General features: G+C 37.9%; 1 protein-coding gene and 7 long non-coding RNA genes across 12 annotated transcripts; 3 read left to right on the forward strand and 5 right to left on the reverse strand.

Moving 5' to 3' along the window:
• Positions 1–22,158: 22,158 nt before the first annotated feature.
• Positions 22,159–23,863, reverse strand: LOC135732043 (uncharacterized). Of its 2 annotated transcripts, XR_010526667.2 has the most exons (5): positions 23,817–23,863; positions 22,976–23,053; positions 22,812–22,865; positions 22,406–22,577; positions 22,159–22,295 (listed from the first exon to the last, which is right to left on the reverse strand). It is a non-coding gene; the product is annotated as an uncharacterized lncRNA (long non-coding RNA). The 2 variants fall into 2 exon arrangements; XR_012336413.1 differs by lacking the exon at positions 23,817–23,863 and having other exon boundaries at positions 22,976–23,616.
• Positions 23,864–25,125: 1,262 nt separating this feature from the next.
• On the reverse strand, positions 25,126–34,730 carry LOC135732042 (uncharacterized). The gene is made up of 3 exons (XR_012336412.1): positions 34,229–34,730; positions 27,064–27,409; positions 25,126–25,248 (listed from the first exon to the last, which is right to left on the reverse strand). It is a non-coding gene; the product is annotated as an uncharacterized lncRNA (long non-coding RNA).
• Positions 31,620–32,677, reverse strand: LOC135761059 (uncharacterized). The gene has a single exon (XM_065275156.2). It carries the CDS (start codon positions 32,359–32,361, stop codon positions 31,681–31,683), a length of 681 nt encoding a protein of 226 aa, XP_065131228.1. The 5' UTR covers positions 32,362–32,677; the 3' UTR covers positions 31,620–31,680.
• Positions 34,731–49,040: 14,310 nt separating the features above from the next.
• LOC135761046 (uncharacterized) lies at positions 49,041–50,508 on the forward strand. The gene is made up of 4 exons (XR_010537678.2): positions 49,041–49,185; positions 49,598–49,709; positions 49,799–49,879; positions 50,334–50,508. It is a non-coding gene; the product is annotated as an uncharacterized lncRNA (long non-coding RNA).
• A 160-nt stretch (positions 50,509–50,668) lies between these two features.
• LOC135761073 (uncharacterized) lies at positions 50,669–51,218 on the forward strand. Of its 2 annotated transcripts, none has more exons than XR_010537698.2 (3): positions 50,669–50,771; positions 50,883–50,943; positions 51,097–51,218. It is a non-coding gene; the product is annotated as an uncharacterized lncRNA (long non-coding RNA). The 2 variants fall into 2 exon arrangements; XR_012336485.1 differs by having other exon boundaries at positions 50,680–50,747.
• A 12,751-nt stretch (positions 51,219–63,969) lies between these two features.
• On the reverse strand, positions 63,970–77,098 carry LOC135761074 (uncharacterized). The gene is made up of 6 exons (XR_010537699.2): positions 76,784–77,098; positions 76,553–76,615; positions 75,949–76,109; positions 74,299–74,361; positions 65,113–65,175; positions 63,970–64,282 (listed from the first exon to the last, which is right to left on the reverse strand). It is a non-coding gene; the product is annotated as an uncharacterized lncRNA (long non-coding RNA).
• Positions 77,099–82,847: 5,749 nt separating this feature from the next.
• On the reverse strand, positions 82,848–120,512 carry LOC135761070 (uncharacterized). 3 transcript variants are annotated; one of them, XR_012336411.1, is made up of 7 exons: positions 88,338–88,455; positions 85,865–86,021; positions 84,144–85,784; positions 83,516–83,609; positions 83,284–83,417; positions 83,098–83,201; positions 82,848–82,987 (listed from the first exon to the last, which is right to left on the reverse strand). It is a non-coding gene; the product is annotated as an uncharacterized lncRNA (long non-coding RNA). The 3 variants fall into 3 exon arrangements; XR_012336410.1 differs by lacking the exon at positions 88,338–88,455 and adding an exon at positions 119,503–120,512 and having other exon boundaries at positions 83,516–85,784; XR_012336409.1 differs by lacking the exon at positions 88,338–88,455 and adding an exon at positions 89,921–90,092 and having other exon boundaries at positions 83,516–85,784.
• Positions 101,571–102,947, forward strand: LOC135761048 (uncharacterized). Its single transcript, XR_010537679.2, has 2 exons — positions 101,571–101,888; positions 102,155–102,947. It is a non-coding gene; the product is annotated as an uncharacterized lncRNA (long non-coding RNA).
• Positions 120,513–127,937: the final 7,425 nt, after the last annotated feature.

Raw genomic sequence — 127,937 nt, forward strand, 5'->3', positions numbered from 1 at the left:
GCCCTGACCTTTTGTTGCTTAAGCACTCTTTCTTTTGCTATCTCTCTATCCTGCCTTTCTTGCTCCAAAATCATCCTTTCTTCCTCTTGTAATCTTTTACCAAGCTCTCTGTCCTGCGATAGCCCTGCTAAACCCAAAGACTTCACCTCTTTAGTTAATTCTGTTATTTCCTTTGCTCTCTGTTCAATTAGTTGGTCCAGATGTTCTAACTGAGTCCTGGTATACTGACTAGCTCCTCCTGCTGCCTGACTTTGTTCACGGAATGATCCTTCTTTGCCTCTATGCATCTCATCATACAGTTTCACATTTCCCTCAACTTCTACTTCCCCTTTAAGCTGCATAGTTCCTTTAATAACTCGATACAGTGTGCTAGCATTTGGTGAAGCAACAGGGGTGGTTGGGGCTGGTGTGTGAGCAGTGAAGGGAGGGCGACTTTCAGAAAGAGTGGGAAAGGGAGGGTGACTCTCAGAGGGAGTGGGAAAGGGAGGGCAGTTTAGGGGAGGGCAGTTTGTGTGTGTGGTGAATGGGGGACATGGATTGAGGGAGGCAGAGGGCAGTGCATAGGGCGGTGGCTTAACTGTTTTAGTTACCACAGGTAATTGGTTTGCAGTGTCTACTGGCTGTTCTAGCAATCTTGTCTTTTCTGTTCTTTCGTTGTGCTTTGCCAACTCGTGAGCTCTGATGTCTTCTCTATCAGCCATCACTCTTTCAGCTTCCTTACTCCAGCAACCTCTAGCTTTTTCCCACAATTTCATTCCATCTAACAAAGCTTTTCTCTTTTTCTTCTTTCCATCTTTCTTGGTTTTCAAATCCTGATTAGCTATATAATTAGTCATCCAAATTTTCATACTCTTAATTTTTTCTTTATTCCACATTCCCTGTTCTGGCCAGTGAAAGGGAGGCTGCTCTCCTTTCTTATATTTGTTACTTCTGGTATACCATTTTAGATCATTACACCACTTAGCCAATGCTTTACCATCAAAGCCTTTGTCTTGTAAGTTACACCATTCTACCGGGGCCACAGTGATAGCACGCTCTAATTCTTTGGTTGCTGCTTCCATGTTACACTGAATGGTTGTTTGCTTTATTTATTTAACAATAAATCAATGCACTTCTCTGCACTATAAAATGTTCCAGTCAGGCAACTGGAATAAATCACAAAGGGTCCCACAAGTATGTAAATGATCTCCTTTTCGCCAGTCACTTTATCTGTCACACAACCACTTTTAAGATTTGATTCAAACTTAAACTTAGCTCTTACAATCCTCAGTTCTCTATATCCCACAATTGTCTTTGACACATTAATCTTACAACTGGAAAAACTTCTTATCTCAGGCCAACTAAAACTAACACAAAAGATCTCTCTGATTAATTGGGCTATTTTAAATGCAGACGTAACTGTATTGATCTCAGAGTCTTCTGTTTTAATTGTTAAACTTCCTTCTGTTAACCTTTCTTTTGTCAAATCAAATACACTCAATAAAGACTTTTCAATATCAGATAGAGATTTCAGGTTCCACCAAAATTCAATGTTTTCGGTAACAACTGACATTCTATCATGGACAATATTTTTCACACAGGATAACTCTTACCCCTAACTTTCAAAATCAAAATTCTCATATGGGTTTAATAAAATGCAGAAATCCTCTTGGGTTGTTCTAAAACAATTCACTTATGGTAAATCCTTACCATGCAACAATTAATAAACACTTTTTTAACTTTAAGTTGGACCGAAGCTTTTTCCCTTGTCTCTCCCGTGTTTATTTGATAGAGTAATTTATAGTATCATAGTTCATCGATCATTTACCCTTAAACACTGTGTTCGTCTCAAAGAATACTTTATAGTATCATAGTTCATCGATAAAGCACCCTTGAACACTGTGTCCATATCAGTGAGCTTCTCTATAGTATCACAGTTCATCGATAGAGGCACTCATAAACACTCACTCAAGCAACCCACTGGTTTTTCCCTCACTCCAGTCTCTCTCGCTCACCCTCGTTTGCACGTTCTAAGCTCCTTGGAACATAAACTATGCAAACTCTTCGTATTTGTTTCACAGAGCAATTTATAGTATCATAGTTCATCGATAAATTACTCTCAAATACTAATTTAAGCAACCCACTGGATCTCCCTCAACAAAAATCTTCTCTCTTATCTCACTTTGTTTCGTAACTTAACCAGTTACACCAAGAAACTGCTCACAATCAACCCACTGGTTTTCTTTCCTTTAAAAAAGATATATCCGTACTCATCTCAGATACTCTATTTAAATCAGCCCACTGGCTTAACAAAATTTAGTTTCAAAATTACTGTTTTAGTTTGAGTCCATAAAATCAACAAAATTTAGTATAATTAAATGCCCTCTTGGCTATTAACAGTCAACGCCCTCTTGGCTATGTTAATATTATTTTCCATCAACTGTTTCACAGCTGGGTCCTCTTGACCCCCAGATAAGAGTACACTTTACTCGGAAGACCAGGTTTCCCTATTAGGGATAATTTATCTTGTAATATCATCCACAAGTCCCTTCTCATTAATCGCAATACTAGTTCGTTTATGAGTTACAGAGAGAATTAAGGAATTCAAATGAAAACGCCGGGCTGTCTGTGTTTTCCAAACAGAGTCAAAAATCCCATCAATGCAGGTGAAAAAATGCCATAACGCTTTGCTTACCTTAATTTAAGAAGCAAGCGGCTGGCCAGCCTTAGCAGTTTAACACCCACAAAGAAGAAACCATCGACTCAGGATGGAGAACATCTCCCCCCGACCGTGACCGGCCTCTGAACGATCCCACTCGGTTGTCCAATGTTCTCTCTTGTAACCCTGCTCGCAGCGCCAAAATGTCGTGGATTTTTTCAGGAGAATCAGAGACGGTTGAGATGTAAAATTCTCTTCAAAGTATTTTATTAAAGAATTGTGTCAGACAGCTTGAAACACAATACTGGTCATAGGGTGTATACACCTGCATTGGTAAAATGATGATCACAATGACTATGACAATGACCCCGTTCTGAGTATTTCAGTGATTTAAATAGTGCCCCCGTTTTAGTAGCCCTCCCATTCAAACAATCTGTTTGTACTGTGCCTGTATCTTTGCAACCTTTAAGTTGCTACACAAAAAGACAGCCATTGCTGGTAAAACACAATGCCTTTGTTTTCTAATGCGTCATAAAGCTATCTTGCTATTCTTACCAAGGTCACACGTCCCCCATCCCGGCCTAGCTGTGGAAAAACACTGTCATGTGCAAGCATCAGAGAGACAACTTAATTAATTTAGACCTCAACCATAAAACACATTAAAAGTATACTTTATATAAAACATTTATACTAAGCTTAAGATAAAACACTCAAAATTTCTCCACCATATGTGTTTAAATAATGTTTAATTAACTAGTGTTTACGTGTTTTATACATAAAATCTGTTTGGTTGATATCTTCTCTTTATTAAGAGACTGGTAATCCAAGTTATGAACGTAGTAAAAGTATGTTAAATCGAAGTGTGGATTCACGTAATGGCCGCCATTGCACACGTGTAGTATGTTGCTGAATTTCATTGCACACGTGTAGTATGTTGCTGAATTTCATTGCACACGTGTAGTATGTTGCTGAATTTCATTGCATACGTAATATGTTGCTGAATTTCATTGCATACGTAATATGTTGCTGAATTTCATTACATTAATGATGCATATTTCGGTAAAACAGTGTTAAAAGTTTTATGTGTTATGAGATATACATTTGAGTGTGTAAATTTCTATCTATTTGTCTTTCTTTAATGATCCATTGTGAGATTTGAGTGTGTTTGGTGTACATAAATATACATTGTAACAGTATGTGATGATTGACAGGCACTGCTAAATCAGATATCATCCTGTTACCTGATGGTCTTTGTTATACTTTCACACAGGTATGTAAATGGATCATTTTAGTATTGATATCTCTTTCTGTATTTTCTTCTTTCTCATATTATAAGTTGATATTGATTTCTTTTCTTGTATTTTCTTCTGATACTACAATTGTAATTGTTTTTATATTTGCTATTGTATGTTAAAATTTCCGGTTCTCTCTCGTTCGCTAAATGTTACTGCAATGAGAGGCACTGCTAAGTCAGATATCATCCTGTTACCTGATGGTCTTTGTTATACTTTCACACAGACAACCAAAGAGTAAACCACATGACGACTGCATTTTGGTGTGAGGTCTCTTTTATTATGCAAATACACAACGCAGAAGAAAACCCACTACACATGCATCGCCCCATTCAAGGCACTCACATGCAGCTCGGTTCTCGCGCTGCAGTCCATCCCTTCCGAGTCGCACAAACCCGCAACAACAGAGCGATGACAAGTACAACGATCTCAAAACAAAGGTAGCAGACGCAAGCACAAAGAATAAAAAGCACAAACGTTACTTTTCCATCGTTGCGCTGAAAGGCAAGAATGTTTATGAATGTGCAACTTATGCCCATGAAGAAAGAGTCTCTTCACGTCTGTAGCGAGTAATTCTGATCTAATAAAGCACCTCACATCATCACATGCTGCCAAAACATTAGTGGTTTCTCTTTAGTGTCTTAAAGCGATTAAGTTGAGCATCACATCAGCAAATCAGAGTACTGAATACGGTCATATTTTCAAGATAAATGTTGCTTCAGGATAAAATACAAAAATTAAACTGATCGTTTAATATTGCCTGAGGGTACCCTTACAAAAAAGTCCAGTGGTAATCCTGTGGTACTACTTCGGTACAACAGGAAACTACCACACAACAAATGAGTGGAGCTAAATATGACAGGAATACCACAGCACTTTTTGTTGTACTGTATCACACGAACTTACCATTAGATGCTATAAGTGTTTTTTCTGTTGTTTTTGTGTGGTAATTGTGGTGGATTTTGGTTCGACACACTTGATGTTTGATTAAGTTGATGCACATGTGTGTGTGTGTCGATTGTATTGGATCGATTGCTTATGTCTGACAGATTGAAAGTTAGTAAAGATGCTCACGCCACGGAAGCTCCGTCTCCTGGTGTTTTATTAAATACATAAAGTATACAATTAAATGTTGCTGCTCGTCATGCCTACAACAATACAATAACACTACATGGTGTCAGAAGTACAAGGATTCGGAGTGAGTACAGCGAACTGAAACGACTTGTTTTGCACGCCGGCTAATACTTTGCATGTTAAACGTGTATGAATATGGAGCAATTCAAGCCGCCCTCACCATTAATGTTAACGAGCAATTTAGCGGAAAACTGGCGAAGATGGGAGCAGCGTTTTTGTCTGTATATGACTGCGACGGGTGCGAGTGGAAAAGACAACAAAGTGAAAATAGCCATTTTGCTACACACCATTGGTGAAGATGCGTTAGAAGTGTATAACACACTCAACATCACACTCGCCGATGAAGAGAACGAGACAATGGAAGACGTGCTCAAAGCATTCCGTGACTACTGCAGCCCACAAAAAAACGTTGTGTTTGAGAGGCATCAATTCTGGTCTCATCCCATGGCAGAAGGCATTTCAGTGGACAGATTCATCACAGAGCTGAGACAGAAAAGCAAAGATTGTGAGTTTGGTCCAAGTGAGAATGACATGCTTAGAGATAAGCTCGTGTTTAGCATAACAAACCCTTCTCTTAAAGAAAGAGTGCTCCGGGAAAATGACTTGTCATTACACAGAGCTATTGAAATATGCAGGGCAACAGAGTTAGCTAAAACGCAGATACAGGCAATGCAAAATGCCCCTGCCGGTCAAGATTCTCAAATAAATGCCATAGGAAGAGCAACAGATCAGAGAAAGCCAAGTATAAAAAGTAAGAGCAGTAAGAAATCAGCAACACGGAACTGTCGCAGATGTGGAAAGAGCCATGAGCCACGCCAATGCCCAGCCTTTGGAGCAGTATGTCATAAGTGTGGGAAAAGCAACCATTTCTCAAAGGTATGCCACTCTGTCAGTCATAATGATAGCAGAGCAAAGACAGTACATAGCGTAGTGAATGAATTGGACTCAATGTACATAGACATTTTTACAAGATGTGCTACAAATAAAGGACAGTTCGTGGTACACAACAGCCATCATCCGAGGTGTGGAGATAAAATTCAAACTAGACACTGGTGCAGAGGCTAATGTGTTACCTTTATCAGTTATACAGGAACTTCCTGGTCCAGCCTCAGCCTACATCTACAGTGTTAGTAGCATTTGGGGGTATACGCTCCAGCCCGAAAGGTGTTGTGTCACTGAAATGCAAGACAGACAAAGCTGAAGCCACACTACAGTTCTATGTCTCTGACCAATCAGAAATGCCGATCTTAGGCAGAGCAGCGTGTGAGGAGCTGCAGCTTATGAAAAGGATTGAGCTGCTTAACAAAAAGTCTGCAACCACCAAAGAGGAGCTGGTCAAGATGCATCCATCTGTCTTCACTGGGTTAGGTGAGTTTCCAGGAGTTCATCATATACACATTGACCCGACAGTCACGCCGGTGATTCATGGATGCAGAAATATTCCGCTGTCTGTTCGAGACAAGCTGAAAGAAACACTTGAAGATCTTGTGCAAAGAGGTGTTATAACCCCTGTAACAGAGCCCACAGAATGGGTAAGCAGCCTCGTAATAACAGAAAAGAAGAATGGTACACTGAGGGTATGTTTGGATCCTCGTGACCTGAACAAGGCAATAAAGCGCCAACACTATTCCATTCCAACTCCTGAGGATGTGTGCAGTAACCTGGCTGGAAAGTCCATCTTTACCATCCTCGATGAAAAAGACGGTTACGGGCAGATTAAGTTGGACGACCCATCATCAAAACTATGCACTTTTAACTCACCATGGGGCAGATATTGTTTTCGGAGGCTACCATTTGGTATAAAATCTGCAAGTGAGGTGTTTCAGCAGAAGAATTGCGAAACATTTGGTGACATACATGGAGTACACATTATTGCCGATGACATGATCATCGCTGCCTCAACAGAGCAGGAGCATGATGACATCCTTGACAAGGTCATGGAAAGAGCAAAAGCAGCCAATGTGAGATTTAATGCCGATAAGATCCAGTTTAAGGTCAACACTGTGGCGTACATGGGACACATTATCACACCAGACGGCCTCCGTCCTCATGATGCAAAAGTGAAGGCGATCGTGGACATGCCACCCCCAGAGGAAAAACAAGGCCTGCAACGCCTACTGGGCATGACTAAGTACTTAGCGCAGTACATTCCAAATGAAGCTTCACTTACAGCGCCACTAAGACAATTACTGAGGAAGGATGCTGCCTGGCAGTGGGATTCCCATCATAGTGCTGCTTTAAAGAGTTTAAAATCTGCCCTGACAAAATCACCTGTGCTGAGGTTCTATGATCACAAGAAGTCTCTAACAATACAGGCAGACTCATCAAAAGACGGTTTGGGAGCCTGTCTCATGCAAGAGGGACACCCTGTGTGTTATGCATCGCGAGCACTTACTGACACTGAGCAAAGATATGCTCAGATTGAGAAAGAGTTACTCGCAATACTCTTCGCAGCGAGAAAGTTTCATCAGTACATATACGGGAAGCCTGTTACAGTACAATCAGATCACAAGCCCCTCGAGAACATCATGCAAAAACAACTGTGCAAAGCACCAGCACGTTTGCAGCGAATGCTCTTGCAACTACAAAAGTATGATCTGAACATTGTATATACTCCTGGCAAGCACATGTATATTGCTGACACGCTGTCCCGTGCAACTGTAAATAAGGCAGATGATGATGGTGAAGACCTCTATGATGAGAAAGTTGTGCATGGGCTAGAGGCCACTGATGCATTGAGTACACAGACATTTCAACAATTGAAAGAAGCCACCGCTGCAGACCAAGTGTTGCAAGAGTTGTGTAAGAGGGTTGAAACTGGCTGGCCACGGAAAAGACGCAGCATGAACAGCAACCTACACAGTTACTGGCCTATGAGACACAAAATCAGCATACAGAATGGCATCGTGATGGTAGGAGACAAGATAATCATTCCTCAGAGCTTCAAAAAAGTCATCTTAGAAAAGCTGCACATAGCTCACCAAGGTATCCAGAGAACAAAAGCCAAAGCAAGAAAATCCCTCTACTGGCCAGGAATGTCGCATGACATTGAGATGATGGTGGAGAAATGTGCACCTTGTCAACAACTCCAGCCACGACATCAGAAAGAACCACTCATCACACATGATATCCCTGAATTACCGTGGATTAAGATTGGAGTGGATATCTTCGAGCTGAGGTCAGTCTTATCTGTTGCTAGTGGACTATTTGACAAAATATCCAGAGGTACTGAGCTTACCTGACAAGACCGCCCATTCTGTAATACAAAAAATGAAATCAGTCTTTGCCAGACATGGTATCCCGAAAGAACTGGTGAGTGACAATGTTGCTTTTGCCAGCTATGAAATGAAGTCATTCGCAGCGTCATGGGACATTAAACTCACTTTCTCCAGTCCTGGATATCCCCAGTTCAATGGACTTGCGGAAAGAGCTATAAAGACTGTTAAACATGCACTGAAGAAAGCGATGCAAACAGGCACAGACCCACATCTGGTGCTACTGTCCTTAAGAAACACTCCAGTGACAGGCCTGAATGCATCTCCTGCACAAATGTTAATGGGAAGGGTCCTGCGGAGCACACTCCCATGCTATAGTGCTGTGCTTCAATAGTCTATCCCACAACATGTACACAAGAACCTGGAGGATATGCAGTCGAGTAGGCGGTGTTGGTACAACCGAAATGCAAAGTCACTACCTGTGCTGGCTCCAGGATCCACAGTACATATGCAGACTCGGCGTGGATGGAAGCCTGCTGTAGTGGTGCAACAGAGAGATGAACCACGGTCTTACACAGTGCAAACGCCAGCTGGAAAGACATTCAGAAGGAACCGATGCCACTTGAGAAAGATACATAAGAGTCTGTACAACAGTGTGGATCCTGATGAACATTCAGAAGAGATATATACTAAGACACCCATTCTACCTGCCTGCTCTCCTGAGCACTCTCCAGTGAGCGTGGATGAACGTCCAACATACCATACTAGAAGTGGTAGGGCAGTAATCCGGCCTGCTAGATTTGATGATTATGTGATGGACAAGTAAAAAAACAGAAGTACTAATAAAGAAATGTAAAGGTATTACTGATGTTTACAGAGTACACTTGTAAGTAAATAATTGATATGGTGTTTTGATTGTTTAAATTAGTCAATTGTTCAATTTGTTTCTGTTTGATAAGCTTGAATATGTGAATGGGTTTATTTGGTTAACTCAGATTGAATGTAAATTACATTTCTTGTGTTTTGCTAAAAAAAGGAGGATGTGGTGGATTTTGGTTCGATACACTCGATGTTTGATTAAGTTGATGCACATGTGTGTGTGTCGATTGTATTGGATCGATTGCTTATGTCTGACAGATTGAAAGTTAGTAAAGATGCTCACGGCACGGAAGCTCCGTCTCCTGGTGTTTTATTAAATACATAAAGTATACAATTAAATGTTGCTGCTCGTCATGCCTACAACAATACAATAACACTACAGTAATACCATAGCGTTTGGACAGAGCTAAATATGACAGGAATACCACAGCACTTTTTGTTGTACTGTATCACACGAATTTACCATTAGATGCCATGTGTGGTTTGTTGTGTTGTTTTTGTGTGATAAAACCATAGCGTTTGGACAGAACTAAATATGACAGGAATACCACAGCACTTTTTGTTGTACTGTATCACACGAATTTACCATTTGATGCCATATGTGTTTTTTTCTGTTGTTTTTGTGTGATAAAACCATAGCGTTTGGACAGAACTAAATATGACAGGAATACCACAGCACTTTTTGTTGTACTGTATCACACGAATTTACCATTAGATGCCATATGTAGTTTTTCCTGTTGTTTTTGTGTGGTAAAACCATAGCGTTTGGACAGAGCTAAATATGACAGGATTACTACAGCACTATTTGTTTTACCCTACTGTATCACACAAATTTACACATTAAATTCCATATGTGGTTTTTCTATTGTTTTCGTGTGGTAGTATTATTTAATTACCTGTCAGAAACATTTATAACTCAAATCATGGTTATACAAATATTGAATTTTTTTTGGAAAAAATACATATAATTTTTCATTAGGGTCCGTCTGTTCAGTTATACAGTGATCAATTCAATTAAAAGTAATACAACTATAATAAATTATCCGAAGGTTTTGTCCATTCAGTTAAATACGAACACCTGATAGCAATAAACGTCTGCCCCGTGGAGCAGCGCTTTCTCGCGAACGCGCACGTCCGTTTCGCGACTGTTGCGTCATCACGTGATTCATTTCAAACGCTGAGACGCGCATTCTGGATAACGGAATTTCTCTTCAGGCGAGAGGTTACTGTGGTAGATTCTGAGGTAAGATTCCCTAAATTCTTGGTTAATTTATTGAAATTAATTTACAGTGATGTTAATTCAGTTGTTAGTATAATTTGATATGACTAATATATGGTAAACTTTAATGTTATCCGTTGATTTGGTGTAGCTCGAGGCTCGAGCGCTGGCAGTTTGACGGTTTCACGAGCTCGTGGCGGAGCCTGTATTTCACTATGAGTAGTGATCTTAATTTACTTGTCTTCACCTTGAACATTTAAAAAGATATATAATTATTATATGATAAGAAAAATACAGCTACAGTGTAGTAACATTACATTTAAAGAGGACATAGCTCTTCTCATATTGTCTTTATAGCAGGGGTTCTCAAAGTCCGGACCTGACGGCAACATGATCCGGACCCGCGTCCACTTCAAATTACAAGTGCATTAATTTCTATGTGATTAATTAAATGTGTGCATTTGCTATTTTACAAATGCATATTAAACTTGTAAACCAGTCGTTTAGTTTTATTTCTTTATAGATTTAAGAGTATTCCTGGTCCGAAAATAAAACGAGTTATTTAAAAATTTCCTGTGTGACGCTGCCATCACACCCAGATATTATGCACAGCTACTTCATGTACTACGGCTTTTGATCAGTCCTTACCAATCACTGTTGGTTTGGGTCGTTTAAAACATGCATTTAAAAAAGCAACACTCTTCGAACATAATCATTATACATATTCTTTATTATCATGAAAATACCTGAAAAGGTTTGAAGAACAGCAATATATAAATATATCCTTAAGCCATTTCCTGGAGCTCCGTGTGTCTGATTCTTCGTCTGCAGCACATATTAAGTTTCTGCCCAAGAGCGCCCCCTGGCTTTTGGATGTAGCGGCATTTCACCGTAATTCATTGAGAAGCATAGCAAGCATCATCAGCCAATTTATAAGTGCACCACTAATTTTGGTCAATGTCTCTGCCTACCAACCACACTTTTTTTGCCATGGTTTATGCATATGATGGAGAACAAACTGTGTCATTTCTCTAATTAGGTTGCTCTGTATTTTGCACCTGGTTACTTTTGGCACATTTCTTGTGTTTATTTTTTATTTTTTTTACTTTAAATGCAAAATACACTTATGTTTTTCCCAAACTATTTGTGTTGATTTGTTATATAAACAAATTATTTAAATAAAGTTTTTCCGGACCTATGAAAATTATGGGAATTCAGATTTGGACCTTTGAATGTAAACTTTGAGAACCCCTGCTTTAGAGGATGAAATGCTTCATGGTTTTTCTCACTTCATTAAGTCCCTTTGGATAAAAGTGTATGCAACTAAGTACCAAAGTTTTACTTAAATACTTTAAAAATTGTTATCCGGCAATGAAAGATATCACTACATTTAAGACTTTATTTTAGTTGGGCATCAAGTAATTGGAACTAAAGATAAATCAAAGTTAAAATAAAAACATTCCTTTTAATATTAGTTTAGATACTTTGATTAATTGTGATTTTAAGTTTTGTTAAGACAACCATCATTTTTTACTGTTAGCATTTTGATTATGTACTTTTTCACAGATGCTGTGACAAAAGCAACCAGGACACCCCAGATAGCACACGTACGTCACAGATACGTATCTGCAAGGTAATCACTCAGATTTCCATTCCGTCTGGAAAACGTATTATAAAGGTCGTTTGCCCATATGAATTACGTATCTGAGACGTACGAGCCAAGCCGTTTTGAAGACGCTTTTAAGATCTTTTCAAGATGCTTGATATTTAGAATGATGGTTAGGAGATGTTTCTAAGATATTTCCGAGATGTTTCTTAGATCTTTAAAAGATCTTTATAAGAGCTTTAATCGAGCTCTTTCTAAGATGTTTCTGAGAGCTTTAAAAGACGATTAAAAGATCATTAAAAATAAATTGCTCTAAACTACATCTTCTACACAGTTATACACACATATTATTACAATATATCATTGACAACAATTAAAACAGTTTTTTCAATAAAACAGGCAGTTGATTGCGTAAAATTTATTAAAATTAGACAAAGGAAAACATTCATAAGATGCATATTTACACGAGTGTATGCAAAAAAGCAACGTTTTTTTATAACATACAAAGAAACACAATATCTTTAAATTAATCAAATGCTTCCTCGGGCAAAGAACATCTTTTCCCGATTTTCCGCGTCTCCTTCAGTGGTAGACGGACAGATTCTTCATCTGCAGCAGCTGCATTCTAAAAGAAACCATTACAAAAATAAGGAAAAATTATTTTACAAACTATGTCATATGTTTTCTTTGTTTCCTCAATATAACTCTGATTAGAATGTCAAACAAAGATCATCCGTATTAATTGTCAATATCGTGTATATTATTAATATGAGCGTCTTTGCGTTAAATTCGTGCTACACCACACCATGTGTAATGGGGTGACCCTTTTTATTATTGGGGTTGTCTTTTTCGTTCTTGGTGGATGGAGTTGGGCGGAAGTTAAGCTCACGGCCCCTTTAAAACCGCTGAGTTTTCCTTTCATTTCCGTTTATCCTCTGGCATGGTATGCGGGTTGTGTTCGTTTGTGTCGCAAGAATTATTTATTATGCGTTAAGCATTGAGCGCTGATTCAGTGGCGTAGACCTGCATAAGGGGGAAAATCCCTTTATCTCTCGGCTTGGGCCTGTGGAAGTGCAACTGCATAAATTAAGGTACATTATTATACCGATATGCTGCTGTATGGTTTTTTTTAGTAGTGCCGTTTAATGATGATTCATTTATATAGTGTGATCAAGGCAGTATTGGTGGTTTGTTCACCGTGCTTACCGAGGGTCTGTTAATTGTGCTGCAGGTAAGTTTGTGAATCTTCTAAATTGTTTGCTAACTAAAGATGTAATTTTCCTCTGTGGTTAATGATTAAATTGGGTGAATATTTTATAGAATCTGCCCGCTGTTGCTTTGCTGCTGCGGGGCGGCGTGTTACTGTGATCCGTGGGCTGCGCGCTGGAGATTGGAGAGTGCGCGCTCCAGTCCCATTGACTACTTTAAAGACGCATGTTTATATGCGCTGAGCTTCATGTGAATGAGTTTTATGCGAGCGTGAGCCAGGGCGAGTGCGTGTTTGAATGACTATATTGTGTCTGCTGGAGTGACGATATTGTGCGTGGTTGGGTGATTATATTGTGTGTGCGGTTGAGTGACTATATAATGTGTGTATGGTGAGAGTGGTTTTTGAGTAATCTATTATTGTTACTTTTTCAACATTTAATGTTATTTTCTTTCGTTTTGTTTCTTTCTGTTTTGTCAATTGTATGGAATATTGTGAGTATTTGTTATTGAATAGGTTGTTTTTGGTATATTGCCAAACTGTATTTGTAATTGTCTTTTTATTTCATTTTTGTTTGATTGTGGGTTGCTTGTCAATCGTGTTGAGTACTGTGAGCGGCTATTAGCACTGCTCTTATCTCTTATCAATCCATTTATAAAGGGTATTTGGTTGCTGGGTTCAGGAGGATTTATTTCTATTTTTTATTTTATTTTATAATTTGGTTTGGTTACTGTGTGGATTGTGATTTTGGTTATACAATTGCATGAGGGTGTGAACTGAGGTTGGATTTAATTTATTTGAATTCTTATTTTTTTCTTTCATTTCTCCTCCCCAAATGCTAATTTATCCAATGGGATATTGAGATTGATATTGGTCCGAGATCCGATTTTACAAGTTACCATTGTATGACATTAAGAGTCTGTTTGTGTGTGTGTGAATGTTGTTGTTTTTATAAATTGTGTATTTCTCCCCAAAAATTGTTTTTGGGTTGAATTATTATATTTTTATATTTTCTGATACCAAATAAAGATTGTACACATCTCTGCTTGTCCTTTCCATTTGTTTGGAAACCTGTATTTAGGGCATTTATAGAAAAAATATTCTATTAGGAGGATTTAGCCTCCGCCCACATTTGGCGTAGTCGGCAGGGCGGTTGCTGTTCAGGCAGGGATGTGTACTTTCAATCTGGTGATAAAACGTTTGCGTTAAAATTTTGAGGTGTATTTGTGTCTGTTTTTTTGGTTTTTTTTGGATGTTTTTGGGTGTGTGTTTGTTTTACAGTGGCAAAGCAGCAGCGGGCAGGACCAAGGGAGGCTTTCTCGAGACTTGCAGTTTGTCAAATTACCTGTGAGTAAGCTTTTAGTTTTTTTTTTATTACTAATGGAAAGTGAGTTGGAAGAGCTGCGAAGGCAGGTTCAGTCCCTGCAGTCAGAGAATGAGCAATTACAGCGTCAAGCTAGTTCTGCAGCAGGACCCTCGGTTGGTATTAGTTCTGCCTCTGATACACCGGTTCGTGTCTCTGATGTGGTGGACGCCCCCAGGCCCATGGCCGAGCGGATTATTCTTGTCCCTAGAGAGAGGCGATGTTCCATCTTTAGTGGAAGGGATGACGAGGAGGTATTTGAATGGGTGGAGGAGATTAAGAGTAATTTAAGGGCTCGAAATTTAACAGCAAGGGAGGAAGCTTTGTTTATTCTTGACCATTTGGGGGGATCTGCCAGATGCGAAATTAAGTTTAGACCAAGGGAAGAGAGAGAGGATCCAGAAAGGGTGTTTTCTGTGTTAAAGGAGTTATATGGGTGTGCACACTCGTATATTTCCCTTCAGAAACAGTTTTTCTCTCGTAAGCAGGAAGAGGGCGAATCTTTGCAAGACTTTTCGCATGCTCTTTTTGCTTTGATGGAGAAGGTAATACAATGCGCCCCAGATGGCGTGCCTAATTCCCCTACTTTACTCCGGGATCAGTTCGTAGAACATGTGCTTGATAACAGTTTATGCCGTGAGCTTAAGCGCCATGTCCGACTCCATCCACAGTCCACTATTTTGGATGTAAGAAAAGAGGCAATTAGGTGGGTGGATGAGGGTTTTCGCCCTGAAAAACGGGAAAGGAGTTATTCCGTTCCATCTCTTGCTACTCAGTATAGAGTCCAAGGGCATAGTGTACCCTCCCGTGGTCAAGAGAATCAGTCCGAGCTGGCTGAATTGAAAGAGATGTTGAGGGCTCAACAAGAGCAACTTAACCAACTCACCCAAGGGTTACAGCAATTGCAATCACAACATGCCTTTAATCAGTCTAGGCGCGTTAATCCTATTATTTGCAGGCGTTGTAACCAAGCAGGCCATATTGCCCGAAATTGTGTTTTGGATTTTCGTAGATCCACAGAGCAGCAGGCATCTTTGTCACAGCCGGGTAGCTCTTTGAATCCTAATAGGCCGACGGAAAACTTCAACCCCCTGAATTGATGAGCCACACTTCAGGAGGGGTAACTGTTGGCTCTCGGCCCTCTGAAATAGTTGGGAACCAGGCCTTTTCTAAATTATTAGGTAATTGTCCTTCTGTCACTATTACTATGGGTGGAATAGAGGTTCCCTGTTTATTGGACACCGGTCGATGGTGACAACTATTTCAGAGAGGTTTTTTCGCCAGCATTTTGAGCCTTGGGGTAAAGAAAAGTTGCTTGGCTGTGGGTGGTTACAGTTGCGGGCCGCAAATGGCTTAGATATACCTTATCTGGGTTATTTGGAGTTAGACTTTGTTGTTCTTGGAAAGAAAATCCAGGGTAAAGGGGTACTCGTGGTAAAAGATCTGTCCCACTCTTTACCGGGTGGGTTTCCTGGGTTGTTGGGTATGAACGTCATTCAGGAGTGTTATAGGGAGTTGTTTAGTCAACATGGTCATAAGCTTTTTGACCTTCCAACCGTAAAGGAGACTCCTGCATGGCTTTCTGCCCTACAGTACTGTAAGAAGACTGAAACTGATGTGTATGAGACCACAGAACGACTGGCTAGGGTTGGTGGCAGAGAAACTGTGCGAATCCCTGCCGATTCATTGCGGTTTGTGCCCGTTACGTTTTCCCTACCGGTAGGTTCTCTACCTGTGTTGCTGTTTGAGCCTTTGGGGAAAGAGAATTCCCTCCCGGCTCGCCTTTTAGCATCGGTTTCTCTGGTACCAATTGTTCGAGGGGTGGCCTTTGTACCTATAGTTAATATAGGTGAACAGGATGTTCTACTGCACCCTCATGTTGCGGTGGGAACGTTGTGTAAGGTTGAGACTCTCTCACAGTTAGAGGGGTGTGATGTTGTACCATCAGAGGAACAAGTCCATCAAGCCACAATTGCTTTGCAGGCAGTTGAAATTGATAGAATGGAGGAGACAATCCAGAATATGGATTTGTCCCAGTTGCCTCAGGACAATCAGGCTCAAGTTAGGTCACTGCTATACACCTATAGGTCAGTTTTCTCCGCTCACGAGGGTGATTTGGGCTGTACTAAGCTCATTACTCATGAGATTCCCCTGCTAGATGCTGAGCCAATACGACAGAGGTATAGACGGTTGCCCCCTTCAGATTATGAGGCAGTTAAGCAGCATATTTACCAACTGCTGCAGAATCAGGTGATCCGAGAGAGCTCTAGTCCGTATGCCTCCCCGATTGTTGTTGTGAAGAAAAAGGATGGCCAGATTCGTCTTTGCGTTGATTACAGGCAGTTGAATGGTAAGACACGGAAGGATGCTTTTCCTCTGCCTCGGATCGAGGAGTCCCTGGATGCCCTGTGCGGAGCGCAGTGGTTTTCCACTTTGGATCTCGCCAGTGGCTATAACCAGGTTCCGGTGGCAGAGGGAGATAAGTGTAAGACCGCTTTTTGCACGCCCTTTGGGTTATTTGAGTTTAATCGAATGCCCTTTGGGTTGTGCAATGCACCTAGCACCTTCCAACGTCTTATGGAGCGCATGTTTGGGGACCAAAGGTTCCAGACATTGCTGCTTTATTTAGATGACATTATAATTTTTTCATCTACTATTGCACAGCACTTGGAGAGGTTAGAAATGGTCTTTGTCCATCTTCAGCAAGAGGGACTTAAGGTCAAGTTGGAAAAGTGTTGCTTTTTCCGGCAATGGGTAGGCTATCTGGGGCATCTGGTGTCTAGGGAGGGGGTATCGACCGATCCTGCTAAGATCAGCACAGTGGCGGAGTGGAAACAACCAACCGATGTAGCGGAGTTGCGGTCATTTTTAGGATTCGCAAGTTATTATAGGCGTTTTGTAGAGGGTTTTGCTCAGTTAGCTGCCCCGCTGCATCGGCTTGTTGCAGACTTGGTAGGGACAAAGAAGAAGAGGGGTTGAGGGAAGTCAATTGGCAGCTGTTGGACTGAGGAGTGTGAGCTGGGGTTTCAAACTTTGAAGACGCGACTGGTGTCTGCTCCGGTTTTGGCGTATGCAGATTTCTCCCTCCCATTTGTGTTGGAGATTGATGCTAGCCACGCTGGGTTAGGGGCAGTGCTTGCACAGGAGAGGGATGGTAAGAGGAGGCCGGTTGCATATGCTAGCCGTGGACTCAGATCCACTGAACGAAACATGCAAAATTATAGCTCCATGAAGTTGGAGTTATTAGCATTAAAATGGGCTCTGACCAAAAAATTTAGAGACTATCTCTTAGGACAGAAGTGTATAGTTTACACAGATAACAACCCCTTGAGCTATTTGAAGACTGCCAAACTGGGTGCTTTGGAGCAACGCTGGGCTTCCCAGCTGGCAGCATTTGACTTTGATATTCGGTATCGCCCTGGCCGTGCTAACGGTAATGCAGACGCTTTGTCTAGGCAGTACACAGTAATACCTTCTTCACCGCAGGAGTGCGGAACTGCTCTGCCGGCAACTCTGGTAGAATTGTTGGATAAGGAGAGGTCAGTAGAGGTAGTACAGAGTGCAATCTCTGCTTTTTCTACAACCTCAAAAGTAGATTTGCGACAGGCACAGGAACAGGATCCAGTTATTGGTCCGGCTCTTGAGTTTTTTTCCTCTAAAGTGTACCCGACTAAGAAGCAACGTGAGTCTATGTCCAAAAGATGTTTGGAACTGCTTCGTCAGTGGAGCCGGTTGTTTAAGAGAGACTGCTTGTTGTATCGCCGTTTAAAACTACCTGATGGGAGAGAAGAGGTGGACCAGTTGGTGCTACCTGAGGTTTGTCAGACAGAGGTTTTTCAGCTATTGCATAATGCTCATGGCCACCAAGGTAGGGAGCGTACCTATGAGCTGATACGTAGCCGGTGCTATTGGCCGGGGATGGAGGCAGATGTCCGGAAGCAATGCCAGGAGTGTAGTCAGTGTGCGGTTGCAAAATCAAATCAGCCAACAGCCCGTGCTCCAATGGGCCATTTGATGGCCTCAAGACCAAATCAAATCTTGGCGATAGATTTTACCACTTTGGAGCAGGCCAGTGATGGAAGGGAGCATGTCCTTGTTATTACTGATGTGTTCTCAAAATACACTCAGGCGGTACCCACACAAGACCAGAAAGCAGCGACAGTAGCTGAGATTTTGGTCCATGAGTGGTTCTATAGGTTCGGTGTACCGGCGCAAATCCATTCAGACCAAGGTAGAAGCTTTGAGGGTGCAGTGGTTTCCCAGCTTTGCCAGTTGTATGAAATTCAGAAGACTCACACTGTCCCGTATCACCCTCAGGGTAATGGGCAGTGTGAGCGCTTCAATCGAACCCTTCATGACTTGCTTCGCACACTGTCTGTAGAGCAGAAGAGGTCATGGACGTGTCATATAGCACAGGTATGTTTTGCATATAATACCACACCTCACCAGACCACTGGTGAGTCACCATTTTTTTTGATGTTCGGGCAGGCCCCCAGACTTCCAGTCGATTTTCTGCTCTCAGCAGTGGACGAACCTGCCAGTGGACGGGTGAAAGACTGGGTAGTGGAGCATTGAGAGAGACTTAATACAACCTATATGAGAGTAAGGGCTCGGCTGGATAGAGCTGCTGAACTTCGCAAGAAACATCATGATCAGGTAGGAAGGAATTTTGTGTTGATGGAAGGTCAAGAAGTTTATTTGAGGGACTATGGTGTCCGTGGCCGTCATAAAATACAAAATCACTGGTCCAGTATTGTTTACAGAGTTGTTAAAGCCCCTAGAGGTGATGGTGGTGTATACACCATAGCACCGGTGGATAACCCTTCTTTGGTAAAACAGGTACACAGGTCTCACCTCAAGTCAGTACCACAGGGAGCAGGCTCGGGCCATATTGTTGACCCAGGGTTGGGGTTGTTAGAAGACAACGTGGATGAGGTATTAGCCTCTCCTGTGGCCGTGGAAGAGTGGGATGTAGCCCTTATTGACGTTACCCCAGCTGCCTCGAGTTCAGTTGAAGTTGATTTATCACTTGAACCAAAGAGGGTTGTAGAAAGTCCTGCAGAGATGGTGGGTGAAGGTTCAATGTCGACTCTGATTCCCCCAATTCGAACTAGGGAGGAGGGGCGGCGTCAAACTGCCCGAGCTACTGCCGGGAAACATTCTAACCCGTATCATTTACCAAGGGCTGCAGCAATAGTTCAAAACATACATTTCGGCAGTGGGCCTGTGAATGGTCCAGTTCAACCTAGTCAGACTCAAGGCCCCCCTTTCCGTCCATGGTTGTAGAGTGTATCATCGGGACGATGATAGAAAAACCAGGGGTAGAATGTAATGGGGTGACCCTTTTTATTATTGGGGTTGTCTTTTTCGTTCTTGGTGGATGGAGTTGGGCGGAAGTTAAGCTCACGGCCCCTTTAAAACCGCTGAGTTTTCCTTTCATTTCCGTTTATCCTCTGGCATGGTATGCGGGTTGCGTTCGTTTGTGTCGCAAGAATTATTTATTATGCGTTAAGCATTGAGCGCTGATTCAGTGGCGTAGACCTGCATAAGGGGGAAAATCCCTTTATCTCTCGGCTTGGGCCTGTGGAAGTGCAACTGCATAAATTAAGGTACATTATTATACCGATATGCTGCTGTATGGTTTTTTTTAGTAGTGCCGTTTAATGATGATTCATTTATATAGTGTGATCAAGGCAGTGTTGGTGGTTTGTTCACCGTGCTTACCGAGGGTCTGTTAATTGTGCTGCAGGTAAGTTTGTGAATCTTCTAAATCGTTTGCTAACTAAAGATGTAATTTTCCTCTGTGGTTAATGATTAAATTGGGTGAATATTTTATAGAATCTGCCCGCTGTTGCTTTGCTGCTGCGGGGCGGCGTGTTACTGTGATCCGTGGGCTGCGCGCTGGAGATTGGAGAGTGCGCGCTCCAGTCCCATTGACTACTTTAAAGACGCATGTTTATATGCGCTGAGCTTCATGTGAATGAGTTTTATGCGAGCGTGAGCCAGGGCGAGTGCGTGTTTGAATGACTATATTGTGTCTGCTGGAGTGACGATATTGTGCGTGGTTGGGTGATTATATTGTGTGTGCGGTTGAGTGACTATATAATGTGTGTATGGTGAGAGTGGTTTTTGAGTAATCTATTATTGTTACTTTTTCAACATTTAATGTTATTTTCTTTCGTTTTGTTTCTTTCTGTTTTGTCAATTGTATGGAATATTGTGAGTATTTGTTATTGAATAGGTTGTTTTTGGTATATTGCCAAACTGTATTTGTAATTGTCTTTTTATTTCATTTTTATTTGATTGTGGGTTGCTTGTCAATCGTGTTGAGTACTGTGAGCGGCTATTAGCACTGCTCTTATCTCTTATCAATCCATTTATAAAGGGTATTTGGTTGCTGGGTTCAGGAGGATTTATTTCTATTTTTTATTTTATTTTATAATTTGGTTTGGTTACTGTGTGGATTGTGATTTTGGTTATACAATTGCATGAGGGTGTGAACTGAGGTTGGATTTAATTTATTTGAATTCTTATTTTTTTCTTTCATTTCTCCTCCCCAAATGCTAATGTATCCAATGGGATATTGAGATTGATATTGGTCCGAGATCCGATTTTACAAGTTACCATTGTATGACATTAAGAGTCTGTTTGTGTGTGTGTGAATGTTGTTGTTTTTATAAATTGTGTATTTTTCCCCAAAAATTGTTTTTGGGTTGAATTATTATATTTTTATATTTTCTGATACCAAATAAAGATTGTACACATCTCTGCTTGTCCTTTCCATTTGTTTGGAAACCTGTATTTAGGGCATTTATAGAAAAAATATTCTATTAGGAGGATTTAGCCTCCGCCCACACATGCACTTATATCGACGTCGCAATGCAAAAGAAGAAGGGCAAGAAAGAAACCTGTCCTGGTCTGGCGATTTAAGGGAACATTTGTTTAAGGTATGTAGTAATAATACATTTTAATAATGCTGGGTGTGGGATCAGTTAACTAGAAATTTCGTTGATAATAAGCAATGTATGTACAGTAACTAGCTAGTTCACGTTATATATTTTATTCACGTGTCTGTGGTTATTTTAGGTTTTTGATAGTTAATTTCACTGATAGTTTGAGCCCGTGTAAATTTCTTAAAAAGCTGTAATTATTATTTTATTTAACATTATTATGTTTGCTGTCAAGACTGATATTTATTTATATATATTTATTGACGTTGATATGTAAACTTAACCTACTCAGTTGTACTTGACTAATGCAATAATGACAGGTCCACCTGTTTAAAGGGATACTTCACCGATTTAGCATTCAGCTTTGTATCTGTAGAAACCCGGCAGTATTACTGAATGACCATGTTTCCCTCCATCATTTCCCCCTGAGAGGAGAGATATCTGCATTTTGGTTCTGCAAAAAAGTCCTCCGATGATGCAAAAATCGTCATATTACATCATCGGAGGACTTTTTTGCAGAACCAAAATGCAGATATCTCTCCTCTCAGGGGGAAATGAGGGAGGGAAACATGGTCATTCAGTAATACTGCCGGGTTTCTACAGATACAAAGCTGAATGCTAAATCGGTGAAGTATCCCTTTAAGTATATTGTAAAACATTTGAACATAACAACATTTGGACATAACATACACACATTGTTTCCGCCTGCATCAATTTAGTTGTATAGCTGCATTGCTGGTTAACACCTCTGGGCAGATTCTCCATGTTCTTCTTTTATGTGTAGCTGCTCACCTTAAACAGATACAGTACATTGAAGTAATGTTTAAAACAAATTAAGCCCTATAATATTGTTTATGTTTACAATAATTGGTAAAAAGTTTGACGGATAAAATGGTTCTTACCATTCTCTATATAAGCCCCTCTGTTAACTTTTGTTCAAGCCTGTCTAGATCTTTTATCAGTCTAGAAAGATGTTGGAGAAAAGACATCATCCTCTTCTATAATCTCCATCTGTAATTGGACTAACAACTGAACCAGTGAAGGCAGGTGACTCCAAGATTGTCTTGTTTACAGCTGCAATATCAAAAAAATAATTGAATTGAGGCTTTTTATATACATTTAGTATTTTTTATTAAAATTCATAATGAGCATATGTATACATTGATTTAAAACAGTCCTCAAGACTGTAGATTTACTGTGAGGTTTTGAATGTTGGACAGATTATCAGACCTGCATCTGCATATGTTGATGTTTAGCTAATGACGATTTTAAATACATTTATTATTATTTTTTTTTTAGGCAACTTACTCTCCATTCGACCTTGCAGGTCACACCATGGTCTCAAGAGTGAAAATGAGTGCTCTATGGATTGAACAGAAAAGGTAGTATTAAACAGTGTTATGTTGTATTTAAATGCCAAGAACAATGCGTTTATGTTTTCTTCCTAATTATGTCAACAAATGCTCTCTTACCTTGCATGGTACTTTGGGTGAATCAAAACTCCAACCATCTGTATGAGGGTCTGGATGGATAAAGGATGCCCACTGGAGCTGGAAATGATGGATCAGGTCATTTTCATTTGTCACATTTACAAAGAAGCACACTCTAAGGATTGCGTTACCCTGTCTGTGGCAAATACACTAGACAAAAGTATTGGGAGGCCTCATTCTAATAAACATGTTTATTTATTCCAGTATGTCCAATCAAAACAAATATAAATGCTATACCATATAATACCACTACAAAGAATTTTGATTTTGATTTTTGTTGCAACAGTTTTGTAAGTGCCTTTTTCTGTTCCGAAATAACTACAGCTTCTTGTACAAGTTATTGATAGGTTTAGGTGATGAGTTTTTGGCTAAAAACCTTTGAGTCATATCAAAGGTGTTAGCTGAGTTAAGGTCTATTCAGAGCAGTCAAAGTTCTTCCACACCAGACTGAATCACTAATTTTCTGTTTGAACCTTACTTTGTTTGTAGGGTCATTCTTAAGTTGGTATTAAAAAGGGCCCTGCCAAAACTCTTGCTATAAATTTAGCATCAAACGGTTTTTCTAGAATATCATATGCTGTAGCATTAAGATTTGTGCTCATGGAAATAAATAAAGTATTTAAACCTGTTTATTAGAAGGAGGTGTCGCAATAGTTTTGTCTATATAGTTTATGTTTAACAAGCCAAAATAACTAGTGCTGCTTCTTTTTAAGAACTTTTGGGTATTTTTAAATCAGCCAGAGGAATAACAGTCCTTAAATGTGTAATGTACTGCCATAATTTTGTAATGATCAAACGTGAGGTCAGATTCTTGTTAACCTACTGTGTTCTTTCTTGATGGTTAGCCGAGTGTCCCAGGACAGAAAATCTGTTTCGTATGAATCAGAGTCAGACATTAACATCTAATATGTAATATCTAGTGATATGTTTTCTTAGATAATGCTATGAACAAATGCTCTTTTACCTTGAATATTAGGTGTCATGGCTAGTCCGTGTCATGTTTTGTGTATTGCACTGATCCGTCTCACCTGGACTCTCATTGACTCATTAAGCCAATACACCACACCTGTCTTATGTTTAATTGTCTTTGTATTTATATGCCTTGTTTCTGTCACACCGGTTGCCGGTAGATTGTCATTGTCATTACTTCCATGTCTGTTCCTGTTCACGTTGGATGTTCCTGTGTTACTTACATGCCTGTTATTTTACTCCTCGTGTTTTGTTTCCAGTTTTATTATTAAATGTTATTTATTGGTTCGAACTCTGCGTTTGCGTCCTGTCTCTCCAACCCTGTCGTGACAGAATCTACCGGCCAGCACTGGACGCAGCGGGTTCACGGAGGGCGGCTCCCCCAGGAGTTTCGTCGAGGGGGAGTAGTGACATCGGGGTGTATTCCCCATCAGCCCCGATGTCTCTTGGGGACCACCGTGAGCGATCGCTCGCTCCCGCGAGCATGCGGGAGGAGGATCGGCCCAGGCGGTCCCCCAACGGTTGAGTCGTCGACGACGGTCCCTCTGAGGACCACCATCCTGCTCGCAGGGGGATCCGGAACGGACCACGCCCGATCATTTCCCCGGGGTGGCTACCGAGAGAGGGTCTCCGTTTCCGCGAGGGGATGGGAGATGACTTCCGGGGGCAGCTGATCGTCGACGATTCCCAGGAGGGGGGTAATTCGTCTGCCTCGGTTCTCGGAGCGATCGCTCCGGTTCTCCTGGCGCAGTCCGGCCAACCGTTCCTGTTGGTCTCGTCCCGGCAGCTGCCGGCTTCGCCAGGGTCCCCAAGCCCTCCACCCCTCCCTTGGACTCTTGCTACCAGACTTTGTTTTTGTTTTGTGTTTTTTTTTGAGTGTCTGGTAGCCACTCGTAGAGGGAGGGGTTATGTCATGGCTAGTCCGTGTCATGTTTTGTGTATTGCACTGATCCGTCTCACCTGGACTCTCATTGACTCATTAAGCCAATACACCACACCTGTCTTATGTTTAATTGTCTTTGTATTTATATGCCTTGTTTCTGTCACACCGGTTGCCGGTAGATTGTCATTGTCATTACTTCCATGTCTGTTCCTGTTCACGTTGGATGTTCCTGTGTTACTTACATGCCTGTTATTTTACTCCTCGTGTTTTGTTTCCAGTTTTATTATTAAATGTTATTTATTGGTTCGAATTCTGCGTTTGCGTCCTGTCTCTCCAACCCTGTCGTGACAATTAGGTGGATCCACACTTGAACCATCTGTATGATGATCTGCACCCACTGGATCTGTAAATGGTGGTACAGGTAAGTTTCACAAGTAAACAAACTCAAATCCTATTCAGACCATTCATGATTCCAGCAATAACCAATTTTTTTCGTAACAATAAGACTGCATTTACAATGCAAATCTTAATGCACAGATCATATTTTTTTGACTATATTCATTTTTTGTTCTGCTCTTTTTATATTTACATAAGACACTATTCATATCTGATATCGGTGTTACAATAATTTGCAAAACTACAGTTAATATGAGTGTCATGATTTGCACTTGAGTTTTGTATCGACTTAAGCCAGGGTCACTGCCAATTTAGGCATGTTTTAATTATGACACTTAAACAATTGTATATGTACTTCGATAAAGGTTTTTGCAGTCATGGAAACATAAGTGAATCGCAGACAGCATTCTTCTTTTACGAATGTAAAATGGCTGGAGTAGTGATGTCACTAGCTAAATTAATTTTCATTTGACCTCCCCCACAGAAAGACACAGCACATCATTATATCGATGGCTCCGCCCACTGGTGTTCAGTCTAAAGTAGTAGTTGTTGACAATCATAAAGTTGTAATAACAGTAAGATTGTGATGTCAGACAAACATTGTGCTGTTGCTGGCTGTGGGAAATTAGTGTCTTTGTAAGGGTCGCAAATAATTTGAAAATATTTATGTTTCAAAATATGCCCCCCTAACATGAACTAAACTGGACTGTTGCAGAGACCAAGTGTAGTAGGGTACGGAGCGCTCACACTAGTAACACCAAACTTTGGAGGTAAAACATACTTTGGTATGATACAGTGTGCATAGTGTGAGTACCCCATAATTTTACTGTAAACCATGCCGCTCCTTAGAGCTTATTTCTATGTATATTTTAAACATTCTTCATTCTCTTGTGATTATTTTTGCAGGTTTCTGAATTGATGTCAGATGCAAAGCAGAAGCTTATTTTCTTTCAGTTTGGCTTCATTGTGGAAAAATGCTTGAAACTAAAATGCAGGTGACATTCTTTTGTTTATTGAAGCTATGACAAATAATTTGTCTGTTTAGTTAATGTTTTATACAGTGTAACTGTACCTAAACATTGTTCCTTGAGGTCCTCTGCTATTCACATTTTGTATGTCTTCCTTATTTAACACACCTTATTCAAATCATCAGCTCATTAGTAGAGATCTTCATGAACTGAACTGAGGCTGTGTCCAAATGTTCACACTTGTTGTCTTTGCACTAGACTACTTACATTACGGTTTTTTTGTATTTGGCCTAAGTATTCTAGTGGGCGTGAAGATCCCAAGCGTGCATGTGGAATTATTCATCCGATGGGACACACTTAGCATGTGTAAAAATTTCAATCCAGGTAGTGCCAGCAATTTGCACCAAAACGTGTTTGTGTTTTATTTACTACTTTTAATTTATATTTAACATTTTTAAGTTTTTCTGTAAATAAAATGAACACTCTGAAATGAACATTTGCTTATATCAAACTTTTAGATGCAGAATTATTTGCTCCTGTAAAAAAGCTCTTTTTATTTTGAGTATGTAGCTTTATTAAAGTGTATTATTTATTCAGTAGTCCCTAAATAAACGACACAATGTTGCAGATGTTTCACAAAATGCATAACAATAATGCAGTGAACACCATAGAAATGTTAACATACAATTAAAAGTCTCATGCTTTACATCCAGAACATGATGCACGATAGGATGCACAAAGTGATATTTGGACGCAGCCTCAGTCTGTCAAATCAAAGAGACATACAGAATGCACAGAGCAGTGGGACTCCATGAACAGAGTTGAGAACCACTGCTGTAACTCATTATGCTTACCTGACTCATGCAGAATTCTGGCCTGGTGTTTGGTCCCCACTTTCTCTGGCTTGTGTCTCCATCATCATTACACTCTTGTCAGTGTAATAGTATCGTCGTCTGCGTACCAGGACTTTGTTACTCAGCTGTCCCTTCTCCTTCAAGCTACATTTTTGTCAAGCTGCAACAAGTTGGAATACATAATTATTAACGTTTAATGATTTTGATGTATGAAATATGTAACAAAAGCAAAAAATGTATAGACATTCTATTAAGAAATTACCTTTTTGTTGTTTGTTTACTGACCTTTCAACCATATTGCATTTATAATTGATCATCATACCTTTGGTCTACTGTTAACAGGCTACTTTAGAAAACAAAGACAAACAAAAAAGAGAGAAAAAATTATAAATGCTGAATGTGTCTCATCTTAAATACATTGTTGTTGTTTTTGTTTCATTGAATTTGGATGTTTTGATGATTTAAGGAAAATTTACGTAGCATATATATTGATGTTTTAAATCAGAGTTTGTTAATGACACTTAATCATTAACAAACATTTAAAAAGCTTTATTACAATACTAATTGATAATATTAATGTAATAATCTTGTTTTGTAACACCCTAAATCACTGAGCGCACAAATGCTACCCCTGTTACAAGCATGAGTGGTTGACTTCATGCAGACATGCGCAGACATTGAAGTACCGCGAGAGTGATTCAAAAGCCCACGAAACAGTGTAAACACGCGGTACTGTGATGTCATACTGGTTAACGCTAAGCCACGTGAAGCCGGACACAAGGGCTACACTAATCTTTGGGCTGGAGTAGCCTGTGGTTTTTAAGGCTTCGTGTCTCATCGCGTTAAACGATCGCAGAACGATTTATTTCTCTTTTTCACCTCGATCTTTGGCCTCGTGTGATTTACTGTAGTATCTTCCAGTAAAGAATCACCAACAAAGAGATGCTGCATATCAAAGCTTACACTTTACTGAGGCGTTGGAGTTACACACAAGACAAACAATTCACAACGTGCTTCACATTGCACTCTACTTCGAACACACCATGAAGTACATCACCTATATATATATAAACCAACACTGACCCCTAGTGGATACTCCAGGATACTACATCCCCTCCTTCTTAAGCTGGAACTTGGGGGTCTTTTCCTGTATTTAAGATTTTCACGTAATAGGACTAATTAACAATAAATCTCAAGTAGAATTTACAAATAGCAATTACATAAGTTACACAATCCTATATTAACAACACATTATCCCACAGATCTCATTAACTCTTGGACCAATGTATTGTACTGATCATTTTTATGCATTTACTTAACTCATGTAACATAGTCTTTCAAATAAGCTGGAGGGCATCTCTCTCTTCCTGATCTTCGCAGCTTTGTGTGAACATTAGTGTCTTTTTCAGCAACAGGCACTTCTGAGGATTGTTGGTTCTCAGTAACAGACAATTCTGATGGTTGTTCTTTCTCAAATGCAGACATTTCTTTACCTACAGGTGCTTTAGCAAAATCCAGCTTTGGCAAGACAGAAGCATCGACACCCTGTTCATTCTCGGAGGGTAGAAATATCTCCAGCATCTCATCAGCACCACGAATTTGCATTTGGTCCACATGTCTCTTTACAATTTGTCCTTGTCCAATAGCAGTTTTGTATGACACAGGTCCAGTACAACTTTCCACTACGGCCGGAATCCACTTTGGACCAAAGCTGTAGTTCCTCACATACACGGAATCTCCAGGTTCAAAACTTCTGAATTTACAATGTTTATCATGGCTTTCTCTTTGTTTTTGTTGTTTTTGTAGGACTTTAGTCCTCAGGTCAGGAAGGAGCAAATCAAAGGTTGATCTTAACTTACGGGACATTAACAATTCAGCAGGTGCCAATCCAGTTGTTGCATGAGGTGTGATTCTATAATTAAACAAGAATCTTGCTACTCTTGTCTCCACAGTGTCACCTGTTAACTTCCTCATCCCCTCCTTGAAGGTTTGTACAGCACGTTCTGCAAGGCCATTTGATGAAGGATGGTAAGGAGCAGACATAACATGCTGAATGCCATTTCTCTTCATAAAAATCTTGAACTCTTCACTTGTGAAACATGTTCCATTATCCGTCACAATCATTTTAGGTAATCCATGTGTACTAAAACACTGTCTCATTTTCATAATAGTGATTTGTGAAGTGGCATGTGTTACCGGGTAAATTTCTAACCATTTAGAATGGGAATCTACCAAAATTAAAAACATTTTTCCCAAAAAGGGGCCCGCATAGTCTACATGAAGTCGTTCCCAGGGTGAGCCTGGCCACTCCCATGGGTGCAAAGGAGCTTGAGCAGGTGCCTTCTTACAACTTTGACATACCTCACAATTCTGCACAACTCTCTCCACATCTTGATCCATTCCAGGCCACCACATGTATGATCGGGCCAATCCTTTCATTCGTGTCATTCCCGAATGGGTCTGATGTAACTGAGTCAATAAAGCAGCTCGTCCCTGGGTTGGTATAATGATTCGAGCTCCCCAAGTGACACATCCATCTTTAACACTCAGTGCATCTTTCCTATGAAAATATGGTAAAAACTGTGGCTCTACTATGCTAGGCCAGCCCTTCAGGATGTACTCATGTACTTGTGAGAGTATGATGTCATGTTTTGTCCATTTCTTTATTTGTTCAGCGCTAACAGGCAAATCATCCATTAATTCCATCATTAGTACTTGATCATCATTGTCATCAGGTTCTCCATTACCAGGCATTGGGAGTCTACTCAGAGCATCTGCATTTTGATGACATTTACCTGGTTTGTACTCAATTTTGTACTGATATGCTTGTAACATCACAGCCCACCTCTGTACTCTAGGTGACCCCATTTGAGGAATTGCCTTGGATTCATTGAAAAGATTAATCAAGGGCTTGTGGTCAGTAAGAATTGTAAATGATCTACCATATAAATACCTGTGAAATCTCTGAATGCCAAAAATCACAGCTAAGCCTTCTTTGTCCAACTGTGAATATCGCTTCTCTGCAGGCGTTAGCGTTCTTGACATAAATCCCAGAGGTTTCTCCACATGAATAATGAACTCAGATGAATAATGCACTAGCACATTGGCTTTTCTCAATAGGGCTTTAGATTCCTTAAACGCTTTTTGTTGTAACTTTTTCCACATCCACTGAACATCTTTCTTTAACAGCAGATGTAGGGGGGCTAGCAGCGTTGCCAGATTTGGAAGGAATTTATTATAATAATTCAGCAGCCCTAAATATGCTTTAAGCTCTGTGATATTTCTTGGTTCAGGTGCCTCTTCAATGGCTTTCACTTTAATCTCTGTAGGATGGAGACCCTGTGCATCTACCTTGTGGCCTAAATATTCCACTTCGTCTGCCAGAAATGTGCATTTCCCTCGTTTTAGGCGCAAGCCAGCTTCTTTCAATCTCACTAACACTTCGTCTAGTGTCTTCAAGTGACTTTCTTGGGTAACACCAGTCACCAGTATATCATCCAGATACACAACCACTCCTGGAATGTCTTGTAACAGTCCCTCCATGGTTCTCTGGAAAATAGCAGGGGCTGAAGAAACTCCAAATGGTAACCGATTATAGGTAAATAATCCTTTGTGTGTGTTTACAGTCAGATACTTTTTAGAGTTGTCATCCATAACAATTTGTTGGTATGCGTGACTCATGTCCAACTTTGTGAACTGCTTACCTCCATCCAATCGAGCAAACAGATCTTCCACTCTTGGTATAGGATATTGTTCTAAGGTTGACACTCTGTTGACTGTAAGTTTATAGTCACCACATAATCTTATGCTGCCATCTGGTTTTAGGATAGGAACCACAGGAGCGGCCCATTCTGCATATTTAACAGGTGAGATAATTTTGTTTTGTAGCAGTCGCTTAATTTCTTCTTCCACCTTAGTTTTTAAGGCGTATGGTACAGATCTAGGTCTAAAAAATCTGGGGCTAGCATCAGCCGGCACATGAAGAGTAGCAGTGGTGCCCTTTAAAGTTCCTAGCTCCTCTTTAAATACTTCATCATGCTTAGATAGTACTTCTTGTAATGTCATCACATCTGACTGTACCAATTTTATCTCACTCCATGGTAACTGAATTTCTTCCAGCCAGGCTCTACCCAGTAAGCATGGTCCTGTTCCTTTCACTATAACAAGTGGCATTTTCTTCTCGTGCTCTTGATACTGCACCTGAACATCAGCCACACCCACTATTTCTAGTGCTTCTCCTGTATACGTTCTTAACTTGATTTTTGAAGATCTTAATTTAGGAGCGTGTGAGTCTTTCCAAATGTCTTTGAACATTCCTTCATTCATCAGACTTACGCTGCATCCTGTATCAATTTCAAAAACTACAGGTCTGTCCTCCACTTGTAATTCAACAGTAAAAGGCTTGACTTTTTTCTCTGACTCAGTTTTAACACATGCCAAAGTGAACGTTTCCTCTGCTTCATCACTGTCATAATTACTTTCACTGACATTAAATGCTTTATATGGCCGCATACTTTTTCCTCTCTTTTCGGTGACATCTCGTCCCCTCTGTTTACCTTTATTGCGACAGGCCCTGGCAATATGGCCAATTTTACCGCCTACATAACATGTGTCCTTTTAAAATCTACATTCATTGGGCATGTGACTTTTTCCATGGCACCTGTAGCATGCTTTAGCTTCTTTTTGTTCGCCTGGCTCCTCTCTTATTTCATGACTTGGTTTCCTTGCCTTAAACCGGACGCTGTTACATGTTTGCATGTTGGATTTACTTTGTAAATCTAGCACATTTTTGTTAGCTGCTTCGGAGGCTAATGCAATTTTAAAAGCAGTCTCAAATGTTAGATTAGGCTCTGAAAGCAATCGTCTTTGAATTCGATCCTCCTCTATGCCACAAACAAGGCGGTCTCTTAGCATTTGATCCAATGTTGTGCCATAATTACAATCTTGTGCTAATCGTCGTAACTCGGCCACATACTCAGTTACAGTCTCTGTTGGCTTCTTTGTTCTTGAATCAAATTTAAATCTCTGTACAATCTCACTTGGTTGTGGATTGAAATGATTCTTTAGCAATGTTATTAACTCTTGATAAGTCTTTTCACTTGGTTTAATTGGACTGAGGAGATTTCTCATTGTACTATAAGTTTGCGGTCCCACCACACTTATAAGAATAGCTCTTTGCTTACCCTCGTCCTCGATTTCATTAGCCACGAAAAATTGCTCCAGTATTTCTGAATACTCTTCCCAAGTTTGAGCCTTTGCATCAAATGCTGCTAGTGAGCCAATCGTTCCTGTAGCCATGGTTAATCTTCTACCTGTGTTTTAGACTCTTTTTCTCCTCTTCAAGTAGTTATCATCCTTTTGCTCTTTCAAATGTCGTTTCTCCTCTCGGGATTAAACTTCATCCTCGTCGCCAAAATGTAGTATCTTCCAGTAAAGAATCACCAACAAAGAGATGCTGCATATCAAAGCTTACACTTTACTGAGGCGTTGGAGTTACACACAAGACAAACAATTCACAACGTGCTTCACATTGCACTCTACTTCGAACACACCATGAAGTACATCACCTATATATATATAAACCAACACTGACCCCTAGTGGATACTCCAGGATACTACATTTACCAAAACCAACATGTGAAGTTACAACGCTGACGAAGGAGTTTCATCAGGTAAGTAACCAACATTATGTTATGCATGTAGTGGATCTAAAGATTGATTGTCGTATATGATCATTCTTTTTTGGGTTTGTTTGTTTGTAACGTTTATCAATGCAAGCCAAAATCGAGCTGCAAATCCTGAAGGCAAGGCACGTTGAACATGTAACCGTTTTCTCAGCGGTGGTGGGGTAAACATTTGCTAAGTTAGCCTAGACCAGCCCCTGTTTAACTTAAAGTTACTTGAGTTATAAAATGTATCAATCTTCCCGCCCGACTTGCTTGGAGTAAGTTAACGTTATGTAAACGACCGGTATTCACAAGAAGCCTTAAAGTTTTATAGCGAAGTGGTTTGATAATTAAGTTAATATATTTTATCAGTTGTATTAGCTATAAAGTTATTTATATCTGTGAATTAATTCGTATTTTTGTCAGTTTCTAACAACACATACATGACAAAAGGCTAGCGTAACGTTAATAACGTACGTTAAGTTACTTACCAACACGAACAAACTGAGTCTGACAGACAAATTAACTTAAAGCCAACAATAAAAAAAAAACATATTATAAATTAACATAAACGTTATGTTTACGAATTATATTATTTACATGTTAATAATGATGTTAAATGCGAAGAAAATGTTGAAGTGTGCCTGAGGAAAAACGGTCATATGATGAAAATGGCGCTCACGTGACGTACGAATGGCCTCGCGACCACTGTCTATGCTCGCGACCAGCTCGCGCTTGCGCGACAGAAGGGTTAACTTTCTGCTCCAACCTGCAACCATTTGAATGAAGGGATAATAACAAATAACCAAAGTTTAATAATATTGCTGGATTTTTTATAATGCTTAATAAATTATGCGTGTAAATTTACACATATTTATTACGTCACTGACATTGTTTTTTATTGCGTTTATTTCTTTTATATTGATTGAAAATGAAAACCTTATTTAATTTACCTAAAATTTGTTTGTGTTTAACACTGATTTATGTTGTTTTTCTGTTTAATATTAGTGTGTCCTGGTAAATGTGTGCTCGGAAACATGCAGATTACAGTATTTACAGAGCCGACCTTGAGGCACCCACTGATGGATAATCTGTTTACCAAAAAACAGGTAATGTATAAACATTGCAAATATAATGAATTCACAAGTATATAATTTCACAAATATTAAATATTATTAACAATTATTATTAATAATGTACATATTAAATCATATTATACATGTTCAGTTGTTCTGTTAAGTTATTTGAAGGATATGCATGGTAGATCAATTAGATTATCTTTCTCACTAGCTATAAGCAGCATGCTATATAAATGTTCCACTTAAAGGTGTAGCGGAGGATTTTCTCGAATTTTAGAAAAGAAACGCCGTCTCCGCTTTTTAAAAAAAATGCAATTGCGCAACACTCCAGATTGACAACTAGGAGGACCAATAGTCTTGATGATCCACCCGGAAAATCTAAATTCTCTGCAATACCTTTCATGTTTAATGCTCTTTTACCTTGATTGTTAGGGTGGTGTTCATACAAAGCAACTTATTGCTCATCTGCTTGAGAGAAAGTTACTGCTGGGGCTCTCCTGCTAAGGTTGTCTTAATTCTAAAAAGAAATTAAGTCATTTAGGCTTAGGTCATAGCAAGTTTTGAATGAATGACTTCACAATCTGTTTTAATAATGTTTATTTACAATGTATTTTATTCCACTTACCTGAATCGTGCAGAGGCTTGATGTTAAGTCCACCGGTTGTCTTCTCCAACCTCTGAGTGAAGCCACCACGAGGGGTCGTGTTAACCAATTTTTTTTTAATTTTAGTGCACAGTGAGTGTGTCTACATAGTCTAAACGCTTAATAAACTGATAACGTGTAAGGTCATTTAAATGCATAAAATGGTTTTCTTTTATAGGGTAAAGCCCATAAATGGCAAAAACTGATTGGCACAGGTAGTTTTTTTGCTCTTAAACCAGATTTTAACGTCTTTTTTGCCGTTTCGTATGTGCATATGTCTCCACCTGTGATAGATAAACTTCACAAATAAAAGTAAATTAAAACGCTTGAAACATGTTTATGTAACAAGCTGATTTTTATAATATCATAATAAGATAATTGTCCTCTTATTATGTGCATGTAAACATACTCAATGTCTTTGTTTATCCTTTGTCTCAAGTCACACTGAGTGTGAGAAGTAATTTGTCCAGTGCTGTCTGGAAATCTAATGATAACTGCAATTCCTTCAGTCTAACATGATGGTTGAATTACACACAGATAAACTCCCACTTTATAGACCACAAGATTTGAGTTCAGGCAGATTAAGATAGTTGATTGAGTTTAGTTGTTATTGTTTGGCTGTTGGCTCATATTATTATTGATTTTGACAATTTTCTTACAGCCCTTGTCTGTCAAAATAATGCAACCTCTGGTTGTAAAGCACATTTTAAACTGATCTTCTTCATTCTGTCACTAGCCCACCACAATCCATGTTTACCAGCTGTGAAAGTGCAGGCCAAAAATCTTCCTTCACCTGTGGGCCTCTACCCACATGTAGATAAGGTAATGAATTATTTGATTACTGTCGCTGTTTCTGTCACTGGGGCAAAATAACTGTCCTAGAGAACATGAAGAATAGACAAAACTGTGGTATTGCGCTAGCCCTAAAAATTTGAGAATCTTGATGTTTCTAACACATGGTACAACCGCTTAGTAGGCATGGGCCAGTATAAGATTCTGGCGGTATGATTACCTTTAGCAAAAATACCACGGTTTCACAGTGTTGCGGTATTCCCATTGCTACACTAATTTTTTTTTATTTTTTAATGGCAGGTAAAAATAAAGCCTTTAAATTATATTATATATAATATTTTCGAAATGTATATTACATGTAAACATCAAATCAATCACATGACTTAATGAATTTTGTATAAATACAGTTCATACCTTGGAGACGGTTTCACAGACCATTTTAGTGGTTTTGTAACCTTGACTGTTTAAAACCACGGTGTACCTTAAAACTGGTAACCAGCCCATGCCTACCGCGTAGTATCTATTATTAAGGTGGTTGACAGGTCTGTTTGCATGTTATTGCATTGGTAAAAATTTATTGTTTATAGTCCAATATTGATTGTGAGAATTATTTAAATTTCCTTAAAAATGTTCTAACATCTTTTCCTTTCTTTTCTTAATGCAGCACTTCAGGAGAAACCTGCTAAGATGCACAGATTCAACTCTGGCCCATTGTCATCCCAACACCTCATCTGCCATCAGTTTTGTTTAGTGTCGGTCTATTGCAAAAGTTCTTATAAACTTTAAATGAGACTTTGTGTTAAGCAGGGGTTTCCAAACTTTTCATTCCACAACATATTAAGCCCAGGATACACAGCAGGATTTTTGCAATCCAATAAGACCTTATCACACTGTGTGACAAGGATTGTTTAAACTTCAGCAGTAGACTGTCGATGAAGACACCTATTGAATCTGAAGCTGCGACATCTGTCATCAGCATGCGCTAGTGGTAAACAAATACAGGTTTGCAGATCGTAGAAGCAAACACATTGTTGATGTGCGATGATCATGCTGAACTTCTTACACTGTCATAAAACTATTGTAGGTGTCTTTGGTCCAAGGACTGGGAAAACAGACGTCTTTAAACCTCTCACACTGTATGAGATAGGACCACCAATTAAGAGCCACGATCACAGAAATCTCCACGATTGTTTCACGATTGGTAATCTTTCATCTGGGACAGCCAAAAATCGTGCCGTGTATTATGGGCTTTAGACAGGTGTAATCTTATAGTATATCAAAACCATTGCTAATAATTAATTGGACAAACCATCACTACAATGCAACACTCACTATCTTACGGTGTGACCCACAAGTGGGTCTTCACCCACAGTTTAAAAACCCTGAGTATGAGAAAGAGTATGTTGTATTGTAATTAAAGTCACATCTAAGTGTTATGGAACAGTTTGTCATTATATTCACAGTATTACATGGTTCTTTCAGCAGTTACTACGTTACAGTGCTCTTAAAGTGTCCTGATCAGCTTTGGGTCTTGTGAAGTAATGTAATGAGAACTTGATCAATAGCTTTGCAGTATTTTTGTTACACTGTGGCTGTAATCATATTAATACATAGGTTAAACATTTTATTCAAATTTGGTAAACAAACTAGTCAATATAATTCATGCTGTGATGCTGGATTAAACGTGGTCAAATGATTGTGTATTGTGTTTTCAATTTTTTATGAGGTTTCTTCATCTATATAAACATTCTCAATATCACCTTTGGTTTGTTCAGATGATTTTTAAAACTAAATGTTGTGAAAATGCAAGGTGTGTTACACAATTTCAATGGATGGCGTGGGGTCAAAAACTATCAAAAGTTTCAACCTTAGATATATAACTGTTGACAAACACACTTAATGTGAGTCTCACCCAGTAATTATAATAAGCAGGAATTGCAGTAAGCAGGGTCACCTTAAGATAATCAGCTTGTTGGCAATTGTTTTATTTAATTAAATGTATAACTTTTTTCATTTCAGACTGATAAAACAGTCAGAGGGGCAGTGGCTGTTGGCAATGATGTTCTTGTGTGTTTTGTATTTGTTAATATTTTGTAGTCAGAAAGAGTATGAGATCTCCTTTTCTTGTGCATGGTGCTTTATCTACGGTAAGTGCCTTTTTAACGTTTTGGATTAAACGAAAAATGTCTATATTGCTTTTTTATTATACGTGATATGGGCTTTTATTAATTATATTTAATTATATTTTTTGCTTCAAAATTAATGCCAACCCTTGTTGACCAAACATGTTGACTATATTTTTAAAACAATTAAACAAGACATTTATTTAAAAAATGAAATGAGTTGGAGGTCTTTGCTGATTCGTCTGCGTTTGATCGGATTCAAGACCAAACGGAGATGCATTGCAGGCAGGTAGGATTTAGAATTTTTTAAGATCTTAAATACGTCTTGTAGAGATATGGAAGACGTATTATTCAAAGACGATCGTCAGCAGATGTAAAGATCTTTACAAGACGTATCTGAGACGTACATGTGCTATCTGGGACAGCATCTGCAATGACCGAGGGCATGAAGGGGGAAAGCAGAAGGACCAGATATTCACTAAAGAAACCGTTGCCTCTATTTTCTAATAAGTGATTTTATGGGGTTTGTTTAATAAAATCCACAGACGTTTTGCACTAATTCTTGCATTTTTCTTACATTAGTTCACAGCCAGGGTAAAAGATGAAATACCACAGAAATATGAATGTAATACCACAAGAATATTACAGGAATACTGCAGGAATATTATACAACAAAATCCTGTGGTAAATACTACAGAAATATGAAAGTAATACCACAAGAATATTACAGGAATACTGCAAGAATATTATATAACAAAATCCTGTGGTAATTACCGCAGAAATATGAAAGTAATACCACACAATCCCACAAGAATACTGCAGGAATATTACATTAAAACAAAATGCTATGGTAAATACTATAGAAATATGAAAGTAATGCCATAAGAATATTACAGACGCTACAACAAAATCCTGTGGTAAAGTGTCCCAAAAAAACAACACAATACCTGTGGTAAATACTACAGAAATATGAAAGTAATAACACAAGAATATTACAGGAATACCGCAAGAATATTATATAACAAAATCCTGTGGTAAATACTATAGAAATATGAAAGTAATACCACAAGAATATTACAGACGGTACAACACAATCCCGTGGTAAAGTGTCCCAAAAAACAACATAATACCTGTGGTAAATAATACAGAAATATGAAAGTAATACCACAAGAATATTACAGGAATACTGCAAGAATATTATATTACAGAATCCTGTGGTAATTTCTGCAGAAATATGAAAGTAATACCACACAATCCCACAAGAATACTGCAGGAATATTACATTAAAACAAAATGCTATGGTAAATACTATAGAAATATGAAAGTAATGCCATAAGAATATTACAGACGCTACAACAAAATCCTGTGGTAAAGTGTCCCAAAAAAACAACACAATACCTGTGGTAAATACTACAGAAATATGAAAGTAATAACACAAGAATATTACAGGAATACCGCAAGAATATTATATAACAAAATCCTGTGGTAAATTGTCATGACTGCTGGGTGATCGATGGCTGTGTGATCTGTGTGTGTGTGTGTTGTTTACCTGTGGTGCCGGTTCCTCGTGTATTCACTACTCCGCCCCCTTGTTTCGGTAATTGTTCACCGGTGGCGTCTCGTTACCTTTTCCCTTTATATCACACGTAGTCCTGTCCTTCGTTGCGCGCTCATTGTTTTATCTCAGTCCTGCTGCCCTGCCTTGTCTTGTCAGTCGTGCTCTGTCTTCTCCTCTGATTACCCCAGGTTTGGTCTCGGCGTTCGGGGACTCGTCTTCAACCGGACCGCTCGCTTGTGGAGTACTGGATTACTGACTTTGTTTGTCTCTCGCTACAGCTGGTTCGCTTCGTTTTAAGGCGGTACACCAGCTGTCTCCTTTCTCTCCGGTTTGCATCACCCGTGAGTGGAGTACACCTCATTACCATTGTGGATTATTGACTTTAATGACTGTTGTTTCTCGGAACCGCTGGTTCGCTTCGTTTTTAGGCGGTGACCAGTGGGTTCCGGGTGGCTCTACTACATCTGGATTTCACAGTGGATTACCCGTCTGAGAACTTGGATTTCCATCTTCCATCTCCGCCTGTCATCCACCTTCAGGGCGGCGTGTATCATCCCTCTGTTGCGTGTGGTGACTGTGCTGGCGTTCTCGACGGAGTGCGTGGGTGGCTCTCTCTCTCTCTTCGGATCTGTACTGGACTATTGTATAACACCGACTCACTCTCTCCTACTGTGGGAGTGCTTCATCCCCACAGTAGTGATTTCACCAGAGTGAGTCAACGGGTGTGTGCCGTGTGTGGATCTACTAGTGACTTTGCTCTCCAGTTCTCTTTATTTACCCTTTTTCTCAATAAATCATTAACTTGCACTTGACTCCTGAGTAAATTTCCTGACAGATGAGCGCGCCAAAAATGGAGTCAGCAAGTTTTGAAAGCCTGGAGGTGCAGACCGCCCTTCACCAGCAGGGGGCGGCCATCGACCAACATTCATCGCTATTGTCTGCTGCTGCCAGAGATTTCAGCATCCTGTCTGAGCAATTGAAAGAGCTCAGCAACCGTTTGGATAAAGTGACTCCTCACCATGAAGCCCCAACCTCATCCAGAGAAGCCGCTTCATTCGAACGGGAGCCACACACGGCAACACCCTCCACCTACGATGGCGATCCTAACACCTGCAGATCTTTTCTACAGCAGTGCTCTCTCGTCTTTGCTCTTCAACCCCGTCGATTTTCTTCATCCACTTCCAGAGTGGCCTATGTCCTGACATTACTCACTGGAAGGGCGAGAGACTGGGGTATGGCCGCCTGGGGGGCTAAAGCTCCTTTTACTTTTTCGTTCGAGGCTCTGGAGGAAGAGATGCTAAAGTTATTTGACCGCTCACTCAAGGGAGACATGGCAGCGGCTGAGTTGGTGAGATTACGGCAACGTAATGACTCTGTTACTGATTTTGCTATACGTTTTAAGACGCTCGTCATTTGCTGCAACTGGAACGACGCGGCATTACGAGCACAATTCCTCGAGGGTCTCACGCCAGGTATTCAAGACGAGATTGCACTGAGGGAGCCACCCACGTCACTGGAGACTGCCATCGATCTGGCTCTGAGGGTCGAGTCTCGCCATCGGCAGAGAGATCTACGTCGCTCATTTCGCCAGCTGATGTCAGAAGCAGGGGAGATCGCTTCAGAGACGCCCTCCGAGGAGCCTATGCAGCTGGGCAAGTTCCGAATTTCTGCTGGAGAGAGAAGTCGTCGGCTGTCTAATGGCCTCTGTTTATATTGTGGCAAGCCGGGGCACCTGGCGGCCACCTGTCCGGTAAAAGCTCACGCCCGCCGATGAACCTGGGAGTCTCGGTGGGCGCATCGTCATTTAAATCTCCCGTAAGCAGCACCACACTACCTGTCGTTATTAACTCTTTCTCGTCACAGGCGTTGCTGGATTCCGGTGCGGAGGCGTGTCTTTTGGATGCTGGGTTGGCCAAGTCCTGGGGTATTCCATTCATCCCTCTCTCCTCTCCTTTGTCTGCCTGGACATTGAAGGGCCAGCATATGGCTGTGATCACGCACCGCACACCCCCTGTGAGTTTGTTTGTTTCTGGCAATCATCGTGAGGAGATTGAATTTTACATCTTAGAGGATTCACAATCGCCAGTCATTTTAGGTCATGACTGGCTATCCAAACATAATCCTCACGTTGATTGGCAGAACAATGTTGTGTTATCTTGGAAGTCTTCGTGTTATGTTTCTTGTCTTGGTCCTGCTCCCTCTCTTGTCTCTTGTTCTGTCTCGCAGGTTCCGGCTATCGATCTCTCAGGGGTCCCGGCGGTGTACTCGGATCTGTATCAGGTTTTCAGTAAATCCCGGGCTACTTCTCTGCCTCCTCATCGGTCGTATGATTGCGAGATCAAACTACTTCCCAACACTTCTCCGCCTAAGGGTCGTATATTTTCCCTAGCTAAACCAGAAAGAGAGGCTATGGATAAATACATTAATGACGCTCTTAAAGCCGGTCTCATTCGCCGCTCCTCGTCTCCAGCTGGTGCTGGATTTTTCTTTGTAAAAAAGAAAGACGGGTCTCTTCGTCCGTGCATTGACTATCGAGGGCTGAATGACATTACTGTTAAGAATAAGTACCCCTTGCCATTAATGTCATCAGCATTCGAGTTATTACAGGGAGCGCGCGTATTTACCAAGTTAGATCTGCGCAACGCTTATCACTTGGTACGTATTAGAGAGGGCGATGAGTGGAAGACAGCCTTTAATACACCTTCTGGACACTGGGAATATTCCGTTCTGCCGTTCGGTCTTTGTAACGCTCCAGCTGTCTTCCAGACCATGGTCAATGAAGTGCTGGGTGACATGATTAACAGTTTTGTCTTTGTGTATCTCGATGACATTCTCATCTTTTCTCCCTCAATGCAGATACACACTCAGCACGTTCGCATGGTTTTACAACGGCTATTAGAGAATCAGTTATTCGTTAAGGCGGAGAAGTGCGAGTTCCACAAGAAGTCGGTTTCGTTTCTGGGTTTTGTCATTGCCGAGGGAGAAATTCGTCCCGATCCCGCTAAGGTTAAGACGGTTGCCGATTGGCCAGTACCCGACACTCGGAAGGAGCTTCAGCGATTTCTGGGGTTCGCCAATTTTTATCGGCGTTTCATCAGAAATTTTGGTCAGATCGCTAAGATTCTCACCGCTCTCACTTCACCTAATGTATGTTTCCGTTGGAGTAGAGAGGCTCAGGAGGCCTTTGATGTGTTAAAATCCCGGTTCATCTCTGCGCCTGTCCTCTCTATTCCCGATCCGGCTAAACAATTTATAGTGGAAGTGGATGCATCTGATGTCGGGGTAGGCGCCGTTTTATCACAGCGATCGTCTATTGATGGGAAAGTACATCCGTGTGCTTTTTTCTCTCACCGGTTAAACCCAGCAGAACGTAATTACGACATAGGGAATCGGGAGCTGTTGGCGGTTAGACTCGCTTTGGGTGAATGGCGTCACTGGTTGGAGGGAACCTCGGAGCCCTTTCTGGTCTGGACGGATCATAAGAATCTTGAATATATCCGTTCGGCCAGAAGACTAACATCTAGGCAGGCTCGTTGGGCACTCTTCTTTGATCGTTTCAACTTCACCCTCTCGTACCGGCCTGGCTCGAAAAATACCAAACCTGATGCTCTCTCCCGTCTGTTCGAAAAGTCCGATTCGGAGAGGACGGAGACCATTCTCCCGGAGGGGAGGGTGGTCGGCGCCCTCGTATGGGGAATCGAACAGCGGGTGAGAGAGGCCGGCCGGGAGGGGGAAGTTCCGGAGGGGTGTCCGGCGGGTCGCCTATGGGTTCCTGAGCGGTTACGTTCCGATGTCATCCGGTGGGGTCACGAATCCAAATTTGTCGGCCACCCAGGTATTCGGAGAACGTTGGCTGCCGTCCGTCAGCGTTTTTGGTGGCCTTCTATGTCCATTGACGTCAGACAGTTTGTACTAGCCTGTTCGGTTTGTGCTCGTAATAAAGCATCTAGTTTACCACCCGCTGGTCTGCTTAAATCTTTGCCCGTGCCCTCCCGCCCCTGGTCTCATATAGCCCTTGATTTTGTCACCGGCTTACCGGCATCTAATGGTAACACTGTTGTTCTAACTGTGGTGGATCGTTTTTCGAAGGCGGTTCATTTCATTCCCCTGCCCAAGCTACCTTCTGCAAAAGAGATGGCTCAGGTTTTGATTAATCACGTCTTTCGGTTACATGGTATTCCGACTGACGTAGTGTCAGATAGGGGTCCTCAGTTCATCTCTCGTTTTTGGCAGGAGTTTTGTAGACAAATTGGCGCCACGGCCAGTCTGTCTTCTGGTTATCACCCGCAGACCAATGGGCAATGCGAACGGGCTAATCAGGATCTCGGTAGAACGCTCCGCTGTCTGTCGTCACAATATCCGAATTCCTGGTGCGATCAGCTCCCGTGGGTTGAGTATTCTCATAATTCTCTTCCCGTTACGTCTACCAATTTGTCCCCGTTTGAACTTTCCATCGGTTATCAACCCCCCCTGTTTCCATCACAGGAGCCCGAGGCAGCGGTTCCGTCTGCGTTAGCTTTCGTACGCAGGTGCAGACGCACCTGGAGGAGAGCTAAGACCCTGTTATTATCCAATTCCAGACGAACCAAAGCTGCAGCTGATCGTCATCGGCAACCTCCACCCCGTTACGTTTGTGGTCAAAAGGTATGGCTTTCTACCAAGGATCTGTCTCTCCGTGAGCCTTCTCGTAAGCTGGCTCCGAGATTCATTGGGCCATACAGTATTTCTAAGGTCATTAATCCGGTGACGATAAAGCTTAAGTTACCCCTTTCTCTTGGTCGGGTTCACCCTGTTTTTCATGTATCCAAGGTTAAACCTGTGATGTTTGCTCGCTATAATCCTCCTGTCTCTGCCCCTAATCCCCCCGCCCCTCGTCTAGTGGATGGTGCCCCTGTCTATACTGTTAAGAGGTTACTAGACTCCCGCCGCAGGGGCAGAGGATTTCAGTACTTAGTGGATTGGGAAGGATACGGTCCTGATGAGAGGAGCTGGGTTCCGGGTCGGGATTTGCTGGATCCTGGGCTGATCGAGGACCTCCGTCGGCGACAGGGTGAGTCTCCCGGTCCGTCTGGTGCCGGTCGTGGGGGGGGGGCTACTGTCATGACTGCTGGGTGATCGATGGCTGTGTGATCTGTGTGTGTTGTTTACCTGTGGTGCCGGTTCCTCGTGTATTCACTACTCCGCCCCCTTGTTTCGGTAATTGTTCACCGGTGGCGTCTCGTTACCTTTTCCCTTTATATCACACGTAGTCCTGTCCTTCGTTGCGCGCTCATTGTTTTATCTCAGTCCTGCTGCCCTGCCTTGTCTTGTCAGTCGTGCTCTGTCTTCTCCTCTGATTACCCCAGGTTTGGTCTCGGCGTTCGGGGACTCGTCTTCAACCGGACCGCTCGCTTGTGGAGTACTGGATTACTGACTTTGTTTGTCTCTCGCTACAGCTGGTTCGCTTCGTTTTAAGGCGGTACACCAGCTGTCTCCTTTCTCTCCGGTTTGCATCACCCGTGAGTGGAGTACACCTCATTACCATTGTGGATTATTGACTTTAATGACTGTTGTTTCTCGGAACCGCTGGTTCGCTTCGTTTTTAGGCGGTGACCAGTGGGTTCCGGGTGGCTCTACTACATCTGGATTTCACAGTGGATTAGAGATGCGCGGTTGGCGGTTACAGCCGCGGACTCCGCGGATAAACCGCGGATCGGGCGGATGACGTGACGAAAAATAATATTTTAATTAGATTCGGGCGGGTGGCGGATCGACTGCTTGTTAGCTGTGTCCTTCTAAGCATGCAACCTTAAAAGGTGAGCACTCTGTCTTTCAGGGTGGCAGCCTCAGAAGTTCTCAAAGAGAACTGAAATGAGACGGTCTAGCCTTCTGAGGACCCATAATTTGCGTCACCTGTTGCACGCGCCCCCAGTAGCCCCCACCGCGCCTGTCAGCAGAAAACAGCGGAGACATTTCTGACTTATTAAAATAAATATGTAATCAAAAATATTAATTTATTTTAGAAAATATGACACATTGATGTAGATTAAACTATTCAACAGTATATCAAATGATCAACCTTATGTTGCAAATATACGCAACATAAACAGAATAATATTAACACAAAACATAACTTATAATACTAAAACAGTGACAAGAAAAAGTTTTCTAATACACTTTTATTTAATAAAGGTTTTAATTGTTTGGGATAGCCTCGGCATGTTAAGAATCCATTCGTTCTATCATTAACAGCGCAGAGAAATGAGGACGCATTTTGACATAGCTCTTATCAACGCCTCAAAAAATGAGAATTAAAAACAAAGGAAATAGAAGGTCAGAAAAGGTTTGCCTGGAATAAGTTTTACAAAGTGGTAAATCAGGATGACACCAGTGCAGACTATGTAATTTGTGCGTTTAATTTAGGCATTACTTATTTATTTATTTTTGTCCCGTGTGCGCCGATCGGAGACTGAGTTCACTGCTGATATTCTGATATTCTAGTCAGCGGATGGCGGGCGGGTGCGGTTTTGAAAACTGGTCAGAAACGTTGGTGCGGATGGATGGCGGACGGATGATGAGTTTTGTGATGCGGTTGCGGATGAAATAATAGCCCATCCGCGCATCTCTACAGTGGATTACCCGTCTGAGAACTTGGATTTCCATCTTCCATCTCCGCCTGTCATCCACCTTCAGGGCGGCGTGTATCATCCCTCTGTTGCGTGTGGTGACTGTGCTGGCGTTCTCGACGGAGTGCGTGGGTGGCTCTCTCTCTCTCTTCGGATCTGTACTGGACTATTGTATAACACCGACTCACTCTCTCCTACTGTGGGAGTGCTTCATCCCCACAGTAGTGATTTCACCAGAGTGAGTCAACGGGTGTGTGCCGTGTGTGGATCTACTAGTGACTTTGCTCTCCAGTTCTCTTTATTTACCCTTTTTCTCAATAAATCATTAACTTGCACTTGACTCCTGAGTAAATTTCCTGACAGTAAATACTATAGAAATATGAAAGTAATACCACAAGAATATTACAGACGGTACAACACAATCCTGTGGTAAAGTGTCCCAAAAAACAACATAATACCTGTGGTAAATAATACAGAAATATGAAAGTAATACCACAAGAATATTACAGGAATACTGCAAGAATATTATATTACAGAATCCTGTGGTAATTTCTGCAGAAATATGAAAGTAATACCACACAATCCCACAAGAATATTACATACTTTACAACAAAATTCTGTGGTAAATACTACAGAAATATGAAAGTAATACCACAAGATTACTGCAGGAATATTACAGACGTTACAACAAAATCCTGTGGTAAAGTGTCCCAAAAAACAACACAATACCTGTGGTATATACTACAGAAATATGAAAGTAATAACACAAGAATATTACAGGAATACTGCAGTAATCCTACATACTTGACAACAAAATCCTGTGGTAAATACCGCAGAAATATGAAATTAATACCACACAATCCCACAAGAATATTACATACTTTACAACAAAATTCTGTGGTAAATACTACAGAAATATGAAATGAATATTACACAATCCCACAAGAATACGGCAGGAATATTACAGACGTTACAACACAATCCTGTGGTAAAGTGTCCCAATAAACAACACAATACCACACAATTACCACACAAGTTTTGTGTGGTACCTGTGATGTTTTATCCCATGATATACCACTGGATTACCACAGTACATTTTTGTACGGTAGTTGCTTGGTAGTTATAACTGAACTGCAGGTTTGTGTAAGCAGTAAATATCTTTTAAGCAGTTCTTTCTAGCCCGTCATGTCTTGTTAGCTACTGCAGCAATCAAAATATTCCATACATGCATATGAAATCACTCGTTATGATATAGTCTAATATTTTTATTTGTCTTCATTAAGGAGGCAAAACTATTCAGTGTTGTGTATGTTTAGAAAGCTTGAAAGAACTTAATGTTGCATTTTCCAGGATACTTTGAAAAGAAAGGCTGATATCCATTTTTTAACCAAAAAGAATAGAAAAATCAAATACTATGGGAGTGGAAGGTACAAATAAAACAGAAAATATGTTGTGGAAGGGAGAGGAGTAGATGAAGTCATGAAAGAAAGAAACATAGAAATGGATGGTGAAGAGCTAAAAGAAGTGAAAAAACAGAAACAATCCATCAAGAAGTGAGTGAAAGGATTAAAGAAGAGGGTTATGAGAGAAAGAGATGTGTGCCTTTCAAATATGTTTTACATTAATATAAACTAGGCAAACCTATTTTATTTATATAACAGTCTTTATACCATTATGTTCAACCTTGCTCATCATGGTTACAGTCAGTGTTTTCAACCCTATCTCACGGCGAATTCGTAATAATTCAAATGATTTAACCAAGTGGCTAAATCGTATGAAATCATACGAGCTGGCTCGTACGAAATCGTACGATTAGTTCATGGCATTTAACACAGCCCTGTGTTGCAGGGATTTCGTGCGCATTAATACGAATAGATTAAATCGTACTATACCATACGATTTGTTCATCGCATTCAAGAAGCGTGACCCGTAGCCAGAAAAAAACCTCTGGGTGTGCATCTGAAAATCTGCATGTGTCACAAGCAGGCAAGATAAACGCTGGGGAATTCAGGTGCTGTAAATCCGGTGGACAGGACTCATCTCGTTATATATCAAAATAATTTATAAAGATCTTTAAACGAAGGATTGGAATATCAGATAGTTGACATGGTAAGCAAGTTAGTTAATATTTTTAATTAAAAAAAGGAAAAAGGAAATAAAACTAATAGCATACATTATTGTTGTTGCGGTGTGTCACGTGACAATCATGACCCGTCGCCATGGACACAAGGGGTCAGATAAAATATTTTTAACTTACGCGTGAAAGGCTTGATTTTAAAAATATACATATATTCTAAGTAAACAACAACAGCCCTAGTTTATTAAAAAAATATATTGAAACTATAAATAAATATTCTGCATCGATTTTAGGTGTGCTACTGTGGGTGGCTCCGGCACACCCGTGGCTACGCCCCTGCCGTGACCCAAATCTCGTTCGCACATCATCGCGATATTTATCATCTGTTTACAAACGTCGCCACATCTCGGTGAGTATACAATAAAGTGTCTGTTTGTTCGATATTAAATTCATTATGTCGTTTTTAAACCATATCGGCTTCTAAATGTTCTCTGAGTTGTATTGGTCATCTATATTACATTCTTTCTAAAAGCTAGTCACGTTATGTTAGTCACCATTATCATAACACGACAGATCCTCGATCATTTTATTATATTCATATTTTTGCAATTAACAGTTAACTACCAATGTACTTCTACTGTGGTATTTTGTGTATTTGTGTGTATTTAGTACACAAATCATACCATGTTTTCACCGCAGTTAGTCTACTAACTTCTACTGTGGTATTTTGTAGTACAGTAACAGCAAACCTTATGCACAGTAGTTCAGCCCTTTCATCATGGTGTAACAACAACACCATGCTTTTAATACATTTGATGTACAATACAGAAATCTTTAGACATTCAGATCTTTCTTTTTTGGTCAGTTTTATTCTATTGCCGTTTTATTTATTTATTTATCTTATTATATAGTCTTATGATAGTGGGCGGATCTTGGGGTTTGTTGTAAATAGTTATACACATCCAATGTTTAGTAAATAAAGAATTAAAAAAATATCTCCAACTCACTCACTCTCCAACTCATTCATTCACACACTGACACACACAAGGCACCTGGATCCAGAACACGCCAGTGTAGTGCTTGCTACAAAGAAATTGGCGGTGCCTCCAAAACCTGCAAATACTGCGGAGTAAAGATTATACAAAAGAAAAACTTGAAAGCCCCAAAAGTAAAATTTGATGATCAGTGGGCCAGCCAAATAAAAAAAACATGCCAATTCTAACAAAATTATGAACTGTGTGGACTTGCTTGTAAGTTTCATTTATAAAATATATATTTTTATTTATTTATTATCATTATTACAACTACAATTCAGTTCAGTAAACAAAAAACAAATATTTATTTAGGTAGATAGTGGATAAGAGCATAGTTTTTCATTTGACTGTGTACTCTTGTTTAAAAGATTTTGTTCTCTCTTCTCAGCTTCGTAAGATGGAATTGCTGGGCTTCTTTCCAATGCTCTTTATTACAACACAGAGAGGCCAGCATCACTCCACAAAAGTTTTTGTTAAAAACGTCAACGTTCAGAGGCATCACTCAGTACCAGTCATGCAGAGACTTTATGAGGCTGTTGTAAGAGGTATTTATTTGTACACATGCATTTACCAATTGAAAAGCTCTTTGTATTATAATGGTCTTTTTTCACAGACTGTGATGATGCATTTCCACAGTTATTAACATGGTAAATCTACAAAGTTTATGAATGATAATTCCCCTGTTTGATTCTAGCTATTCATAAAATGCCTAAAATAGCATGACCCTAACATAAGCCATATTTTATTAAATTTTTTAGTCACCAAATATAATTGTGAAACTTTTCAGCAATTTTATAATATTCACTTATATAAGAAAACATGAAAAATGTTTAGAATTATTCTGAGTGCCCTTATTAAGTATTTAGGTATTGAATGTGATGCTGGAGATTGTATAATTATTTTTTACTTTTCTTCAGTATAAAGTGTTTTATCATTCACATTTTTGTGTTGAAATAGATTAGCCTATCCCCTGTATGTCACTGATGCACTACTTCAAAGATGTGAGGACAAGAACATACACCTGCGAGTAGTCTTAGACATTGCCTGTGTTGTTGCCTCACATTTGCAGGTAAGTACCCTTTTTTTCTGTGTAAAACTGAATTATTGTTTTGAGAAAAGACATTTAACTCAAAATTATGTCATACTGTGTTCAATCAGAAATCAGGGGAGGGCATACCACACAACATCTCCTTAGTCATACCAGCATTTCATGATTATGGACACAAATTGCCCTGCCAGGTAATTCATTGACTTTATAGGGATATCAGGACAAGTTACACACATCATTCACTCCCTGTTTGGTCTCAAATTTTCTTGTCTATGCACTGCAAAACTGAAATTAGCCAGAAATGCCTAAAAATAATCTTTAACATTTTTCCAACCTGACATTTGTCTAAACTTGTTTCAGAGATGCAATGTATAAGACAACCCAGTGGAAACCGTTTATCTCAAATCTGTCTGGATCAAACTAATCACTATAAGCAGAGGATTGTTATAACCAAATTGGTTTTCTTTGTTTCTTTTTATTACCTAATTTGTATAATAATTACATTAATATAAAGTAATAAAAAGAACGGCTTTGCTTTTTTTACAAATTAAAAGATAAAATACCATAAGATCACTATAAAAACGAGGATCATGCTTCGTGTCAGTGTACAGTATGTGATATTTGACCACTTTGCTTCAATCATAGATCAAGTACAGTACCAGATGGCTTGATGGGTTTGGGCTCACAGACGGGGAAGGAATGGAAAGGCTGTGGTCTTTCCTCCAAAGATTTGCTAGAGTCACAAAGGAGATGACTCCATCTCATCGCCTTGACCTACTGACTGATGCCCTTTTGCATTATGGACGGAGGAAATCAACTGACCTAGGTGTGTCTACTGCTGTATAACCTTTCAAAATTCAGTGCTGGTGGTTCACTGTTTATACATTTTATATTTTCTGGAGTGAAGCCGATCACACACAAAATGGTAAGCATACTATAAGTAGATTAATTAAACTGTCTTTTCATAGGTGCAGCTCCTGCAAAGAGTAGACAAAGCAGAGAAAATATTGATTCTCGCTCCTCAAGAAGATATCTCTTCTGTCATCAGAGAGGCACCAGGTAAACAATGCACATAAGAAGCAGGTAACAATTAGTTGTAGATGGGAGAATATTTCATTCAATTTATAAGTGCATTTTGCACAAGAGTATTTAGGATTGATGTGTGTCTTGTTTTCTGTTATTGTTGTTGTATAGTGTTGATTTCTGAAGGAGACATGGAGAGATGGAAAAAAGCTAGCCCAACAGAAACCAATAAGTAAGGAACTGAAGTTAAAGTCTTAAATACGGTAAGAATGTAATGAACACTATTAACAAAGAAACATAAGTAACATGAAATGAATTACTTTATTAGAAGTAACATGAAATTACTGACTTTATTAGAGTGGTAGTGATGTCGTCTTTTCTTCAGACACTGTCTGTAGATGGAAAAGGGACTACATCATCAGACTGATTCAGTTCTACAAGTTCAAGTAAGAGTTTAATGTTTTTATGTAAGACTATGGTAATTACAGACGTCTTTAAAGGAAAACATTCAATATTTTACTATGTTCTTAGCTCAACTTAGATGAATTAATGCATACCTATCTTTATTCAATGCATGCACTTTTAGTCTTTGTTAAGCACTTCGTGAATGTGTTGGCATTTAGCCTAGCCCCATTCAAGTTTTATTTTGTGCCACTATACTTACTCGTCTAAATACCTGGAAGTGTTTGGTGGCTTCTAAATTCATCCCTGTTTGGAGCCATATGAATGAATGGGGCTAGGCTAAATGCTAATACATTCTAATATTCTAATAGGCGCTGTACAAAGATTAAAAGTGCACGCATTGAAAAAAGATAGGTATGTATTCATTTGTATAAGTTGAGGTAAGAACATAGTAAAACAGGGCTATTCAAATCCTACCCTGGAGGGCTGGAGCACTACAGAAGGGCTTTTCACACCTGAAATTGTTAACCCTGGGTTTTTCTAAAACCAGGGTCAACGGAATCCTGGGTTATTTTTTTCATGTTTCACACTGTTCAAACTTAACCAGGGGTTAAGAGATAACCCTGGGTATTCATAACTTGACGTTTCACACTGTGCATTCCTAAACCCTGGGTCAGGAGTCTTCAACCCAGTTTCAACACACCTGTCTGTAATTATCAAGCCTTGATTAGCTACTTCAGCTGTGTTTAATTAGTGTCATAACATTCTAACCCTGCTTCGTTTCACACTGCATGCGTTTGGCACCACAATGCGGGGTTAACACCACAAATGCGATGCTAACCCTGCTCCAGAGCAGGGTTTCATAACCCTGGGTAAAAAGCGGTGCTAACAATTACAGGTGTGAAACGCTCCTTAACCCAGGGTTAAAAGCGGGGTTTAGAATGAAGATAACCCAGGGTTAAGCGCAGTGTGAAAACCCCTAGAGTTTATGTACCATTAACCAACTGTGATCATGAAGACCTTGATTAGCTTGCTCAGGTGTGTTTGATCAGGGTTGGAGCTTAAGTATGCAGTGCTCTGGCCCTCCAGGGTATGATCTAAATAGCCCTGTAGTAAAATATTGAAAAACTGGTGTTTTCCTTTAAGTGCCTTGCTGATGTGCTTCAAAGTGTGATTATAGTAATGGCATAGTTTTGAAGGAAACTGTCACCAGTGGTTATAAATTAAAATATTGCAGGATTATTGCAAATCTTCATGTGGTGTAATTAGTAATCTATTACCACCAAGGCCTTACTTGTAACAAATGTTTGGTCAGGTGTACCACGGTAATGCTTTCTGCTTGCTAGCTACTGAACTTTTGTGCTGTACTTTTTGTAATGTGTAGATACTAGAATTGAGGACTCTGCTGAACATGGAGAAAAAAAACCGAATTGGGAGAAGATGGCAAGAGTCTGATTCAAACTTCCAGTCTACCCTTAACACTCTGGGGTCGGCTGCGGCGCGGGCGCCGCAAACTCTTTATTTTTCGATCACTCCCCAAAGAGACTTAGATAACTCTGCTGATTTTTGACATACAGATATGATTTATACATCATTTAAAACGTTAAATTGTCTAGTTTTTTTCTGTCCACTCCCAATAAAAACAGCATGTTGTGCTTTTCGCAAAATTAAGAAAATAAACATGATGCGCGTTTTGTTCTCTCTCCCTCAGTGAAGTCCTTTCAGAAACACGTCAGAAAAATGAACTGTAACTTAACGAATATTTGTCATATAAACAAAAGATAAATGTCTACATAATGCTTGGAATGTCTGCTTTTGGAAGATGTAAGTGAAATCGAAAACAAATATTGTAATTCGTTGTTAACTGTATTAGAAGAGAGAGATGTACCGTCTTTCTTCTGTTGCTTCATTATCTATAATGAGCCACGCCCCGCTTCATTGAAGAAAAGAGCAGAGATCATCCATATTCATTAGTCAACCCCACAGTCAATGGACATTCCATTCCGTCTCTGCAGCCAGCCATTCACTGCTGTGTTGAGTTTTAATCCGAGTGCTGGAAACATGACATCTACTTGTTTACTCGTGACTGTAACTAAAGTTATCTCCAGACGCGAGTGTGACTCGATCGACGTCCAAACGCACACACAAACACACAATACCTCATATTTGAAGCGCTTTGTGGTATCATTATAAAAGATGCGATTGCACACATCACATACTTGTTTACTCGCGCCTAAATCTCCAGACAGACGCGAGTGTGTGTGCTTCGTCAGTGTGACGGGATCGATGTCCAACATATAAATCCTTATTTACTTGCGGATGTGTGTCAGTATCTCCAGACGCGAGTGTTTTCTTTGTCTTCCGTCAAACAGCTGAGGCGACGGGAACGCACATACACAAACACGCGAGTCAGGAAACTCGACGCGCTTTTTGGTATTCTTATAAAATCCGCGATTGCAAACAGTACAATCCTTATTTATTTGCGTCATATCTCCGCACAGCAAGTTTATTAAACACTAGATCACTCGCATGTGCACACATTCACTGCTTTCATGATCAACACGTGAGGTAATGGCGGCGGCTGTAAACAAACATTGATAAGTTTATTACGCGTGTCCCTGGTTGTGTTTCTACTATAATGATTACAAAAACACAAATAGGAGTCCAGACAACGATAGGCAGTTGTTCTTTTGGGTTTTTTCTGCACAAAAGTAAACCTCTCGCTGGCCAACCAAACACTAACCCTGTGTTGAAGTGTGTTCATTTTACGATGGCCAAACAGTATCTTTACCAGGATTAGGCTAACATGGATTTTAAAAGGTAACTTATACTTGTGAAATGAATAGAAAATATTTCAATAGAAATATATATATATATATATATATATATATATATATATATATATATATATATATATAATGTGTTTGTGTATTTACATTATATTGAAAAGTAAACCTTATCATGGTTTTACTACAGAGGTAGTTACATTCCTGTTGAACATCCCCACAAGGCTCATTATTCAATTCTTTTGTCTCTCAGCTGTCAATCACTGATTATTCAGGAGCTTTCCCGCCTCCACGCATACAGCCTCTCTCAAGCAAAAGTGTCTTAGAAATTGTAAATCAATATCTTGCTTTATGTGATTGAGTAGGCCATATGATTTTCACATCATTTTGAAGAAAAAACTCTAGACTACTAGATCCAGTTTGGAAAGTCTTGGGAAACATGTTAAGAATGAGTTTTGTGGAGTTATATCAGTGACTTAAAAATTTTGCTTTTTCAAAAACCACGCATAAACATTTTTCTCTCAAAAATACAAACATGTACATACATGTTGATTATATGATATTGTAGCCCAGTTTGTGATGAACACAGTGTTAATGAGACTTTTGCCATTAATATGTTTTTAAGCAACTGAAAAAAGCACAAATGTCAGTGCATGTCAAAACTTCCCCAGGGCCCTAAAAACCCCTTAGACCCCAGAGGGTTAAAGATGTGGACCGTGAGCTCAGAGTCCAACTCAAAGGCTAGAACTGTATCAAGGGAGAGAGCAGTCCTCCTCCACCCGAGAAGAATATATCCAGGTATAGTGCTATAAGTGGATAAGTAGATACAATATGACTGTCACACCACGGTCTGTCCAGCAGAGGGAGACAGATAACACAAGGCCTTCTACCACTTACCTCTGATCATGATCACCTTATTGATTTCACCTGTGCCTGTTAGTAATTGTGAGTTTATAAAAGACCAAGCTTTTGTGTCTGTCTTTGCTCAGTCTTGAAATCCTTTTGTTTGATGTAAACTCTGGTCTAAGATTTATTGAGAGACTTTTGCCCAGATACTTTGTGATCTACTTGTTTGGAAACTCTTTGTAATTGGAATACTTACCTGTTTACCAGTTGTGAGGAACTACTTAATTTTGTTACCTTTTGAGAACTGTATTTTGAGTTTGTGTTTCAAGATTTACCACAAGTAAAGACTGTCTATTCCCTTCAAGTCCTGCCTCCTGTGAGTCTCTGCAACTTGGGTTCATACTGTTCCCATAGTCTAGTGGTTAGTGTTGTTGAACCTTCAATGACACATCTCGGGTTCAAGGCCCACCGGTGACAGCAAGACTGAGCCAATAAAAGATGGACCCAGCGGAGACTGAGCAGATTCATGGAGCCATTTCCAAACAAGGAGCCTTGCTTGGGACACATGAGGCTCAGCTTTAGAGGCTGACAGATGCTGTGCATCAAATTAGTGAGACATTACAACAACTCGAGTACACTTGCCTCAAGAACCTGTCACTTTACCAATTCCCGGGAACCTAAAATCCCAGCCCCCCAGCGTTATGATGGTAAGCCTGGAACCTGCAAGGGTTTCCTGACTCAAGTTTCCCTCATCTTTGAACTTCAACCTTCCACTTTTGCTTCTGATAAAGCCAAGATTGCCTACATAATTTCTTTGTTGAGTGATCGTGCCCTGGATTGGGCTTCAGCTCTTTGGAGACAACAGTCCCCCATCTGCTCGGATGTGAAAGTGTTCACTGACACTCTTCAACAAGTCTTTGACCATCCAGTCACTGGCCGTGAAGCGGCAAGAAGGTTATTAGATCTACATCAGGGACATCATGCTGTGGCTGACTATGCAATTGAATTTCGTACCCTAGCATCTGAGAGCAAGTGGGATTCTGAGGCTCTTCTTTCAACCTTCTATCGTGGTCTTTCAGAGGAGGTAAAGGATGAACTAGCCAGTAGAGATTGGGGTTCAAGTTTGGAGGATCTTATAACCTTGGCTATCCGCATCGACAACCGTGTTCGTGAGAGAAGAAGGGAACGTCACACTCCTTAAGTTACGCCTATGTTATCACACCCAAACGCTCAGGAATCTTCATCTCTCAGCCAGGCAACAGAGGAGGAACCTATGCAACTAGGAGGGACTCGTCTATCACCTAAGGAGCGAGAAAGACGCATGAGAGAAGGCCGTTGTTTCTACTGTGGAGTTTCTGGTCATATGCGCTCCTCATGTCCTCAACTAGCTTTAAAAACCAAAGCTCGCTAGGGGGTGAGGGGACCTTAGCGAGTGGAACTGCCCAGATTGACTCTCCTCACTCCCGTTTACTGTTGTCCGCTGCCCTTTCTTGGTGGGATACCAAAGAGAGGGTAATTTCGTTGAAGGCATTTGTGGATTCAGGTGCAGCAGATAACTTTTTGGATATTGACTTGGCAAAGAAAATGTGTATTCCCTATGAGACTTGCCCTTCTTCCTGGAAAGTAGAAGCCTTGGATGGCAGGCCAATTGGATCTGGAATAATCAGCTTTAAAACTGTTCCACTGCGTCTAACCATTGAATCGAACCACCACGAACTAATCTCTTTTTATCTTATTGAGTCCTCTAGAGAACCCCTGATCCTTGGTTATCCTTGGCTCCGGCTTCATAACCCCCAGTTTTCGTGGGCCTCAGGAACTCTTCTCAACTGGGGGGTTCCATGTAAAGACTCTTGCACCTCTACTGCTTTGGCCATACCTGAGAGCAAGGGGATCCTTGCTGCGGTTGAAGAGGTGAGTGACTATGTTTTGAATAATCCACTAGACCTGACTCTCATGCCGCCTGAATATCATGATTTGAAGGAAGTAGCAAGCAAACAACAAGCTACCAAGCTACCACCTCATAGGCGCTACGACTGTGCAATTGACCTTCTTCCTGGCACATTCCCTCCTAGAGGTCATTTATTTTCCCTCTCGGCCCCAGAAACTAAGGCAATGAGTGAATATGTTAAGGATGCTTTAAAGACTGGTTTCATTCGACCCTCAGTTTCACCAGCTAGCGCTGGCTTCTTTTTCGTGGCTAAGAAAGATGGTGGCCTTAGGCCATGCATAGATTACCGGGGACTCAATAAGATAACTGTTAAGAATCGTTACCCCCTTCCTCTCATGGCATCTGCTTTTGAACTGCTTCAGAAAGCTAAAATCTTTTCAAAATTAGACCTGCGGAATGCATATAACTTGATACGTGTAAGGGAGGGAGACGAGTGGAAGACAGCCTTCAGTACCCCAACTGGCCACTGGGAATACCAAGTCATGCCCTTTGGATTAGCAAATGCTCCAGCTGTATTTCAGGCCTTCATCAATGATGTCTTAAGGGAGATGTTGAACCGTTTTGTGTTTGTATATTTGGATGACATTCTAATCTTCTCCAATTCTCTACAGGAACATGTTTACCATGTCAGACAAGTTCTAAAGAAGCTGCTTGAGAACCACCTTTTCGTAAAACTTGAAAAGTGTGAGTTTCATGTGTCCCAAGTCTCCTTTCTAGGTTATGTTATCTCCCAAAAAGGCATCCAGATGGAACCAAGGAAGGTATCTGCCATTACTGACTGGCCCCAGCCTAAAACCCTCAAGCAGGTACAAAGGTTCCTTGGCTTTGCTAATTTTTATAGGAAGTTTATCCGAAACTTTAGCACAATTGCAGCTCCTATATGTGCACTCACTAAAGGCTCACCCACTCACATTCACTGGACAACTGAGGCTATGAGTTCATTTCACAGACTAAAGAGGCTATTCTCTTCCGCCCCAATCTTGGTACACCCAGACCCTGAAATACCATTTATTGTAGAGGTGGATGCGTCTGAAGTGGGCGTAGGAGCAGTGCTCTCCCAGAGATCTGTTGCTGATAATAGGGTTCATCCATGTTCCTTCTTTTCCAGAAGATTGTCTGCAGCTGAGAGAAATTATGATGTGGGAAACCGAGAGCCCCTAGCCGTCAAACTTGCACTGGAGGAGTGGCGCCACTGGCTTGAGGGGTCTAAGCACCCTTTTGTTGTATGGACAGATCACAAGAACCTGTCCTACCTACAGCAAGCAAAGCGACTTAACCCCCGCCAGGCAAGATGGTCTCTCTTTTTTACCCGTTTCAATTTTGTGATCTCCTATAAACCTGGATCAAAGAATGTTAAGGCTGACGCCTTGTCACGTCAGTATGATTGTTCCCAGATTGACCGTCCCCCTGAGTTTGTCATCCCCAGAGACCACATTCTTGCACCTGTTTGCCGGTCCATTGAGGATACAGTACGAGAGGCACTTCACGGTACACAGATTCCTGATGATGTTCCAACAGGTTGTTTGTTTGTTCCCAAGAAAACTAGGTCTGAGGTCCTGCAGTGGGGGCATGCCTCTGCCCTCGCTGGACATTCAGGAGCAGAGAGAACATTGGACTTTATTCAGCGACGTTTTTGGTGGCCAGAAATATCAAAAGAGGTCCGATCTTTTGTTCAAGCCTGTCTGGTCTGTGCACAACAAAAATCATCTAACCAGCGACCTTCCGGTCTTCTACACCCATTACCCATCCCAAAACGCCCCTGGTCCCATATATCCATGGATTTTATCACCGGTTTGCCAGTGTCAGAAGGTAACACTGTTGTTTTAGAGGTGGTGGATCGCTTCTCTAAGGCAGCACACTTCATTCCTTTACCTAAACTTCCCTCTGCTAAAGAGACAGCACTCATAGTCCTTCAGAATGTCGTAAGGATCCATGGAATTCCAGTGGACATTGTTAGTGACCGTGGTCCCCAGTTTATGTCTCGTTATTGGAAAGCATTCTGGTCACTATTTTGCTCTTCTGTTAGTCTTTCATCAGGTTTCCACCCCCAATCTAATGGCCAGACCGAACGAGTAAACCAGCAACTGGAGAAGTACCTTCGCTGCTTCACATCCCATCAACCATCCTCCTGGAGTCGGTTCCTGGTCTGGGCAGAACTGGCACACAATACATTGCGCAGCTCCTCCACTGGTTTATCTCCATTTAAATGTCAATTCGGTTTTGAACCACCATTGTTCTTCAGCCAAGAAACGGAGGTAGGAGTCCCTAGTGCTGAAAAGTTTGTCAAGCGGTGTAAAAGGACATGGGATAGGGCTTATCTAGCCTTGAAGCATGCTTCAACCCTGTATAAGAGTCACGCAGACAAGAAAAGGAGGGCTGCTCCCCACTACCGAATTGGACAAAGGGTCTGGTTGTCAGCTAAAGATTTGCCCTTAAAAGTGGAATCTAAAAAACTTGCACCAAGATTTGTTGGCCCATTCAGAATTGTCAGACGAATCAACCCAGTCACATTCCAGCTTGCCCTACCCAGATCAATGAGAGTAAGACCTACCTTTCATGTGTCTCAATTGAAACCTCTAATAACCTCTCCTTTGTCTCCTCCAGTGCCTGCTCCTCCCCCCCTCGCATCATAGAAGGTGGGCCCACATATACAGTGAGGAGGTTGTTAGATTCAAGACGTCGTGGTCGTGGTTTTCAATACCTTGTTGATTGGGAGGGATATGGGCCTGAAGAGCGCACTTGGATACCAGCCCGACACATCTTGGACTCAGATCTGATCCAAACTTTTCATCACCTGCATCCAGACCGTCCTGGGCCGTCAGGAGCCGGCCGTAAAAGGGGAGGCCCTGTCACACCACGGTCTGTCCAGCAGAGGGAGACAGATAACACAAGGCCTTCCACCACTTACCTCTGATCATGATCACCTTATTGATTTCACCTGTGCCTGTTAGTAATTGTGAGTTTATAAAAGACCAAGCTTTTGTGTCTGTCTTTGCTCAGTCTTGAAATCCTTTTGTTTGATGTAAACTCTGGTCTAAGATTTATTGAGAGACTTTTGCCCAGATACTTTGTGATCTACTTGTTTGGAAACTCTTTGTTATTGGAATACTTACCTGTTTACCAGTTGTGAGGAACTACTTAATTTTTTTACCTTTTGAGAACTGTATTTTGAGTTTGTGTTTCAAGATTTACCACAAGTAAAGACTGTCTATTCCCTTCAAGTCCTGCCTCCTGTGAGTCTCTGCAACTTGGGTTCATACTGTTCCCATAGTCTAGTGGTTAGTGTTGTTGAACCTTCAATGACATATCTCGGGTTCAAGGCCCACCGGTGACAATGACATTAGGTTTGAACTTAAAAAGGACTATAATACAAACTAATACATTCATTTTTCTGCATGCTTGTTTCCTAGCTTTGCTTCAGATGGGCAGAGCATTGCCATTAGACTCTCCCAGCAGGTAGCCAGCTCCAACAATAGACTGAGACAGGCAATAAAAGAATACAACAGCATTCAATGGTCACCGCAGATGAGCTTCTTACCTGCAACAATTGATTTTCAGGAATCATGTGATCCCTCTTGGCATGTCAACTTCTGCTTTGATGACACTGTAAGTATAATTACTTTACCCTAGTAACCACACAGCAGTCACTCTAGTAACCATCTGACAAACTAACTACCTGCACATCATATTAGAAACCACCTGGTAACATAACATAGCATTTTGTTTTCTTTTGTCTTCTAGATTGAAGAAGATGATGTTTCGAGGAGTCTAAAAAAGCGAGGGATTGATGCCTTACATATGAAGACTCATGCAAAAGCTGCTCTCATTCAATGCTTCCAACAGCTGGAAAGAAAACTACATCAAGCCATTGTGATGTTTAACCCACATGTATCAGACTTTGTTCCTGCAGACAACCCCCACTTGTGTCAGGCCCTCCCCATGCCAAGCATACAGACACTGGTATACAATGATAAGAGTAATAATTATGACAATGTGGATAAATATGATAACTAGCACTACAGATTTTTTTTTAAATTTCTAGTCTGATATTGTATTCTGTAAAAAGAATGATGTAAAATGTATAGTATATGTTGCAGCATATCTTTATGGTAGTGTAATATAATGTTCACCTTACTTGTGCAAACATGATGTTTTACTATATCTGATTTATTATTAAACGTAGGTACTGTTTTTAAGCACACATATTCACACTAGTCTGTGTGAGGACAAAATTGTGTGTTTACCATTGTGATGTTACTTATTTACAGTAATGTACAAATGTGTGTAAGGTGTTTTGTTTTTGTGTGCTAAGTTGAAATGACAAAGTATTGAATCTTGAATCATTTGAAACAAATACTGTAAAAGTTTGTAAAGAATAAAATGTTTTCCACGATGAGTTATAGTCATGATTTCAGCTATTGTCACAGCACACTTTAGAGGTTAATGAATAGTGATTAACTTAATAAATGACTTATACAATGATTTTACAGTCATAATCCACAAGACAGACTGCCACATACAGTATGTTCTTACATAACCATTATATTGGCTTGAAATTCTCCCGAACTAAGTTGATGTGGATTAATACTTTTTTCTTCCCATTATATTTAGTATATAGTTCGTTGCTATGGTGGTTGCTTTGAGGCTGCTATCACTGAAACCACGTAGCTTGCACGTGTTTTCTTTTTAAATGACATTCAACATTTTCCTACAGAAAACAAAAACTTGATAACTCTATAATATACAATATAATCATTCTGAACAATTTCTAATTCGATTTTGAGAAATTAGTTTTTTGGTAGCAGAAGGTTACGGAAGTGCATTGAAGGCGGGGTTTGCGTGTTCTGCTGTTTCGGCGTTGTGGCTAGAGGGGATACAGCAACAGCAAAATCTCGCGGATGAGCGCTGTTATTATCCTAATCCTATCCCCAAAACCTAACCCTAAACCAAACATTTCACGCGATTTAAGACAAGTTGTATCACATCTAGACAGATCCCCTGTTTACATCCGAATTCTACCCCAAACTTAACCCTAAATCCCGTAGCTGTATCCTATCTAGCAAAAAACACTGTTTCTGCTAAAATATCTTTAAAAAACAACTTTTTTTACATTTTATTAACGTAGATCATCTAGATGCAGCATAATTAATAGTTTGCCTGAACTAGGTGTTTATATATTCAGTAGATATATGTTTTTACAGCCCTACTTTGCAAACCAGAAAAACTACAATTTTAGTGCTGATTTGTATCAAGCTGCATTGCACACATGTAGGGAATTGTAGTTTTTTAAAACATTTGTGTTTTTCTTATAATTGGAGGTTGTAAATAGTAAGTTGAGAGTACAGTAAGGTGTTTAGGGGGATTGTTAACACACTTATGTAATCAGATTTTAAATATTTAATTGTTAAATATGTTTAAATACATTTTAACCATATTTGATAGAGTCCCAAGTTGTTGACTATATTGACATTATAACTGAGGTCAAGAGCTCTCATTAACAGTTTGTCCCATGTCTATAGCCACTTTTGTTGCCTAATTATAAGCCTTCAAAAATGCACCAAGGTGATATTTTAAAGGTCCGTATTTCAAAGCAGGTGCCATGTAGATTCTTTATACTGACAAATGTTAATCTGCAGGTCAAGACCTTTCTAACGATGTATTTGGCTTAGCTCTACAACAAACTTTTCATGTTCTCATTTCAAGTACACAAGCCATCTCAGGTGTAGTGTCAGAGAGCACTTTGAAGGCTCAATAAGGTTAGGGTTAGATCAAATAAAGCTGTTTGTTTGTTTCTGGCTGTGTAAACAGACCCCACACCTTGATGAATACCTGGTGTTGGCCACACACACAAACTGTGCATTTCTGTTTGGGCTTTTATGCATAGACTATCTATTTATGTTAATGCTGCTATGATAATTAAAAACATACCATTAATAAATAAGACCATAGTCTGGTGGGTAGTCATCTCCGATTGTAGGCTAGTAGATGATTATTAGGCCTATTGGTTGTCAAAACCCAGATTAACAAACATTAAACACAATGTTTGCTCAGAATGTAAATAATGTATGCTCTCTTGCATCTTTTGTAGCCTATTTATGTTTAAATGTTTTCTTTTGAGCTCAACTAAAAATGGCAAACAGGCCTATTTAGTTTATCCATTAGAGCACCATTTCCCTCCTTCCAAACCTGTCACTTTGAGAAACTGAATGCTTCTGCTATGTGTACAGTATAGGAAGCCTATGTATTGTTTCATGTTCCTTCTTTCTAAGCAGAAAGACAGGCCTGAGCAGTATGCAAACTATATCATGAATGTATGTGGATCAGGTGTGTCAGTCCAGTCATAACAATTCTGCCCATATAAAAGTACTAAAGTAATTTATAGTAAATACCCATACTATAGTAAAGTGTAGTATACAGTATATATTATTTAAAACTTTGTTAATGAATGCTACAGCATACTGTAGAGTAATAAAAACACTTTAAAAACAGATGTGTTAAAACAACACAATCAGTTTTATTATTGTAACACCACATTTTGTTACTTGTGTTGTCACTTTAATTTTAACACAAAATGTGAAATTACTTAATCATTCCAAAAAATTCCTTACAACTGAGCATAGCCAGTTTTTTAACTCATGATGTGTTTCTGGTCTCGATTTGTTTGTATTACTTTCAATTCATATATAAATATATATTTCTGTCATGATGGTTCTTTTCATAACATTAAATGTGATAATAGAGATTTGCTTAAACTTTATCTGTACAATGGAGGAAAATCACTTTGATAAAGCAGATACACATAACATCATCATCCCCATCATCGTTCATAGCAACCATTATATTTAAATTGTACTGTTCTGTTGTATATCAAAGTATCCACAAGTATCACTACTGCTCTGACATAAACCAACTTTTCGATATCCAATTTGCCAAATACCGCTCAGTGACAGCAAGACTGCGAAAAAGAAGTGAAAGTTATGTAAAATATTTAATCATAACATGAAATCGAACTTTGACTCACTGTATTGAAAAGTATGGTTAGGCCCTTGCCAACACCCAACCATACCGAACCATTGATAAAAGATGAAACAATAGGCTACTTATCATTTACAACCTGTGGCCTAAATTCAGTACAATAGATATTAATTGGTCCCCAAATGTCCCAGGTAAAGGGACCACACTTATGGTGCCAACAAATGACAACAATAAATACAAATTAGAGTGAATGAAAAATCTGTTTTATTATAAGTGTTATCATTACAATAAATTAGCATGAAAAAGATTAAATGGCACCTAATACATAAAAAAATGTGTGTGTGTGTGTGTGGGTCATGAACAAAGTAAAAACAGCTCAAAGTTAAAACATAAAACATCTTGTGTAACTAGCATGTTTCCTATGATGCAGCGCTACAGGCTGTTTGCATTGTGTCTTGACACTGGCATTTAAGGCACATGTTTTTTTAAAACCACATGCAGTGTGTGACCATGATTGTGACACTGTGCACTGTGACCATGAACGCCACTTCTTTGAAGCATTCTTCTTCCTGTCATCGAAAGGACGCGGCAGACACAGCACAAATTTCCTCCATCTATCAAAACAAATATATAAGTCAAGCCAGTTAGTTGAATTAATACTCATGAGCATATTTTAAGTAACATTTCAAAGGCAGTTTATTCATTTGTAACTATTGTCAAATTAAAATGTGGGTATTGCTGACTCTCAATCATAAGATACAAGCAGGTCAACAAAGAAGAATTCATGGGGCAAATTTCAGAAAGCGGAAACAAGGAAAACTCTGGGTTTTCCATTTCAGAAATGTATGTAAATCAAACATGATTAAGAAGAATCATCAATTTAAAAAATCTCACCACCACTTTAACATAACTAACTGTAATGCCATAACTCATACAGTCGTAGGTTGGCCTGTTCTAGCCATTCATAGGCTTGTACACGGGAACATCATCATTTTAAAAGCAATTGTTGGTGTGCTCACCTACTATCTCTGTTTGTAATTTAAGACAATGTCCTGGACAACACCCTTTAAGATGTTTTTATACATTAGGTCCCAAATGTATGTACAGAACTCTGTTTATGTATTCTGCACGTTCTGCCAGGAAACTGCCCCTTGAAAGACTTACAAAGTGAATCTAGTTTAATGCTGTTAGATCCTAAATGAAAAATTTGGAGGCAGATTTGTCACAATGTGTTACTGTGTAGTGGATTGTTTCCCTTTTTAAATGTTTTGGTCTATGGTTCTGTTCCAATATCTGTTCTTGTTAAAGTATTGTAATCTGTTGAAACTACCTGTTTTTATACATGTTGCTGCCTCCAAACCAGGTCTACTTGGCCTGGTCTACTATAAGGAAGAGCTTATTATTCACAATGGGACATACAAATCACCACAATGTGAAAAGATACCTTAATCTGCAGTCATCACGGTAGCTACAGTAGTGGCTGTTTCTGAGGACTTTTCTTCCAGCTCTGTAGAACATTAAACATAATAACAACATTCTTAATACAACATTTGAATCTAAATTACAAATTCATAATGCAATGTGTCAACATTTATACTGTCAATAGTTAATTAGAAAATTGTAGGTTAAATACAGATACAGTACCATTCATTGTTTGCATCTAATTATCAACAGCCAATTCAAAGTGTAAAATTATCAGAATACCAACCATATAGACCATTTTGCAAGATGTAAACAATACTGGTCCAGAAACACTTCCTGTTTCAGTTTGTAACCGTTTTCTTTATTTCACACATAAAGAAAACATCTTAAAAATGTTTCTTTAACTTTGTCATTAAGTTTTCTATGTCCTGTTGGTTGTATTTTATCCCAACGTTAATGTTGTGTTAAAGGGAACCCCGATTATTAAGACAAATAGGCCTAAATATGCTACAATCGCTCTCTCCTACAAAATGCATAATTATAAGTACATAAAATATTTTTGTTATTTAAAAAATCTTCACAGTGTTTTACGGAATCTGAGCTGTGAAGGCAGCCATTATTTTCGCGCGCGCAGTGCATTCTGGGTCGATGACGTGTATAGGTTGCGTTCAGAACAGATGGGTAGGCTGTAAACAGTAGCTACATCCTAAACGTGTATATGATGCCACATTGTGCAGCGTTTGGTTGCAATTTTCAATCCAAAGGAAATAAGGGGAGTGATGTAAGCCTCCACTGCTTTCCAAAGGAGAAACAAATACGAAAAGAGTGGGAAGTTGCTTGTCACTCTGATCCGGAATACAGTGCAAGATCATCTGAGTTTTCTCAAAGCACCCAGGGATCACAAGCTTCAAGTAACACACATAGAGAAAATAGGCTTTTTCTAGTTTTTGAGGAACAGTTAAACCAATTGCTTCAGCGTTGTGTAAAGTGTGGCTCCCTGATTGTGCAGGAAGAAGTAAAAGAGCTAAAAAATGAAGGATCACAGTTGACACTAGAGCTCACATGTGCTAACAGCTGTAGTTACAGATGGCAGTCTCAGCCTACTCTGAGTGGGACTAAAGGGACAGGAAACCTGCTTTTAACAGCATCAGTTTTCTTCAGTGGCATTCATTTTGCTAAATTTGAACGTTTCTGTAGTAACATGAATCTCAAAACAATAAGTGAAGACACATACACATCACTGAGGAAGAAGTTTGTGTTTCCTGTTGTTGAAAAAACATGGATTAAAGAGCAGAGTACAGTGTTAACTAACATGAAATCACAAGAAATTGTTGAAGTCTGTGGAGATGGCCGGTGTGACTCTCCGGGGCACTCAGCCAAATACTGTACATACACTTTTTTAGATGCACAGAGTGAAAGGGTTGTGGACTTCAAGGTAATAAGCTGCACTGAAGTGTCGAGCTCTAATACCATGGAAATAAAAGGTTTTAAAGATGCTCTCAAAACCATAGAAGACAATGGAGTGAAGGTCTCAACCATCTCCACTGACAGACATCCACAAATTGTCAAAGAAATGAGGGTCAATAATTCAGAAAAATGCCATCAATTTGACCCTTGGCATGTGGCGAAAGGAGTGTCCAAAAAATTGGCAACTGAAGCTAAGAGAAGGGAATGTGAAGGCCTGGGACAGTGGATTCCATCTATTATAAATCATTTGTGGTGGAGTGCACAAACTTGTGAGGGTAATGCTGAAGTGTTGAAAGAGAAATGGATATCTGTAATACACCATGTTACCAACCGACACGACTGGCCAGGGAACAGGCACTATCACCAATGTGCTCATGAGCCCCTTGATGAGATGAACCAGAGAAGAAAGCTTTGGTTAAAGCCAGGATCTGAAGCCCACATTGCACTTGTGAAGGTTGTGAAACACACGCGGCTTTTGAAAGACCTGGATCATCTGACAAAGTGCATCCACACAACAAAACTAGAGGTATGATCAAATACAGATATATTTAATATTATGCTATGCATTATGATGTGAGTCACATATTTTAATAGTTTCATTTCAAATTCAAATTTGTTTCAGGTATACAGTATCACTCCATGTACCTGAAATACCTCCCAAAGAGAACACATTTTGGATATGATGTGATGATCCATGCCTCCATGCTTGCTGCTCTAGATCATAACAACAATGTGAACAGGGAACAGGTGTGTGAACTGTAATAAATCCTATCATTTGCAAGCACAATGGCTGCGTTACACTTGGCATTAACATGTGACCTGTATCTGGATGTTGTCCACATACACATTGAAAAGACAAGTGTAAACGTGGTTCTGGTCAGAATGGTATCCGTTAAATGTGTCCAGGTTTGGAGGTAGTCGAAGGATGCATTGTAATCATATCTCAGTGTAGATCCCGCTGCCCAGTCCCAAAACATGCTGTCAGAAATAATGGCCAGACGCAGTTTACACAATAAATTAAACTTATTTGGAACTTACAAGAAACGTCAATATTTAAAACACTTTATTTAGACTTAGAATAATCGTCAATATGTCAAACGCTTTATTTAAACTTACATGATATTGTGTGTGTAATTTATAGTGCTGGGCAAAAGTTAATCGCAATTAATCAAATTTCAAATACAAGTTTGTTTTTACATTATAAATGTGTGTGTACTGTGTATAATTTCTTGATATATAAAAATACACACATATGCCTGTATTTTTATACTATATATATAATTAAATTGAAAAATTAACCTACACATACATTTGTGTGTATTTATATATATATATATATAAAGTAATTATATATATGTCCTGTTGGGCTAATGATCAGATCATGGTGATCGCATGTTAATGTCAAGGGTAAATAGCCTTTGTGACACTGGATATTGCACATCAAAGTGTTCCTATAACACCTTGTCAGTTGTTCATATTTCTGTTTATGAACAGGCTGTTCTTCAAGATGGGGAGAGTGTTGGTGAACCTAAGTTCAAAATCTCATGGAGCAAAGTCCACAAGACATTCAGAGCAAGACCAGTGCTTGTTGAAAAGAACTACAGCTACATGGCAGTAATGATTGCAGATGTTCTCTCCTCTGTGTTGGATTCAAAACAAGTCTTAGTTGAAATTGTTAGGAATGACAGAACTCAGAGATCCCAACGCAGAGATTTTATTTCACAAAATGTAGAGGAGACAAACACACAATGGATTCAGGAGGATGGAGAAAACACTAATGACAGTCAATATGTATAGTAGAAAACTCTCTGTGTTCGTGTGTGTGATGAAGAGGTGAAGAGATAACTCAAGTGAGTCGAACCACGCGATCCTCTTGTAACGTCACAATGTGGGAAACACAGCCGGGCTGTAGGACATCCACAGAGATGTAAACACTGACGAAATCCTGGCGGGCACGGAGAGAGATTCCTGGCGGGGCACAGAGAGAGAGAGTTAGGCTGACGGAGTCTTCAGCTGACAAAGCGCTGGACAGCGCACGCTACTGGTCAGCACAAGCCGTGGGACAGCGCTCGGAGAGCCACTGATGTAGAGAGCGCAATACTCGACTGTGCCACACAATTCGGGAACCCAGACTGCAGTGATATGCAGTAAACCAGCAGAGATGGAGGACGAAGACTGGAAACTATATCCACAATAGCGTGACAACGGGGCGGGAAATATAAGGGGCAAAGGTATCAGATAGCACAGATATAAATCAGAAAACTTTCAAGCAAGACAGGACAGGAACTAGACAAAGCTAGCGGGCACGGACATACAAAGACGAACTTGCAACGAGACACTGAAAACACAGGGAATATATACTGAACAGATGAGGGGAAAACAAGCTACAGGTGAGGATGACACAATGAGGAAATCACACATGAAAACAGTACACTAGACTAAACAAGACATAAAAAACAAAGACTAGAGGAAGCAAGGGAGCAGGGAAAAATGACAACACCCAATGACAAGAGAATACAAGGGAGTCACAAAAAGTCACAAGACACGGGAAAAACGTGGTCTAATATGACAATACCAAAACCACGTTCTCCCACACAAAACATTGTACTGTTAGGACCCTGCCATACAAAACTAGATATAATTACCAACAAGATTATGGCAGAGTCCTAACAGGACCCCCCCCTCAAGGGACGCCCCCTGGCGGCCCTCAAGGAGAGACACAGGACAAGACAGACTGGACACTGGACAACATCCACGAAAACATCACAAAGACCAATAGAGGAAGACAAAACAGAACAACTAGAGGGTTAGGGTGGGACAACAAAAACAACAAACAAGGGAGGGGGGGGCGGGGGAACAACAACGTTCACAGGGGGGGAAGGGGTGGGACTGGGTACAGGGCGAGCCTTCTGACCCCGGGGAGAAGCTGAGGGTTGGGTGCGTGGAGGCCGGGCAGGCCTAACGGGGTTCTTAGGGGAGGAAACAGCTTGGGGCAGGTCAGGAAAAACAAAGTCTGATTTTGAAGGCTGAGGGGAAACAGGAACAGTGACAGGGGGCGCTGCGACCAGCAGCGGAGACCACACAGGAACAGACACAGGGGCCGCTGCGGACGGCAGCGGAGACGGGACAGGGACAATGACTGGAGGTGCAGCGGGCGGCTGCGGAGACAACAAAGGGACAGAGACAGGGGCCGCTGCGGACGGCAGCGGAGACGAGACCGGAATCATGACAGGGGAGGCTGCGGACGGCAGCGACGATGAGACAGGGACAATGACAGAGGACTGCAGCGGAGGCTGCGCAGACGCCAGAGACTGCAGCGGAGGCTGCGCAGATGCCAGAGGCTGCAGCGGATCAGGGGCCTGAGAGGTGGCAGCAGGCTGCAGAGCCGAGGAACCCTTCTTCCTCTTCTTTTTCTTGGGACGCGGAGCAGAGAACGGGGCAGGTGGAATGAGCGCCGTGGTGGGAGAGGCAAGATCCGTGGAGGACCCCCCGGACGCCGACTCCCACGAGATCCTCCTCTCACGCTTCCCTCGAAGGCTGACTGGCGGGGCGGAGCTTACCGGACACGACGTGGAAGGCGCAGAGCTCTCCTGAGTCATCACCCCGACAACACAACCCTCCGGGATGGGTGGCAAAGGGACAGAATGAGTGGTGACAGTAGAATCCCCTGGCTCTTCACGGTTCATAAGATACTCCACTGTCTCCGGGAAGGCCAGGGGTCTCAGGGTCCTTTGCTCTGCCGCAGTGAGGGGCTTGTCGAGGCAGCTGTTAAATATGACTTTTAACTCTGCCTCTTTGAAACCGGAGTATTTGGCAGCCCTCAAAAAGTCCATCGCGAAGTCCTTCACATTAGCCCCCTTCTGCCGGAGGCCGAACAGGACATGCGCTTGGTGACTTCTGTAAGCAGTCCAGGATGGGTCCATCTCCGCGGGATCCATTAGTGGCAAGTTCGTCCTGTTAGGAATGACAGAACTCAGAGATCCCAACGCAGAGATTTTATTTCACAAAATGTAGAGGAGACAAACACACAATGGATTCAGGAGGATGGAGAAAACACTAATGACAGTCAATATGTATAGTAGAAAACTCTCGGTGTTCGTGTGTGTGATGAAGAGGTGAAGAGATAACTCAAGTGAGTCGAACCACGCGATCCTCTTGTAACGTCACAATGTGGGAAACACAGCCGGGCTGTAGGACATCCACAGAGATGTAAACACTGACGAAATCCTGGCGGGCACGGAGAGAGATTCCTGGCGGGGCACAGAGAGAGAGAGTTAGGCTGACGGAGTCTTCAGCTGACAAAGCGCTGGACAGCGCACGCTACTGGTCAGCACAAGCCGTGGGACAGCGCTCGGAGAGCCACTGATGTAGAGAGCGCAATACTCGACTGTGCCACACAATTCGGGAACCCAGACTGCAGTGATATGCAGTAAACCAGCAGAGATGGAGGACGAAGACTGGAAACTATATCCACAATAGCGTGACAACGGGGCGGGAAATATAAGGGGCAAAGGTATCAGATAGCACAGATATAAATCAGAAAACTTTCAAGCAAGACAGGACAGGAACTAGACAAAGCTAGCGGGCACGGACATACAAAGACGAACTTGCAACGAGACACTGAAAACACAGGGAATATATACTGAACAGATGAGGGGAAAACAAGCTACAGGTGAGGATGACACAATGAGGAAATCACACATGAAAACAGTACACTAGACTAAACAAGACATAAAAAACAAAGACTAGAGGAAGCAAGGGAGCAGGGAAAAATGACAACACCCAATGACAAGAGAATACAAGGGAGTCACAAAAAGTCACAAGACACGGGAAAAACGTGGTCTAATATGACAATACCAAAACCACGTTCTCCCACACAAAACATTGTACTGTTAGGACCCTGCCATACAAAACTAGATATAATTACCAACAAGATTATGGCAGAGTCCTAACAGAAATGTGCAATATGTTTTATTTTGAATTCTACTGAAGCACACATAGTACTTTAAACAAACATTTACCGGTATTTATAATTGGAGTACATGCAACATTTTTATTTAAACACTACACATTTGGTATGATACGCTCTTTTGTTGCAAGCATAGCTTGTGCTCTTGCCAAAAGGCATTGAAATGTAAACTATCCAGCTATATGTTATTAAAATCCCTCCACGCCTCATCTACTTCTGCATTATCATTGTCTTCATTTTCAAACCCTGTATAAATTCCATTTTGTTCAGAGTAGACGTTTCTTATTTTGTTAACCGCACATGATGGAATGACTCTGCGTACTCTTCTCCCTAGCCAGCCATGCATCCACCATGTAAACTGACGATATGCAGCATATCTGTAAGACCTTAAAGGCAGAAATTTGAAAAGAATTATCCTATTACGTTATGAAATGGTAATTTAAGATGTTTGTCATAACCAATAAAAAACTGAAGCCTTCACTGAAAGTGCACAATCCAGGTAACTTTTTTTCACTTTTTGTAGGCTACTAGGCATACTCGGATAACCATGTTCACGTTTTACTTGCCTATTAGTGACCTGATTACGATTTGGTAGACCAGCATTATGGCGGTCATGAAGGCTGACGAGGGCTGCCCATAAAACATCTGTATTGAGGCAAACTGCATTAAAGTTGTCGTGTGCTGTGATACACGGATTATCTGTAAATACAATCAAAGCATGTTGTCATAGCCTTTTGCAATGTTCTTATCAGAATCACAATTCGCTTTATTGCCACAGGTTTATGCAAACAAACAAGGAAGTTGACTGAAAATATTTTCTCTAACAGTGCAACACTCACTTAACATATAAAGAATAAAATCAAAGCTCAGTATGAAATCTAATAGTAATAAAAAAATAAAGTATGGAGTATAACAATACTATAAAATTTTGAAATGTATTAAAAATATGGTAACACTATTTTATAGTGTTCATGTTACATGTAGCCTACTTACCATAGTAATAACAGTAAAATATGCATAATTACATACAACTAACCCTCAACCTAATCCTATGCTAAGTACATGTAGTAGTTACTTAATATTACTCCGTACTTAAATGTTTAATTACACTGTAACAATGACACCTAAGTGTAACCAAATATATAATAATTTGAGAGAAAAGGAATAGTCCAAATCACTATAGTAGGGGAGAGCAGAAAAACTTAATTTGAAAATCTCCTCACATTTAAAAGCAATTTACTTTTATTTTGAAAAACTGAGAAGTGAGACTTCAGGATGTGTTAGAGCACTAAATAACCTGTAGATTGATCGGTACTTGAACAGATGTAACGACAAACACAACGCGTTATACGAAAAAATGATCGCTTTTGGAATTTACTTATCATGGTTGAAAACACCTTTCTGGATCTACACGTGGAAATCGGTGAGTAAATAACGCGATATTTGTCAGGTCTTTCAAGGGTTTTGTGCTAAAGATGCTGTCATAGTTTGGGATGCAAATGTTATCAGGGAGAAAATCGCTATGTTATTCTCGTCCCACGTTACTTTTGCCACGGTTCTCCACAAAATTGAAGTTGTTAAATATGTAGTGCAAGGCAATTCAGTGCAATAGTAATTATTAATAACAATATCGTGATTGAAAGATTTTAAATGTACATGAGATGAGCTGAACAGTGTCGACTTTGTTCAGTGTAAGGGGGGAGAGGGTCTTTTTCTGCGTTCAACATAGTGACTGCTTAGGGAAAATAAAGCAAGACGGCGTTAGGCTTATTAAATTATTTGTACTGATAGTACGATTGCCTGATCTAGCCTATACTTGGCCTAACGTTACCCTGGACAGCTGCTGACAAAAAGTGAAGCTCTTTACAGCAAACGCTCTCGTTCTCGCTTGGCATTGGCAAGCAGTTGCCGCACAGACACCATCTGTTGTGCCCAACTCTCGCTTCCTCAACTCTCTGGTAATCTTCAGGCCTATCGTCTTCCGCGCTATTCTCGGGATTTAGGCCTACGGTGAGCTCGGGTTCAAACTGAAAAGGCTGAACGGCAGACTTGTTCATTTCTCTAATCGGTACTGTCAAAACCGGTCAAACTGCTGCAATCCATTGACAGTACGCAACCTTTACACGTCACTACCCAGAATGCACTGAGACGTAAATAACAATGGCGGCCTACGAGTGAACGGATTTTTGTCTTTTTTTAATAAAAACAAAACCATTTGAAATGTTTTGGTATCACCCTTTTACAGCTGACACCCACGTTAATCTTAAAAGGCCAACATGACGCACTAGTCGGGGTTCCTTTTAAAAAACTGATACGGGAAGTGCTTCTGGACCAGTGTTGTTTACATCTTGCAAAATGGTCTATAAAAGATGTTAAATGTCACCTGAAAAAATATTGTATATATAAATTGTAATTTTCAAACAAGTGAGCTTTTCTCTTTGTGTCCAATATCAATGGCAGACTTTTCAGAAGAGTAGTTTTAATTAAGCTTGAACTTAAGCAATACCATTCAAAATGTATTACAATGAAAAGAACTAACATTTTCACACATGGCCTCTAAACGTTCTGGGCAACATCTGCTGTGTCTGTTGATTTGAAGATGTTAAACTATCACACACAGATTTCATCTTTTGATTTGATTATTGTTTCGATAATGTGTACAGTGGTGAAATGTACAGTGTAATGACCACAATTACATATCTAGTAAACTATGCTTCTTAAGTTTAATGTTATATATTTATTTAAAGATAAAATAAAAACAACTCAGCGTACCTTCTGCGTCCATCGCCTATGACATTCCTTCTGCTTTGTCAGTGGAGTTGCATTGTGCTGCATCTAATTATGTATAGGGAAAAAAGAAACACTTAAGGGCGATATATAGTCGTGCGTAGGTCCTACGGCGTAGCAGCGACGGCGTAGGTTCCGCGTCGGTTTTCATTTATACTTGTGCGTCGCCGTCCGCGTCGACGTGCAAAGACACGCGAAACCGCTGGTTGGCAGTAATCACGCGTGTAACCACAGTAGCAGCAGAAGTCACAGAAGAAGAAGCTAAGCAAGTAAACCCACAAACGAAGAAAAAATAGCAACTTGTTGTGTATAATTTGAGAAGACCAGCAATGATGTAAGTAAATAAACAGCGACTTATGTTGCAGTTTGAGTTAAATCACTCCTCAACTTGGCTCATCTTTGTTTTCACCGTCTCAAACGGAAATACCTATGACGCAGTTTTTTTTACCTGACGGGAGGGGTTTTGGTGGACCAATCACAGCGCTTACGGTCCGCGTAGAGCCAACGCGCTGTTAGAAATTTTGTGAGGTGCGCGTCAGGCTACGCAGAGCTACGCACAGGCTACGAATAGCCTACGCCTTAGCTACGCCGTAGGACCTACGCATGACTATAAATCGCCCTTTAGAAGCATAACAAATAACTGGTCTTTCTGCATCACACAGCAGTATTAATAGAGAAATATAATTTTATAGATAAAATTCAACTGTTGCCAAGGGCCATCACAATCACTAGTCAAATTCAACTAAACAGCTATAGGATATTCTGGAGAGGGGCCTTTTTAGAAAATGTGTCCACTGAAATGAGGAAACTGCAACTAAGAAATAGTGTTACATACAGAATCTATAACCTGAATCTGTTTCAATTGAATAACATTTAATTTTTAAAGTGCCAATTCATAACAAATTTCCCTCACACAGCACTTTTCAAACAGAGTAGGCCTAGACCATACGGTACTCTTTATATTATTAGGCTACAAACTCTCAGAAAAAAGGTACATGAAGATACAAAAGTTGACATTGGGGCAGTACCTTTTCAAAAAGTACACTTTTGTACCTAAAAGGTATACATTGGTACCGCCAAGCTACATGCTGGTACCTCATAGGTACACCTAAATGGTACATTTTAGCACCTTTTTAAAAGGTAGTGTACCAGTGACAAAAAGGTACAACTTTTATACCTTTTTTTTCTGAGAGTGGAGTGGCAACTTCCTTTTAATATGCAGCAACCTCATGCAGAACCATGGTTCAGAATGGGCAGCCATTTGCCTCGACTGGTTGGGGTGAGGAGACATGGAGAAATACAGTGACCCACACTCTAAAATGGCTGGGTTCAAAAATGTTGGGTAAATATTGGACAGAACACACTACTGGGTTAATATTGACCCAATGCTGGGTTGTTTTAACCCAACTGCTCCGTTATTATACCCCATGGTTGCATAACAACAATCCAGCATTTGTTCTTTTCAATATTTACTCATTATGAGTCAAAACTTAACCCACCCAGTTCTGCACTATACAAAGACTCACATGTAGGCCCATATTATTGTTTAGTTAACTTTTTTTCCCACTTTGCATAGAGCCAAATTATCTGCCGAAACACAGGTGGAGAAACACAACCACTGTTAATCTCACTTACTGATTTCAAATGAAATCATCTCAGCAGCTTGCAAAATGGCCTCCAATTGCTTCCTTCCACAATAGGATGGCTTTTTGAAAGTAAGGCTGTTGGGCAGTCCTGCAACTTTAACTGTCATGCCTTGATTTACCAGGGGAGCCTTCCAGTACCTCCGGCATCCTCTGAAAGACACGGGCAAACACATGTATGTACATGTTACACATTGTAACACAGTCGGACAATTGTGACTCTCCCATCCTGTTAATAGCTAGTGTATTGGCTGTAAACAGTCATTTTGGTAATGTGTCATAATCGTATGGTTGATGGACACAAATAAGTTATTGATTTGATAATAATGCCATGAAAACATGAAGGTAAATTAGGTTATCAAGACTTAAAAAGTGTTTGAACATATGCTTCCTATAATTTTGGTTAAACAGATCTTGCTCTTTTCTCAGCAGTACATTGATCTCAACTCTGGTTCTCGGTGTTGCGGCTGAGGAGCTGGCTACAGATGTAACAACAGACAACAATCAATTTTATAAAACTATTATGTTTATTAGCACTATTACGGACCTGAGTCCATTTCTGTGGATATATGGATATTTTGTATAACCAATATTACCTTTGAAATGCAGTGCAAAGTTCAATGTGTCTGTTAAGTCCAGGAAATCGCTCGTTTGGTCTTCTTTTTCAATTGAAAAAAAATTGGAAATAAACATGTTAAAATAAAGTGATTGAAAGTACGGACTTGGAAATCTATGAACAGATAAAAATATACATTTATTAAAGCAACTTAAGTGTAAATAAAAAATTAACCAAATGAAGAAGAAAACTGAAATATAATTAACTTTACCAGTGGAGGATTGAACATTTGTAGAATTTCTTCAGCCTCTCTGGTAGCTGCTCCAAATTCAGCATTGCCAGCTTTCATTTCAAGATGCTTTGAAATAGTTGCAGCTTCCTGGCATAACTGGTCAAAACCTGAAGATGCCATATTGATGAAAAGAAAGAATGCAAAGAGAAATAGGCAAAACAAACTGAAAGAGGGACAAACAGAGAGAGGGGGGAGAGTGAGAGAGAGTGAGTGAGTGTGTGTGTATACGTAGGAGAGTAGGGCTGTGCTAAATAATCGTCTGCGATTCTCATGCGTGTTTCATCAGTAAAGCCGGTTCCGTGATTAGAAGTAAATCGTCATCAGCTGCTTTCAGATGGAGCGGCATTTACTACACAGACTCGTAGTTCACAGAGAAGCTAGGCAAAACCAGGTTTAAAATCGAGGAAAATCGACTCCGACGATTTGCCTAGCTTCTCTGTGAACTACGGGTCTGTGTAATAAATGCCGCTCCATCTGAAAGCAGCTGATGACGATTTACTTTTAATCACGGAACCGGCTTTACTGATGAAACACGCATGAGAATCGCAGACGATTATTTTGCACAGCCCTATAGAAGAGTGAGTTGGAGAGTGAGTGAGTTAGTAGGAGAGTGAGTTGGAGAGTGAGTGAGTGAGTAGGAGAGCTTTTGCAAGGGATGGCTCTTAAAAGAGCCGTTGGTTTAAATGTTGCGGAGCGTGTAGATGGAGGAGTATGAGATGTATGTGAAGAAACTGCAAGACAAAAAAAATGTGAATTACACATTTTGGATATTTTTAATTCTTTATTTGCTAAACATTGTATGAGTATAACTATTTACAACAAACCCCAAGATCCGCCCACTATCATAAGACTATATAATAAGATAAATAAATAAATAAAACGGCAATATAATAAAACTGACCAAAAAAGAAAGATCTGAATGTCTAAAGATTTCTGAATTGTACATCAAATGTATTAAAAGCATGTTGTTGGTGTTACTGTTTTTACTATGTATAAAAAGGCTGAACTACTGTGGTAAAAGCATAAGGTTTGCTGTTACTGTACTACAAAATACCACAGTAGAAGTAGACTAACTGCCGTAAAAACATGGTACGATTTGTGTGCTATAAACACAAAATACCACAGTAGAAGTACTTTGGTAGTTAATTCCAAAAATATGAATATAATAAAACGATCTAGGATCTGTCACGTTATGTTAATGGTGACTAACATAACGTGAATAACTTTTAATCACACGCTAATCAATCACTCAATGCTTAATTATGTGTTGTGTTGAACTTATTTGGAACAAAAAGAAAGAATGTAATATAGATGACCAATACAATTCAGAGTACATTTAGAAGCCGATCTGGATTAAAAAAGAACATATAATGAATTTAATATCGAACAAACAGACACTTTATAGTATACTCACCAAGATGTGGCGACGTTTGTAAACAGATGATAAATATCGCGATGATGTGCGAACGAGATTTGGGTCACGGCAGGGGCGTAGCCACAGGTGTGCCGGAGTCACCCACAGTAGCACACCTAAAATGGATGCAGAATATTTATTTATAGTTTCAAAAAAATGTTTTTAATAAACTTGGGCTGTTGTTGTTTACTTAGAATATATATATATATTTTTAAAATCAAGCCTTTCACGCGTAAGTTAAAAAAAGTTTATCTGACCCCTTGTGTCCATGGCGACGGGTCATGATTGTCACGTGACACACCGCAACAACAAAAATGTATGCTATTACTTTTATTTCGTTTTTCCTTTTTTTAATTAAAAATATTAACTAACTTGCTTACCATGTCAACTATCTGATATTCCAATCCTTCGTTTAAAGATCTTTATAAATTATCTTGATCTATAACGAGATGAGTCCTGTCCACCAGATTTACAGCACCTGAATTCCCCAGCGTTTATCTTGCCTGCTTGTGACACACGCAGATTTTCAGATGCACACCCAGAGGTTTCTTTCTGGCTACGGGTCACGCTTCTTGAATGCGATGAAAAAATCGTATGGTATAGTACGATTTAATCTAATCGTATTAATGCGCACGAAATCCCTGCAACACAGGGCTGTGTTAAATGCGATGAACTAATCGTACGATTTCGTACGAGCCAGCTCGTATGATTTCATACGATATAGCCACTTGGTTAAATCGTTTGAATTATTACGAATTCGCCGTGAGATAGGGTTGGTGTTTTTAGATAATGGTAAGATGTAGGTATTAACTTAGTATTAAGACAAAGGGTGCTACAGTAGAGATGCTAAAGGTAGCTGCTTGGGTACTTATAGGAACATTTGTTGTTGCATTTTTTTATGTTATAAAAATTTGAGGTCCAGCGTATACACCGAATATAGTATATACAGTATATAATTTCTTGTATCCACGACAACCATGCAAGGATGCTTACTTCATTGCCACCCCTCATAGTTCTCATGCCACCCCAAAAATAATTTTCTAGATCCGCCCCTGGTCAGATGCACAGAATTATTATTTTCATTACTAGTGTGTATGTTATGTAATTACTGTTCTTGTTTTTAGGTCGTTAGAAAGATTAACCAGGTACCAGACACACTTACCTGCATGACCCATCACCCAGGCTTTAAACCAGTATGCCTGAATATGTATTCACTAAAGAATGCATTAAATATCTACAGAGCTGATTATGGTCCCCTGAGACTGAGGGGAATAGAACAGTAAGATTCATATTATGTCATAGAAGTCTTACAATTACTGTGTTTTCAGTAAAATAACTTTTTAATCAAGACACTACAAGTAAAAGTAAACACACGGTAACACTTTATTGTCTTAAAAATATATTAAAAAAGCAGCAATCTTTTATAAGTTTTATTAAAAATTAACAAAATATAAAAACACTGTAAATTACAACAATAACTTAAAATAATGCAATGCCTCTGACTTTGTTTATATCTTTTACTTTAGGCGTTACAGGCACTTGGCATACAGAAGTTTTGTGAGCTGGTGCTGGGGCTATCTGGGAAGGAGTAACAGGGTTGTTATCCCATCTTGCGTCGTCCAAGATTTAGACCTCCCCTTGACTGAACCGCGATTTACATCTTGAGATGGCTTCTTCTATGGAGGGTCTCTCATACTGGGATGAGAGTGTTTCTGGGACCTTGATTTTGTCAATCTCCTCCATGTAGGGAAGAGGATCAAGGATCACCTTTTCAAACAGGAAGTCCATCAGTCTGTAGACATAGCCTGTAAAATAAAAATGCATGTGTGATATAATTTATTATTTAATAATTGTTTTTTTATTCACTTTGTGTGTGTGTGTGTGGTTTACGAGGACATGAATAGTGTATAATGACATGTTTATTATGCTATAAAGGTGGTTTACGGGGACACAGGCAGTGTCCCCATAAACGGAAAAGCTAAAAAAAACATACTAAATTGTAGTTTTTCATAGATTAAAGACTGGCAACAGGTTTTTGTGACATTGGGGTTAGGGACTGGGGTAGGTAAGGGGAATAGAATATAACAGTTTGGACAGTATAAAATGCATTGCGTCTATGGAGATGTCCCCGTAAACCACATACACCAACGTGTGTGTGTGTGTGTGCGTGCGTGCGTGCGTGCGTGCGTGTGTGTGTGTGTGTGTGTGTGTGAATAAATATATTTAAAGAGCACCAATTATGCTAATAAATTAGCACGTTAGCGTAATATCCCATAGTACATACATGTTACTAAAACTTGAACTAATGCACTGTGAGTCTTATAAATTGCTTACATACCTCACCGATTTCTGCATGTCTGGAAAACGCTCGGATTTAGTTCCGGTCTCCGCCTCCCAAAATGTCTAGTGTATTCGGATTGGTCAGATGACTACTCAACTGTTATTGGTCAACTGGGTTCGGCGTGTGTTTGAAAGGTTACGCCCCTGACTACGCGTGGATTTTCTGGTTCTGACTGAGAGTCACAGGCAACGTAAACAAGCGCTATATTTCTCAATAAACGATGGTGTCTGTACTGCCTTACCACTTCGAGCTCGATCCAGAGAGTTCAGACGGCCGTTACGATATAAACGATCTGCGTCAATGAACGCGATTGGATTTAACTTTTTTAGGTGTCCTTAGCTCTGCCAGAATGCTAAACGAAGACGAAAATGTGTTGCAAAGACATCCAAAAGGTAATTATAACGTACTACATTACTTTGCAAACTATATGGAAACACCAAATGTAGCACATAGAAAGTATTTTTTGAAATGATTATAAAACTATTTCACTTATTAACATTATTTTACTATAGTAAACTTTATTATAAAAGACCGCTTACATACTATATTACTGTGCAAACTATATGGAAACACCAAATGTAGCACATAGAAAGTATTTGTTGAAATGATTATAAAATTATTTCACTTTTTAACATTATTTTACTATAGAGGGTTTTCACCGACGTCACGTTCTGAGCGGTAACCCGGATGCGCGGCCATTGTGGAGGCACTCGTTGTAAAGAACTGAACGGAGTACAATGGAATATTATGCGCTTTGGATACTTTAAGTGAATGTAGACATGTCTAAACAACAGAAAACGCATCCAAGATGCAAAGGCATATAGGGAAGGACTTGGACCACAAGAAAAGGCACGATATTTCGAGAAATTACAATTTATAGGCGGTGCAGATCCCTACGAGCTCCCTCTTCTAGGATCCGTGACAACCCGGCGATTCTTCCTTCAGTTGCATATCCCGATATAAGTTAGTGAACTACCTAGTTTTCATGCAGAGCCCATATGTCAATGTCAGCTTTATTTATATAGCAAATTTAAAATAGCCAGTGTCAAAGTGCTTTACTGTAAAATAAGCACAGTAAAAAATAAAAGCAATAATTGTTTTTACCATTTACTATAAAAAAATATTATTATCATTACAATAGAAAATTTGTTATGAGCAATTAAGCACATTGGCATTAAGGCATTGCAGCGCAAATTTTATTTGTGTTTAAGTACATTTTGTGCATACACTAAAGTACATATTAAATACTCTTTAAATAAAGCACAACAAGTAGAAGCATAATTGTTTTATACTTTATGTACTTCAATCATATTTCTAATACAATACTACTCTTTTTCCTGAGCTTTACCAACCACAAGCGCCGCTCCTCTGATAATTTCTTGCATTCCTTTCCCTGGTTTTTAATAACTTTTGGAAGTCGATAATAATCCAAATGTTTTTCTCAATATGTACTGTTGGTACCATCTCAAACACGGCAATAATTAACTATTTTCCTTGACGACGTTCGGCATATACATCAGTGTCTGCTCTGTTGTAATGCGGAGTGCCTCCAATATGGCGTCTTCCGCTCTGATGACGCGCCGTGAAAACCCTCTATAGTAAACTTTATTATAAAAGACTGTTACATACTATATTACTGTGCAAACTATATGGAAACACCAAATGTAGCACAAAGAAATTATTAATTGAAATGAATGTTCTACATTATTTCACTATGGTAAACTTTTTTATGAAAGACTGCTTACTTATAAGTGCTATGTTTTTACTTATTAGGTTTTAAGGAGAATGCAACATGTTCCAGGGCCTCTTACCTGCGTGATTCATCATCCAGGTTTTGCACAAATTGTCTAAATCCCTACACACAGAACATTTATTGTACCGACTATAAGCCTTTGAGGTGCAGGACTAGAGTAAGTTTTATTAAATTTTTAAACCAATAACACTAAAGTATCATTATAGTAACAAAGTACCCAAAAGAACAAAAGATGTAACTTTAAAGAAAATATAATAGTCAGTCAAAAGTTTTTTTTATTTATTACAAATATATATTTAAATGTTAAACAATATACAAATAAACATACTTTAGTAACCATATTGTGCTCTTGTTTCAAAAATTGTTCAATTCATTTCTTACAGCTATCTATTCAGATAAATGGCATATCAAAGCTTTGTCAGCTGGTGCTATTTAAGACGACACTATGAGGTTATCATCCTGTCGTGTGTTGTTCTCCAGATATGCTTGGAGCTTCCTGATCAGATGTGTCACAATTTTGGCTTTCGACGACCCCTGCACTGAAGATGGCATGCAATCACGTCCTCCTTTGAAGGTCTCTCAAACTGTGATGCCAGGTCCATTGGAATCGGGGTTTCCTTCAGCTTATCTTCAAATACCTCATCAAACACAAGCCTGATCACATCATCCACATAACTGTAGAAATATTGCAGTCAATAAATCTTTTGTTTTGATCATTTATTTCCCTGCTTCATACATTAAGTTTTTAATTCTGAATGTATTTGAAATAAAACATTACTGCTTACGGTATGTCACTTGTGTGTTTTGGGAACATAGCCTTGTACTTTCCCTCTCCTGCTTTTGTTACGGCTTGGTGACATTGTAATGGATGGCTGCAAGGTACAAATACCTGTAAAATATAAACAAGCAATTAATTTATTGTAAAAGTAAATACTACTTTATTTAACACAGTTACTAAAATACTTAAATACCTGCACAGCATTCCAATAAATGAGAAAATCAAAAAATTTTTGCTGCAAATCTGAAATCTCAGGCTACGGACGGCAAAGGCATCCACTGATGATGGTGATGGAAACATTGTGAAACGATGCTACTGCCTGGGTTCCTATTATTATGCAGAGAAAAAAAACTTTGTCATCATCAGTTATACATCTAAGACTGGTAGTGGTTTCACTAGCTAAATACATCATATGTGTTACACACCTTTGCTCCTCATATGCCAGTCTGACTCCTTGTACTGTGTGTAATGATGTTGCATGTTTGCATTCAGTGTAGAAGGACGTGTCCAGCTGCGAATCTAGGATATAGACAAATAAAAAAAACATGTATTCAGTCAAAAAGACATATTATAACAATAGAGTACAACGACTATAAATCGTTAGACTATTCATTAAAACGTAAATGTATTACATATTACATGGCCCAACATTAGCAACACACATTACGTGTTTACTTCGTTTCAAAATCTAAGAAAGCTTCAAGTAAATACAACAGTAAAATACATATAACTTTAAACAAATCATCTGTACTTAGAGTTTCTTGAGTTTGATCATGAGAACAAATTTTACCGGTAACAGTTTAGCTGGTATTTGTATTTAGCTTAGCAACTTAGCAAGTTTGTAAACATGTCTAAACCAACATAGATAAAAAAACGATAGTCTGCATAATTCAACATACACGTGTGTAAATATGGTACATTGTTTATGAAATACAGTATTACAACACAAAACAATTAGCTTGCAAGCTTAGCTCTACACGCACATTATGTTAATCTCCGGTTACCGGTTACGTAACGTACAGTAAAAGGCAAATAATAAACGTGAATACTTACAGCCTGTGATCCAGAAGTGCACAGTAATCCAACTTTCAAGAGGAGACGTCGCGCAAATCCAGCTTCGGTTCATGAGAAGCAGTTATTGTGAAAACTCCGTGAACAACTTCTGACTGGATTTTTCCGGAACCGTATTAAACATGATGTCCTCTGTGAAAGTCCATAAAGTGCTATTTTGCCCTCGCATCTAAAGAGACAGCATCTACTCGAGAGATTTAATCGCTTAAACGATGAAACAAGAGTTTGCAAACAGAGTCAAAGCAGGAACTCACAACCTCCGCCATTTTAGCTCTCTTCTGACTCGGCGCTCCCCACCCCCGTCTTTGAGTGCACCCCAAGCAAAGCAGAGAGGGCTGAACTATGATAATGTTGGTCTTATCTACGTCACTAATCCCAGGAAGTAAACTGTTGCCTACAATCCGAGTGTTTTTTGTAGTCCTCAAACGTTAGAGACGATAATTCGCGTCATTGTTTTCTTTGAGGTATGTACTTTTTGAATATCGTTAGCATGTACTAATACACACTTACACACAAAAGGATGTTTAAAAACGTGTATCCCATAATAGGTGCTCTTTAAACTTACAATATGTTGCCTGTGTCTTTAATGGACGTGTGGAGTATTCCCAGAGCCGGCGCCAGACCATAACTAACAGGGGGGCACTCGGCTTCCAACGGGGGGCACGCAATAGCAACAATAACTTGCAGAAACAAGACATTAAAACAACAAATACAGCAAGCACACACTCATACAACTGGTACAGACTGTCAGCTCACTTCCCGTATAAAGTGCAAAAACCACAAACTATGCGCAAAACTACTGAACTTCGACCGCGGCGTGAGCGCAAGCTGAGCTCCGCTGCGCTCGCGCTACTCGACGCAACAACAAACCGCCCTCGCGCGGCGCAAGCCATTGAAATGAATGGGCACAGCGCACACCGCGTCCTAGCTTTAAAAAAGCCGCTTTACCATAATCACGTCGTAATGCTGTTAACGGTCTATAGCCACACTTCACATTTAAGCTTGCGTAATTTAAAACAACGCTAACTTACCTTTAAAATAGCTGAAGACGGTGTGTACGAACATTAAACTTCCTTAAAACAGTGTCCTGTAAATTCCACCTCGACCTCTAATCTCTGAGTTTGAGCCAGTCTGTGTTTCAATGAAGTCAGATGAAGCAGGCGGTGCTGATTCGTTCTAAATGTTCTAATATTCATATTTTACACGATCCATAAAATGCCGCGAAAAAACACGTTGCTAGTATCAAGTCACAAATATGCTAAAGACTTAAGACGGGTGAGACGCGGCAATACATCCAATCAGAGAAACTGGTCTATTTTAATTAAAGAAAACATATATCAACTATATTTTCATCATTTGATTACATTACAAGTCATGAAACATTCAATGTTTAATTTATTTTAATTATTCTTGATATATATTAAATTAATAAAAACTTTGTAGGGGGGCACAACAACCTGTTCGGGGGGGCACTGCCCGCGAATGCCCCCCCATGACGCCGGCCCTGAGTATTCCCCCTTTTTGGCTTTGGGAAACAAAAGCCTATACACTGGCTTTCCCATTTTTGTTTTAGCCTGAGGACGGTTGGAGTCCTCATTGAAATGCATACATGCCAAGTACAGTCTAGAGTAAAAAATAAAAGTTACATTAGCAAAAGGTAAGAGACAGCTTTAGAGATAAAAAAAAAAAATACTAATACGCACCTGCATAACAATACAACGTTTTTGGGAGCAAAGCGTAAAATTACCCTGTGAAAAGCTTCCAAAGACGAAGTTTGAAAGTGAGGGCTGAGTTTCTCAACATCTTTCAGCATTCTCTTGTTTGTGAGCAGCTTCTCGACGGTGTACAGTGCCTTAGTTGCTGTAATCAAATAAACAATTAAGCCATAAAAGCGGGAAGGTACAGGAGAAAAAGAACAACTGCGTTAACCCTCACGTCTCTTCTCTACTCAAGCGGCTGAGAGATTTTGAATGGCTTCAACTTCCTCACAATATGAATGGCCATTGTTCTAATTGTTAAAACTAGTATTTCATCATTATTTTGTTGTTTTTATTTCCCAATTGCCGTTGTTTTTTGTAATCAAGTTCCTGATTTGAAATTGGGTCTTTAACCCTCATGTTGTCTTCTGACAAATTTGAAGTTTCTATTGCAGAAATTTTGGTTTATTACAACCTAATTGCCCAAAAGTAATGCAGATGGTTCCCCAAAATGCTCTTCACAAGTCAAATTAAAAATCAGTTCACTAAATGATTGACTTTTAGGTGTTTTACTCATGTTATAGCATTATTCTAAATTTCATTGAATGTTAAGAGAATGAATAGATCATGCTGTTAAGAAAAAGACCTTCTGAAAATGTACAGTAAAGTAACACTGTATTGCGTTTTAATAATAAAATTGTATGATTTTGCATCTTGGACTATGGTTTTATTTAACAGTTGAAGAGAATCTAATACATGATGTTTGGATTAAAAGCAAGCCTGGTCTTATTTAAAACACTTTACAATAGGCATCAGCAAAGATGCAAATTTAAAAATACAAAATTAACTATTTATTTTTTACAACAACATAATGTATTGTAAAATATTTACAGATTTTTGCTGGTAACTCGAGTTGGTAATTATTTCAAAACACAATATATTGTTTTAAAAAAGTTTCTACAATAACATATTGTATTGTGAGGAATTTACAGATATTACCTGGCAACTCTAGTTGCCAGATAATATCTGTAATTTGAAAAGAAAACAAGATAATGTTGTAAACTAAATTACAATAAAGTGTTGTTTTAATATAAAAACCTAATACTTAGCTGTAATTTATGTACAACAATAACCTGTAAACGAAATCCAGTATTATACTGTTATTTATTTTTACAGTTATTAAAAGCAAATTCTCAAGACTTTACCAGATTTTACTGGCAACTTTTTTGCCAGGTACTTACTGTAAAATCTACAGGCAAATTCGTTACAGTGCTCATTTTAAGTGACAGAAAAACTGACCAATCATATTGTTCATCTGAATGAGTGGGTTCTCTTAATCCGCTCGCTCCCTCTGAGGTTCGTGTTTTAAAGATAAGTGTGACTTTACTGCTGTCTTTTTCGTTCGGTTTATTTAGTTTTGTGTTAATTATATCCACAAAGTATTCGATTCAAATGGTAATGTAAAACTATTCTCCGCTGTAAATTAATTGTGTGCTCAATTGTGAAGCCCTGTGTTGAATTTTTCCCATGGAAAACATGAAACATTGCTGACTGAATTGTTTGACAAAGCAGTGTTTCCCACAGGATTTTGAGAGACTTGTGGCGGTGATGACGTCACACTCTAATTAGCATATATTTGACGTCATCACGTGTTTGCGTTTGATCGAGTGTTGGCACCTGAAATATGTTTCACTTCTACTTTTTGATCTGTCACGTTATATTGCATTTTAACACAACTGATTGCTATTATTTACATATTATCAGTTCTGTTGTCAGACATAAAATGAGCAGACTATAGCCCTATTCGGATGGGATTAGTTTTACGGTTGTTGATGGCGTAATTTTACCACAGGACGTCTGTAATATTGATGGTCAATTCGGACGGGATTAGAAATCTCAGTTCAGAAGTGGGAGGGGTAACTCGATTGCGCAGCAGGTCACCTCTCTCGTCGTCATGTGCACGTTGCTTCTTGATATCAACATGACACAGACGAGAAAAACTCGAAACACTGTGTTTAATTTCAGTTTGGGGAGAACGTCAGTTTCAGGAACAGTTCTGTGCCTCTGAGAAGTGAATTTGACTTTTTAAAGTTTGTGTCGTGTTATTCAGGAACTGACTTGCCACTGACTTGTTTTTTCTCCTAGAATACAAGTAAATGCTTAAGCGCTTTTACCCGCAAAATAACAGGAAATTACGAAACGTACGTGTATGTTTACAGCTGGTATATAAATCACCATACATTTACATTGAAGTCTTACTGCTGTTGCTCTTCTCATCAATGTCTTGTTATGAGCCCCTTTTTATTTAAATGCGAGTTTTATTGTCGCGTATAGCGCAGACAATTGGGTGCAAATTCAGAAATATGAGAAAATACACAGTAACTGTTACACAAAGTTACTACAAAACACGTGCGCAGGCATATCGCATTATAGAGACGGAGAGAACGGGTGTGTGTGTGTGGGAAACACTAATGCTAACCTTTCGTCAAGTCATCGCCGTCTTCTCTGTCAGTAAAATCTGTGACTGTTGACGTTTACGCGAAAAAGAAAGTATACGGAGGAACGGACATTGAAACACCGCCACCTTTTCACGCTCATGTGTGTGTGTGTGTGTGTGTGTGAGAGAGAGAGAGAGAGAGAGAGAGAGAGAGAGAGAGAGAGAGAGAGAGAGAGAGAGAGAGAGAGAGGGGGGGGGGGGGGGGGGGCGCGCGCTGCATGCAACATAGAAAGGGAGGGCACGCTGGGTGCTTGCAACAATGAATTAAGACGTTTTTAAACAGTAAAATATAAATGTAAATGGGGATCATGAAAAATCTATTTGTGGCGGCCAGCGCCAACATTTTCTGACTGCACAACCAGAGGCGGCAGTTTCAGGACCGCAGTTTCAGGACCGCAGTTCTAGGACCCTAGTTTTTTTTGTAACAGCGCCACCTAGCGAAACTCCAGCAGATGCTACTCGAAAAATGCCAAAGCAGTATTTTCACCCAATTTTAACTACTTTTAAAGTTTTTAAAGGTTTATTACACCGTACTCAAATACTGCTTTCTTTATTGAAATTAAATCTGGTTTCTAAGAATGTTGAGTAATTATTGGGTCTAAGTTGCATTATTTAATAACTCATCAAGTAAAATAAACAAGGAAACATGATATTATGCCTATAGCCTTTTCAGTCAATCACATATTCAAGTACAGAGGGAATACACAACATTTAAAAATTGTGTATATTTTATAAAATTATATATTGCAACAGAACTTGAACTGGTGAATTTGAACATACACAAAAACAAATGTGTTCATGACATGAACAACATAGGAACTGCATGGACGTCTTCACTGACTCGAGAGAGAGAAAGATAAAGAAATTAATGAAACCAGGAACATTTAGTTGAACATGTTTAACTCTCTATTTTTTTATTCAAATATTATCAAATATTTTTGTATAACTTACATTCAGTTCATTTCAGATACATAAATAAGTCTAGTACATAACCAATTAATTAATTCATTTTTTGTCATACTTCTACCTGCCCTGAGCTGTGTCCTTGAAAGCATTTCATATAGAGTAACTTACAGTACATGACACAATCTAACACATGGTATTTTAACAGTCAATTATTATGATGGCTTACTGTTATGTCTGACTATAAAAACGTCATATGTCTCAATCCACATTATAAAATCATATGTAAATAAGGAGACCTAACGTTGCCATAACATGTATTGTGTGGTAACGTTAAAAAGTCTGTGAGCACGTGACAGTTAAAACAGATTATTTTAACTAAAAATAAAATAAAACAATGATTAACTAACAAGTTTTTACAACCAACGTAATACAGTTTTCTTGTGCTGTCACTAACAGTCAACACAAGCTTTCATGGAACAGTTTAATTAAACGAATGTGCTAACAATTCATTTACATCATTATCTAATATACGTATGATGGCTATGATTTCAAGACTATTTAGCAAATCACGATCACTTCGGTTACGTTACCTTTCCAATGAAATGCATCACGATTGTATTTAATCTTCAAATAAAAATTGATTCACATTTGATACTCACACTCTGTTTGTCGTCCATCTTTGCTGGTCCTCTAATTCGCTAGGTGGCGTTGTCACTAAAATCCAGGGTCCTAGAACTGCGGTCCTAAAACTACGGTCCTAAAAGTGCAGCCTCCAGTTGTGCAGGCAGATGCTACTCGCCAGCGCTGATTCTGTGGCGGTGCGCCACGAATAAATCAACGTATGGGAAACATTGCAAAGGCCTCTTACTGGAGTTTTCTGCTGCCCACCGTCACTTAAATCATTACTGAGGGGAAATATAAAATTATTCATTTAATTCCACAAAAGGTGAGGAAGTTATTAAATGTATAAATTATCTTTTTAAAATGTTTAAGCTTTCTACATAATGTAAAATGAACATTCATTATTATTATTATTACTATTAATTTCACGACCTATTAACTAAATTGTGTGTTCATGAAGGCCTGTATGCAGTTTCCTGCAGACAATGTGAAACATTGCTGAGGGAGAACTTTATTCACAACAAAAGGTAAGGGATATTATTAAAGCTCTACTGTGTACTTTATTGAGTTAATTCTTAACAAAAACCCATGTTTTCTTTCAAAAGTATGTGCTCATTCATGTGTAATTACTTCCCACCCACTAATCAAAGTATTCTCGTAAGTGTAGAATCTGCTATTTAAAATGCATACCGTCGAAGCGCTCTCTGGCTGAATCCATGTTGTGCCTCCATCTTTGAAATACATTTGCCGACGAGGGACATTCCCAGAGGCGCACCTTGTCAACAGGCAAGGCAGGCAACTGCTTGGAGCCCCGAGCCACTAGAGGGCCCCCGAGTTTCTTTCTCGGATGGCCAGCTACACCCGGTAGATGAACAACATGACTGCATATCAAAATTCCGATTGGATGGAATGTTGATTGATATTGGCTTAGCCCAGTCAAAATCCAACCCAGGTGGATAACTTGCCAGTTTCGTAAATGAACGTAGCGAATGGGTGACGTTGTATCGTTCAGTCGTGATGTCGCAGTTGATCCGTATGGATCACAACCCACGGTTTGGCTCGCATGTGATTGCCAGATTAATACGCAAATTTAAATAGGAAAAGTTTATCATTTTCACGTGTTTAAAAGGCTTGCAAATGCTAACACTCAAGTGATTTAAAACAATTTAACCGCATATAAAAGGCGCTAAAGTGGAGCAGCCCTCTGTACCCACATGTGGTTTAATGTGCCCGGTCCAGCTCCAGTCAGGCACGTGCCCAAGTGTAAATCTTCTGGTCTAAATCTCAAGTTTAAATTTTAAGTTAACTAGTGCAATCCTTTACAAAGACAATCGCGGCAAAAACTGATCTATATGCAATGTAGTTACCCAATTTACGCTTGTAAAAGCGACAAAGCAGTCGCAATGACGCGTGCACGCACTCATGTCCGCGCGCGTCTTTGCGTTAATTCGCAAAAACCGCATTCAAAAGACGCCACACGAGTGAGTTAGCTTATGAAAACATGACGAGACTAAAGGAAGTTTCTAAATAACAATGCTAATCTTATTTTGACTCGATCATTATTGGCTTCTGTAGATGGACATCAGAAATGTTTTGTGCAAAGCAGGGAAAGGGAAGAAGAAATGAGAGATGATGAGTTCATTAAGGGAGGTAAGACAAACTACATCCTCACCCTGTCAGGTCTCAAACATTATCAAACAAATCTCAGGAAAACCTTTTGTCAAGTCTGTAGAATTGCATTGTTGCTGAGAAAATCAACAGATGTATGTGTTATATTGTTCTGTATTTTCAGATATGAAATTAATATTAAGTTTACTAATATTTATAACTCTAGGACACTAACTTACATAACAGTTAGCAGTAACTTTACTGAGATTATTTAGTAGCAGTCTGGTTGTGACTGGTTTCTTAAAATATTCTTGTAAAAATATTCTTGTAAAAATAAGTCATTAATCATTGCTATCATTGTATAATATAGAAAATATTTCTCTGCTGTCATTATTTCCAAACATGTTATGCCATTTATGCATCCAAACATGTTAATAATGTTAGGTATGATGAGGATTATATGTATCTTTCGCAGTAACTATTGCACTGTAGAATAGTGGCTTAAGCAAAGGATATTGTATAGAAGTATTGTACACTTCTTGCACACAGGGAATTTTCTGCTTGGGGCCCCCATAGACCTTATGGTGCGTTCCAGGCAGGTTTTTAAACCCGTGAGTTACGACTTCAAAACCACGACTCACGACCCTATGCGTTCCAGGCAGCCTGTAACTCGTGTTTTTACAACCTTCTACCGGTGAAAGTGCTCTGGAACGGCAGTCAAACCCGTGACTTCCCACCCGTGAACTCGTACTAGATCGATGTACTCCCAGTTCAAAGTCGTGAGTCGTGGTTTTGAAGTCGTGAGTTACGGGTTACAGGTTGTCTGGAACGCAGCATTAGAATCGCCTCTGGACATTCCTGAAATTCAAGCTCCGCCTTTCGCGCTTTCACTCTACACTCACGCTGTCCGATAGCTGAAGACTGGAGGTTGCATGTGTAGGCGGTATACGTCATCAAGACAGTCTTATTTCAGAATATTAACAATTATAAAGCTGACAATTATTCTTAGTTAATTGTAAATTGATGTAATATGCTTATGACTTGTGAATGTAATTCTCAGTTAATTTAAATAAACCAGGCTTGATGACGTATCCAGCCTGTGACCTGCGTAGCTGAATCCTTCGGATTTTACAACAGCCGCACACCGTGATGAACCTGCGATCTAATGCTTTGATTTGAAAGCCTGTTGAAGACATATTCTCGAGGACATTAAAACAAATTGTATGGAAGTAAATCTGTGCCGTTGGGTTTTGAATTCTAATTCTTAGCACTGAATTTTTTTACATCAAATTTTTAACACTGAATTTTATTTTGCATCTAAATCAGACTTTGAATTTTAAAAGCCATCGAATATCTAGCACTGTTTTTTTGCCTATGACCTTTTAAAATGTTTTTAAAAAATTCAGTGTAAAAAAAATTCAATGTCTAAAAAAATTCAATGAAAAAAATTCAATGTGTTTTAAAAGATTCAGTGTAAAAACATTCAATGTTTCAAAAGATTTGGTGTAAAAAAATTCAATGTCTAAAAAAATTCAGTGCAAAATAATTCAACGTCTCAAAAAATTCAGTGTAAAAATATTCAGAGTCAACATCCGGGGAAGCAAGGAGAAGCAATCGATCCCTGTATCAAATCATTCAACATCCAGCCAATCATTTACGTTCCATTGGTCACGTGACACCGAAACGGGAAGTGGGTGAATCAGGACACAGTCCGTTTACATTTATCAACATCAAAGTGGCTTCTGTATCTGGATGTGTGATCGATCCCGTGCGGGGAGACGCGCTGGATGAATAGCTGTCAATCACAAATGGCTACAACTGGCTTTAACCATAGGGTTGTCGCGGTAACCGCACTCCCGTATTGTACAGTTCTACTGAGAAGCAAACAGCAGAGAATAACTAGCAACCCTAATAACCGTGATTCACCTTTTTAGCTTTATATTTTAAGCTTTAAAGGTTTTATCTTTGCTTATTAATATTTGCAGCGTCCGCACCGCGGACTTTACATGAACTCGACTTTCACCCACATGCTTTTTACCAACAAAATTAATGTAAAACATGAGGATGACAATCCCGACTTCACTGTTTTAGTCTGCCTTAATAACGTGCTTTAGGCTCTGTCTGAACTTATACGTTTTTGTTCTGTAGCCTACTTTGTTCACTCACATATTTCTATATCAACAATAAACTGTTGTTACCTTTGTTTCCTGATAAGTTTAATATGATTTAAATAAAAGAGCTAACAATTTCCTAAATTTCCTGTTCATGTCTCCCTCTAGTCTAGTGTGTAAGAAGTGAAGTAATGTAATTTACAAACACATTTAGGTATAAGAAACTTACTTTGCATAAAACCAACACTGAGCAAATGTATTTGGTCAATGTTATTATGGTTCGTACGTGTTTTACCTAAAACGTGTTAAATGAGATAGAAACTGCTGACTGACCAGCGCAACATTCACATAATGACCCTTGATATGTCGCCATGGAAACTCAAACATTAAAACGATCCATTAAATTCTGCTACTAAATATTAAATCTCTACATTAATAGTTGGAACATATTAAACATATGCCTGAATAACTTAAAAATACAAGCAGTGTTAAAATGCTTTTGTATATCGGTTTATTTCAAGATACTTTCAAGCTTATATTGCTCCACAAATATGAATAGAATAGACAGGATTTAAATTGAATTTCTTTGTCTAACTTTTGCGAGTTTGTCCATGGTTTATATTGTTGTAGTTTTATATTGATTAAACAAATGATTGGTTTGCTTATTTTAAATAAATCTAAGGATCTTTAGATGTATTTATGTATTAAGGCAGGTAAAATATTTTCCATTTATTCGTTTTTGTTAAACCTTCTCCTTTATATAAGTGAGTCATTTTAGTAATTTATTGTTGTTCTGTTATAATAAAATAATAATAAACAAACACTAAGCAGTCGTAGTAATGGAAAATTATGTCTTTCATTTATTTGTGTTAGAACCATCCATCGAATTTGTTTTATTAATAAACAAGCTGTTTTAGCGAGTTTATCGTTGTACTATTTTATTGGTTTTAAGTTTTTCGTTCATAATAATAATAAAGAAACATTTTAAAAAACTATTTTAATTCAAGAAATTGAAATATTTAATAATCTGACTTTAAAAGCAAAAGTGATCTACAGATGAACGTCTTTGCCAAATATAGGCTATTTCCTATAAAAATATGCGGTTTGTTTAGTTCAGAAGGTGAAAAAATCCTTACCTGTATTTCCCTAATAATAAAAATACAACACATCTATGTAAGAACGTAAGTCTCCGTGTTATTTTTACATTATGACTTAAAAGAACAATTTGGAAAATTAGATTAGAAGCGCATGAATCCGCAATTACACTTGCTTTGAAGGCAGCTTATTTTTCCAGAGAAAGATATGGTAACATTTCTTCAGAAGAATTGCTGAAACCTATTAATTTACTGATGTTTTTATTAGTACTCCAGCTGTTTTATCGGCCTTTGAGATGGGACGCGGCAGTCAAGTTCATGCTGAAAACGGGGTGAATTCCAAATGGCGTTTTAGCGCCCTTGAAGGGCACTTCAGGAAGGGGATGTCACACAGTCGATCCAAATAAAGAGAAACTGATGTGCGTTTTTCATTGCTCTATTCGCCAAGTCTATTTGAATTGACCACACCATGAGACAATTGTGCAACTTTCTCTAGAGTTTATACATCAAGTGTTCTGATCTTCGAAGGGAATATGGCATAGGGATAATATGCTATTGGAATACGCCCTTTATCTTTTCGTGAGCGGCAGTCGCGTAGGCTTTAACCAATCATTGAACAGATTTTTAACAACAAATCATAAAACATTTTACTGACCCTAAAGTGTTAAAAAGATTGCGGGAAAATGTTTTGGAATTTCTTTTAATTCAAACATTAAAAATCTCATACATATAAACTAAGAACACAGGGCTTTGAATGTGATGGCGCTTTAGGCAAATCATTAAACAAAATACACAGAAGAATTTTCGTTGTGTTTTATTTATCCATCTTGATGTGTGGCGCAAGAACGGATAACATTCCGATCACAAACGCAGCCGAGGACGGATCTCACTCAATCCAGCCATGGAATCTGCATTTACAGGTCAACGTCACACAAAACACCGCTAACTATCATTAATCTTCTCCCTGACAGCTGTCAAAAATAAAGGAGGTTAGGTAATGGAGCGCATTTTAACACTCCTGCTCGTATTTTTAAGTTATTCAGGCATATGTTTAATATGTTCCAACTATTAATGTAGAGATTTAATATTTAGTAGCAGAATTTAATGGATCGTTTTAATGTTTGAGTTTCCATGGCGACATATCAAGGGTCATTATGTGAATGTTGGTCAGTCAGCAGTTTCTATCTCATTTAACACGTTTTAGGTTAAACACATACTAACCATAATAAAATTGACCAAATACATTTGCTCAGTGTTGGTTTTATGCAAAGTAAGTTTCTTATACCTAAATGTGTTTGTAAATTACATTACTTCACTTCTTACGCACTAGACTAGAGGGAGACATGAACAGGAAATTTAGGAAATTGTTAGCTCTTTTATTTAAATCATATTAAACTTATCAGGAAACAAAGGTAACAACAGTTTATTGTTGATATAGAAATATATGAGTGAACAAAGTAGGCTACAGAACAAAAACGTATAAGTTCAGACAGAGCCTAAAGCACGTTATTAAGGCAAACTAAAACAGTGAAGTCGGGATTGTCATCCTCATGTTTCACATTAATTTTGTTGGTAAAAAGCATGTGGGTGAAAGTTGAGTTCAGGTAAAGTACGCGGTGCGGACGCTGCAAATATTAATAAGCAAAGATAAAACCTTTAAAGCTTAAAATATAAAGCTAAAAAAGGTGAATCACGGTTATTAGGGTTGCTAGTTATTCTCTGCTGTTTGCTTCTCAGTAGAACTGTACAATACGGGAGTGCGGTTACCGCGACAACCCTATGGTTAAAGCCAGTTGTAGCCATTTGTGATTGACAGCTATTCATCCAGCGCGTCTCCCCGCACGGGATCGATCACACATCCAGATACAGAAGCCACTTTGATGTTGATAAATGTAAACAGACTGTGTCCTGATATACTGATGATACGATCTGCCAGATGTGAAAAATATGTTTGTATGTTAATGCAAATAAACCCTTTGCCTGAACTTCACCCACTTCCCGTTTCGGTGTCACGTGACCAATGGAGCGTAAATGATTGGCTGGATGTTGAATGATTTGATACAGTGATCGATTGATTCTCCTTGCTTCCCCGGATGTTGACTCTGAATATTTTTACACTGAATTTTTTTAGACATTGAATTTTTTACACCAAATCTTTTGAAACATTGAATGTTTTTACACTGAATCTTTTAAAACACATTTAATTTTTTTCATTGAATTTTTTTAGACATTGAATTTTTTTACACTGAATTTTTTTAAACATTTTAAAAAATGTCATAGGCAAAAAAACAGTGCTAGATATTTGATGGCTTTTAAAATTCAAAGTCTGATTTAGATGCAAAATAAAATTCAGTGTTAAAAATTTGATGTAAAAAAATTCAGTGCTAAGAATTAGAATTCAAAACCCAACGGCACAGATTTACTTCCATATAATCGCCAAGGAAGCGAAACGGGGATTTTAAACGACAACGTGACAGGAAAAACATCAAGACCAAAGTCACTATTGGAGTTAGTTTTCCAAGATGGGGCTCAAGGGACACTGAAGTTGCACTTATATCTTCTCCACAGGTAATTCAGCATATTCATTTACATCTATACAGTCCATGTTGTAAACTTGAAGTTTTATAGTTCCTTGGCTAACTTTAGCATGATTATGCATAACACTTGTTAGTGTAAACATGCATGTGGTTTAATGTTCTCGAACAAACACACGCCGTCTCTCCGCCCATTTATGTAATCTGAGGTACTGAGATAAATGTTTTTCATCTTTTCTGACCTCTAGCACAAACACACGGTGACAGTCCTATTTTTAGCATTTCATTGATAAAAGCGTCTGATCTGCGCGTCTTTCGTTTCATTTTACAAGCGTGTGAAAGTTGCGCGATCTTTTTTCACCAATATGAGAGAAAGCTCTTACATATACACGGACATGTAACGTTTACTTAAAACATAAGCATTGTACTTTGACATAATATTAGTTCGTGTCCATTTAAACCCGTCATGGTTGCTTTTTGTATGTGATTTTAAGCGGACATATCATGACAATCAGACTTTTTTCATGTTAAACATAAATCTGTGTGCTTTGATGGATCACAGGCAAAGGACATTGCAAATTGTTCATTTTTTTCTCATTGCTTTTGCTTTGTAGCTACTGGAAGCCATGTTAACCTTGGCATGACACGGCCGGGCCACCATACGAGTTAAAACGCGTTCCGAATGGGGGGGGGGGCTAGAAAGTAATATTCAGTTGCTTGTCATATAGACTTTCACCGCTAGATGGGAGTAGATCCTACACAGTGGAGCTTTAAATAAATATATTGTACATATTATATTGTGTATATAGTGTATGTGTTTGTATATACACATGTGAGTAACTTGGTTAACAAATAAATATGTGACTGTATCCTATGGTGTGACAGAAAAATGTAGGGAAAAGATTTGCCCAAATTAAAAATATAGATAATATATCTTTTCAAACATTTTTTGATGATATTTGTAATTCCAATGAGAATTTATTATCAGTTTCGATATTACTGCACATTTCAACCACACATAATTAGCCACAAACTCAGATGAACTCCATTGCACATATCTTCCAGTTTTCTTTAAAAAAATTATTTGTTGAATTTATTAATGATATTGCTTGTAATCTGTTGCCACACTTTTATTGAGTAGATATGGCATAATATTTTTTATTGTATAGTGCTAGATCTTTGTCTAGTATACCCAATATTTTTGTTTAAATTTTAATAAATTTTTTAATTGCAAATTGCAGTTTGTCTTTTTGAATATGTTAATATTAAGGAGTTTATAGAGTAAATCTAAATCAATTTTTATTTGTTGAATGTAATTAATGATATTGCTTGTAATCTGTTGCCACATTTTTATTGATTAGATGGGGCATATAATTTTTTACAGTGTAGTTAATAAGAAAGTGTATAATTTTATTTGGAAGAATGGACCACATTACTTGAATAGAGGAATATTATGGTAATTTATTTCAGCAAGGTGGTTTAAATGCTATAGACTTTGAAGTTTCTAATACTGTTTTTAAAATTAAATGGATTCAGAATTGTATCAAATCTAATGACAAATTGTGGTATTATATTCCAAATTTAGTTTAAAAAAAATTAGTGGTATTAAGTTTCTCCTCAATTGCAATTTTGATATGAATGAAATCCCCATTAAGCTGTTTAACTTTCATAGGCAAGCTTTCCAAAGTTTTCCTGGATGCTGGCATACAAATGCAATTTCTCTCCCCATAGATGTTTGATTTGGAATAATAAAGATATTTAATATAAGAATAAAACACTTTTTCTGGAATATTGGTTTAGGAACAATATTTTATTGGTGACACAGTTGTTTCGCCATGATGGTCATTTGCTTTCATATGGAGAATTTCTGCATATGGAGAATTTCAAACTTCCAATATCTGCAAAGGATTATGCAGTTGTTTTTGATGCAATACCTTCTGGTCTTCTTCAGTTGTTGCGTGCAGCTAATGCTGTTGATTTTGACTTTAATTTGAGGTTAGGGTTAATCGTATTGTTGATAAAAAATGAAACAATAGTTTTCTTAGACAGATTTGCCGTTCATTGAGAATACACCTAGCTAAAAGTTTTTGGAATTCACGTTTCCAGGACATTAACTGGGAAGAGGCTTTTATGGTTTCCAGGAGATACTGTGTCATTAATAAGATTCGTGAGGTTTCATTTAAAATTATTCACTGTATTTACCCAGTAAATCAGGTCATAAAAAGATTAAAGAAAGATATTGATTTGAATTGTCTTTTTTTGTAATTTGAATGACGAGACAATTTGTCATCTATTTTTGGATTGTATTTGTACTAACATTTTTGTGGTGTGACTTTAAGATTTTTTTTTAAGGAGATTTCTGGGATTGACATTACTCTGGAGGATAATAAGAATATTATATTTTTATGATAAGCCTTTAGAAAAGAAAATTAGTTTTGTCCATAAATGTCGTTGGGCAAAAAACACACCTAGTTTTGTACAATTTAAATTTGAACTTTGGCATTATCTTAAATCATTGGAGGGTGTAAGGAACTCCAAGGCAAAAAAGACCATAGACTGTTAAAGCCTCGAAATGTTATCCTTTTTAAGGACCTTTGTATCTGTTATTGAAACGGTTTTTGATTTCAATACTCCTGTGTAAATAGTTCTTATTTATATCATTATTGTGTTGCTATTATTTTAGTATTTGATTGTTGTACGTTTTGTTATTCAATAAAAAAACAAGAAGAGGAACAGAAGACGTTGAAAGCAAGTTCCCGAAAGGTTGGTATCTCATGAGTCATGAATACTTTTACACAAGACACATTAAAATGTGGTATAAACATATTATTATCTAAACATAATTTTGTCAGTGTGTTAATGTCGACCCGAGAAGCGATTGCTACTTTAGAAAGTTAACTAGTCGCAAGTTTAAGGTAAAATGCCCTTGGGTTGTCGATGTCAAAACTACGGAGCACGTCTCATCATGACATAGCCGAACTTTCTTTTTTTTATTCGTGGCCACGAAATAGCAATTCGTTCCCTCATTTAAGCTAAATCGTGGCCACGTTTTATTAATTATTAACCATCGGGACATTAACACCAGAGTTGTATCCCAGCAAACACATAACGTTCCCCTAACGTTCCCTTATGGTTCCCATTTGGTTATTTTTTGGGAACCAAATAAGAACGTTCTGGGAACGTTCCCTGTAGGTTATATTTTTAATAACCTAGAGAGAACGTTCCCAGAACGTTCCCTGCAGGTTATTTTTATGTTTAATTGTATAACCTAGAGAGAACGTTCTGAGACACCCCTCGCTGCAGCCTGCAGCGCGATGACGTGGTGGATTAATCCATTACGTAGTGGATGTTCAAACACGCATGCGCCGTGAATATAATGTTACGCGCATGCGCGGTGGTGTGTTGTTATTGGTGAACAATCGCACGTGCTTTGGTATTTCAAGAAGAATCTGCCGAAAAACGATGGATTATTTAACAACAGTGATTGTATAAAGGTAGGTAATTAATCTTTTTTTACTGATTTGTTGTTTCAACATGTATAGTCTTGTGTAACGTTAGTGTTAGGTGTCCGAAGCGGTATAAAGGTGGCTTAATATGTTCACAGCGATTCTCATTTAATAATTAATAATTAATAATTCCTTACATTTATATAGCGCTTTTCTCAGTACTCAAAGCGCTTTACATATGAACGGGGGAATCTCCTCAACCACCACCAATGTGCAGCATCCACCTGGATGATGCGACGGCAGCCATATTGCGCCAGAACGCTCACCACACACCAGCTTATTAGTGGAGAGGAGACAGAGTGATATAGCCAATTAGTATGAGGGATGATTAGTAGGACAATGGGCAAGTTTTGGCCAGGATGCCGGGGCACACCCCTACTCTTTTTCGAAGGACATCCTGGGATTTTTAATGACCACAGAGAGTCAGGACCTCGGTTTAACGTCTCATCCGAAGGACGGTGCTTTTTTGACAGTATAGTGTCCCCATCACTATACTGGGGTGTTAGGACCCACACAGACCACAGGGTGAGCACCCCCTGCTGGTCTCACTAACACCACTACCAGCAGCAACCTGGTTTTTCCCAAGTGGTCTCCCATCCAAGTACTGACCAGGCTCAGCCCTGCTTAGCTTCAGTGGGCAAGCTGTCTTGGGCTACAGGGTGATATGGCTGCTGGTATCTTATAAATCTTATAACATTACTTCAGAACATATATATATGCATATATGCCAACCGTGGACAGACTGCAGGTCTAATGTAAAACTAACCTGATTTTGCTAGGCTAACTAATGTTTTTTTTTTTTTTGCTATTGCATTTTTCTAGATGAATGTCTTTTAAAAGGACATTTGCCCAGCAATTTCAAGGTGCACATACTGTAACCATCACTTAATCTTAAATTAATACATCTGGATTGTATTTTTTATAAAAGAGGCTTAGTACTTGTATGTTAACAATCCTTTGCATTTTTATTTGAAAGGGTCAACTTAATGAGATTTTTTTTTTGTAGATTTGACTGGATTTGGCAAGATGCCCTTGCTCATTAAAGAAGATGGAGATGTGGCTTTCCTCAGACTGTCTCTGACATGCCAGCTTTTTCACCATGTTGTTAGTGAAGCATCTTTCAGAGAAAAGGCTCATGTTGTCTGGCTTGACAGTGAGTTATTAATTTAAACATTTTCCCATAGCTCAATTGGTAGAGCATTACATTACTAGCAAATATCATCAGGGAACACACATACTAAATAAAGCATGTTACTGTAAGTCACTTTGGATAAAAGCATCTGCCAAACGTGTAAATGTAAATGGATATGTATGCTTATACTGTAGTAACAGTGTTTTTTTTATTCATATAAAGTATCCCTAGATTTAGACTATACATTTAAGTTAATTTTTAATATTTATTTTTCTTTCTTAAAATAGGTGTTGTCAACTGGAACACATTCTCCATGGTGTAGAGATTTATTTACAGACTGTCCACCTGGTCGAGTTGGAGGAAGGGTGTCCCAGGGAGGAATTGTTCATCTATTCTGCATCAGTAAAGCAGTGGTGGCGTGGCACTGACCTTAAACTATTTAAGATCAAACTGTGACAAAAGCTTTACCTGACCTGACTGCAGTCAGTTATATGTGACCTTGCCTGTGAAAAAACAGGATAAGTCTTGAAATGTAATTATGATATATTGAGCATCAAAGTGTTATTTTCATTAATCTCACATTGATTTTGATATTTGACATGATTTTACTCAGTCAACCCCACACACCCAGACAACACTTTCTTTGAACTTTTGCCCTTTGGCGCTACAGAGCACTGAATACTAGACACAACAACCGTTTGTTCCTCAGGCTAAAACCTAAACAATAAAAGCACCCATAACTTCCACACCTGTAACTGTATATTGTTTATAATCACCACATACTGTACATCTGTAAATACTATTCTAAACTGTAAATATCACCTATTATCTATCTGTACAATAACAGCATCTGAACATCCATACATGCATCACTACACACAATTGTAAAAAAGGAGAAAATTTATACATATACTTACTGTACCATACTGCTTATTTAAATTATTTTTGTTTTTATGTGACTAGTGTGTTATTGTCTTTAATTTTACTTAGTTATTCTATGTATGTCCGTAACATGTCACCAAGAGAAATTCCTTGTATGTGACAAAAACATACTTGGCAATAAAGCAGATTCTGATTCAATATTAAAGATATCAAGGTTATATTTTTACTAGGGCCGGGACTCGATTAAAAAAATTAATCTAATTAATTAGAGGCTTTGTAATTAATTAATCTAAATTAATCGCATTTTAATCTCATATAAATATTTGACCTGAGAACATTAAGAAGTATTTTTACATGGATTTTTATGAATAATGACTGAATACATAAGCTTAACAAAATATTGTTTATTTTTGTTCAACCAAGTCGTTGTACCCGGAGTCGGGCTAATGTCCACGCTAGCTGCTGTAGCCTATGTTTTGCATTGAGATGATACTTGAGGCTCGATGTGCTGCGGTGATATGTGAATTCCTTGTTGCATATCTTACACACAACCATGCTCTTATCGACGCTTACCAGTGATGCGCGGGTCAATGTATAAACAACCCGCCCGCAAATCGGACCGCAAAGAAAATATATACCCGACCCGCTTCCTGGCCCGCATTTCTTAAAGTAGTTTGTTTAATATTGCAGGGTTCGGGACTTCTCAGGTTTTGACTGTCTGTGTTCTGGTACCTATGTGCGCGGATGCCCCACCTCGCGTATAAAAACAACAAAACATAATATACTATATAGCCTATATTAAAATTAAAATATATAAAAATGTGCATAATATATTTTTTAAGTTGCACATCGTTTATAGGTTTCTTAAGTGAGATTCGGATGTGAAAAGCGCTGCATAATGTACGCGCCTTTAGTGTTACCATTGAAACTTAACTAAATTAAAAAAATAAGAGGTGATATATAGCTTTAGCCTACATAAATGCTTATTGCTTTAATGTTGCGAGTTCCTCTTCGACTTTTCTTGCTGTTATGTTTATAATAGTTCATTGTTCAGAGTTCATATTGATGATCTTATAGTCAATTTAAAAATGCTCTTACAAACTGACTCTATTCGTTTAACTTTTTTCCTTTACCTGCCGTCGCTGTTCTCTGTGCGTGTCCTCCGTCAAAGTAGCCTATTAAAATTAATATGAAGTTGATTTTTAAAAGTCTTAAGCACACCGCAAATCAAACGTGCTGCTACAGTATGCTCTAAATGCGCGTGTAAATTTAACTTCTGGGCACTGCCAGGCTGATTTTTTGAAAAGTAGGCTAAGTGATATAGGCTACTCACTGCATGTTTTGGCATTCGGTAGCATATGCATCAATGAGATGCAAGGTGTTGCTTTTAATGTTCTTTTTAATTTATATTCACAAAACCTAACAACAAAACATTGTTTATAATTACGAGACAAATTATTTGAAACGAAATTCGTTTTAAAGTAGCAAACAAAACTTAAATTAAACTCGTAATAAACTAATTAAATTGAAACAAAACAACATTACAACAATATTTAAACCCAACAATACTCAAACATTAACATATAACAGACATTACGATACATGTTAAAATAATCTGTAGTTTGTTGGTAGATGTTTATTGGGCAAAACCTGCGTTGCAAACCTCCATTTACCAGAATAAATCATTTTTACTTTGAAATTGATGCGTTGTCACGTTAAAATCAGCTGTTCGTTTAGGTTCCGTCTACTTTTATTTACACTGCATCACAACCCCGGAGTTCTCGAACTAAAACAGGGTCTGCAGCATTTAGGAATGACTCTATTAATAAGTGCGATTAAAATGCGTTAAAATGTTTAACGCGTTATTTTTTGTGTAATTAATTAATCTTAATTAACGCGTTAAAGTCCCGGCCCTAATTTTTACAGAATGTTGTTTACATTATGTAGGATGAGTTAATGTAGAAACTAGTAAATCACAGAAAGATGACTATAGCTGGGTTTTCACTAAGTTCATGTTTAGGCCTAATGTTTATTGTTAAAAAATTTTGATATTTGCGGTCACCGATCATCAGTGAATTGAATAAGCTGTGGGGTAAAAGTTAAATAAATAAACAACTTAAATTAATGACAAGTTATTTTTGTTTCGATTTAACAGTAAATAACTTGAATATGAATATATATTTATATATATAAATTTTAATAACTCCAATACAACACTCAAATAAATTATTAATTAAAACGTTGCATATCATTGCTAATATACCTTATCTTGTTTAAAGATGATTGTTTAATACCGGCTGTGTACGCCACATGTTAAGATAATACATTACACAATGCTAAAAATGTAATATGAGTTTACAGTAGCCTACTCATCCAATACGATCAGCTTTTAGGGATGAATTATGTGATAATAACTGCACTGGACACGCGAAAACATGGTATTATTTTGCACGTGGGTATCCACGTAAACTTATGACTTCTTAACTAAGCTAGGATCACAGCAAATACGTTTATCGGCATTATCACGGCGAATGTGTTAATGTTTGTGTTCAAATACACACAACCGAGCATGTGTATTACAGCATCCACTACGTAGTACGTACTGGATTTGGATTTATATTTACTGCGCATGCGTGTTTGAACATTTTTTTTTTTTTTTTTTGCTTTTGGTAACACTTTTATTTTAAAGTGTTTTTTTTTTTTTTTTTTTTTTTTTTTGTGCTTTATTTTGTATCAAAATAATTGTACAATCAAAGCATCATGTAGCACCATTGCAAGCATAAAGAATTACAAATAACATTTAAAGTAAAAGAAATACACTTTAAGGGAAAAAAAGAGAAAAGAAAATAAATAAAAATAAAATAAAGAGGGTATACAATACAATACTTTCAAAATGAGGAATTTAACGCATTGTAATATATCATAGTCTTGGTAGCTTTAGGGTTTGAAAGTCCTTTCAATGTTTCAAAATAACTCTTCATCTGAACCTTAAATTGGGTAATATTGGGCTTAGTCCGAGTCCATTTGCATTTATGAATGTAAAACTTACCATATAAGATAATAAGATTTAAAAAAAAGATATGACCTTTAAGGAAATAATTTTCTTCATGAAAGAAAAAAACATCTTTTTTCTGTATTTTGATTTTTTCTCCACAGAATAATTCAAACAAATTTTCAATGTCGATCCAAAAAAATCTTGTATATATGCAATCAAAGAAAAGGTGTACAATAGTTTCAGTGTTAATATTACAAAATACACAAGAGTCTGAAAGATCCTTTTTGAATTTTTGCAGGAATTGGTTCGTCGGGTAAATTAAATGTATAATTTTAAAATAAAACTCAGTAACTTTGTTAGTAATACAGAACTTATTATTGTAAGTCCAAACTAAAGGCCAATTCAAATTCCCAAAAATATTTCTCCAATATTGTTTGCTTCTACATGTTACAGGATGATGAATCAAGCTTCTAAAAAACCTATTATTACATTTGAAATCTTTAATATTAATCCCATCTAAAAAAAATTCTTTTTGAAAGGTCAATTGCTTATCAGAATCTGTATTACCCTGTAATAGTCTTAAAAAACCAGCTGGAATAGCATCAAATACAACACTATATTCTTTTGGCAATATTGGGATATTAAATTTCTTTAAAAATTCAGAATATGAAAGCAAATAACCTTTGTCATTAATCAATTGCGAAAGCAATAAAATATCATTTTGAACCCAATTGTCGTAAAAGATTGATTTATTCTTATATTTAATATATTTATTATTCCAAATGATATGTCTGTGGGGAGAAAAATTGTGTTTATAAATAAGGAGCCAACATAAAAGAGCCTGTCTGTGAAAATTGGATAATTGAAGAGGAAGTTTGTTAATATCATAATCACACTTTAGGAGAAATTCTATACCACCAACCCTTTTGAAAATCAAGTTTGGGATTATATACCATATTTTATCTTTATGTTTAATAAAATGTTTAATCCAATTTAATTTAAAGGTAATTTTAGAAGAATGTATATCGATCACATTCAAGCCCCCCTGATTGTATGGATTACATAAAATATTTTTATTTAGGTAGTGAGGCTTATTTTTCCATAAGAAATTAAACAGAATAGAGTCAATTTTTTTTGTAACTACTTTAGGAACATCCAATACTTTTGCAAGATAAACTACACGAGATAGTCCTTCAGTCTTCGACAATATGACTCTACCTTTGAGCGATAAATCCCTCATTAGCCACATATCAAATTTGTTCTTAATTTTTGAAATGACTGGTTGAAAGTTTGATTGTACTCTATCAGTCTGATTTTTGCATATTTTTATTCCCAAATACGTTACTTCATTCTTTATTGGAATTCCTTCATATTCAGTCAAATGGATAGGCCTACCATCATCTTTAAGTGGAAAAAGGGTGCATTTTTTAAGGTTAAGGGATAAACCTGAAACCTCAGAGAACACATTAAGACAATTTATAACTTTTTTAACCTGCATTTCATTCTTCAAAAATATTGCTGTATCATCAGCTAGCTGACAACACTTAATCTCTCTATCTAAAATTTGAATACCTTGAAAGGAATCATTATTTATGTGTAATGCCATTGCTTGCATGACTAACAGAAATAAAAATGGAGCAGCAGGATCTCCTTGCTTTATGCCTCTGGAAATTCCAAATCTATGCGTAGTACCCCAAGGAAGTTTAACTGAACTGTTGCAATCACTATATAAAGTTTGTATTGCTCTTTTAAAGTATTTTCCAAAGCCAAAAAAATCTAGTAAGTCAAATAAAAAATTATGTTTTACAGTATCAAAGGCTTTATATATATCTATAAACAAAATGTAACTGTTGTCGGTCAGGCCTATATAAGGCTCATAATCAATCAAATCTAGAATTAATCTAATATTATTGCTGATATGTCTCCCTTGCATAAAACCAGACTGAATGTCATCTATAATTGTATCCAAACATATTTTTATTCTCTAAGCAAAAATGTGAGCTAACACTTTAGCGTCATTGTTGATTAAAGTTATGGGCCTCCAATTGTCTAGCAACAAACAATCTTTGCCAGGTTTAGGTATCAGAGTGATTAAACCCTGACACATAGAAGGAGGAAGCTTACAGTTTTCTATAGCCTCCTTAAAAACCATCAACAAGAATTCAGTAATATAATCTTGAAAAACTTTATAAAATTCGCCAGTAAGGCCATCATTACCTGGAGATTTGTTATCTTTCAATTTATTAATACTTTTTTTAATTTCTTCTAAAACAATATCTTGATCACAAACTTCCTTCTGAGCTTCATCAATAATACGTGCTTTGTTTTTAATCTGAGAAAGGAAATTTAAACTTTGAAAATTGTTATGCTCAGAGTATATTTGTTTATAAAATTCTTCTACAAATTTGGAAATGTTAGTGGGATCTTCAGAAATATGGCCATTTATTTTAAGTTTATGTAAGCTATTTACAGTGATATTTCTTTTTTCTAAACTATGAAAATATTTTGTATTCCTTTCACCATATTCTAACCACTTACGTCTAGAACGAATAAAGGCACCTTGTGCTAAATTTTGATAGATATTGTCCAATTCAGATTGCAACTCGGTTAATTTATTAAGATCATTTTGAGTTTGATTGCTATTGTCATAAATAGAAATGATTTCCTTAAGAATTTTATCTTGTCTCAGTCTTTTTTCTTTGGATAAATCCTTTCCCCTGTTGACTGCCATAATACGGATTTGAAATTTAGTATATTCCCAATGTTTTCCATATATTCTTTCTTCTTTAGCCTTCATCCAATTTTCATTAATAATTTTAATGACTTCTTCTCTGAAGAATTTATCCCTCAAAAGTGTGCTGTTTAACTTCCAATAGTTTGGATTATACCTGTTTGAATGGTTTCTTATGTTTATAAGTAGAGAGATCATTTTATGATCAGAAAATATTGAGGGTTCTATTTTTGTTTCTTCAACATGGTTGGCTAAATCATTTGATATTAACCAAAAATCAATCCTCGATCTCCTAGAAAAATCCTTGTTATTCCAAGTAAACTGTACTTGATTCTGATTTCTTTGTCTCCATATATCACAACAATCCAAATGTACACAGATATTGTTAAATTCTCTATAAGAACGTTTTAAAGATCGTTGTGGGTGACAATCTTTAGTGGGATCACTTATACAGTTCCAGTCCCCCCCAAGTATTAATTTTGCATTCAAAAACGAACTCATTAACACATTTATTTCTTGTTCAAATTCCTCAAAGAGAATTCTATTTGTATTACTATTATTATGACCATATATATTACCCAAAATAAAGATATCTGACTTAAATTCAACCACTAGAATTATCCATCTTCCTGAATTATGAGCAATATTTTTCAATATTTTACCTTGAAAGGAACCTTTTAAAATAGCTACACCAGCAGAAATATTGTTCCCATAAGCCATCCAGATATTATCTCCCCATTGATTTTTCCAAAAACTTAAATCTGAAATCAAAGCATGGGTTTCTTGTAAAAAATAAAAATCTGCTTTAAAAGTTTTACAAAATAAAAAAACAGCTTTCCTCTTAAGCGTATCTCGTATACCCCTCACATTGAACGAATAAAGTGATAAAGACACTATGAACAACAGAACAATATGTTAACAGTAAGTAGAAAAAGCGTTTAACGTAGAACGCGAGTTTAAAGGATTTCCTACACCTTTCAAATATTATTTTGTTATAGAACAAACAAGAGTTTACACAATATTGTCCCTAAAATGATACATTAAACAATATGTATAATAAATCATAGCACAACAATGCTATGCATATTTAGGGAGAGAAGTTATGCTTCCCAATGAAAGCATAAAGTTTTCAACTTTTTAATCACAGTTTAATTTCTTTACCCTCAATTATAGCTTTGGCTCCGACGAAAAAGGCTTTCTTTCCTTGCTTTCGCGCCTCCTCAATCTGTGGCCATAATTTGCTCCGTGTCTCCTTGTCTTTTGTAGTAAGATCTTCACCGAATTTAAGTTTCTTAGTCTTAAGGAATTCCGACGTCTTGGCGCATTTCCAGACCTTTTCTTTGGCCGTTCTGGATGTAAATCTTGTTATCACTGGCCGAACTTTTCCATCTTCTCTCCGTCCAATCCTATGACTCACGTCAATTTGGAAGCGTAGATCTTCCTCGTTATCCTGAGTGACTGCTTTACATACATTTATCATTCGTTGTTTAACGTCCTCTCCCTTCCTGCTCCGGTAGACCATATATCTTAGATTCCATCTCCTGTGATAGCGTTCCATATCATTTAGCCTGTCTTCTAAACTGATTATTTTTTTCTGGTGCTCATCACTTGTTTTCTTGACTGTATTGGTTTCCGTCTTCAATTCTTGGACTTCCTTAAAAAGAAACTCCGACGACTCCTTCAAAGCCTCAATGGTATCAGTGTTTTTCTTAATCAAACTTGCAAGACTGTTCATATTTTCTTTGATTTTCTCCGCCAAAAGTCTCACAATCATGCACGTGCACACATAGACATCAAAGGGGGCTTGAGCACCTGCCCTTTTTATTCCTGGAGAGAAAGTGCCCTTTTTTCTGGGGTGCTTATTTAAAAAAAATAATAATAATATGAGCTTTATTCATATAACAACTGATGTCTGTCTGTTTCTTGTGTTTTTTACTTGTTGCTTATTTAATTTAACATTAATTTATTCAGGAATCATTTAAATGAGATTTAAACTCTTATATAGAAAAATAGCGCTATTTGTGGCACACAAACGGTTAACAGATGAGTCCCGCCTCCAAAATTCACATATTCGCTAATATTGGCTTTACCTTTCCTTAGTCCCGCCTCTCTAACTTACTGCGCTTTATGATTGGTTTGTCTACACTCGTGCTGCATCATTCGCACTTCAAGCGCCAAAGCTCAGCAGCCCGAACCAGACACGATCATTTGCATGATTATGCAGGCAGCTACCGGTAAGTGTGTGAGGAAGAAAGCATTCTTATATTAACAGTTTTATGCACAAAATATGGTACAAGTTGTTACACATAACGATTCAGGGACATTGTTTTCCATGGCAATCCCATATTAACCTGAAGAGTTGCAAACTTGTTACCGTATAGTGTATGTAGTTTAAACAGACAGCTCAGAAAATAATAAAGCACAAACAATAAAATAATTGCTAACTACAGTAGTAAGCTTTTTTGTTTGCGTTTTTTGTAATGGCTGTTAAATAAGTATAATGTGTTATACTGGAGTGCTGGAGTAGATTGGGAAGAAATCTAATGGTTCAGTATTTTACTTGCCCAGTCTGAATTTTCACTGACATCACAAAAAAGTAAAATATAAAATACAAAAAATAGGCCTAATCTATATTTGTTGTTTCTGACATGTGTAAGTTAACCCTAATAAATATGAAACCTAAGATTAAAGGTGCAATAGGATGTGTTGTCATAATATGTTAAATGGTTCTTTGACAATAACATAGAAGGTATGTGGCTTTATTAAGTGCAAAAATTATCCAGAAACGTTTTGCATGTCTATTTACAACCCTAGAATTTGTCATTTTAATTAAATGGTCTATTTTTGCCCTATTTGAAAGGGTCATGAATAATAATGTTGAGCTCTGCTCTGATTGGCTCTGCTCTGAGAGGCTCATGTCAGAAGCTCACATTAGTAAACAGACCTTATATTTTGAGCCCTTATCAGACAAAAATACATTTTGAGTAACAACTAACAACATATGATAGCATATGATATAGCATTTATTGGCATGTAGCGCTAACTCAGCATTGTGTAATGGCTTCCTTTGCTGCTTTATAAACCTAGACTACTAAGGAGACCATGGTGTCTGTGTGAACTGATTATTTTGTAGACATATTTTGAAAATTAAACAATTGCGTGAGTTTGAGGAAGATAAAATTAATTAACTTTTTTAATATTTTTTTTTAAAAGGAAGTCAGAATTTCGTTAATATATATACTTTTTGTTTAAAAAAAGAAAAATATATACATAATTATGAGAAGTGCCCTTTATTTCACTTGAGCCCCTGCCCCTCAAAATGTCTGTGCACGTCCCTGCTCACAATATTATCTTGCAACTCAGAAGAGTGTAGGTTCTGTTTTCCCTTTTTTGCCTATAGGAGTGCACGGAGCTGAGTCAGGAAGAGGGGTACATTCGGAAGTTATCGGGTCGGAACTGGTGTATGAATGCATCTCACCTAATTTTACCACTTCCAAAACACTTTCGGTTGAATCTCTGTTTTTTGTAGTAAGCGGAAGCATCTTGTTTGTCTTTTTACCGTGGTCTCTTGGTCTTTTGTCTGCCATCATTGATAACTGTCCAGATGCACTCTTAATTGACATTACATTTACGTTAACTTAAATTCGATAATCTGACAAGGAGCCTTCACCAGCAAATATCCAAGATCGTTATATTATCAAACAACAATAAGGTAAAGTATTTACATTTGTTTGCGTCGATCAAATATTGCGTTTAAGGTGAGAAAATCAGGTTTTAAACCTTAGCCTTGAATATCAACATCCGCCCTGGCCGCCATCTTGCGCGCCCCCCTGCGTGTTTGAACATCCACTACGTACTGGATTAATCCACTACGTCATCGCGCTGCAAGCTGCAGCGAGGACTTCTTGGACGTTCTTAGTTCGAAATGGACTTTAAGTTTAATTCTTTGAGCATAGCATCTTTGAATGTAAGGGGCATCCGAGAAATTGCAAAGCGAAAGGCTTTATTTCTTTTTTTAAAACGGACTGATGCTGATATTATTTTTTGTCAAGAGACACATTCTATGGACGTGGATGAAAAATTTTGGAAATCTCAATGGGGAAAATCACTTTTTTTCAGTCACGGCACTTCCCATTCTGCGGGAGTTATGGTTTTGTTGAACAGATTTAAAGGAGACGTCTTGAACTCTGTAACGTGTGAAAACGGAAGATGGATTATTCTGACTGTGAAACTGGACAATACTACATTTATACTTTGTAATATTTACGGTCATAATTCTAATCCGTTGAACAAGTCCTTATTTGCAAAGGTTTCAGATATTATTCAAAGCAAATTTGATACATTCCAAGCTTCATACACTGTTAACCCAGAAATTGTCTTTACTCAAACAATCAAGGAAAAATCATTAATATTTTCTGTTTTGAAGCGAAAGCTTAAATTGAATTGTTGATTTAACTGTTAACCTTACAAAATCTATTAAACTAAAACATTCAAGTAAAATGAACTTAAAATTATTAGTTCATGTTGTGAGGAATACCCATAATCCTTTGCGCCTGAATATTTTGATTATTTTCTGCTTTTTCACAAATTAAAAACTGATAAGAACTTTCTGTACTCAAATATTTGTTAATAAAATGTCATATAGGTTCAAGCTCTTATATTATTGATGTTGTTTTGTTGTAAATTATAATTTTGTGAAGTCACCGTTCAGGTGATCAGTGTTTACTTACATGAACCCTGTTCAGAACATTTTATTGTATTTCTCTCCACAGTACTGACAATGTATGTCAAAACACATTTTTTGTGTGTTTCAGTGGAGAATCACGTTTATTCAATGACTGACTTAAAGTCAATCATTGATTTTTGTTATAAAACCATTTATAACATCAAATGTTATATAAAGTAATAAAAACTAAATTTATATGCAATGGGTTTCCTAACACATAATGTTATCGAATCTGGGTTAAGAGTGCAGGAATATTGGAAGAAATTAAAACATTAAGTACATTAAACTTAAAATTAATTGTTATTTCAACCAGGCAAAATTAACTTTTTTAGGGCAACGAGTTTCCATAAATGTTTTAGGTTCAATCAACCTGTATGGGCTTACAGTGTTATATGTTCAGGAGATTTTAATGAATGCTTGGACAATTTGAGTGATAGACATCCTCCTCGTTCTTCACAACGCGACATACAATCAAACTTAGCTTCTTTATGTACCCGTTTATCACTTACTGATACTTGGCGGTTCTACAATCCCGGGATATCTGAATATACATGGTCTAACAAAAACAAATCTTTACAATCTAGAATTGACATGTTCCTTATTTCTACTTCTGCTCTGCAATACGTCAAGGAAATTACTCATAATTATGCCCCTTTAACTGATCATAAGCTTATTTCTTTAACTCTTACAGGCACGAAAGAGAACTCTAATCTTAGAGGGTACTGGAAATTTAATAATAATCTTCTTAAGGATGAGTACTTTAACAATGAGGTGGAAAAAATCGCCAATGAGATTTTGGGAGGATTAAAGGAAGGATTTAAATGTAAATGGGAATTTTTCAAATATAATGTTAGAAAAATTGCAATTAAACGTTGAAAAGAACTAAAAAAATTAATAGACAAAATGAGTTAGAATTATTTGATAAATTGGGGAACTTGGAACAGAAGCCAAACCTTACTAAGGAGGAAGAAGCTGAGTTTGTCACAATTCAATCCCATCTAGATCTGATCTATTTAGACCTGGCTAAGGGTGCTTTTATTCGTTCTAGGGCGAAATGGATTGAAGAGGGTGAAAAAAATACAAGTTATTTTTTCGCTCTTGAGAAAAGAAATTTTAAAAGAAATGCTTTATCCGCTTTAAATATTAATGGGAATTGTTGTATGGATCCAAAAATTATTTCTCATTTTGTTTACTCATTTTATAAAGAACTATATACTTCTCGATTTGATTTATCTAATTGTGAAGAGTTCATTCAAATAGTCCATCAACACATCCCTATTATTGATAAAGAATTTAATGACCTCTGTGAATCCAATATAACGTCCTCTGAGATCAAAGATGCCCTTATGAGAATGAAAAAAGGGAAAGCACCAGGTATAGATGGATTGACAGTAGAATTTTACTTACATTTTTGGGAACTAATAGAAACTCCTCTACATAATTTGTTTAATGAATGCATTAATAGTGGCGAAATGACTACTACGATGAAACAAGGTATAATTTCGTTAATTGCTAAACCAGATAAAGATCCACACTTTATAGAAAATAGGAGACCAATCTCTCTTCTAACAATTGATTATAAATTAATTTCTTTAGTATTTGCTAATAGATTACGAGAAGGTTTACATAAAGTTATTAGTGAATACCAATCAGGCTTTTTAAAAGGTCGGCACATTACTAATAATATTAGACTTGTGCTTGACCTCTTGGATTATGCTGAGAATATTGATGAAGGAGCAATTATTTTTTTTCTTGACTTTTATAAAGCATTCGACACAATTGAACATGAATTCCTTTTTAAAACTATAACGCTTTTTGGATTTGGAAATAATTTTTTGAATGTAGTTAAAATGTTTTACAATGATATAAATAGCTCCGTAATAATTAACACTTCTACCACTCAAAGATTTAACATTAAACGTGGTGTACGTCAAGGTTGTCCAATTTCCCCCTTTTTATTTTTGTTGGTAGTTGAATTATTATCCATTGGTATTGTAAATAATGAACAAATTCAAGGTCTCCAAATTTTTGGAAAAGAAATTAAAATATCGCAATTGGCAGATGACACAACCTTATTTTTAAAGAACTTATCATCTGTCCCCAATGCTATCTCCTTCATCAATAATTTCTCTAAGGCTTCTGGTTTAACGCTAAACTTATCCAAATCTGAAATTCTCCTTTTACATAATTTAAATGATAACGTTTTTAATAATATTCCTGTGAAAACCTCTGTCAAATACCTAGGAATTCATGTAACAAAAGATGTTAATGAAAGACAAAACTTAAACTTCTCATTTAGATTAAAAAAAGCAAAAATGGTATTAAACTGTTGGTTACAACGTGATCTTTCTGTTTATGGTCGTGTTCTTTTATCTAAATAAGAAGGTTTATCTCGGTTTGTTTATCCCTCCCTATCTTTGTATGTTAAAGATTCTTATTGTAAAGATATAAATAATTTGTTTTATTCTTTTATTTGGAAAAACAAATCTCAAAAACTAAAGAAAAGGGTGCTAACTAATAAGAAAGCTGAAGGAGGCTTGGAAGTGCTTTATTTTGAAGATGTTAATAGAACTTTTAAAATCAGTTGGATTAAAAAATGTTTGATTAATCGTAACTCCTTTTGGAACCACATTCCACACAGTCTCTTTAACAAAATAGGTGGGTTAGATTTCCTATTAACCTGTGACTTCAATATTTCCAAAATTCCTCTTAAGTTATCCAAATTCCACCAGCAAGTGCTGTTAGCCTGGAAGATATGCTATTCACATAATTTCCCTCCTCATACTTCCTTCATTTGGAATAATGCCAACATAACAACTGCCAATAAATCTTTATTTTTAAGAAATTGGTTTAAAAGGGATATTAATCATCTTATGAATATGTTTGATAATTATGGGAATCTTTTACCCTATGAACAATTTATGCAAATCCACAATTTCCCTGTGCATTTCAAGGAATTTAATTCAGTCTGTAAAGCTATTCCTCTTACTCTTATTCATCTTGTTAAAGGTCATGTTCTTTATAACTCTAAAGTGACGATTAAACCCAAATTAATGTTAAATGGTCTTACACTGACTGATAAAAAATGCAATAACAAACATATCTGCACTATATTACAAAATCAAAATAAATTAATACCCAGAGGAAAATTTTTTTGGAACTCTATTATCGAGAATATTAATTGGAAAACAGCTTGGTTAATTCCCTTTAAATATTGTATAAATAACAAAACTAAAGAAATACATTTTAAGATTTTGCATACCATTTACCCTGTTAAATCAATAATTTCAAAATATTCTGATATTGATGATTTATGTTCCTTCTGTAAAATTGAGAAAGAAGTGTTAACACATTTATTTTTTTATTGTAACATAACCCAAGTTTTTTGGAAAGAATTGGCAACCTATATTTTTAGTAAAGTAAAGGTTAAATATTTTTTTTCTTTAAAGGATATCATTGTACACTATGAAAATAATGCAAACAAAGATCTTGAGTACATTGTTAATTTATTCATATTACAGGCTAAATTCTATATACATAAACAAAAGTATTTAAATGCATCCCCAATTTTCAAGGTTTTTTTTACCAGAATTTGAATGTTTTATTTCTTCTTTAAAATTGTTAAAAAACAAAAAGTCATTAACATGTTTAAAGCACTATGACATTATTTTCAAATGCCTGATGTCCAATTAACACTATATTTTGTTTTGTATAAAACTGTATAATGTTATGCTCTGTTTTATATTCTTCTATCAATAAAAAAAAAAAAAAAAAAGTACAACTTTCATCAGATGTTTCAATGTTGACATCATGGTGAACCAAAGAAAGTCATCTGGGTCATTGTGTCCCTCTAGCGGTTAAAATGTAAATAGCAAAATTAAAATGTAAGCTTTTGCTGATTTGATTTTGAGGCATCATTTTTTACAGACAATAAAGATACTTAAACGATAAAAAAAAAGACTTCTTGAACGTTCTGGGAACGTTCCCTGCAGGTTATTTTTGTGTCTAATTTTATAACCTAGAGAGAACGTTCCCAGAACGTTCCCTGTAGGTTATTTTTGTGTTTAATTTTATAACCTAGAAAGAACGTTCCCAGAAGGTTCCCTGTAGGTTTTTGAGATATAACGAATACACTTTAATAATGGATGGTAAAGCCCCTATGGCAGCGCAGTGAATGCCCACTGCTCCGTGTGTGTTCACTACTGCTGCTTTTCATCCGATTTTTTTGAGGAAATTAAGTGAAAACATCTTTAAATCCATGTATTCCTTTATTAGTGCGCAAGTCTGTGCAGCACGCGCTTCTCTGCTACGCTCCTCCAGAACGCGCTTGCCAACTCACGTCACTCACTCACGGTCGTTTAATTTTACCTCAGAGACAAACATTATTTTACCGATTTCTTTACTTTCTTTCCTCATTTAATAACTTATATATCAGAGAACAAATATATATTTTAGATGTTTTCGATCGATTTAAAAGTCTATATGAAGACAATATGGGTGTTATAAGCTTTTGTTTAATGTAAAAACAAGATATATAAAGTTAGCTAGGCGGCTAACTGCTCTGGTAAGATTCATTAAACTGACTGAAATGTTTTATTTGTCTTTTTTTTACCTCAAAGACTACATTATTTAGCAAATAATTTTACGTCTTTCTTCATTTTGTAACGTTAACTTAAATATGTGTGAACAAAACTATATTTTAACGATTTCCGGTCGATTTGACACGGCTTATGAAGAGAATATGATGTTAGGGAAAAGCTTTTAATATTGTATTTAAAAACGGATTGGCGACTAACTGCATGGTAAGATCTGTAAAGTGTATATTTATCTGTCAATAAATATCTGTTTTATGTCCTCTATATCTTGAAGTCATTATTTATATATTGTACAATGTTATCTAAATACAATATGCGATGTTGAGGTATTTTTTTTATTAAAAATAAGCTCCAGTTCATGTTCTCTGAACAATAAACACTGTTTAACACATGATGTTTAGTCTGATTATTTGCATTCAGGGATATCACAATGTAGAGGTTGTTATTTATATAGTTATGTACTTTAATTTAGCATTTTTAGTCTGATTATTTGCATATAGGCATATAACAATATAGAGGTTACGGAACGTTATCAGAACGTTGTGGGAACGTTAAGCTAACGTTAGGGGAACGTTCCCCTAACGTTCGCACAAGGTTATGAGGATGTTCTCAAAACCAAGAGGGTTCTATTGACGTCAAGAAAACTTTCCTGGGGAACCAGCAGGGAACGTTAGGGTAACAGTTCTGGGAACCATGAGCTAACGTTCCCAGAACGTTCTGGGAACCAAAAATTGTTAGCTGTTAAGTATTTTTACTTTATATGTCCAGTTTTTTATTAAACTACCCACTATAGCTTAATAAACTTCCCACTGGAAGGGTTTCAGGACAAGCACGGCGGATACAACTCAAGCCATTTTTATTTTTATTTCACATACACTCATGTGACAATCACTTATTGCTAGGAGCTAGGTTGTAAACCTAAAACAAAGCACAAAACAAAAAACACAATAAACTTATGCAATTACACAATCATTAGATATAAATTTTTAACCTTAATTATTAGTAATGCCAATTTACAGACACTCACTAATTATGCATATACAGGTACATAATTATCACACATTTCTGTTACCTAGTAAAGTTATAACATAAATTAAATATAACATAAATGTTCCCGCATTCAAATTAGAATAGTAAAAATACTTATTTCTTAAAATGCACAAGAACATAAAATAACATCTTCCACTTATAATATACAGTAAAAATACAAACAGTAGTAACACCTGGTGGAAAGCTCTACATTATACATAAAAATAAATTTTCAATTATTAGTATTTTATTAGTGTTTTTCTTTGGAAAACACACATTCCAAATATTATCATATTTTTACATACATAATTTCAAGTTTTTGGTTTATATTTAATATTTAAGTAGATTAAACATCTAGGATTTTTTTCAACTTTTACTTAAGTAAAAGTTATTTTCGTACTTTTACTCAAGAAAGTAAAAGTACACAATTTTTATGTAATTAGGCATTAAATCAATTTTTATTATGCAATATATAATGACTGTAGTAGTGAACATTTTTAGTAAAGAAAAGTAATTTTTTTTCCAAGACAAACACTCTGATAAAGCACAGATGCTTGGAAAATGTAACTAAAATACTTAAGTATTATACACCTCTGATTAACACAATGCAGCTTAACACATCAATACAGTCATATTAAAAGATTAAATTCACTATACACATTATTAATGATGCATACCTGCAGTTTTATAAATTCCAGCGAGTGGCAGCGATTTCTTAAAAGTGATAGTTTAACGTATTTGGAAGTGATATGCTTTGTTTTTTTATTCATTCAGTATGTTTAATGTCTATGCGTGTTAGTTATTTGAATATGTACTTGGATTAAAAGCAGGGCTTGACATTAACTTTTTTGCTCACCAGCCAAAGTGGCTAGTTGTTTTCCAAAGTTACTAGCCCCTCAGCATTTTCACTTGGTTTAGCTAAATTAGATGCAGATTGAATTTCAAAGGACAATATTTATAAGCTGGTATATAGCAGGTATATCAGTATAGATCATATATAATATATTAAGGTGCATGAAAAACATGCCAGTAAGGCATAAATAGATTAACTTCTAATGAATATATTAAAATTGAAGCAGGGGTGTAGAAGGTTAACTGAAAAGATAAACACAAAACCACTCGCCAACCACTTTAAATATTTATTAACAACGGTTGTAAATACTGTCAAAAAATTGAACGTGAATTTTACTGTCAACTTGTTTATGCAGATTATATTTTATAAGTGATGCGCGAACCTCTCAGCTGGTGGGTTTCCTTTGATTTCGTGTGCATTCAGGTGTGCGCTGAATTTCTCTCCGCTCTTGCCCTGAAAGTGTGCATGCAATTTATATCTCTTCAATCACTTTCATGCAATTGTTTTATCTTCCCGAAGTGTGTATGCGCTCAGACTGCATCCTCTTGTGCATTCGCAAATCCATGAGCGCGCGCTCTCTGGAAGGTGGTGCTTTGGGTGCAGGGAGTGCTCATGGGAGTTGTAGTTTCTCAGTGTCGCATTGCGCATTGTTTATCATTTCGTATAACTTAAGAAAACTACAATTTAAAAAAAAATTATATTCAACCTGCCAAAGTGAAAGCAACTCACTTAATTTAGGAAACCAATTGCAGGATCCATTCAAGTTTATAAATATATATATATTTACATGGTGGTGTTAGTATTATGAACTTAATACATTTGAGTCCATTGAACACAAATATTACTTCTAAAATTGAACTGCAAACATTTAAACTTTCACACAAATCTCATGTAGTTCACCATAAGCAAACTACAAAGTTACTGCTTTAAAATAAAACAACAGGCAGCATAACATCAATGATCTACTGCCCATCCTTGACGTAAACAACCACACTACTCTTCAGCACAATGGTAACCCAAAAACTGAGCCAAATCCTGACAAAACAAAACATTAAACACTAAGAGATATCTCACATTATCATCTTGTGTAAATCCCCTGATCAGTTTTTAAGTTCACATGATTCAAAAAACCAGAGGCGATTCTAGGGTCTATGGGGGCCCCAAGCAGAAATATCCCTGTGTGCAAGAAGTGTGCAAAACTTCTATACAATGTCCTTTGCTTAACCCACTATTCTACAGTGCAACAGTTACTGCGAAAGATACATATATACAAGTGTAATCTTCATCATACCTAACATTATTAACATGTTTGGATGCATAAATGGCATAACATGTTTGGAAATAATGACAGCAGAGAAATATTTTCTACATTATACAATGATTAATAACCTATTTTTTACAAGAATGTTTTAAGAAACCATTCATTTTATGACTGCTATACTAAATAATCTCAGTAAAGTTACTGCTAACTGTTATGTAAGTTAGTGTCCTAGAGTTAAATATTAGTAAACTAAATATTAATTTCATATCTGAAAATACAGAACAGTATAACACATACATCTGTTGATTTTCTCAGCAACAATGCAATTCTATAGACTTGACAAGAGGTTTTCTAGAGATTTGTTTGATAATGTTTAAGACCTGACAGGGTGAGGATGTAGTTCGTCTTACCTCCCTTAAACTTATCATCTCTCCTTTCTGCTTTCCTTTCCCTGCTGTGCACAAAACATTTCTGATGTCCATCTACAGGAACCAATAATGATCGAGTTAAAATAGGATTTGCATTGTTATTTAGAAACTTCCTTTAGTCTCGTCATGTTTTCATAAGCTAACTCACTCGCGTGGCGTCTATTGAATGCGGTTGTGCGCGAATGAACCCAAAGACGCGCACGGACATGAATATGTGCGTGTACGCGTCATTGCGACTGCTTTGTTGCTTTTACAAGCGTAAATTGGTAACTACATTGCATATAGATCCGTTTTTGCCGCGATTGTCTTTGTAAAAGGATTGCACTAGTCAACTGCTAAAATTTAAACTTGAGATTTACACTTGGGCACGTGCCTGACTGGAGCTGGACCGGACACATTAAACCGCATGTTGACTGAACGATACAAAGTCACCCATTCGCTACGTTCATTTTCGAAACTGGCAAGTTATCCACCTGGGTTGGATTTTGACTGGGCTAAGCCAATGTCAATCAACATTCCATCCAATCGGAATTTTGATATGCAGTCATGTTGAGTATCTATGTTCATCTACCGGGTGTAGCTGGCCATCCGAGAAACAAACTCGGGGGCCCTCTAGTGGCTCGGGGCTCCAAGCAGTTGCCTGCCTTGCCTGTTGACAAGGTGCGCCTCTGCAAAAAACAAAATACAAGGACTTTTCTCTAATGTCTGTGTAAAATTAACATATTTCTGTATGCAAATTTGACTGTTAGGTTTTCTGTTTTTTAACAGCACATTCTGTTAAATAACAGTAATCAACTGGCAGCTTGGTTGACAGCAAGATAATGTTTTTTTACGGTCTCCTTCGGACTGTTAAAAAACATTAGCATTCTGTGTTTTTATATCTTACATATTTAACCCTTTAAACCCCATCGCAAAATCCTTGGTGTCAAAAGAACACTGCTTAATGTGTCCACACTACAAAGAGTAAAAGAAACAGAGCCAATGTTGAAGTGAATGAGATAATGAAGTGATGATTGAGTGATTAATGATGAACAGCTGCTGTTAACAAACACAATCACTGAATGAAAGATGAACAAGAACCGAATTAAAGAGAAAACAAGCAGAAACTCAACTTACAGACTTAGATGAGACTCAGACTTACTCAGATTTCCTAAGATCTCACAAGAAGAGCATCAAACAACTCCACAAACAGCATTAACATCTTCACTTATTACAAACCAGTTAGATTTTATTTTATATGTACATTAGCTCCTACTGAGAAATAAATCATACGGTGTGGTTTCCTGAACAGGTATTATCTTAAACCAGGAATAGTTTAATTAGGAAATATAACAAGTTTTAACAAACATGCCTAACTAAAAACATTACTTGTGCATTTTCAGGCGAAACAAAGGGCACTGATGTATTTTAAGATATGTCAGTGCAAGTTGTTTTGAGTTTGGACAGCTCTAGTCAAATAGTCTAATCCCTAAATAATAGTTACCATTCTTGTGATCAGCGGTTGCTTTAGTAGGACTCTTGATCCTTGGGTTTGCCATTTGGTGTTATATTTATTCATGCTTATCAATGTGATTTGAAAGACATTGAATATGGCAAAAAAGTATAAATAAATTATTATCACTGACTAGTGACCGTTATGGTGTAAGTCTCATGAGTCAAAAGTAATGTACTGATTTACACAGAAGCTCATAAGTGATTAGATGGGTGTCAAGCCCATATAGTAGTCTTATACAGTAATGTGAAAGAAACTGAGTGTTGATGTAGCTAGAGGAATCTTAAAAACATTGGGATTAAATGAAATAAAAATGCAAGCAAAATTCATACACAGACATCAAGAATCAGGCTATGAATCTCAACAATGGTCATAGGTGTCATTTACACTGGGGACGCTGGGGACATGTCCCCACCACTTTTTGAAATGGCTGATTTTGTCCCCACCACTTTTTGAAACCATTGGGTAAAATGTTCTGAATAATCAAACAATACCTGTGCGATTGTTTCACTGCAAAAATGACTTCCTTATTTAGTATTTTTGTCTTGTTTTCAGTAGAAATATCTAAAAATTCTTAAATTAAAATGATTTTTCTTGATGAGCAATGATGTAAGAAAATAAGTCTAGTTTTTAAACAAAAAAATATACAATTTAAGTGAATTTGTGATTAAAACAAGCAAAACCATATGCAAATGGGGTGAGAAAAAAACTAAAAATAAGATTTATTTTTTCTTAAACTCTTAATTTAAGCAAACATTTTTCACCCCATTGGCAGATTTTTGCTTGTTTTAAACACAAATTCACTTAAATTGTATAGTTTTTGTCTAATTTTCTTATTTTTCATCAAGAAAATACATCTTGATTTAAGAATCTTTTGATATTTCTAATGAAAACAAGACAAAAATACTAAGTAAGAAAGTCAGATTTTCAAGAAAAAAATTCTTAGTATTTTTGTCTTGTTTCAGTAAAAATATCTAAAAATTCTTAAATTAAGATGCTTTTTCTTGATGAGCAAAAATCTACTTTTTAGACCAAAAATATCAAATTTAAGTGATTTTGTGCATAAAACAAGCAAAAAAATCTGCCAATGGGGCAAGCAATTTTTTCTTTAATTTGTCTTGAATTTAGTGTTTAAGAAAAATTTTCATGATTTTTTTGCTTACCCCATTGGCAGATTGTTGGCTTGTTTTATGCACAAAATCACTTACATTTGGTATTTTTGGTCTAAAAACTACTTAGTTTCTTGGGTAATTTTGCTCATCAAGAAAAAGAATCTTAATTTAAGAATTTTTAGGTATTTTTACTGAAAGCAAGACAAAAATACTAAGAACATTTTTTCTTGAAAATCATTTTTTGCATTGTACGGTTTTGTGGTCCAGGGTCACATATGTTGCGTTGTGTGCTTATAGTTTGTTTTCTTTTACATTATGTAATGAATTTCATTGTAATCATTGACTTAACATGCTGCTGTTTTCTACAGTATGGTTGAGCTGGTGTTACAGGGACTGTTACATGTGCAGTCGACATTGTTGAGGCTTTTATGCTGAGTATTTTCTTGTTGTTGACTGCCCATTTTTGATTCGCCGTTATTCAATATTTTTCCCGTCCTGCCAGGGGCGTCATGCACCAATTTTTTTTAAGGGGGCAGAGTGTGCGAAGTTCACAGAAATTTGTGCATTCACATACATCAAACGAATTATATTATAGAGCTTTCAATCTTTTCCATGGCACTTACATTTCCAACAATATGAGTGCCCCTGCCTTCATGCAAAAAACTCCAAAATAAAAGTGTTGACACGACTCACTTTCATATCAAATACTATTCAATTGGAATAATGACATATTGGTATCATATTTAAAACAGAAACGACATGTTTTATTTATTTAAGTTTTGTTTAATGACTTGTTTAATTGTGTTATTAATGCATTTTGCACAACAACTGCATTATGAAATTAATGTCATTTTAAATCCATAAAGTATATAAACAACGAAAATTACAGACGCTATAGCCAAGTGATTGATTTTAATGTTCAATAATGATTTTAAAAAATATGTTTAGGTAAAATGATTGGAGGAACTAATTTTTGCATAAAATTTTACCTCATATGTGAGCATGTGTGATCCCGCGCCCACGTGAACTCTGGCGAACTTTGGCGTTGTGCCAAGAAGATGAATCTAGAAATTTCTACTAATATAACGTCGAGACGGTCACATTTTAAACCATACATTTTCTACACAGAGGAGGTTAACTGCACATTGTGAGCGTTTCTTGCACGTTTTAGATAGCCAAATGCAGCAGCAACACGCTGATGACGTCTGCGGCTGCTCTGACTGCAGCGCCTGCCGCCAGAAAGTAATGTAACATGTTCAAAACACTATCATAACGGCAAAAATCTCTGAAAAGTGACAAGGATGCATATTAAACAGATTAAAGGACAAGTTACCGATTGATGGACGCTTGTTTGATTTTCAGGTTGCATGCAAAATCCATTTGGCTCAAAAAACCAAGGGCACGTGCCCCCTCAGTTTGAATGGGCATGACGCCTCTGCGCTGTAATGTTTTTTCATCTGATATTTTGTCCCCACCACTTTTCAACACAAACTGAGAAGTTTGAGAATCGTAGGCTGATTCTTGATGTCTGTGAGTGTCATCTGAGAACTGGTTTCGAGTTTGCAAAAATCCATTTGTAGGCAACTCTGTCAAGCTATCAGATTACTGTAATAATAATAATTCTTGTAATGATTCTGATTCAAATATGTAAATACTTAGTCATAAACATTCCTAAGTATTATTAATTGTTATGATTCAGCTCCATGAATCTGGTAAATAAACTACTGATCTACAATCACTCATCCAACCTCACGAGAGTCTATCATCTCTCGGGTTTCTTTGCCATAACAAACATGCATCATAAAGACACAGTTTTAGCAACCTGACTGTAAACCAAGTCAAGAGCCCAACTAATGAAAACAGTGATCACAATAATGGTGACTTTAAAGAAAATGCTTGTAAAGTCTAGTAAACACCTGTTTGTTCTCAGTAAGAACTTTTGTAAATGTATAACAGAAATAAAGTCAAAGTGGTTTATAAGTGAAGATGGTAATGGTGTTTGTGGAAATGTTTAATTCTCCTCTGGTGATATATGGAGAGATTTATTGTGTTCTGTTATTTTCAGTTGATGTTCATCTAAGTCTTTGTGTCTGTAAGTGTTTCTGCTCATCTCTTCTCTTTTTTTATTTATCTTTTTTTCAGTGATTCTGTTTATTAGCAGCAGGTGTCCATCATTAATGCTTCAGTACTTGAACTCATTGACTTGATATCAGGTGGATCATTAGGAAACTAATGTAGGGATCAGGGACGTGCACAGACATTTTGAGGGGCAGGGGCTCAAGTGAAATAAAGGGCACTTCTCGTAATTATGTATAAAAAAGTATATATATTAACGCAATTCTGACTTCCTTTTTAAAAAAATATTAAAAAAGTTAATTAATTTTATCTTCCTCAAACTCACGCAATTGTTTAATTTTCAAAAGGTGTCTACAAAATAATCAGTTGTTCACACAGACACCATGGTCTCCTTAGTAGTCTAGGTTTATAGAGCAGGAAAGGAAGCCATTACACAATGTGCATGTTTTGAAAACATTAAATTACACATTAATTACAAATTTGTTAAAATGCTAAAAACAAAGTTGTGACTGTTGAGTTAGCGCTACATGCCAATAAATGCTATATCATATGCTAGCATTTAGCTGATTAGTTGTTACTCAAAATGTATTTTTGTCTGATAAGGGCTCAAAATATAAGGTCTGTTTACTAATGTGAGCTTCTGGCATGAGCCTCAGAGCAGAGCTCAACATTATTATTCATGACTCTTTCAAATAGGGCAAAAATAGACCATTTCATTCAAATGACAAATTCTAGGGTTGTAAATTGATATGTAAAAACGTTTCTGGAAAATTTTTTGCACATAATAAAGCAACATACCTTCTATGTAATTGTCAAAGAACAATTTAACATATTATGACAACACATCCTATGGCACCTTTAATCTTAGGTTTCATATTTATTAGGGTTACACATGTCAGAAACAACAAATATAGATTAGGCCTATTTTATTTGTATTTTATATTTTACTTTTTTGTGATGTCAGTGAAAATTCAGACTGGGCAAGTAAAATACTGAACCATCAGATTTCTTCCCAATCTACTCCAGCACTCCAGTATAACACATTATACTTATTTAACAGCCATTACAAAAAACGCAAACAAAAAAGCTTACTACTGTAGTTAGCAATTATATTATTGTTTGTGCTTTATTATTTTATGAGCAGTCTGTTTAAACTACATACACTACACTGTTACAAGTTTGCAACTCTTCAGGTTAATATGGGATTGCCATGGAAAACAATGTCCCTGAATCGTTATGTGTAACAACGTGTCCCATATTTTGTGCATAAAACTGTTAATATAAGAATGCTTTCTTCCTCAAACACTTACCGGTAGCTTTGGCGCTTGAAGCTCGAATGATGCAGCACGAGTGTAGACAGACCAATCATAAAGCGAAGTAAGTTAGAGAGGCGGGACTAAGGAAAGGTAAAGCCAATCATATTAGCGATTTGAATTTTGTAGGCGGGACTCATCTGTTAACCGTTTGTGTGCCACAAATAGCGCTATTTTTCTAGTTTAAATCTCATTTAAATGATTTCTGAATAAATTCATGTTAAATTAAATAAGCAACAAGTAAAAAAACACAAGAAACAGACAGACATCAGTTGTTATATGAATAAAGATCATATTATTATTTTTTTCAAAAGCACCCCGAAAAAAGGGCACTTTCTCTCCAGGAATAAAAAGGGCAGGTGCTCAAGCCCCCTTTGATGTCTATGTGTGCACGTGCCTGGTAGGGATAGTGAATGAGGGTGTAGGGTGTGATTTGGGACGTAGTCTTTAACGGTGGACTCTCAGGGCTGTAAATTCACATTATTCTGAGAACTGTTTTTTTACAGAATGCAGAATTTAACAGTATATTTCTGTTTTTGTTAAAAAACAGAATTATACTGTTAAATTTGGCTGTTTT

This window comes from Paramisgurnus dabryanus, chromosome 3 (assembly GCF_030506205.2).
Source record: "Paramisgurnus dabryanus chromosome 3, PD_genome_1.1, whole genome shotgun sequence".
Classification (NCBI taxonomy): Eukaryota; Metazoa; Chordata; class Actinopteri; order Cypriniformes; family Cobitidae; genus Paramisgurnus; species Paramisgurnus dabryanus.

Coding starts and splice junctions, on each gene's coding strand:
- LOC135761059 (XM_065275156.2), bottom strand. CDS start 32,361: ATGGCTACAGGAACGATTGGCTCACTAGCAGCATTTGATGCAAAGGCT.